General features: G+C 32.5%; 13 protein-coding genes and 4 long non-coding RNA genes across 20 annotated transcripts; 9 read left to right on the top strand and 8 right to left on the bottom strand.

The window, feature by feature from the left end:
* Positions 1 to 4,278: 4,278 nt before the first annotated feature.
* LOC122591435 (secreted RxLR effector protein 161-like) lies at positions 4,279 to 5,037 on the bottom strand. Its single transcript, XM_043763706.1, has 2 exons — positions 4,587 to 5,037; positions 4,279 to 4,415 (listed from the first exon to the last, which is right to left on the bottom strand). Exons 1-2 carry the CDS (start codon positions 5,035 to 5,037, stop codon positions 4,279 to 4,281), a joined length of 588 nt encoding a protein of 195 aa, XP_043619641.1.
* A 14,378-nt stretch (positions 5,038 to 19,415) lies between these two features.
* Positions 19,416 to 20,109, top strand: LOC122586830. Of its 2 annotated transcripts, none has more exons than XR_006322088.1 (2): positions 19,416 to 19,704; positions 19,877 to 20,109. It is a non-coding gene; the product is annotated as an uncharacterized LOC122586830 (long non-coding RNA). The 2 variants fall into 2 exon arrangements; XR_006322090.1 differs by having other exon boundaries at positions 19,865 to 20,109.
* A 12,398-nt stretch (positions 20,110 to 32,507) lies between these two features.
* Positions 32,508 to 32,987, top strand: LOC122591414 (putative F-box protein At1g47790). The gene has a single exon (XM_043763688.1). The coding sequence runs from the start codon at positions 32,508 to 32,510 to the stop codon at positions 32,985 to 32,987; it is 480 nt and encodes a 159-aa protein (XP_043619623.1).
* Positions 32,988 to 38,230: 5,243 nt separating this feature from the next.
* On the top strand, positions 38,231 to 39,388 carry LOC122591405 (F-box/kelch-repeat protein At3g23880-like). Its single transcript, XM_043763680.1, has one exon. The coding sequence runs from the start codon at positions 38,231 to 38,233 to the stop codon at positions 39,386 to 39,388; it is 1,158 nt and encodes a 385-aa protein (XP_043619615.1).
* A 9,192-nt stretch (positions 39,389 to 48,580) lies between these two features.
* LOC122591399 (F-box/kelch-repeat protein At3g06240-like) lies at positions 48,581 to 49,717 on the top strand. The gene has a single exon (XM_043763673.1). The coding sequence runs from the start codon at positions 48,581 to 48,583 to the stop codon at positions 49,715 to 49,717; it is 1,137 nt and encodes a 378-aa protein (XP_043619608.1).
* An 11,878-nt stretch (positions 49,718 to 61,595) lies between these two features.
* LOC122601215 (protein JASON-like) lies at positions 61,596 to 65,065 on the top strand. Its single transcript, XM_043773980.1, has 7 exons — positions 61,596 to 61,802; positions 61,881 to 61,935; positions 62,618 to 62,703; positions 63,180 to 63,418; positions 63,637 to 64,402; positions 64,483 to 64,565; positions 64,809 to 65,065. Exons 1-7 carry the CDS (start codon positions 61,659 to 61,661, stop codon positions 64,843 to 64,845), a joined length of 1,410 nt encoding a protein of 469 aa, XP_043629915.1. The 5' UTR covers positions 61,596 to 61,658; the 3' UTR covers positions 64,846 to 65,065.
* LOC122601227 lies at positions 63,060 to 63,753 on the bottom strand. The gene is made up of 2 exons (XR_006324119.1): positions 63,673 to 63,753; positions 63,060 to 63,315 (listed from the first exon to the last, which is right to left on the bottom strand). It is a non-coding gene; the product is annotated as an uncharacterized LOC122601227 (long non-coding RNA).
* Positions 65,066 to 69,701: 4,636 nt separating the features above from the next.
* LOC122601211 (cytochrome P450 86B1-like) lies at positions 69,702 to 71,904 on the top strand. The gene is made up of 2 exons (XM_043773976.1): positions 69,702 to 70,919; positions 71,500 to 71,904. The coding sequence occupies exons 1-2, from the start codon at positions 69,711 to 69,713 to the stop codon at positions 71,902 to 71,904; spliced, it is 1,614 nt and encodes a 537-aa protein (XP_043629911.1). The 5' UTR covers positions 69,702 to 69,710.
* A 78-nt stretch (positions 71,905 to 71,982) lies between these two features.
* LOC122601218 (uncharacterized protein YpgQ) lies at positions 71,983 to 74,358 on the bottom strand. Its single transcript, XM_043773985.1, has 6 exons — positions 73,999 to 74,358; positions 73,854 to 73,903; positions 73,185 to 73,282; positions 72,874 to 72,972; positions 72,539 to 72,711; positions 71,983 to 72,195 (listed from the first exon to the last, which is right to left on the bottom strand). Exons 1-6 carry the CDS (start codon positions 74,248 to 74,250, stop codon positions 72,109 to 72,111), a joined length of 759 nt encoding a protein of 252 aa, XP_043629920.1. The 5' UTR covers positions 74,251 to 74,358; the 3' UTR covers positions 71,983 to 72,108.
* Positions 74,359 to 75,901: 1,543 nt separating this feature from the next.
* On the bottom strand, positions 75,902 to 83,952 carry LOC122604351 (serine carboxypeptidase-like 34). Its single transcript, XM_043777244.1, has 9 exons — positions 83,628 to 83,952; positions 78,047 to 78,154; positions 77,756 to 77,851; positions 77,568 to 77,660; positions 77,381 to 77,469; positions 76,997 to 77,287; positions 76,716 to 76,852; positions 76,414 to 76,612; positions 75,902 to 76,158 (listed from the first exon to the last, which is right to left on the bottom strand). Exons 1-9 carry the CDS (start codon positions 83,902 to 83,904, stop codon positions 76,009 to 76,011), a joined length of 1,440 nt encoding a protein of 479 aa, XP_043633179.1. The 5' UTR covers positions 83,905 to 83,952; the 3' UTR covers positions 75,902 to 76,008.
* Positions 83,953 to 92,113: 8,161 nt separating this feature from the next.
* On the bottom strand, positions 92,114 to 96,016 carry LOC122591390 (nucleolin 2-like). The gene is made up of 16 exons (XM_043763665.1): positions 95,912 to 96,016; positions 95,681 to 95,821; positions 95,469 to 95,564; positions 95,234 to 95,362; positions 95,082 to 95,123; positions 94,676 to 94,762; positions 94,454 to 94,576; positions 94,126 to 94,230; positions 93,828 to 93,872; positions 93,635 to 93,720; positions 93,447 to 93,561; positions 93,171 to 93,262; positions 92,835 to 92,919; positions 92,652 to 92,743; positions 92,236 to 92,540; positions 92,114 to 92,142 (listed from the first exon to the last, which is right to left on the bottom strand). The coding sequence occupies exons 1-16, from the start codon at positions 96,014 to 96,016 to the stop codon at positions 92,114 to 92,116; spliced, it is 1,677 nt and encodes a 558-aa protein (XP_043619600.1).
* A 183-nt stretch (positions 96,017 to 96,199) lies between these two features.
* On the bottom strand, positions 96,200 to 96,658 carry LOC122586063. The gene is made up of 3 exons (XR_006321861.1): positions 96,585 to 96,658; positions 96,403 to 96,498; positions 96,200 to 96,237 (listed from the first exon to the last, which is right to left on the bottom strand). It is a non-coding gene; the product is annotated as an uncharacterized LOC122586063 (long non-coding RNA).
* LOC122586064 lies at positions 96,657 to 97,402 on the bottom strand. The gene is made up of 3 exons (XR_006321862.1): positions 97,321 to 97,402; positions 97,099 to 97,153; positions 96,657 to 96,730 (listed from the first exon to the last, which is right to left on the bottom strand). It is a non-coding gene; the product is annotated as an uncharacterized LOC122586064 (long non-coding RNA).
* Positions 97,403 to 102,462: 5,060 nt separating this feature from the next.
* LOC122603344 (protein FAR-RED ELONGATED HYPOCOTYL 3-like) lies at positions 102,463 to 108,705 on the top strand. 3 transcript variants are annotated; one of them, XM_043776038.1, is made up of 8 exons: positions 102,463 to 102,613; positions 104,619 to 106,782; positions 106,871 to 106,927; positions 107,283 to 107,351; positions 107,440 to 107,508; positions 107,625 to 107,693; positions 107,776 to 107,823; positions 108,287 to 108,705. In XM_043776038.1, the coding sequence occupies exons 2-8, from the start codon at positions 104,662 to 104,664 to the stop codon at positions 108,341 to 108,343; spliced, it is 2,490 nt and encodes an 829-aa protein (XP_043631973.1). In that variant the 5' UTR covers positions 102,463 to 102,613; positions 104,619 to 104,661; the 3' UTR covers positions 108,344 to 108,705. The 3 variants fall into 3 exon arrangements, with proteins under 3 accessions (XP_043631973.1, XP_043631957.1, XP_043631965.1); XM_043776022.1 differs by having other exon boundaries at positions 107,761 to 107,823; XM_043776030.1 differs by lacking the exon at positions 102,463 to 102,613 and having other exon boundaries at positions 104,439 to 106,782; positions 107,761 to 107,823.
* Positions 108,706 to 109,622: 917 nt separating this feature from the next.
* On the bottom strand, positions 109,623 to 114,038 carry LOC122607935 (protein PAT1 homolog 2-like). The gene is made up of 5 exons (XM_043781016.1): positions 113,638 to 114,038; positions 113,246 to 113,391; positions 112,434 to 112,490; positions 112,194 to 112,269; positions 109,623 to 112,106 (listed from the first exon to the last, which is right to left on the bottom strand). Exons 1-5 carry the CDS (start codon positions 113,660 to 113,662, stop codon positions 110,122 to 110,124), a joined length of 2,289 nt encoding a protein of 762 aa, XP_043636951.1. The 5' UTR covers positions 113,663 to 114,038; the 3' UTR covers positions 109,623 to 110,121.
* Positions 114,039 to 122,793: 8,755 nt separating this feature from the next.
* Positions 122,794 to 126,143, top strand: LOC122608669. The gene is made up of 3 exons (XM_043781764.1): positions 122,794 to 123,170; positions 124,279 to 124,409; positions 125,003 to 126,143. Exons 1-3 carry the CDS (start codon positions 123,027 to 123,029, stop codon positions 125,814 to 125,816), a joined length of 1,089 nt encoding a protein of 362 aa, XP_043637699.1. The 5' UTR covers positions 122,794 to 123,026; the 3' UTR covers positions 125,817 to 126,143.
* Positions 126,144 to 128,183: 2,040 nt separating this feature from the next.
* On the top strand, positions 128,184 to 130,940 carry LOC122579785 (ATP-dependent Clp protease proteolytic subunit 2, mitochondrial-like). Its single transcript, XM_043752024.1, has 2 exons — positions 128,184 to 128,593; positions 130,203 to 130,940. The coding sequence occupies exons 1-2, from the start codon at positions 128,272 to 128,274 to the stop codon at positions 130,619 to 130,621; spliced, it is 741 nt and encodes a 246-aa protein (XP_043607959.1). The 5' UTR covers positions 128,184 to 128,271; the 3' UTR covers positions 130,622 to 130,940.
* Positions 130,941 to 141,294: the final 10,354 nt, after the last annotated feature.

Below are 141,294 nucleotides of genomic sequence, written 5' to 3'. Positions count from 1 at the left end.
CCATCATTTTCATGCATTAAAAGTCCAAAAAACTAACATAGTGTATAACTAATTATCATTATTTAAGTGTTTAACAACACATTGATCCGTCAAAATCCAAAAAATCACGTTTTTTGTTGGATGCATAATTTTGATGAATATGCATCCAAGATGGATGTACAAAACAAAAAACATAATTTTTTCGATTTTGACGGATCAATGTGTTGTTAAACACTTAAATAATGATAATTAATTATAAACTATGTTAGTTTTATGAACTTTTAATGCATCAAAATGTAGTTTTTAAGTGTTCTCACCTATTCTTATTTTAATACTGTTATTATTTGATTGTCTCTGAGTAATATATATGTATTTGTATGCATGAGATTTCTGTTTTTGGATAACTCCAAAAAGAATATTCAATTATTCGTAAGAGAAACTAACAAACAAAAGTTTATTTCATTATTTTTTTTATGTGTTGTTGGTATAATAACATTTTTTTATTTAATTTAATAATCTTTATTCCCCTATAAAACAAAAGACCTATTTTTATTTTTAGAAAATTATGTCTTTGAATTACTGAAATTGTCCTTGACATGTTATGCTTTAAATGAATTAATTTACAACTCAACTCTTATCTTCTAAAATATTTTCACTATCACCTTTACATCAACCTACAGTCCTACACCAATTGACACCGCCACCACTATCAATAATACCATAACCGACACCGCTAGACAATCGTCCCCGCCGACACCGCCGTATTGCGTGGGTAACATGCTCGTGATAGATTGATAAAAGAAAAAACGTATATCTTTTTTCACTTTTAAATTATTCATGTTATGCAATTTCATTTTCTTTCCTTTTTTGGGTTTTAAATTTCGAATGTAACTTAACCATTGATAATCATATCTTGTATTGCTACTCAAGATTAGTCAATAACTTGACTAATGACTACCTCCGAAAGTTATACAAATTTAATTTTTATTTTTGACCAGCGAGTTGATAGTTAGCATTCGAGACGCCACAGTGACATCACAATATCCCATTGAGCAGTATGCGGTGCTCGAACCACACATGTATGGGATAAACCCAGGATGTAGGAAGTGTGATCATTTCTACATTTATTTATTTTTTTCGTGTTTACACAAAAATCACATAACATAGTTTACAATTTTGAGGCACAGCGTTACCTTTGCAATTTTCAAATTTGCATGATATAACTCGTGATTTTTGCGATAGTAAAGAAGTTTTGGTTAAATACGTTTAATTCTAGATTTTTCATTATATTTGGGTTAAAACTTTTATAAGTTAAAACCAATGCATTTATTTTCTTTAAGTTTTTCTTTAAAACAATAATAAACGAATTATATTAGGAAAGCATGTAAGTGTATATATAAGGTTTTGTTAAACGCAACTCTTATGGTTGTAACTAAGATGCATAGTTGTACACTAATCATAAAATACATAGAGTAAATTTTTGATAAGCAAAAGTACAATTTTTTACTAAGAGTAGCTTTTTACATTTTCATATTAAAAAAGAAGATTTAGAAGAGGTTGGATGTTATTATGCATAATTACCATCCATCCGAAAGAACCAATATAAGATTGTGAATATCCTTATTTTGATAGTTGGATAGATTAAAAATTGGAGATGATTTCTAACTTATTAGCTAAAAAATCTTGTATAAATAAAATGGTGATATTTCAAAAAATTAAGAGATAAGATTATAAAGGAAAATTAATAAAATTTAAAAATCATATTTATAAAATTTAGAAAAGTTTTAAGTTAATGTTTTGAAGAATTTAATCATTTTCTATGAAGAATATACTAATCATATATGATGACGTGAGATTGAAAATTAATAAATGATTATTTGGAAGCTAAGTAGGGGCAAACTTATTTTAATATTCAACTTAGGCTGACGTCGTGGTTGCCCACTTACATATACGGAGTAAATCATAACTCATTATTGAATTGGGGAAAAATTCTTTGTAAATAAATATTTAGTCGAATGGTATTTTAACGATTTTATTTGATTTATTAGTAAATGGTTTAATAACGTTTTCACTACTTTACTCAGTTCACTAATGGTAAAGTATCAAAAGCTTTTGTGACAAAAAGCTACTCCGTATCTACAAACCTGTTACTCACAATACAAAAAGTCATCAAAAACCTATGTATTCTTGCAATAATAACAAAAAAGGTAATGTATTTGCCTATTTAGTTGTCTAATTGAGTTTTGATTTATACACAATGCATTTTAAAACAGTAATTGACATGTTCCGTCTTTCTCTATTGTGTGTGATCACAAAATAATTAAATAATATGTAAATTTTATACTTTAATTACCTTTTTTATGCGGTTTAGTCGTATAAAATGTTTTCAAACTTTCATTTCAAAAATGCAAAAGGTTTTTAATATTAAAAAAAATTAAATTAAAGTTCAAAAAACGTGCTCAACATTATAATATGTTATTTTTATTTTCATAAAAGGGAAATCGGTGTTTTCATCTTTTTGAATTTTTTTTTAAAAATAATGTAATTTGATCATATTTTATTTTTTAATGTTTTTTTATAGACATTTTTGAGAAAAGTGAAGTGTTATTCCAAATTATACGCGCTCTATACTTTTAGCGGGAGAAGAGTGGTAACGAGTTGGCTGGCTGGTTGGTTCAATCCGTTGGGGAACACCGCCGCCATCCCAACGGGTTGCCAAAGGGCTGAGGTTGGATTGGCTTTAAACCAGATACGGGTTGAGGGGGGAAGGAGCCAGAGCATGTGGGGCGAGAGTGGGTCCTCTTGAAAAAGAATTTTGTTTTTTTTTTTTGTTTTGAAAGGGTTGAAAAATGATAAATGTCATGAAAAATAGTTGGGAGCATTGAAAAGAAAAAATGAGTTGGAGATATGTGATTGGTAGGATTTAGAAGGGTTGGAAATTGGGCTTCATGACTCCATTCCCCTTTAGTTCGGTAAAATGTAATAATTCGAGGTACTTATTTTTTCATTCTAATTTTATTTATTATTGTAGAGTGTTTCATGTAACTCTATGTAGCACCGAAACTGATACGGTAAAAGGGTACGAGAACGATACGGGAACGGAAAACGGAAAAGCTAAAAAATTTAAGATATGGTAATAATAGATAAAAAAAATAAATAAAATATTTTGATTTTATATAGAGAGACTTGAGACTTGAGAGATTATGTATAAATATATATATAATTTTATAATATATGCTTGATGGTGACCGGTGATCACAAATTAAATTTTACTAATCAATTTTTGAATAGAAAACGCATGATGGTGATCTCAATTGTATAATGCAGTTGGTTTGTATTTGAGGGTATGCATAGTTGCAAGATGGCAGTTGTTTTTGAAATTAGAAAAAGTTCATTGAAATCCTAATAATAATTAGGTATGATATTGAAGCTTCACAGAAACGTTTCGGTATATGTGAAAACTTTAAGGAAACGTTTCGTACACGTTTCGTACGAGTTTCTATTCCTACGGAGTTTCGGAAATAGGTACGCCTACCTATTTGAAATTTCGGAAATAGGTACATCTACCTATTTGGAGTTTCAGTGCATCATATGACTGTGAGTATTAGTTGCTCGTCTTCATATGTTTTTTCATGATAGACTAATTGTTTGACATGACCATCAAAAAGCCAAAATTGATGATTTAATCACCATTCTCAACCAGTTAGGTCCACCATCTGAATTTCTTTGTGGGTGATCAGCCAACTACATAAATTCACATAAATCAACAAGTCTAAATATATGGTATGCAACAATTTCTTTTAATTGTATATTATGCGAATGCGAGTCAGCAGTTTACTACGTATAATGACAAGTTTGTTTATTGGTTGTGATTTTGAGCCTTGGGACACCACATTGTCGCCACAAAATAACCCCACAGACCCACTTATAATATTTTAAATGAATATTCATTAATTTATTAATTCATAGATAGTCGATAGATAGATAAATGTCTATATGTCACATTTGTCTTTCGTTGAATATAATTAATTTAGACGATAGCTTGAGTCTTTATTGAGTTTATTAAATCAACTTATATAACGTTTAAAGTTTAATTTTATAGATTTGATATTGAATATCTCCTTTTTATTAATCTAAATAATTCAGTGTTCTCAAAAGAAAACCATCAATCCAACTTATATACAACAAGAGTCTTAAACATAGTAAAGATATAATCTAACCAATATTATAAATAAGGAGATAAACCAGGAGCTAAATAAAGGAAAGAATATGGCCAAATTTTAAAACCAATACTCCCCCTCAAGCCAGAGTGTGTAAATCAAGAGCACCCAGCTTGTCAAGTAGGAATCGAAGCTGAGCTGCACCAAGACCCTTCGTGAGAAGATCAGCAAGTTGTAGTTTGCTATCGATAGCCAATGGACAAATTTCCTTGGACTCTACACGTTCACGAAAAAAATAACAATCCATTTCAACATGTTTTGTACGTCCATGAAAAACCGGATTATTAGCAATATGTCGAGCTGCTTGGTTGTCACAAAAGAGAGGGGTAGGACCGACTTGAACTATCCCTAACTCGGTGAGAAGCCATCATAACCAAATAACCTCACTAACAATTAAAGCCATAGCTCGATATTCGGCGTCAGCAGAAGAACACGATACAACAGACTGCTTTTTAGTTTTCCATGAAATAGGAGCACCACCAAGAAGGATAAGATAACCTGTCCGAGATCGTCTAGTAAGGGGACAACCAAGCCAATCCGAATCGGCATATGCAACCAAGTCAGTACTTTCTTCCTTTGTTAGAAGAATTCCCTGACCCGGAGTTGCTTTATAACAAAGAACTCGTATAGCAGCATCCATATGACTTTGACGAGGATCTGAAACAAACTGACTCAAGATATTGACAGCGTATGCTATATCGGGTCGAGTAGCCTGAAGATAAAGAAGTCGTCCAACAAGACGACGATAGGAACCGGCATCCACTTTGCTACCCTCTTTATCCAAATCAAGTTTAAGATTTTGATCGATTGGAAATGAACTTGGACGACATCCCTCCATGCCACTATCTTCCAGAATGTCAAGAGTATACTTACGTTGACTGAGGACAAGACCACTCGAGATCCTAGCAACCTCTATTCCCAAAAAATATTTGAGTTGGCCAAGATCTTTGATGCTAAATTGTTTATGCAAAAACTATTTGATCTCTTGTATCCTTTGGAGATTATTTCCAACAATGATCACGTCGTCTACATAAATGAGAATAGATATGAAGATCTCATTAACCTTATAAAAAAAAGAGAATGATTTGCCTTGGATGAAGTAAAACCGAAATCAAGAAGAGCATTTGTGAACTTTTGATACCAATTTCGAGAAGCTTGTTTAAGACCATAAAGGGATTTTCGTAAACGACATACACATCCTTCCTTTTCTAATGAAAAACCTTGTGGCAACTTCATATATACTTCTTCTTCAAGATCACCATGAAGGAACGCATTGTTAACGTCGAGTTGATGAATAAACCAATTCCTTTTAGTAGCAACTGCTAGCAATGTACGGTTACTAGCTTTGCTACCGGGGCAAAGGTGTCATGAAAATCTTCCCCTTCGACTTGGGTAAAACCTTTAGCAACAAGTCTCGCTTTATATCTTTCGATATCACCATTGGGTTTGTACTTTATCTTATAAACCCATTTGGAATCAATAGCTTTCTTTCCTTCTGGCAAAAACTCAATGGTCCATGTGTTGTTTTGTTCAAGAGCTTGAATTTCCTTCATAGCCTCAATCCATCTTGGGTCCTGCATGGCTTGTTTAAAACTCTTCGGCTCATCAGTGGTGGTGATAGCCGCTAAAAACCGTTTATGATCATCAGAAAATTTATCATAAGAAACATAATGAGAAGAGGGATGTAACGTCGAGTCATCTTGAGTTGGTGTGGTATGTGCGTGGTCAACCGAAGGAGGAAGATCAACGACAAAATCACTCAAATATTTTGGCGAGGTGCGAACACGTTTTGGTCGATCCTCACAAGAATCAACATGAGTAGTATCTTCATTTATTAACTCTGAGCGTTCCTGATTATTTTCGAAATCATTTGGACCAAAATCAGGTCCACTACTTCTTTCTTCACTTGTCATAGTTGCAGGCTCATTACTTGGACTTGTAAGATCATGGGCCTCTAAATAAGTAAAGGCATCTTGATCACTTTCAACTTGTGATTGAGCAGGAAAAGTAAAAGCTTTTTCATGAAACTTTACGTCCCTTGACACCACTATTTTTTTGCTCTCTATATCAAATATTTTATAACCCTTAATTCCTTGAGGGTATCCAAGAAATATTCCAGGTCTCCCCTCACTTCGAACTTGTCACCTTTCGTCTCAACACTCCAAAAATAAACAAGACAACCAAAAACTCTCATATGATTATAGTTGGGTATTTTACTGTATAAAATCTCATATGGGGTTTTATTGCCTAAGGTTTTTGAAGGTAACCGGTTAATGATATATGCAGCAGTCAAAACACATTCTCCCCAAAATTTCTTAGGCAAATTTGCCTCAAAACGTAAGGCGCGGGCAGTTTCAAGCAAGTGCCTATGTTTGCGCTCAACAACCCCATTTTGTTGAGGAGTGTAAGAACAAGTGGTTTCCAATAAAATGCCTTGCTTAGCATAAAAATTGACCATAATATTGGATGTGAACTCACCGCCATTATCACATCTTATTCTTTTGACATTTTTTGCAAATTGAGTTTCAATCATTTTACAAAAATTCATCAAACAAGTGCTAGCATCATTCTTGTATTTAATGAGGAAAACCCATACATTTCTACTAAATCATCCACAATAGTCAAAAAGTATTTCGCACCCAAAAAAGAGGGGATGCGATACTTGCCCCAAATATCGCAATGCAATAACTCAAAACATTCTTTAGTCTTTATTTCACTTAAAGGAAAAGGAGACCTAGTATGTTTAGCTTTTGAGCAAGAATCACAAACATTATTCCTAAGATTAAAAGAAACACCTTTCAAAAAATCAACCTTAGCAAGTTTTTCTTGAGAAGTTTGACCTAATCTCTTGTGCCATCTTTCAACATTAACTGTCATTGCTTGCCTTTTTTCTCCAAACATCTTCATTCGGTATAGACCATGCTCGCACTTACCCGCACCAATCAAGTTCCTCGAATGGAGATCCTGCATGACAAAGAAATCCGGAAAAAAAATTACGGCACACTGAAGGTCTTTAGTCAAGCGACTAACAGATAACAAATTACAAGTGAATTCAGGAACATGTAAAATTCCCTCAATCTCGGTACCACCCGGTGAAGTATAATCGTCTTTTCCTTCAACCGGGGCGGTACTTCCATTAGGAATAGTCACAGGTAATTCATGAGAATCCTTTCTTTTGTTAAATAAAATGTCATTTAAGTATGTTATATGGTCGATGGCACCTGAGTCTACAAGCCATTCACCTTTATCATTGAATCTACCTGCCATGTTAACCAAACGCTTGCTTCCTTCATCATCTATATGAGATCGATCTTCAAAGTGCTTTAAGAACATATCATATTGCTCCTTAGTCAGCCCAAATATTGGACTGCAACTCCCTTCAACATGCGACGCTTTCGGTTTTATCTTATTTCCCTTCTGTTTGCCTGGCCACCAATCAGGATAGCCAATTTTCTTGAAACATCATTCTCTAACATGTCCATCCTTGTCACAAATCGTGCAATGCGGTGTTTCTTCTTCCTCACGTTTCATAGGTTTCGAATAAGGCTTCACCTTCTGTTGTGATAATGACGGAGTGTCATATCTTTTAGGAACGAAGGCCTTAAAGGCAGTGGTTTCTAGATTCGGTTTCTTGTCCTCAGTTATAAGTTTTTGTCGTTCATCCTCCGCCACAAGATGATAAGCTGTTGCGAGGCTTGGAGTGGGTGTGGTGGCTAGGATTTGTGTTTTGATAACTCCAAACTCGCTATCAAGCCCCATGAGAAATTCATACAGCCGCTCTTTCTGTTGATGTGCGACCAGTTTCTTTCCTATGTCACAAGTGCACCCGTTGCAAGTGCATTGTGGGAGAGGGAGAACCGATTGGATCTCATCCCACAAGGAGCGAAGCTTTGTAAAATATGCAAATATTGTGGCTCCATCCTGATGCATAGTAGCGATCTTATTTTTCAATTCGTATGCTCGTGGTGCGCTTTCCGTTCCAAATCTTTCACTGAGATCTTTCCACATCTCTGCAGCAGTGTTTGCGTATTTAACGCTGGTTCTTATTTCTTTCTCCATAGCGGTAGTGAGCCAGCCCTTTATCATAGCATCAACTCTCATCCATGCCATGTAATCTTTGGATGACTTTTCCGGTTTCTTTATTGATCCGTCAACGAATCTAATCGTGTTCTTTGCAAACAAGAAATTTTCCATCTCTTTCACCCAATATGTATAATTTTTATCCGACAAAGCATCATTAACCTGCATTTGTTTAGGAAAATCAGAAGGATGAAGATAATATGGTGAATTGTAGTCGATGACATTGCCGCTGCTCGTTTCAGCATCATCGCGTTTGTCACCAGCCATGTTTTGATCGGAACAGTAAGATTACCGCTCTGATACCATTATAGATTTGATATTGAATATCTCCTTTTTATTAATCTGAATAATTCAGTGTTCACAAAAGAAAACCATCTACCCAACTTATATACAAGAAGAGTCCTAAACATAGTAAAGATATAATCTAACCAATATTATAAATAAGGAGATAAACCAAGAGCTAAATAAAGGAAAGAATATGGCCAAATTTTAAAACCAATATAATTGTCTATAACTAGATTTTAGACCATGTCAAATACACAGATTTTATGACATTAGCAATATAAGAATTAATATATGAAAGAAAAATACTTATACGTTAACATGTAAATATATATACTTAAAAAATAATTGAAATATTAAAATCCTAATCTTAATAGTAATCTTAAAAAATGTAAATTGATTATTTTTAAGTGTAAGTTGGTAATAGAAAAACCAAAAAAAGTGTAAATTAATTATTTTAAAATTGGGTTAAAGTGTAAATTGTTAATCAAAAGATGTAAATTAATAATTTAATTTGGGTTAAAGTATAAATTGATGATAGAAAATCAAAAAATGTAAATTAATTATTTTAAATTGTGGTTAAAGTATAACTAGATCTATACCCGGTCGTTGACCGGGTTAAAAACAATAAGTATCTTTATTCCTTTATAAAATAAACTACCTTCTTATCTTTTCAACTTCCTATCTATAGAAAAACCCAAAATACCTTTTAACACATTCTTGATCCACACACTACATCTACAAAAAAAAAAAAAAATCCTTAAAATATACTCGTATTATAACCTTATCTATCCAAGCCACCTCACTCATATATTGTTAGTCCCTTATAATAATCAACCCCATAGTTTGAATAATCACATATTTGGTATGAATGTTCTTGATGTGTATGTGATGTTGTTATGTGAATTGATAATGATGGGCGAAATTTGTTTGACACAATAGATATGACTTTATAAACTAAATCAACAAATCTTTACAATGATTTTTTGGCTATTTATAAACCATTATTGACACTTTGAACCATTGTATTGGTTCAATACAACTATTACTTTATGAATCATTGTGACAGTTTTATAATGATGTAAATTATATGTGTAATAAGCATCACAAACACAAATCATATATCCACACATGTTTCAGTTTCAAAAGTGAACCACCTTTTCTTGGTTGGTCTTGCAAATTTCTAGCCAAAGTTAGTTTAGCGGGTTCTCTAATGTTATTTTAAGGTATATAAAAAGATTCAAGTTTAAAAAATAATTTTTTTTAATTGATATAATAAGTGTTGTACCTAACTCTTATTATCAATCCAAAATTTATATTTATGTATATTAGAGGTAGATTTGATTTCATTGAAGATATTTTAAAAAACACAAGACCGAATGAAAATAGATGTATTTAATTTTTTTAACAGGGAGTTAGTAATTAGTATTTACTAGTTAACATTCGAAACACCACAGTGACATCCAATTGGACCGTATGCGGTGCCTGAACTACACATGTTTGGGATGAAACCAAGACTCTTAAAAACCCCCCTAATAATCTACTCCTACAAATGTAGGAAGTGAGATTCGAACTCTAGTAGATTTCACCAAGGTCAAAAACCTTACCAATAGGCCACCTACCCATTAGCTAGATGTATGTATTTAGTATATACGCTTTTGAGCAATCACGATGACTAAAAAAGTGTATTGAATAACATAGTTATTATTTATTAAATAATTGAATTTGAGTATTAATTAGTATCATTTATATGAAATTGAATAACATGGTTTTAATTAGTATTATGAAATTATGAATATATATAGTAGGTATTTTACCCGCTCGATGTGCGGATTGTTAAAATTATTGTTAAAAAGGTTGAAAAACAAAAGCTAAGATAGATATGGTATTCTTTTTTTTTATGACACATTGGACAAATCCTATGTGGCAATTTTTTAGCATAGATTTGAATTTGAAGAATGCTTTATAAGACTCGGTTAACTACTGTTTTAATATATATATATATATATATTAAAACATTGAATTTACCCACGCGATGCGTGAGTTGTTTTAAATTTTTGTTTAAGATAAAGTTGATGATACATGTAAATATATATGTTAAAAATTATGAAAAAATATTTTACTTACAAATGCTTAACATATAGTTGAAAGATATAAAAGTTATATACAAAATAACTATTCTCATCATCTATCATGCAAAAGAGTTCATTTCATAATGCATGAAGAACCTATTGAATATGTTTAAAACTTGGAGATAGATGAAACTAACTAATACATCGTGCAAGATTTGTTAAACAAATTAATGATAAGAGCAAAGTTGTTATAATAGTATGATGTTTATATAGGTTGATTTTTTTATGCAAATTTGTTTTTTTATATTAGCAAAAGAAAAATGTAATAGAAAATATCTTCATTAAAATAAAAAATTGCATTATACAACTTTGGGGTTTAAATGAGCCATAACTCTTTTAGCTAGATATTGGCAAACTATATCTTTTTAAAAATCCTTACTATTATCAAAAGTTTTTTTTTTAAAAAAAAGAAAACGTACGTAACATGTAGTAATTATATATGTTATAGTTATTATATAATATCTTTTTATATATGGATGTGATTTGTTTTTTTTTTTTTTAGTTTTTGTTTAATACTTAATTTATTTTGATATTAATAAATAAGATAAATATTGTCTAAAAAATTTTGGAGATGTCACGTAAGATAAATCCTAGGTGGCAATATTTGAAGCTAGTTTTAGGTTGGAAGAAGACTTTAGAAAGCTAGGATTCCTACTGTTTTAATAATTATATATATATATATATGAACTAATATATGAAATTGAGTTAATGTTGTAACCAACTGGTATAAATAAGTATCAATTTTATTTTCTCAAATGGTTTCATATTGACAGGAAAACGTTCAAATTTAAATATTCGTATGAAAGTATATTTACATACATTGGATCAATAAAAGTAAACCGTCGTAATAAAATTCTATTTTACTTAACAATTTATTAAAATGGTTATGTCTTTCACATGATATTGTATACAACAATCAGAAAAATAATACGGTTAAGCCTTCTTTAACTTTAAATCTTGGCTCTACCCCTGTGTACTTTTGTTCTTTTAGTCAACTCACATCGTATTTATTTTTTATTGCATATATATACTATATTATAAAGCAAATGACCCTTGTCTAAATTTTAAATTTCAACATTTACTTTTCTTAAAATGTTCATCCTATCTATTCTATATTTATCTAAAATAATTATAATACCATTTATCTCTCCTCAAATCTCAACCACTTATTTTTTTCTTTCTTCTTTATAAATCATTTTATTCCTTTAATTCATTCAAAATCTTTTATCTCAAAAATCGTATATCGATAAATTATAAAAATTATATGGGTGTTCTTAAAATTTCATGTTCTTTCATTAGAGAGGTCATTCAATATACTTTCGACCAATTTTTAAATCCGATGGCGGAGCCCGTCAGGTAGATCACCCCATCGCTGCTACCGCCATTACATCACCACCCCGCCATCACCTCAATCACCGCCGCAAAGTACCTTTCTCTCGTTTAGATATATGTAGTACACCTGGTTTCTCTATTTTTTTCCCCAATTAAGTGTTTTGTTTTAGGACTTTAACAAGTGTAAACTGCTTTGTCGTATGCGCATATGAGTTATAGAGAAGTGGGTCGTGGGTTTCTGTGTTAAATCTTGGGCTTGATGGTTCCTCTACAGAAAATAAAAGAAATCTGAGCTGGTGGGCTTCGGCTGGAATGAGTTATGGCCACATAGAATGATAATATACTTTCACAATTATGTTTGGTGAATTCAATAACTTGCAACAAAACAAACATTAGAATTACAACCTAAACCTTCACTTCCCTTCTCGATGTTTTCATTCAAGCCAAATGCATCTTTATCTTTCTTGTCATTTTTGGTGTGGTCGATTTCTTCAGAGTCCTATAAAAAACATTAATAACAACATATATTTATTATTATATATACAATAAAATTGTGAGTAGAAATATGAAAGTAAAAACACAATACATCTTTCATCTTGTCTTGTTGGTTGAAAAATATGGTGTATTAAAATAAATATTCATTAATTCGGTAATTATTTTTAATTTTTAATTATGTTTTTATTTTTACAAAGCCTAATAAGAATTGAGTTAGTATTAGTAATTAGTAAGTATTGGGATTAGAATGTATAGCTGTGTACAACGGTTTGAGAATTAGATTTTTGAAAAGTTGTTTGAGAATTAATAATCATATAATGAAATATCCTTGCCATGTATATTCAAACGCGTTTGACTTTTAAAGAGCTTAATTCCATATCTTTCAATTTTCATAGTGTTCTTTCATTGTTTTATTATTAGAAGGTAAGTTTTCATGTTTGTAAGTGGTTTGTTTTAAATTTGTATTTCAATGGCTAGGATTTATTTTCTTTTTAATTTTCAATGGACAAGATTAAAATCTAAGATTAAGATAAGTAAGATAAGATACAATTTAAAGTCAAGTATGTCTTCGGTGGCGTTTGTTTAGGACTTAATATACTCAGTCATGACTTAATCAAAGATACTTGATCCATTAAGTCATCAAACATGTTTGTCTTTTAACTTAATAAAAAAAAATGTATTGACTTAATCCATACAGACGTCATTTATCAATTCAATCACTTATCAATTCAGTCACTTAATGGTCTAAAAAACAACCCCTTAGACATAATAACAAAAATAACTTTCTATCAAATAACAACTTCTTTACATATACACATTGGACATCCTAGCCCATACCAACCTACGCAATCTTATCTTACATAGATATAGATTATGATTCAATAATAATCTCTAAATATATATATATATAAAAAATCTTAATTCATAATTGTAGAAGTATGAACTCTTAGATGAAGTTTAACTAGAACCATTAGATCAAATGATGATGTCATATAGTTTATTTAACTTTTTTAGATTTAATTATATTTTAATAAATTTAAATTACTATTATTTCCTTATTAAGTTTGTAGACAATAATAATTAATGTTATTAATGATATAACTTTGGAAACTAATACTTTCATATTTTACATCAATTTTTTATTTTTAAAATAAATTTTTAAATTTGTTACAATAAAACTTTCTTTTTAATGTAATATTTTTTTATTAAATTATATTTTTGTATAAGATTTTTATCATATATTGAATAAAATTTAGTTACAAGGATTTTTATACTAAATCAATGTTTTAAAAACCGGACCGGATGTCAAATCGGCCTTCGTAATAAAGAATTAAAAAACAATGATGAAGTCTATAATAAGCTATCACAATAATATATATCATAAAAACAATTGTATAAAAATTGCAATGATATTATGCATAATTTTAACTTAGATAAACACAACATGCGATATATAGATTGGTAATTAATTTGCTTAGTAATTTTAGTGTATAACTTAATTATTCGAGCAAAAAGTTAAAGTACAAGTATAATGACAATGCAAATATATCCGAATGAATGAAAGACATTCAAAGAAACAAAAATCTTACTTAACGAGATCTTTAATTGATGATGTATCCATTTTTCAACTGTGTAGTCATTATTGACCGGAGTTTAAATGATCACTAATGTAACTTCATGTTTTTTAGTAATTTAATTTTTACCTGGTTAAATATTTGTCAACTTATAATATTTTTAAAATTTAATATGTCATTATCTATACATGTTTTCCGGTATTACGCCAGTAATAATAATAATAATAATAATAATAATAATAATAATAATAATAATAATAATAATAATAATAATAATAATAATAATAATAATAATTGTATAGCTTTTCTTTAAATCCAGCCCATCAAAATGTGTATTTTTTTCATTTAGTTTCACAGCATGACTTTGATAGATTGATGTGATCATTCTTCTATTACTGAATCTATGAATAAGAAATATAGATTGTTGGTAAATGCAAGAATTTGAGGTAAACAAAGACTGACTTGATATTTGAAGATAACTTTACATTTAGCCATTAGGGAGTAGGGAAGCGAAAACAAAATTCGACTATTGGGCCAGATGATGGATTAGTCTAGCGTCAGTTTGGTCCAGCATTATGAACCCATATATCAGCCTTTGGGCTATACTTTTGTTGCCAACATGGCCTTCCTTTTTCCTCTTTTCTATTAAAACTCTCTTATTAATTAGCGAATATATATGATTGCATAAAAGTCTAAGAGGTGTTTGGTTCATGGAATTTTAAGGAATTGATTGGAATTGAAAAGTTGAATTCCTTCATAAGCTTGTTTGGTTGGAAAAACAATGGAATTGGAATTGAAAATTTTCATTCAAGTTCCTTGAAATAAAGAGTCTGTGTTGTATTGCAAGTTTAAATAATCCATAAGTTTGGTTTTATCTAGTAATATATTGACCAAGTAAAATAAATTACGGAGTTAGATAAATGTGATAGTAAGAAAATAAAATAGGATGTTATGAATAATAAAATAACAGGTATATTATATATGAAAAGAAAGCTACGAAGTTTTATGATGTATATTTGAGATGTTTAATTTTAAAATTGAAATTTATGTAACAACCAAAAAATAAATTTTCAACCATTTATTATGTTTGATCTCAACCATTCAATTAAAATCTATTTTCTTTCTCCTATGAATAATAAAAAAAATAGGTATAATACAGATGAAAAGTAGAAAGTGAAAGAAATGAGAAGGTGATGCTGAGGTGATATCAAAAAGTGTAGGTGAAAGAGTAAACGGCTACGAATAGTCTTAGAAAGTGGACATGTACTCTTGCTGTGTGTCAGTGTGTGAGATGCTTAGCAGACAACTACATATATAATCTCATTCTGTTAATTAGTTTCTTGAAACGAATCAACGGCAGTTGTGTTAATTTTCAAGTCCAGTTGGTCGTTTGTTTTCACAGTATTATAATTAGCCAGGTTCATACTCATGCATGTTTTGAAGATCCTATATGTATATTGATTAATCCTTCCTAGCTAGCCAAAACGCACAAAAGGCCGGGGTTGTTAGATTAGATACTACTACTAATTAATACATGTTATTATTTTGGATTGGCCTGCACGTGCACAAATAAGTAGCTGAGGCAAATTAAGTCATTTTAGACTAATTGTGCTTTGCTCTTTATGAAAAACGAGTCATATACCTTTAAGAGTTTAAGGAGAAGGGTATTTTAGGTTGCCTATCAGAACAGAGAAAGTAGCCTTTTAAGCTATTATCTACATCTTTAGCACTAAGGAAATTAAGTATATGTGAAATTGTATGAGAAAATAGTCTATTAAACAAGCATCTACCTATACAACATGTCAAGTTTTCTCAGTTAAATAAGCATTTCCTTTTGACTATGCTCGTCAAATTTTTTGCATTTATCAATGGACTTTGAAGACATACCACAAAAAAAAAGGAGATAAATTTATGTCCTCTTACTTTAAGAAATTGTTTTTCAACCACTTTTTTCTCCATATACCTTTGTGACCGCCGACCTATGCTAGATAATGCATAACCATTTTAGTAGTATCAGTCTTACTCGCACCACTTTTACCACCGATTAAGATTGATTTGCTTTCACCTTCATTAACCATTTCCCTTGTTTATCAGGTAATATGATCTTTTAAGTTATCTATAAAATATAAGAGAATGAATTATTATCTAAAAGCAAGTTCTGCAAATATATGAGGACTTAGAGCCCCATGATATCACTTTCTGCAATATATACGGAAGCCAATCAATCTACTCATATTTACGTTAAAGTTATTCGATGATAATAAACATACATTTCCTTATTATTTTTTGAACAATAAATATATTCATGTTACATGGTTAATGCAAACATTATACCTTCACTACAAATCATATTACATTTGTTCATACTTTTAGGTGAGTGTGAACAAATTAAAAATTTTGTCACTCTTTTTAGTGTGTAGAAATATATTGAATTAAAAGTGTGTGTAAATTTCTCCACACTTTTAGTGTGTATAGTGTGAACTTTTATTTATGGGGAAAGGTTAGGTAAAACATGCAGTATCTATCTTAGGTAAAGCAGAGGGATTATGTAAATTTCAGGGGGAAGTTATGTAAAATTCAAGGGGGGCTATGTATGTTTTTTAAAATCATAGGTTTAATTTGTATTTTTTTTTAAAGTGGCAGTACCTAAGCTTAGGTAAAGTCTACAGTACGGATCATTTTCCCTTTATTTATACACACTTTTAGTGTGGAGAAATTTCCATATGCTTTTAATTCAATAAATTTCTACACACTAAAAAGCGTGACAAAATTTTTAGTGTGAACAAATGCAATATTGTTTGTAGTGTTTTTTTTGCTTCCGATGAACACCTATATGCTACCTTGAAAAAATAAACATCCCCACTTAATATTCGAGCTTTCGAAGTTATCATATCCCCACTTACCAGTTTTTTCCATGTTTTTTTTTTGTTATTTGCAGGGCACTACCATACATGGCTCGGTCAGTGGTGAATGAGAGGAAAATTTTATGCGTATTTTGACTGATGGAGTGGCTATTTAGCTAGCAAATTTTCAAGTTAATTTCGATATCTATTTAATATATTTGAATTCTTATTTTTTAGCTTTGATTAATATCTTTTGAGACTACCCGTCCATTGGACGAATCAGAACACTAGTATAACTATATAAGTCGATCATCATATATATAATATAGTCACGCAGTACCAGCTGATCGAATGAGTAGTTCCGATTAATTAAGCACCAATTAAGGATTCGAAGACTATGGGGAAAAGAGAGTTCAGAGAAGAATTGTTCTTGCTCTTAAATTCTAAACTTAAGTCTAGCTATCAAGGACGTCTTCTAGTACATATAGTGGCTGTTAGAGGTATTTAATTAAGGAAGACAGAGCGTAATTTGGGGAGGATACATAATCTCTTAATAAACTAGCACGTTACCCGCATAATGCGGCGGTAGTCATGGTGGCGACGATGTGGTGGTAGATGCGACTATTTGTGGTAGATGAGACGTCAATTGATGTAGATAATTAATGGGGATATTTTAAAAAATAAAGGATTGATAGTAACTTAATCATTAATGTTAAGGGGTAGTGTAAGTAAAAATATTTTAGTGTTAAGTAAAAATATTACATATTTTAAGGGTGGTAGATGAAAATATTACATGGAAGGGCATTTTAGACATTTCCCCCCATGTAACTTTTAACATGGAGGTATTTTGTTTAATAAGTAGTATAGATAAGTGAATGAGTTGGGAAACCAAATCTTTTTTGATTTTTTAAAGGTGTGAATCATTTGCTCGTAACATTATTATTAGAATTATTTATTATTATTATTATTATTATTATTATTATTAAAACAAAAATAAAACAATGAAAAAAACATATAAACAATAAATATAGTAATTACGTTACGTCCCCTACAAGCAATAGTGCAATACGGACGACTATCATCATTATTATATATTTTATAAAATACATATAGACGGGCAGTAGATCGAATTAATTAAGCACCAATATATCTTAATCTTTTCTTTTATTATACTAAATCATAGTTGATCTAATAACCTATCGACCAATCACAGCTTTCGATTTCTTAATGTTGACTTTTTTCTTAAATTTAACTTTAATTTACACTTTTTTGTTTTCCATCACAAATTTACACTTTTTACCCAATAATTTTAATATAATAAATAAATGATAATAGATTATATATATCCGATAAAATAATAGCTAATATTTATCTAATAAAATAATAGCTAATATATATCCAATAATATGTTCAATTATATATATAAAATTAATTATGTAAAATTAAATTAAATTTATTGTAAATATATTAAGATTTTAGTAGTAATTGTACAATTTTAATTTTAATTTTAATTTTAATCTTAATCTTAATATATACTATAAGACAGTTGAACTAATGACTTATTAAACAATCAAATCGCTCAATTGTATCAAATCAACTCTCCCTTATGTCATCATTTAGATTAACTATAAATTAGAAATCCTAATAATCATTATCCAAAAGTATTATATTGGTATTTATATTAATTTGTAGAAAAAGTCTTATTAATTTACACTTTTTTTGTTTTCCATCAATAATTTACACTTTTTAACCATAAATATTTAAATTAAATTTATTTTTAGCCATCAATTTGAGAAGTTTTTCTTAAATTTTTTAAAAACGTTACAAAAAGTATTTTTATTTAATTTTTTAAAGTTACAATTGCCACTCAAATCAAAAGTCATAATTGTTATCAAACAATATGAAAACAATCATAATTGTTATCTAATTATCATTGGACAGTGGTTGAAAATAAACATATTCATGTTATGGGACGTAGCATGATCAAACACGTATACTTGAATGTCAAATACGGGATCACAAGTATGTTTATATTTTAATTAATAATAATCTTTCATAATAATATCACATTATGAGTACAATTGGTTTCAAAAAATTATATAATAGAGAAATTATTGTAGCATGTGCCTTGTAGAATGACTATTACAAACATCTCATCAATGTGTATCATCTAATAACACTACAAGAAAATCTCATATTATCAACGGATTTTCGACAACAAAAAATTCCGTCCCAAATTCACGACGAATTCCCAACGGATTTCAGACAAATTGCGAATTATATTCTTCCGAAAAATATTACGACGGATTAGCAACGGATTACCGACAAAAAAGAATCCGTTAAAAAATGAAAAGAAGCTCAATAGGATTGCCAAATCACTAGATCCAACGTTCTATATCACATGTCAATTTTCATGCTTTATATTTTCACAACCACATACTTTACCTTTATTGATGTATCCTTTATTTGACAGAGTATTATTTCTTTCTCTCTCATTTTATGTTTCTCTTCACTTTCACCATTCCAAACCATCTCCTTTCGTCTTTCAAGTTCGAAGCCAACAAAATGCACCCAAATAGTACACTATATGAAACCAATGTTAAAACACTACCATTCACCACTGACGGATCTAAGGGATTAATGTTCTTTATAATTTTCTTTTGTTAGATCCAAAGCTTATTTATTTATTTTACCAGATCCATGGTAAACTCTGGTACACTATGAATACGAAAGCTAATCACCATTGAAGGATCTTCATTATTACAAGGTAAAAGTATTACCTTACCCACTTTGTTTCTTTCTTTCTTTAGATGTATAACAATTATGTATATACTTTACTTACTATATATATATATATATATATTTGAATATCTTGTCTTGATTTGGGTTTATGATTATGTCCTTGCATATTCCTTTATATATTTTAGATCTTGAATTAGTAGGTGGATGGAAAAATCGAGAAATGTTGCAGTTATATCCAAGTATGAATGAAGACTTGCAGTTTATATCTATAAGTGTAAATGAAAGTTGAGATTAGATAATATTTGGATTATATTTTTATTTAAAAGAAACTTCATAGATTGTATCATATTGTTTATGACGATAGCATGACTAATAATTAATTTGTATTATTGGAGGATTAATACATTTGAATGTATATTTTTTTAGTGTATATTTTTATTTTGGCAAATAAGTATTTCTTTTTTCAAATTTTCCTCAAAGTTTTAGGGACGGATTAGGGACAACATATTCCGTCGGAAAATTGCTGGCAAAAGTTGTTCTGTTGTAAATTGGTTGCTAATAAGTTGTCTGCAATCCGTCGTAAATTATATCTTCCGTTGAAAATTCCGTCGCTAAATTTACCCAGATCCTTATAAAATTTGTCCCAAATCCGTTGCTAAAATAGGTCCGTCGCTAAATTGTCCGTCCCAAATCCGTCTTAAAATATCCGATGTAAATCCGTCCTAAAATTTATGTCCGTCCCAAAAGTCGTTGATAAATTTTATCAAGGGTGTTTTTAGGGTCCGACCATATCGGTTGAAAATCCGTTGAAAAACCTGATTAGAGACGGATTTGGGACGGATTTAGCTGTTGGTAATTTCAAATTTTCTTGTAGTGTAATGACTGTGACGAACATATGGTTATTGTACTACAACTTGCAAAGTATATCACTTAGAACCGTATATCTTCCAAATTATAAGTTTTTGAATTAAATGTATGAAGATCTAATATTGATAATATCGTAAACCCCGTGTCCAGTGTCGGACATGGGTCTAAAATCTAGTATATACTATAAGACAGTTGAACTAACGACTTATTAACCAATCAAATCGCTTAATTTCGTCAAATTGACTCTCGCTTATGTCATCATGTAGATTAGCTATAAATTAAAAACTCTGATAATCATTATCCAATAATATTATTATAGGGTAAATTACAAAAATCATACCCGAGGTTTGTTCAAAACTACACTGGTTATACCTACAATTTTAAAATTACGCGAGCCATACCCATCATTGTCAAAAACATACATTGACCATACCTATTAGTGACGACCGTCAATTTGGCCGTTAATTCAAGTCACGTGTTGTGCATGTGAGGTATCAAAACCATAATTTTGTGTATACATCAGGTATCATTTGTGTAATTCACCCTAATAAAAATTATTAAGATATTTATATTTATATTTCATTTATTAAAGTGGGTAGATATTCTATATTAAAATTCACACACACACACATACACACATATATATATTTTTAAAAAAAACCTATTTCAAAATAAAAATTAAAAAAAATTATAATAGAATGTCATCATATGATACAAGTTTAGGCTTAGAAATTCTAAGATTAGACTAACGATTAACCCTGGAACTTTAAACACAAAATACCACAAATTGCTAATTTTAAGATATATTCTAAAATCGTAACGAGTATTCGATATTGCTTTACCCTCTAATCTGAGGGGGATGTCAACAAACCATACGAAAAAATTATATTGCTTTTTAAAATTATATTTTTTAAATAGGTTTTTATTAAAAAGAACAAATTATAAATTAATAATAATAATAATAATATAATAATAATAATATATAAAAGTGAAAATTTTAGTGGTTTTGATGGTTCCCATCCTTGTTATATTTACTATACACATATAACAAAATAATAACGACATTAATAATAATTAATGTATTTTTGTATCAACTATTTTTCTCGATATACTTTTCATTATAAAAATTATTGTTTCATAATAAATGTTATATCTACCCAACTTAGTAAATGAAGTATAAATAATACTCTAAAATTCTTAATAATTATTTTTATGGTAAATTACAAGGATAATACCTGAAGTATCCACGAAATTACAGTTTTGATACCTCGCATGCATGACACGTGACTTGACTTAACGGTTAAATAGACGACCGTCAGCGATAGGTATGGTTAGCGTAAGTTTTTGACAACAGTGGGTATGACTCGCGTAATTTTTAAATTGTAGGTATGACCAGTGTAGTTTTGAACAAACCTCAAGTATGATTTTTGTAATTTACCCATTATTATATTAGTATGTATATTAATTTGTAAAAAAAAACTCATTAATTTACACTTTTTTTGTTTTCCATCAATAATCTACACTTTTTTAGCTCTCAATACTTAATTTATATTTATTTATAGCATCAACTTGAAGAGATTTTTTAAAAACGTTACAAAAATATATATTTAATTTTTTAAAGTTTCAATTGTCACTCAAATCAAGAATCATAATTGTTATCAAAGAGTATGAAAATAATCATAATTGTTATCTAATTATCATATGACATGTGATTGAAAATAAACCTATTCGTGTTATAACTCCGCATCATGATCAAATACATATATTTGAATGTCAAGTACAGGATCACAAATATGTTTATATTTTAATTCCTAATTATCTTTAATAATAATATCAAATTATGAGTACAACTGGTTTCAAAAATTCTATAATAGAAAATTTATTGTAGCATGTGCCTTGTGAAATGACTACGACAAACAATTCCATCAATATGTCTCACCTAATAATGACAGTGACGAACATGTGATTATTGTACTACAACTTGCAAAGTATAACACTTAGAAGTGTATACGTTCAAAATTATAAGCTTTTATGAATTAAATGTATGAACATCTAATATTGATAATATCGTAAACCCCGTGTCCAGTGTTGGACACGGGTTTAAAATTTGTTCGAAGACTATGGAGAAACTAACCGAAGACTTTTTAAGCAGCATATTCAGCCTATGGAGAAACTTTGGAGAAACTATCAGAAGACTAATTAAATACCTAACAGTTAAGGATTCGAAGAAGACCATGGAGAAACTATCCGAAGATGTTTTAATTAAAAAATTCAACCGATTACCCGCGAAAGAGGTGGCTCAGATGAGGTTTGTTTGTAAACTCTGGGACACTTTCTTAACGGAATCCCATTTCATCAAATCCCGTCTCAACCATAATAATGAAATTGTAATGGCCTTCAACTATGAACTTCCTGATTCAGAAAATGCTTTACCATGCACAGTGTATGACCTCTCGTAATCTCCCATTATCCAACTCAATGATCATGTTAAGTTAGCGCTTAATTTCCCACAATCCGCATTGAATGAGTATGGCGCCCATGTTATAGGTTGCGTTAATGGCTTGATATGTTTTTCTATTGGGTATGATGATCGTAAAAATAAAGGAATATACATATGGAACCCTATGTATATTCAAGTCCAGTGTGTGAGATGCTTAGCAGACAACTATATATACAATCTCATTCTGTTAGTTTCTTGAAACGAATTAATGGCTGTGTTAATTTTCAATTCCAGTTGGTCGTTTGTTTTCACGGTATTATAATTAGCCAGATTCATACTCATGCATGTTTTGAAGATCCTATATATATATATATATATATATTGATTAATCCTTCCTAGCTAGCCAAAACGTACAAAAGGCCGGGGTTGTTAGATACTAGTACTAATTAATACATGCTAGATTTTTGGATTGGCCTGCAGGTGCACAAGTAAGTCCTTTTATACAATTGTACTTTAGTCTTTATGAAAAATGAGTCATATACCCGCACAATACGACAACGATGGTGGTAGTGGCACGGGGTGGTGGTGGTGCCGCCGGTGGTGACGGCCTGACGGGTGGTGGGGGCGGCAATAGTGGTGAATGTAAAAGTAAATGATGTTAGAAGAGGTAGTGTGGTTATTTTAATGATTGAGGGGTTTATGTTGTAAATTATTTCATTAAGGGTATACTATATATTGTATATTATTTCGTTAAAGGTATTATAGGTATATCAGGTGGTGATGTTTAATTTAATAAATAAAGAGAGGTATTTTAAGTAGTTCAATTCCTTAATTGGGATTTTATAAAATGAGTTGCTCTTTTATAAGGTACTTATAGAAGATTATAGATATAGAAGATTATAGATTTGTTCAGGCCAAATATGTATCAGACTATAGTTGAATGATATCCTTGGTCAATATATATGGACCGATGGAAGTCTGGAACTAGCCGGTTGCATATTTTCAAGTGGTGGGTTTGGGTCAAAAAGGTAGTCGACACCCATTATCATATCTTTGGTCAATTTATATATAAGTGGTTAATTTGCAGTTTGATCAATTTAACTTAACAAACTTAAAAATCCGTTTGATCGAAGATGAATTTAAAAAACATAGTTCTAAATACTTTCACCCTTTAAAAATATCAAAAGAGGAGGCCTCTATAGAGTTACACAAAATATCACTTAACTTCTGATGTGCTAAAGCTCTTATATACCCTCAAAACGTAGTGGCAAAAAAGTGATCAAAAAGTCAAAGAGAAAATTTCTCGGATTGTCCCTGTGGTTTACCCTAAACATCACGTTTCGTCCTTTAGTTTTCAAAATGACACTGGTAATCCTTTATAGGTGGATAAGGTTCTGATTTAGTCCTTTAGTTTAACGTCCGTTTACTAGCCTCCGTTTTCCCCCTCACGTGCATCTTACGTGAGGGTATTTTTTCATATTCGATTTAGTGGTTTAAAAAAGTTCAAATGTTGATGGTTTTTTATTAATTTTTGTTTGTTTATAATGCAACACCTTATGAGGGTTTGTTCTCCTTCGAGATTCACCATGGAGGGTATTTTACTCCGAAGCCTGGTATGACATATGACGGGGGTAAAATTAGCCATGCGCATTGCATCAATATTGATCTCTTCTCTGTGCATGAAATGGATTCTATAATGCAGGATCTAGGATATACTGGAAAGCAGGTGATGTTGTATTCCTTTTTAAAACCTGGGTTTGATATAGATAATGGTCTTGTTCCCTTATCAAGTGACCAAGATGTGCATAAGTTGTCTACATATATCACCAATAATAGGCTAATATCTGTTTATATTGAACATGGGAAGTCAAACTTAGGTGGTTATTATTCTCCTATGAAACTATCTATTGAACTGATTGATGATGATGATGAGGTTTCACCAAGTAAACCTAATAAGTCTAAACCAAGTAAGAAAACTGAAGGTAAATCTGTTTTTAGAAAAATGTTGCTAGATTGGGATGTAGAATCTGATTTGACTCAAAGTAGTCAAAAGAATACAGTCAATGACAATGTTGAACCACTAAACACACAAACTAGTACAAAAAATGTAGTAAATGACAATGTGGAGGGTTTGAATGACAATGTGGAGGGTGGGAACACTGTGAATGACAATGTGTGTAACACCCCGACTAGGCGGAAAACTCGGGATGTAAGATAAAGCACACGCGCACATGGATGTTACATAGGAAAAGTTAAATGAGTGCATAGATTAAACATAAATAGTCGCTTACATAGTTCAAATCACAAATCATAGTTCCCAAACATAAATGTCAAACATAAGTTCTACATCATCCAAACAAATAGTAAGATAAGTTCCCACGCAGGGGAAACAGTTAGGCATATTGCCATCTATCACATAAGAATGCAAGCAAAACTCCAAATCCTAAGCCTGAAGTCTGCTACGAGTCCCATGCTACCAATCCTAGCCACGATTTGCTTGATTACCTGAAAGGAATACTTAAAAGAGTCAACACAAAGGTTGGTGAGTTCGTAGGTTTGAGAACATATATGTTTGCTTGAAATCTCGTTTGAATCATAATAGTTTCCTTAAATAATCTCTTGATACATTCCTCGTTTGAGTAAATAGTTTTATGCCGTTAAATGAGAATACACGAATAGTTGGTATGAAGTGGCATGACATGTTCATGTTACATAAGTATGAGTAGAGTATAATCGTGCACTTACAGTCGACCTGGCTAGTATGTATATCGTGCACTTACGGTCATCGTCATGACCTGGTTAGTATATCAATCGTGCACTTACAGTCATCACCATGACATGGCTAGTATGTATCGTTATCATAAAGTAGTCAAATAGCCATCGAATAACCAAAGAAAGAAGTTACGGCATATATGAAAAACACGTTTGTATTCCTTTCACCCCAAAGCATAAGTAAAAAGGGGTTACGAAGACTCACTGTGATCTGCTACAAGCGTAGTTCTACAAGCACAGAGTATGAGCACAGATATAGTAAGGTATATCTATTCGAATCCAAGTATGTCTTGATGTCAACCTAATCACAAACCATTGAGCATAGATGGATACATGTATTAGTTCTTGTGATTATTTATTCACTGAGTGTCCTTGATGCACTGATGATTTGGTCCCTTAAAGATTCTTGAACATTTTGACTCAAAAGTGTTTTACATAAACTAGACTCGAAAATGAGCGTCTTTGAACTCGCATATAAGTTTGTTTGTGCCTTTAGTAATGAATCTTAACTTTTAGAATTTCAATTTGATTAGTTGTAAGACTCGTATTTTGATGGTCAAGATGGAATATGTCTTAATTATACCTTAATTAGGGTTTCCTTGTACATGAAAGACTTGGAATATGACTAAGTATAGAATCTGATTATAACTGAACGAAGATAAAGTTCTTAAGGTATAACTGAACGAAGATAAAGTTCTTAAGGTATAACTGAACGAAGATAAAGTTCTTAAGGTATAACTGAACGAAGATAAAGTTCTTAAGGTATTACTGAACGAAGATAAAGTTCTTAAGGTATAACTGAACGAAGATAAAGTTCTTAAGGTATAACTGAACGAAGATAAAGTTCTTAAGGTATAACTGAACGAAGATAAAGTTCTTAAGGTATAACTGAACGAAGATAAAGTTTGTTTTGAAGCTTAACTTCGTTTTTGAAGACCTAAATTCGTTTTTGGAGGTCTAAATTCGTTTTTGAAGGTCTAAGTTCGTTTTAGGGGTTCTTCGAACGAATTTGGGACTGACTTAGCGAAAAGGGGGTTTTGAAGATTAAAACATGTTTACGACCCAAATTTGATCACGAAAAGGTTACTAAACACTTTTAGGCACAAACCCATTACTTTTAACATGATTTTTTCATAAAAAATGGACCAAATCATCAAGAACATAAACTTGAAAAAAAACATACTTTTATTTTGATAAAAATCTCAAAAGTTGTTGTTGTTACCTGAAAATTGATGCTAGAAATATGTTTTGATTATCACAAGGAAGCTAAAAGTATGAGAAATTTTGGTTTAACAACCCAAAATCATAAGATGGATGTTGTGTGTGAAAATGGTGGTTGTGAGTGTGTGTTTTAGAGAGAGTGAGGAAGATGGAGAAGATGAAAGAAAGAAAATGGTGGTTGCAAGTATTTATAGTCTTCCCATATTAACTAAACCTTGGGACCTTTTGTGAAACATTTCCGGACTAGAACTTCTTAAATACGGTCGTTTACGACTCGGAATTCGATATTTTATCGTATTAACTCTTAAGCTCGTCTTATAATTTTACAATTTAGGATTGAATTGCCCTTCATGTGAATACATATTTGAAACTAGAACATATCATGAATTTATTTAAATTATTTCTAAAGCGATTGTTACAATGTGGAAGGTGGGAACACTGTGAATGACAATGGAGAAAAATAGTTAAGAATGATAAAATTAGAATCAGGGTGGTATGTGAAGGGAAACTTCCAGTGTTTAACCCAACTGGAGAAAATGAAGCCTAAATTGTAACAGACAAAGGAGCTAGGCCAGTTCAATGTGGCCCAAAAGAAGTTGCTAGTGGGCCTAGTCAGTCCACTAGGTCAAATAAAACAGTAAAGGCAAAAGAAGTTGTCAATACAAGTGGGGAGTCTAATTTAAAGGAGATAGGTGGAGATTCTAAAATAAATAAGGGTGGTAGGGGACATAAAACAAATCCAGATGCATTTAAATGTCAATGGACTTTACATGTGTCAAAGATTAAGGGTGTAGAAACATGGATGGTGAAGACATGCAAAGATGAACATAAATGTCTTCAATCCAGATCCATTAAACAATGCACATACAAGTTTTTGGGGAAAAGTATTCTTCAACAGATAGAAGGTAACCCTAATTTATTGTTTTCTGTTTATTGTTTGCTGTTTATTGTTTATTTGTTTATTATTTTATTACTAAAGTGTATTATAACAATCAGTATGTTGTTTGAACTAGGTAATCCTGAGATACCTGCAAAAGCTTTACAAGGTGAGCTGCAAAGAAAGCTTCAAGTAGGATTATCTCAATAGAAAGCACAAAGGGCCAAGAAAAGTGCAAAAATGGAACTCAGAGGGGACTACACAAAGCAATACAACATGTTGAGGGATTATATCCAAGAATTGTAGACCTCAAATCCTGGTAATACAGTAAAACTTGAAGTAGAAACACCCCAAGATGAGGATCAGCCAACCAGAGTGTTCAAAAGGATTTATGTGTGCTTGGGACCACTAAAGAGGGGATTCAAAACTGCTGGTAGAGAGTTGATAGGACTGGATGGTGCATTCATGTCTGGTCCTTTCCCAGGACATATTCTAACTGCTGTGAGCCTAGACTCAAATAATGGAATCTATCCAATTGCATATGCAGTTGTAGAAGCAAAAACTCTAAATTCTTGGACATGGTTCCTAGACTGTTTAGGCGGTGATCTGGACCTAGAAGTGAGATCTAATTACACTTTCATCAGTGACAGACAAAAGGTAAAATCATAATTGCTTTGATAAAAAATGTATTATACAATGTATTCATGATATTAACTTTGTTTACATTTATACAGGGACTCATTCCTGCAATATCAAAGATGTTTCCTTGTGCTGAACATAGGTACTGTCTAAGACATATTCATGAGAATATGAAACTTCAATGGAGGGGTGCAGCTTTCAAGAACCATTTATGGAAGTGTGCCACAACAACAACTGTCCAAGAGTTTACAAGTGCAATGGTTGAATTCAAAAGGTTTAGTGAAGCTGCTCATGCTTGGTTAGCAAAAGTCCCACCTCAGCATTGGGCAAGATCTCATTTTTCAGGTATTCTTTTTTTTTTCTTGGAACAGATTATATTCACATTAGAACTTAAATTTTTCAGCATTGGAACAGATTATATATTGGTACTTAAATTTAACAAGGAGGGCAAAATTTGATGTGTTACTTAACAATATGTGTGAGGTCTTCAATAGTAAGATAGTGGATGCTAGAGACAAGCCTATAATTCATTGTTTAGAATTCATAAGGGAGTATTTGATGATTAGGATAGTCAATGTGGGGAAGGTTCAAGCAAATTGTGAAGGAGTGTTAACACCAACTGCAACTAGGCTGTTAGAGTTGACAAAAACAGATGCACATTCATATTCTGCTATTTTTAATGGACTGGATATGTATCAAATCAATGGACCTTGGGGAGATCAATGTGTGGTAGATATAAGTAAAATGACTTGTTCTTGTAGAGGGTGGGAGATAACTGGAATTCCATGTAAGCATGCAATTCGTGCTAATTAGGATATGGGAAAAAAAATAGCATGCAAGTTGGTGATGTTGAGACTTGGGTTGATCCCATTTACAGGCTAGACACATGGAAGTTGATGTATCAGTTTAAGATTACCCCCACTAATGGTGCTAACTTGTGGACTAAGTCTAGGATACCTACCACTATCATCCCACCCAAGTATCACAAACCTGTGGGGAGGCCTAGAAAGAAGAGAAGGAAGACTGCAGAGGAGATACAAATGGTTTCAAATGGTGAGTTGGCAAGGAATTTTGGTTCTGTGTATTGCAAAAATTGTGGCAAAGCAGGACACAACAAGAGGTCATGTAAGGTTGGTTCAAGCCAACCAACTCAAACAAGTCAAACTGCTGCAAGTGAAAGTGCAAGTCAACAAGGTCCAAATGCAAGTCACCAAGTTCCTACTGCAAGTCAAGCAACTAGTAGTGCCAGTCAACAAGCTTCAAGACAAACTGCAAGTCAAGCTCCAAATGCCAGTCAAACTGCTCCAGCTTCAAGACAAACTGCTCAAACCAAAAAAGCTCCAAGGCCCAGTCAAAAAGCTCCAAAGTCGAGAAAGAATGCTCCAATGGCCAGTCAAACAGGACCAACTTCAAGTCAGAATCTTCCCAGGCCTAATTCTCCATCTTACAGAATTGGTGGTGTTGTTAAAAGTCCAGGTGGTTCGAAGTGGATTAGGTTCAAGCCAACCTAAGTTGATTGTGTTGTGGTGGAATGTGTAATAGACAAGTCTTTTGGTTGATTATCATCTACTTATGTAATGCCACTTATTTATGTTTTTATGTTTTATGCCACTGAACCTTATGTGTAATGGTATCTATGTATTTGACTTTGGTATGTTTTGGTATCTATAATTTTCCCAAAGTATTGTGTTATGCATGTTTTATAGCACTACATTATTATTGATACTTGCATTCCAACAAACATAAGTACTAACAAACACAAAACACAAGTAGGCTGCCATTCCAAAGTTAGATAAATATACAAACACAAAATACACTTATTTTGGTTACAAACTTAACAGAAAAGTTAAAAAATTACAAACACAATCCAACTAAAAACAAATAGTTTCTTCCATTTTTTCACCTCTTTTTCTTTCCTTTTTAATTGTGCTTCCACCTCATTCTTTGACCTCAACAAACCTGGTATAATCATCATGGCTCGTTGACACATTTCAGGATCTACCCATCCAATGAATTTACATTTGGAACCCTAAACCACATACAAACAACGAATTAGGTTAAATATTTCAAACCTATTTGAAACTTGTAACAAAACAAACCTGGTTGGGACATGAGTAAAAACGTCTTCCTGGGTTCATGTCCGTCCATGAAGTTCGTATTATTGCTTGCTTCCCACACTAGCAGTACACCATTTTTTGATACCCAGAAAGAGAAATGAGATAAATAGAGAGATAGAAGAGAGAATTATTTTTGTTGGGTTAAATGAAAAAGGGAAAGAAAAAGAGGAAAAGTATATATAAAGGGAGGAAAGAGAATACTGTGGTGGCTGCACGGACGAAATTACCCTCACATGGGATGCACGTGAGGGAGAAAACGGAGGCTAGTAAACGGACGTTAAACTAAAGGACTGAATCAGAACCTTATCCACCTATAAAGGATTACCAATGTCATGTTGAAAACTAAAGGACGAAACATGATGTTTAGGGTAAACCACAGGGACGATCCGAGAAATTTTCTCAAAAGTCAAATGAAATGCTTATTTAACTGAGAAACCTTTGAAAGACATACCACAACAAAAGGATCTAAATTTATGTCCTCTTACTTCAAGAACTTGTTTTTCAACCGTTCATTCTTCCATGCCTTTGTGACCGCCGACATATGCAAGATAGTGCATAAGCAATATTTTAGTAGTATCAGTCTTACTCACACCGCTGATTAAGATTGAGTTGTTTTTGACTTTTTTCCTTGATTAACCATTTCCCTTGTTCAGCAAGTAATATGATTTTTTAAGTTATCTATAAAATATAAGAAAATGGAATATTACCTAAAAGCAAGTTCTGCAGTAGCAAATATACGAGGACTTTAGAGCCCCAAAATATTAATTTCTTATTTTGAGGTTCCTCTTTCAATAATAACTTCAATTTAGACTCACTAACATCAACATAACTAACTATTGCGGTCACAAGTATTCCTTGACTTGGTTAACTAATCATTCAAAAAGATTCGTGTTGGTCCGTTCAATCACGAGGTGGATGTATCTTTTTCGTAATCAAACAAATTCTAATAATACATTTACATATTTAATGGTTTCATTTTCAATAATATCATATTTTATTAGTTATAAAAGCCTCAAATCTTTAAACCAAAGTGTCACTCCTCAATTTAAAGATACGAAAAATGATAAGTTTTATATCTAGTAAACAGATGGTGATTTATTGTGAATCAGTGAGTGACACAGGTTTTTTTAGATATGGGCCATAAGGGGTGTTTAATAGATGATAATCTAAGATGAAATTACGTAGTTGTCTCCCATTTTTGCCCCCTCATGTTCGTCAGTCGTCTTCAATTCCTCTCCAATCAAAAGTCAAGGTACGTACACCCGACACGAAATGAAATGTAAGATACGGACTGTTGGGCTTTTGGTTCGTTGGCTAATTTGGGGAGGACAAATCTCTTAATAAATACGAGTACGTGAATGAGGGAACCAAATCTTCTAATCAATACATTATTATCATTATGATTATTATAACAAAAATAAAACAATGAAAAACGCATTTTAATTAAACAATATATACTCTATATAGAGATACAAGTTTTGTGTTTTCTAGGATGGTCCTGTCTTATTTAATACGAGTAATTTAAGCTATTTATTTTTTTAAGGGCACAAATATATAAGATCACTGACGTTGCTTTTTTAATATATCCAACTTTAATTACAGAATAAATCGAACTTAAAATACAAAGTTACAAAAGTAAAGTACGTAGATATATACGAATAGATATTTGATACGATCGAGTATATATTTGGCAACTAATTATTTGTTATTGTTATTTTTGTTTATAATAGTATAATATTTGACCTTCTTTATGGACGTCCCCTGTGGCCCTACCTACACGCAAACATTATTATTGAAGATATATAAGTCAATCATCATATATAATTTTGTCAGGCAGCACGTATTAGATCGAACGAGTACCGATTAATTAAGCACCAGTTATCGATTGGAAGACGATGGAGAAACTATCGGAAGACGTTTTAAACAACATATTCATCCGATTACCCGCGAAACAGCTTGTTCAGATGAGACGTGTTTGTAAACCCTGGAACGCTTTCTTATCGGAATCCTATTTCATCAAATCCCATCTCAATCATTCCATCCGCAACAAACATAATAATGAAATTGTCCTGGTCTTGAACCCTACATTATCTCGTTACCGGCGCCTTATCCCTGGTTCAGAACATGCTTTAACCTGCACAGCGTATGACCTCTCCCAATCTCCCATAATCGAACTCAATGATTTTGTTAAGTTACCCCGTAATTTCCCACAACCTGAGTATGGCAGCGGCCATGGTATAGGTTCCGTTAATGGCTTGATATGTTTTCATATTGGACATAGTGATCGTTATGTTCAAGGAATATACATATGGAACCCTTCTTTATCCGTTGTAACTTACGCCCCTCAGGGCCGTAACTTACGCCCCCTCCCTTGAGTCACTTTTCAGATTTTCGTTTGTTTTGCGCATCAATTTTCAAACGTCAGTTATTAGTCCCAACTATTACTAGATGGGTGCTGAAGACACCTCTATGTCGATGGTGAGTGAACTTTGCAACACGATCAATTAATCTGGATGTGACCAGTTTAGATTGATCGTGTATCAGGTTAACTGGAATTAAGTATTGAGGTGACAGAATATTAATACATGCAATAATATAAATGACGAGTATATAAACTGGTGAGACAATATGTAATTTTCAAGTGTATTTTATTTATTACTTGTTTAAATAAAATACAAGGTTGTTGCGGAACCAAGATAATACAAGAATGTATATATCCTAACAACCCATGAATTACAATTGATCTAAACTTGGAAATTCTCCTAAACAATCGAAACACTTAGAGTTTTGAAATGTTCCTTTTTGCGATTGAGAGAATATTGCACAAGTTCACCAATATTGCAGAATATATGTATTTGCAAAGTTGTTGAAAAAAAACTTGTGCAAGGACCTCTATTTATAGTCGAAGATTGAGCATGGGGATCTCAACTTCAACGTACAAATATGGTTGACAGCACACAAAAGTATTGTTAAAATAATCCTTTGTGTGTGTTAAATAAAGTAAGACAAAAGGTTACTTTATTCAACCACTCTACATCTTTGTATCTTTATCCAAAGACAATATCATTGTCCGGTTAAAAGGATGTAGAGTAAAAAGGTCCTCCTCGTAATCAGTGTAAAGCTTTGTAAGAGCATTTACACTGGAGGATTCTCCAGTTGATTGATCTGGTAGATTGTCAACTGGGCTTCGCTGCCATTGCCAATCTCTATCTTCCATTTGTTGTCTTTGACTTCAACTGGAAGGTCTTCAGATTCTAGTCTTCTGATCTCAACTGGAGGAAGTCATCAGTTGCTAAACCTGTACAATGCAACTGGACTTCTAATATTTCGGACAATTCCTCATGCTCTCCAGATGTCACTGGAGAGCTCCAGTTTAGCTTAAACTGGACCTAACATCAATAACTTTTGAACCGTAACTCCGTTTTAGACGAATGACCTATCGTTGGAATCGTGAGAGAGTCTACTTTCTCATAGTATAACTCTTGTAGCTTGAATCCTCCACTGTTTCCAGAAATGTCGTGTAAAGTGTCCTTGTTTATATTCGGTTGAATCAATAAGACACTTTAGGATTGTAATGTAACCGAGTTGAGTCCCAATTGTCCTCTAAGGTTAATTTACTCGTCTAGAACCTGGATAGGGTTTGACACGTGATTTGTAATGTATATGTTAATATGTGGTGAACGCTAAGCGATTGTTGGACGTTTACAACTCGACTATAACTTGTACTTAGCTTGCATATCCAATCAAAGTGTACGTGCTTGTTTGTTTGTTGCTTAATCGATTGATTGATTGTTCAGTTGACACATTGACTTGTTGCTCGTTTAATTACGCTTTCGCTTATGAATACACGTTGTGATTTGGTTAGTTGTGCATACATATAAGACGATCTTACTTTCAATGAGTTGGAGATGTGGTGGGAAGGTTGCGGGTGACCCTATATATAAGCATCAAAGGTTTCTTGAAAGTAAAATCGTATGAAGTGTATGTGCATTGTGTTGTTGGATGATGGAAAACGTTTTGATATGGAACGGGACATAGGACATTGCATGATAATATTTCCCCCTATAACGTATTATAGATTTGTGATAACGCTTAAGTCCATCTTGATGGCATAACGATAAGCCCACGATTTGTGGTATAACGTTGTTGATAACGATATTGTTTAACGTGTATATTGTATATGAATGTTTAGTTGAAACGTAACGTGATATGACGCATTTGAAATATATGTAAGTCGTAACGTGATATGGCGCATTATTCATTATATAAGTCGCAACGTTATGGGTATATTTATACTCACGTTATGGATTGTCGAATCCACGTTATGGGTATCTTTATATCCACGTTATGGATTGTTGAATCCACGTTATGGGTATCTTTATATCCACGTTATGGATTGTTGAATCCACGTTATGGGTATCTTTATATCCACGTTATAGATTGTTGAATCCACATTATGGATATCTCTATATCCACTTTATGGGTATTTTTATATCCACGTTATGAGTATCTTTATATCCACGTTATGGGTTGTTGAGCCCACGTTATTGAACGTTGCTAATCATTATATGAATCGTTGTTGTTAAACATTGATTGTATTGATATTGTGCTAACGTGAAACCTTTTAGGGTTTCCTTGGAACATGATTAGGTATTCTAATCCTCGTATATCGTTAACAGTTGTTATCCCGAGACACTTATTTCCTTTTACTTGTCCCTACGAACTCACCAACTTTATGTTGATCCGTTTTAGTACACTTTTCAGGTGACAGCTTAGCTCCAGGACGTATTAGATGATTGTTTGCTTGTTTATGCTAGAATTGGACTTGGACTCCTTGGATCCGTGATTACATGATCCTTTACATGCATTTAGATTTACTCTACATAATTTCCATGTCGTGTTGTGCTTTTCTAAGTGATACCCCATGATTCCGCCTTGTTAGGGTGTTACACAGGTTTAAAGAACCAATAAGCCCATTCAAACAAATGACGACCACACATGGCCCAGTATGGGCCCTATGAGTTAACAAACGAGTGTAAAGGCCCAATAAGCTCACATCATATATCAAACAGGTTTAAAGAACCGACAAGCCCATTTAAACGAATGACGAACACATATGCATGGCCCAATATGGGCCCATGTGAGATAACAAATGAGTGTAAAGGCCCAATAAGCTCACATCATATATCAAACAGGTTTAAAGAACCGATAAGCCCATTCAAACGAATTACGACCACACATGGCTGAACAATTTTACAATGATATGGATGAATTTACGGCTTGTGAGATAAAACATTTTGAATGATATGGATGGATTTTTTGAAATCAAGAAATTAAAAGACAATTTGTGTACAGAGTTTGACATGAAAGAATTGGGAAATCTGAAATATTTCCTTGGAATTGAAGTGTTAAGATCACAACAAGGGATATTCATTTGTCAAAAGAAGTATATACTAGATTTCTTAGCAGAGACAGGGATGATTGACTGTAAGCCAGCAGACACACCTATGATTATCAATCAGAAGTTGTTCATAAAGTTAGATGGCAAACTTGCTGATAAAGATAGGTACCAACGGATGGTAGGAAAACTAATCTATCTGGCACATACTCGTCCTGATATAGCTTATGCAGTTGGAGTAGTAAGTCAGTTCATGCACCAACCTCAAGAAGAACACATGAATGCAGTTCTGAGAATTATCAGATACCTCAAAGGAACTTCTGGTCATGGAGTATTGTTTAAAGCCAATGGTCATCTTAATATTCAAATATATACAGATGCTGATTGGGCTGGAGATAAAGGAAACAGACGGTCAACTTCAGGGTATTTCTCTCTAGTGGGAGGTAATCTTGTCACATGGAAAAGCAAGAAGCAAAGAGTTGTTTTTCTATCAAGTGCAGAAGCTGAATTTCGAGGTATAGCAAAAGGTTTAGCAGAAGCTTTATGGCTGAAAAGACTGGTGTCTGAATTAGGATTTGCTCCGAAAGAAAGTATTCAGATTATGAGTGACAATGAAGCAGCAATTCAAATCTCAGAAAATCCTGTGCAACATGACAGGACTAAGCATGTGGAGGTTCATCGACATTTCATCAAAGAAAAACTTGAAGATGGAATCATTAAGTTACCATTTGTCAGATCTGAAGATCAACTTGCAGATATTTTGACTAAAGCAGTCGGGACAATTATATTTAATAAGTGTTTGAACAAGTTGAATTTTGGTGATCCCACTATTCAACTTGAGAGGGAGTGTTAAAATTGAAGATTCAGGATCAGAACAAATTCATCATTTCCCGAAATAAAAGATTTTCATCGTAGGCAACAAGCTAGCAATCAAGCAATCAATTACGTCGATTTTGTTTTCTTTTTTAGTTCATAAATTTCTTGTATAAATTGAGGCAAAACTAAATGTAATTCATATCAATTAATAACAGGAACAAATTCCCTTTTACAATTATTGTCATTATTAATATTATTATTTAATTTATAATTATCTATTATCTATAATCTAAACTGATGACGGATTGATTAATCAGAATTAGATATATTTATAATATTTATTTATATTTATATTTTAGTTAAACCTTCTGTATAGTTACGTCCCCTACAAGCAAACGACATATATATATATACTAGGATTTTTTTATCCGCACGATGTGCGGCTGCTTTAAAAAGGTGCTCAATAAAGTGATATTTGAGTTAAACTTGCTTAAAAAAACATTTAATGAAACGCTTAATATGTGAACAAATGAGTGAATGGAATGGATCAATAATGATCGTAAAAAATAACATATGGACGAACAATCTATTTAGTTTCACTTAATTAAATTAGCAATAACGTATTCATTATCCAATCATTAAACTAATTGTTATATACACTTGTTTTGAACTAACTCTTCGTCCACCATCATAATATTTTTCTCATCATCACAATGAAAAATTGTATTGTTAAAAAACAAAAGAAAAAAGAGATTATATTAACCATTATCATAAAATTCAAAAAAAGATAAAAGAATAAAACCAAAAATTGTACATAATTTTCATAGTGATATGAACGAAAAAATTAACATAACTCTTTCAGAAAGTTATGATATTATACAAAGCTCTTAACTCATATAAGATGAATATAATTTAGTGGTGATAAAAAAGCTTATAAACTTTAAATATTGCCACTAATGATTAATGCGATGAGAGTTCTAACTAACCAACGGCCTGAACAAACTTTCATATAATCACCATAAAAAAACGAAAGGAATCTCATATAAATGTTGAATAAAAAAGATAATGAAATATCATTAGGTATAGACGTGATTTTTTAAACTAAAGAGAAGATATCATTTTATCTACTGAGAAGATCTTAGAATCTTACAATAAATATATATATATATTTATTTTAACATATATATGTTCATTTGTTTTTTAAATATATAGTTTATTTAAATAAAAATATGGAGTTGACACATAGGATAAAATCTTATGTGGTAATTTTTTAAATTAGTTTTAGATTGGTTAACTATTGTTTTATAAGAGTTATAAATAGATATATATAAAAGGACAAAGTATATATATAAAGTCGATCATCTCAGTATCTATTAAGCACCAAACAATATATTGAAGAAGACTATGGAGAAACTAACCGAAGACGTTTTAAGCAACATATTCATCCGATTACCCGCGAAGCAGCTTGTTCAGATGAGGTGTGTTTGTAAACCCTGGAGCGCTTTCTTATCGGAATCCTATTTCATCAAATCCCATCTCAATCATTCAAACAAAGATAATGAAATTGTCCTGCTCTTTGACGTTGCATTTGATTACGGTATTCTTTCATACCAAGCTTTTCCATGCGCAGCACATGACCTCTCCAAATCTCCTGTTATCCAACTCAATGATCATGTTAAGTTACCGTTTAATTTCCCACAATCCGCATTGAATAAGTACGGCGGCCATGTTATAGGTTCCGTTAATGGCTTAATATGTTTTTATATTGGGCGTTATTATGATGTTAAAGGAATATACATATGGAACCCTTCTTTATCCGTTATAATGTGCTTGACCGATGTACATACTGGGGGTTATAGAGAATTAGGTTTTGGGTTCGGGTTTGATCCCAAGACGGATGATTACAAAGTGGTTAAGCTTCCAGACGATAATCATGAATCTGGCCGCTGGAGGGAACCAGTTGAGGTGTACAGTATGAAAAAAGGCTCTTGGGAATTCATTGTTGATAAGTTTCCCAAAGGTGTTCACAGATATCCCAAAGATGTAAGTAAATGCTACATCGATAATCATGATGGCCATATTCATTGGCTGTGTTACTACTTTAATAACAAGGTTGTCAGAATCATCAAAACAATAGTAGCATATAATTTGGGCGGAGAGTCCTTCCGTCACATATCTCTTCCAGATTCCATAGCCTACAACGATCAATATCGTTGGCACAACGTATTGAGCATGTTGGGCGGAAAGCTCTGTGTGGTGTCATGTGCTAGAGGTGATGATGGTAAGTTTGAAGTGTGGGTAATGAACGAGTACGGCGTGGCTGATTCTTGGGTGAAAAGCCACGTGTTGTCAAAATTGAATTTGGAAGCAGGTACATGTAGAAGACCATTTGGATTCACACTAAATAATAAGTTTCTCTTTTACGATCGTTCTAGGGGTTTATTGGGCTGGTATGATCAAGACATAGACAAGGTTACACACTTTCGGAGTGATACTGCTGACCCAACACGAGTTGTTCAGTATGTCGACTCTCTTGTTTGGTATGCAGCACCTACCACTTAAGTCTGGAAATACCTGATCGATGGATCTCTTCTTGATTAGAAGAATCTTCAGAAATTAAGAAGCATTAGTACGTAATTAGTAAGTGGGACGGAAACAAAGGCCGCCGGGCTACTATTCTACTAACAAGAAGCTTGAATCATATCAGCTACTCGCTGTTATTCTTCATATCCTTTTGTTGCAGAGCTACCATAATTTACATTATAATTATTAAAATGTCTTTATTAGTTGATATATTAATTTTCTCTAGTCAAATCAATTATAAATGGAACAAGATCGATCTAGCAGGTACATACTCTTGCTTTGTGATACATACTTATTAACAGACAACTAAATACTATCATTCTGTTTCTTGAAACGAATGGTTATGTTTTCGAGTCCAATTGGTTGCATATGTATATGCATGGTCTTTTGGTTTCACAATATTAGCTTAATTCATAGTGTTGTCTGTTTGAAATGTTATATATTAATCCTTCCTAGCTAGCCAAATTAACGGACCGGGCTGTTGATACTAATTAATACAAGCTAGTACGTTTTTTTGGATTGGCCTGCAGGTGCACAAGTGCGTAGTTGAGGTAAGTTAAGTTGTTTTTGACTATTGTACTTTAGTAAATTATTGATCAGGTCAATATATCAAAGTATAATTGAATGGCATCCTGGGTCAATATGGACTGGTGTAAGGCTTCTTCTTAAGGTTTAATTAGTTTGTTTCATATTAGATGATGGGTTTGGGCCAAACGGGCCACATACACCCTTCATAATATATTTGGTCAGTTTATAAAGTGGTTAATTTGCATTTTGATCAATTTTATCTGCTTTGGCCACACTCACAACAGGACCGTACGGTGTCTTCATGATCAGTGTTTTTGGCATATATATAGTGTCTGATAGATGTTAACAAACCCTTAGCACACAAGATATGTACTTATTGTATATGTTCTGTTTTTCTCTTTTGTTCCTCATCACATAATATACATGAATGCCACATAAATATCACATATGTATAACATATCTCATGTTATATAGTAATATGATCCTCTAATTTATCTGTAAAATATGAGTATATGAGAATGGAATAATTACCTTTAGGCATGGCAAAATGGGCGGGGCGGGCGGGTTTGGGTAACGGGTCAAAATGGGTGCGGGTCCAAACGGGTATTTTCAGGAATGCGGGTCAAACGAGTGCGGGTCCAAACGGGTTGGGTGCGGGTCGAGTGTGGGTCAACCTCTTTTTTAATAATTTACCCACCAAAAACTTATGATGTTGACTAAAAATGTTGGTCATTTTTCTGTGTTTCCAGCAAAGTTGGTCATAGACTCAAGGTTTTTTGACATGCTACTAACTCTCTTAATGTTGCCCATTCTGCTTATGTCAATAAACTATAGAAGTTGAAAACACAATTTTTCTTTAAAAAAATGGCAGCAATTTATATATTTATATAATAAACTATAATAAGAAATTGCAAAATAAAATATCAAATATCAATTTATAAGTAAACCAAACTGAAATTTAGTTTCCTAAAAGTGAAATCAAACACATAGAATTATAGAAATCATATAGTGTAAGTAGATAGATGACTAAATTAATAATAATAATAATAATAATAACATCCGTGATATTTGACTATTTGACCTTTGTGTAGAAATGGGTTAGAAATGGGGGTTATAAGGAGGGGGTATTGTAGGTGTGTCTAGAATAGAGAAAAACTAGAATGGTGTTAGAAGTAAGTTCGAAGTAGGGAGTTATAAGAAGGGGCCTTAATGATCGAATAATCACAGTGATATCCAAGCGTTGAAGCGAGAAGTATATAAACTTTGATCTACGTTCCCTCGTTACATTTGGAGATACACTATGGAAAAAAAAATTCTTTTGGAAAGACTCGAATCTAGCTAACACCTTTCCCACATTGCAAGATATGGGTGGTCCATCTCCTTTTAAGGGATCTGGGTTGTTAATTTTTATTTACCCGGAAATTAAACAATATTTAATTACTAGTATATTGTCTAGCCCGTATTTAAACAACAAAAAAAATGGGTTGTTGACTTTCTCTCCATAGAAACTTCATTAACTGGGTTCTTGACTTTTCATACTACGCCTGAACAAAATAAAAATAAAACGAAATCAAAATAGCCTTAATTGTTTTCTTGTTCCATAGTATATAAAACAAAATAAAAATAAAACGAAGAATCTTTTCTTTTTTAATTTATTATACATAACAGAGAAGGAAAAAAAAAGTCCCACCAAGTTGAATGTTTTCTCTCCTTAGTTTAAATCCCACCATAGCAATTCCTACAAGAAGGCAGCCAAAATCCAAAAAGATCGAGTTTAATACCCAAGGTATGTATTGTCTTTCATAATTTTGGTTTCTAAAGTATGACCCGCAACTGTTCGACGTAATGTCCCAATTAGCTCTCAACTTTTTTTTTTTCCTTGAAATAAGATAACTATATCATTTGGTTTCTAAATTGATGTACTTTAAGTTAAGCTACCATGTTTTGAGTAAATATATATAGTCGTCAGTCATGATATGATGGAAAGCAGCATGGTTTGGATTAGTTGTAAACACCATGCTCCCCATCTCGTCGTTTTCGATCCTTATCCCATGCAAAGGTTGGAGAGTCTTTCTACAATTTAGGTAGAAAATAGAAGCAGCCTTTCTACTTAGGTAGAGCTAAGGTCTGTCTACATCTTAACCTCCCTATGCACCGTCGAAGTTTTGAGGCTCAAAACCCGCAGAATGCGACACTGAGCCGTTTCTAGTCATGTATGATGGAATAGGCTGCATTCTTGCAAGCTACCTAGGTCGTTGTGAAGACGGTCGGAATCCCCTGCAGAGCTAATTTAGTAGAATAAATTCTTAGTGAAGGTGGGATTTGAGCCAAATGCTACGTGAGCTTCATTTACCTCTCCTGCAATGGGGATGACATCGGCAGGTTCGGGTTGTTAGAATTTGAACCTTTTCGAAATAACGAGTCAAGCAATTGTCATGTTATCAAAATTGAAAATTTATGGTGTTTCCTTTAATAGGTAGGAAGATTAATTAATTAATTGGCTTTAAATTTGGAATTTTATTACATAGATTTTTAATAAAGATAGAAACTGAATATAATTGTAATCTTTTAAAATATAAGCAAATCGTATAGCCATTATAGTTAAAGATAGATCAAGTTAAAATCTCATGTACCTCAAACTTATAAATTACTAAGTTTTATAAGTAAACTAGTATTAATACCCATGGATTGATATAACATGCATTATATATTTTTCAAATGTTTTTTTAGTTTACTCTCATTTAAGTTGAAAGAAATTAGCAAAGCAAATTAAAATGAAAGAACAGATTTATTTAATGTTAATTGAAAGGACATAAAATATGTCTAAAAAAATATAAATTGGAGTAATTATATAAATATGCATATCATATACTATTGATATATATTTAAATAAATTATTAAAGAATTTTAGACATTGTGAAACTCCTTTTAAATCTGCATTATATCATAATTAAGTTAGGAAACACTTTAATAATTATCTATTATAAAGTCTAATACGTAAGAATATGATTTCCATATATAAATTTGCAAATTTATTTATTTAAGTAAAATATGACATTAAAGCTTGTGACACGTGTCGTGTTAAGAGATATGTAATCCTGTTTTAGTTTATTTGTATTGGTATACATATATAAATTTGATTTGATTTGATTTGACCGTGTGATTGTGAGATGAATATCATTACGATTTAGTACAGTACTATAACTATTTTATATTTTTAATATATATTATATTAAACTTGAAAGTAATTTTTAAAACATTTAATATTTTCATAAGCCTTAAAAGCTTCGATGTATGGATTGTATGTTTGAGTATACTAGCACGGTACTGAGTGGTGTGGTGGTGGTTGTGGCGGCAATGGTGTGGTGGTGGTCCGGTGGAGGCGACTGTTGGTGGTGGAAGCGGCGTCGAGTGGTGTAAATAACTGATGTAAAGGTAATTGATGTAAAAAGTTAATGAAGATATTTTGGATAAATGATTCATATTGTAATTTAATCATAAATGGTATTTTAGATAATTCCTTCATAAATTTTAAAGAGGGAGTTATAGAAGAATTATGATTAAGTGTAACACCCCACCTAGGCGGAATAATGGGATATCACAAGAAAAGCACAACACGACATGGAAATTAAGTAGAGACGAATCTAGATGCATTAAAAGGATTGAGAATCCATACAATTTAATCAATTACAAATCTGAGACCATGCAAAAATGCATAAGGAGCACGACCATCAAACGTTTACAAAAGAGAGTACAAAAGATGGCATATGGTCCTAAGCATAACCCATAAGCGGGAACAATGAATCACGGATCCACAGTAAAGTCCAAGTCCACTCCTAGCATGCAAACAATCAATCATCATCCTATACGTCTTCCATTAACCTGTTCACCTGAAAAGTGTACTAAAACGTGTCAACATAAAGTTGGTGACTTTGTAGGTTTGAGTAATAAGAGTAAGTGTCGGGATAACAACCGTTAGCGATACACGAGGATTAGAATACCTAATCACGTTCACACCAATCAACACAATCAATGGTTACGTATAACGATAGTTATAATGGCACGACTTACATGATGAACAATGCGCGATATCACGTTACGACTTACATATATTTCAAATGCGTCATATCACGTTACAACTTATATATATTTCAAATGCATCATATCACGTTACGACTTACATATATTTCAAATGCATCATTTCACGTTACGACTTATATATATTTCAAATGCGTCATATCACGTTAGCAAGCAAAATAATCAAGCATTCAATATCTAGTTTCATACATAACGAGCATATCCACTGATAACCGTTAAATAACGAGTACACTTTTCACCCCCAAATAATACAAGCATAAGGGCTACGAAACTCACCTTGAGCGGCTACAACAAGTTAAAGTCAAACTATAAACGTCCAACAATCGCTTCATGTGCGTCACCTATCAAATACACATTTTACAATCACAAATCAAACACTAATCGTAGCTTTAGAAGAGTAACTCAGCCTTAGAGGACAATTGGGCCTTGACTCGGTTACGCCACAACCCTAAAGTGTCTTATTGGTTCAACCGAATATGAACAAGGACACTTTATCACATCATTTTTGGAAATGGAAGTGGATTCAAGCTATAAGGATTATACCATGATAAAGTATACTCTCTCACGATTCCAACAATAGGTCACACGCCTAAAACGGATTTACGGTTCAAAAGTTATAAGCGTTTGAGGTTGGCAAAAGATTTTGTTCGGGCAGCAAGTCTTCACTGCGCCGCAGTGAGGACCAAACAGTCCCACTGCGCCGTAGTGAGACCCAAAACACCAAAAATGAGTTTATGACATTTTGAAGATAAAAATTAATTTATATATAGTTGTGATGCTTTGATACGGTACTCAAATAATACGACGATGGTGATGGTGGCAACGAATGGTAGTAGTGGTGACGAATGATGGTGGTGGTGGCGACATCAAGTAGTGTAGCTAATTAATGTAGAAGGTCAGTGGATATATTTTAAAAGTAAAGAGACTGGTGGCGTAATTTAATCATCAAATTTATATAGGTAAATTTCCTTATCCTAAAAAATGTAACTTTTTTAGAAGGGGTGATATATTTCTTTTTAGAACGAATAAGTAGTTAATAGTTTATTTAGATTTTGAGATAGCCGTTGTTGGATTTGATCAAATTCAAAAAGTCCATAACAACTAACAAAGTGATTTATGACATTTTGATGATGAAAAGTTTTAAACTATTCAATTATTTATATAGTTTAAGACAACAGTGATGGTGACGACGACTGGTGGTGATGACATCAACCGATAATAGTGGTGGCGAATGATGGTGGTGCAGCAAAATCAAGTGAGATAGATGACATCAACTGGTAATAGTGGTGGCAAATGATGGTGGTGCAATGGCATCAAGTTAGTGGATATATTTTAAAATTGAAGAGACCGGTGGTATACTTTAGTCATTAAATTTATATAGGTAAATTTCTTTATCCTGGAAAATGTCGTTTTTCTAAAGGGGTTGATATATATATATATATATATATATATATATATATATATATCTACGTTAATTTTAGGTTAAAAATAAAAATAATATTAAGAATTTAGAAGGAAAGCATATACGTTAGTATCCTATTCATGTTTTACAAAATTAATTAAATAAACAAAATAAGATATTACTATTGTATCACTAAAATATTATAATTGGGAGGGAGATTCATTCACTCTTTTTGTACGTAAGAATAGAGAAACCATTGTTTAAACTATAATTTTAAATTTTACCACTGGACGGTAATATTATACAAGTAATGATTAAATGAAGATATCATAATTAGTAGATAATATATGTTATTTTTAATACTTATAGACCATTAAACACTATAATGTAATAAATTTATTAGAAAATATCATAGAAACATGATTACTAAATATTTTCGAATTTTATATTACACATATAGCTACTTAAAAGAATTTGTTTTAACAATAAAATGCTACATAGTACTTGCAAAAGAAAATGAATGTCACATAAGTTATATATAATAAAATGATAAATAATTTGGCTTTACCCCAATCTAACAAATATTTTCTAAGGATTATGCTTAAAAGATTGAAAACTAAAAATGTCATGTATGATGTATTGAGATGAGTATACCATAAAATAACATTTAATTTAAATTTAAATAAGAGTTATTTAACTAACAATGGACAAATAAGCAAAAATCCTACTTGTAATTCAATTTAGAAATATGCTATTCAAACTTTAAAGTAGAGAAACTAATAATAATAACTATTTTTAATGTATATTTACGAAGAAAAAAAAACTAATTCTTTTCAACATATTATTATCATTACCATGTATTATTTTTTTTCGATCTATTATTATCATTTGTATTTTATTTTATTACATTTTATCTTTATAAATATATTGTTCAAACGGTAAAGTTTTTCCAACATAATAATTAATAAAATACTTCTTTTGATATAAATTCAAATAAACTATATACCGCAATTTATACTAAAATAATATAAAAAAAAGTACTAAAAAATCATAAAATTTTGAATAGTTAATAAGAGAGGGTTTGAATAAAATAATTCATATATTTCATAGATATGAAAGGCTTAAAATCGACTCAACTCAAACTTAGGTAAAAGATGTCATTATCTATATATAAGAGAGTTTTAAATTATACTCGTACAATGGAGAAACAATGACCATTAGATGAGTTTCTATTTTTAAAGCACGGTAAATGCGCAATGCAGCGGTGATGATTGTGACGGCGGTCTGGTGGTGTCAGCGATGGGTGGTGATGTCGCAACTATTGGTGATGGTGGCGGTGTCGAGTGGTGTAGGTTGATGTAAATGTAGTTGATGTAAATGTAATTGATCTAAATGTGTATGAAAATATTCTAGAAGATAAGAGATTAATGGTGTAAATTAACTTTATAATTGTTCAAACACAATATCAATCATTATACTTTTTAGTGTAGACAAATTATAAATCAAAACTTAAAAGAAAAAATAATAATAACTATTTTTTAATGTATATTCATGCACTAATTCATATTAATCTATAATAATCATTATCCTGCATTATTTTATTTAAATCTATTATTATCATTTGTATTTTATTTTATCTTTTATATATTTATTGTTTAAATGGTAAAGTTTTTCAATATTGTAACTAATATACAACTGTATATAAATTCACATAATTTATGTGTTGCAATTTATTAAAAAATAATATAAAAAGACTAATTATACCAAAAAAAAAGTTGAAAGAAACAAACAAACCATGACTTAATAAGAAATCAAAAGGAATAAACGATTATGGCTAGGAATAACAATGAAAGTTGTTTTGAGATAAGAAAATATAATCTATTAAAAATAAAGAATCAAAAAAACTGTAGATTAAGCTCATAAAAATACTTTAAAACTTAAAATTGAATTTTTTTTTTTTTTTTTATTAAATCACAATAAACTTTTCACACACAGATTTCGAATGATAGGTAAAAAGAGGGTTTGGATAAAATAGTTCATACAATCCATAATATAAAGAGCTTAAAATCGACTTAACTCAAACTTAAGTGCAAGATGACATCATTTATATATAAGAGAGTATTAAATTATTAATTAGAAAAACAATGATTATTAGATGAATTTCAAATTTCAGTTACAATGTTTAGATCAAAATGATGAATGTTTAGATCAAAATGATGATTCATATTGACTTTAAAATTGATCAAACACAACATTAGTTTTTCTACTTTGTACTTTAAACAAAATATAACTTTGCATATCTACATTTATTAATGTATGATAATTAAAATAAATATATATATATATATGTAGAAAAGGTTTCAAAAGAGTAAAATTTATCTATAAAATTAATTTATAAATTTTGACTTTATGTTATACATATATCAACTGAAGCTATAATATATGTATCTATAACAAATAAGTTAAGGCTAAGTTAAGTTTAAGTAAGTTAATTTCAAATTTCACCAAATCAAATATCTCTAATATTTTTGTATACATGTTAAAATATATACCATGAAATTATAAATGTTGACTTTATAACCTTTAAATTTGATTACATGAAACCAATATTTTTTATCTATATTAAATAGAAGAATAAATAATATGTTAAAAATATATATTTATATGATTTTTCTTATTTAACGTCAAATAGCTCATCTTATGTAAAAAATCAAATATTTATTAAATTTTTTATTTATATCAAATAATATGTTGTCATGAAATAATAACATGTTATAAATCTACCCGCGTATCACACGGGTCAATAATCTATTGGCCTATATATGTGACTTTTTGACGCTCCTAATTCCATATATATAATTAAACCTTCCCTATAGTTACGTCCCCTGCAAGCAAACAACATATAAATATAAGGACGAAGTAAAAATAGTTATTATTACGAAATAGGATATATACAAATAGATATTTTTGTTACAAAAGTAAAGTACGTAGATATATACGAATAGATATTTGATACGATCGGGTATATATTTGGCAACTAATTATTTGTTATATATTGTTATTTTTGTTTATAATAGTCAGGCAGCACGTATTAGATCGAACAAGTACCGATTAATTAAGCACCAGTTAACGATTGGAAGACGATGGAGAAACTATCGGAAGACGTTTTAAACAACATATTCATCCGATTACCCGCGAAACAGCTTGTTCAGATGAGACGTGTTTGTAAACCCTGGAACGCTTTCTTATCGGAATCCTATTTCATCAAATCCCATCTCAATCATTCCATCCGCAACAAACATAATAATGAAATTGTCCTGGCCTTCAACGCTGCAATTCGATACAGAAAACATGCTTTACCATGCACAGTGTATGACCTCTCCCAATCTCCCGATATCAAACTCAATGATCTTGTTAAGTTACCCCATAATTTCCCACAATCCGCATTGCATGAGTACGGCGGCCATGTTATAGGTTCCGTTAATGGCTTAATATGTTTTTATATTGGGCGTTATTATGATGTTAAAGGAATATACATATGGAACCCTTCTTTGTCAGCTGTAAAGCTTCTTCCTCCAATTTCAGAGCCCTTAATTCAATATGATTATAAGAATAATGGTCTACGTTCTAGATATATATTCTCTTTTGGGTTCGGGTTTGATCCCATGACAGATGATTACAAAGTTCTTAAGATTACACATGATCGTGATAAATCAGTCTGGTTGCAAGTTGAGGTCTACAGTATAAAAAAAGACTCTTGGGAATTCATTATTGTTGATGATAGCTTTCCCGAAGATGTTGTCGGTATATTTGTAGATGATCATGATGGCCATCTTTATGCTTTGAGTTACTTTAAAAAGAATCACATCCAAAAAATAGTAGTATTTGATTTGGGTGTGGAGTCCTTCCGTCAGATGTCTCTTCCAGATTCCGTCGTAGCCAACTGCAACATATTGGGCATGTTGGACGGAAAGCTTTGTTTGGTGTCATATACTCAACATGATGGTAAGTTAGAAGTGTGGGTGATCATGAACGAGTACGGTGTGGCTCGTGACTCTTGGGTCAAAAGCCACGTGCTGTCAAACTCTATATCGAAAGCATGTGGAGACATAATTCCATTTGGATTCACATCAAATAATAAGTTTTTTTTTTACGCATATTCTAGGGGTTTATTAGGCGTGTATGATCAAGAGACATACAAGGTTACATACTTTGGGAGTTTTACATCTGGCTTAGATGAAGTTGTTCAGTATGTCGACTCTCTTGTTTGGTACTCGTAACTAGATTTTAGACCCGTGTCTAACACTGGACGGTATTATAAATATTAGATCTTCGTACATTTAAGTAATAAAAGTTTATAATTTTGAAGATATACGGTTCTAAGTGATATACTTTGCAAGTTGTACTACAATAATCATAGGTTCGTTACTGTCATTATTAACTGAGACATTCTGATGGAATTGTTTGCCGTAATCATTCCACAAGGCACATCTATAATAATTTCTTTATAATAGAATTTTTTGAAAACAGTTGTACTCATAATGTTGATATTATTATAAAATATAATTAAGAATTAAAATATAAACATGCTTGTGATCTTGTAATTGACATTCAAGTATATGTAACTTCAAACATTAATACGCAAAAATAATATATAAAAAAAGAGAAAATAATGTACCTTTTTTATTGAGAGATAAAATTAATAATGAATGAAGTTTATATTGATTTGGATTTAGTATTCAAGTAACCTCTCTTGTAAATCATGTTTTCTTTTATGATCATCTCATGTTTTGTGATTCTTGTTGTGTTTAGGATAAAGATATTGTATATCGTCATCTGTTATTATGTTTGGGATATGTATCTACACTTCAAATTGTGTTTATATTAAATATTAAACTAAATATTAATATTTATAATTTATAAAAATCTAATCTAATATTTGTTAATAAGTCATTAGGTTTTGAAATAATTTTTTATAGACATATTTCATATGTTGAAATTTTTTTAATTAAATAAATGATTGTAAATTTTAAAAGAATTTCTCAAGTTATGGCTAAAAATAAATATAAATTAAGTATTAATGGTTAAAAGGTGTAAATTATTGATGAAAAAATAAAAAGTATAAATTATTGAGACTTTTTAAATATAAATATCAATATAATAATATTAGGTTCATGCTTGTTTTGATCAATTTAATATGTTTTGGCGACACTGCCGACACACATACAAAAGGATCTTCCGCTTTAGACTAAGAGGAGTTGAAGGTTAAAGGAATACCCCTCTTCTACTCCTTGCATGACACGTGTCTACTACCAATCATAAGGGGCATTCCCCTCATTCCTTTGGGGTGGAGTAATGACCCTTTAGACATTCATTTTATTTATTTTTTTTATAAATAATTGTTATATGTACTTTTTATATTATATATATTATTTATATATAGAATAAAGGTTAAACATTGTAAATAAAAGTTCGAATAATTAAAACGTCTTACTAAAAAATCAGAATAAAAATACAATAAAAATTTAAACTAAAAGTACTTAATAAAAACATACTAAAACTACTGAAATCCATATTCGGCGCGAATTCTAGCTTTTTCCTCTTCCAAAGCAGCTCGGTCAGTCAGTTCGAGATGAGACAAGTCCCTAGCCAAAAATTCATATCTTTGTTTCGGATTTTTTTGGACTTGAGTCGAAGCTTTTGAAGTTCGATCTCTTGGCGTTGCTTGCCCTGTTCTTGCAAATTCCGCATCTCCACCGCTATGTTATACGCCTCCTCATCCACCGCCGCCGTCTTCCCCTTCCGTGAACCCACCGCACGTTGTAACACCCTGCTTATAAAAAATGTGGATTTCAAAAAATTTTCCAAAATAAAACATAACTCCGTTAAGTAAAGTGCGGAAGCGTCGTTCAAAAATCCCATTTGATCCATAATGGAATCAATAAAAACATAATAAATGTCTTAAAAGGTGTTACCAACAATATCATCACAACAGCCCAAATGAAATCCACAATCAACGTAAAAGACAACCGACATAAAAATGGCCAAACGGCTAAATAATAAGTCTGCTTAAATAAATGCAACTATGGGTAACTAAAGCCACAATCCTCAAGCTCCATAAGTAGCTACCCATCTCACCATCTACCGATCAGCTTCAAGTCCTAACCTGAGGGCACAACATCTTTCCACAAAACACAAGTGTCAGCTTAAAAGCCGAGTAAGATAACAGGTTAGTACAAAACAAGGATTTCCAATTAAAACATTTTTATAAAGAAATATATCTCACACATATGTATAGGCACAATCACCCAATTCCACGTTAACAACATCATAAGGATATTTAATCCTATAAAGTGCCTAGCAATCCTTATTAATCCACGTTACAACACAATTTCCACGTTCCACGTTATTCACATATAGTTATGCCATTATAGTCAACAATAAAATATTTGTGTGTAGGCGGTCATAAGACCTTGAGGAACCTCACACCCAACATGATGGGTAACCTTTCGGGGTCCATCGACGTCGTTATGGATAGGCATAACCAAATCCATGAGCAAACCGTTTCCGCATGTATAGTGGTCAATCACTCCACCCGGTCTACTCTTTCCACGATGATTGAGTCACACGGGAAGCATGTACATTGCCCCCAAGTGATCCACGCACACAAGAGTCCATTGGACTAATGTGGGTTAAGCTTAACACTTTTCCACGTTGTGCTCGAGACTTAAACACTATCAATTCCACGTTAAATCACACGTAAATTCCTCGTTACATTATTAGGGCCCCTAACGTGCTTCGTGACATGGCAACTTAAATAAGTCTAGTGTACTATGTGTACAAGTCCAACAATAACCACACGTCACATTCACCATCACACATCATTATCCATATAGCATACATAATTAATAAATTCCCAAATAACCGCCTAAGAAAATCCCATACCACACATATGCATGAAATAACTACAATAATTAAAAGGGGTTATATTAAAACTACGTTTTGTTGTGTCCCCCAGCGTGACAAAAGTAAGTTATCTTACCTTTAGGAGATACACAAACCACAAATAAGAATAGTTTACCAAGCTTGTTATGTATTCCTGATGACCTATAAACAACAACTATTAGCAACTAAGCAAAACATAAACACTATTCTTGTATCAAAAGGATAAGCACTACTCACTAAAATTTACCCAAAGTTAACCAATAGACTACTATGACAAATTCAATATTACATATTTGCATTTGGTGAATTTAAGTTTGCTGCTAAAATCCAAAACAAGGCTATAACACTTTTTTTTTTCATTATATGTGCACGTCATCTCCCAAGGTGCAACACTAGACTTATTGGTATTTCTATTCATTTATTTTCTTCACAACCCATAAGCAAAATAAAGACTTTCACCCCCTTTTTGTTTAAAAGAACTTTCTGCCACAATTATTAAAGAAAATCATAACAAAAATGGATGTACATAAATAACAATTTACCCTACCCTTTTATTATTTTAGGCTACTACATAATAAAGGATACATTTTGATTATGATAATGATCAAAGCAAAAAGTATTTTTTATACTTGTCAGATATAATAACTTAGAAAAAGACCAAACATATATACTACAATAGTATTACTACTAGTCTGTTACTACTCCACATATTTATTTTATCGATTATGAATCAAAAATGACAAATCCAATCCATGATTCTCTTTCCCCCCTGATCTGCGGTTGCACTACACCAACCAACAAAAAAATTGAATACATTGGTCATTATGATTTTTTTCCTTATGTTGATGGCTAAAAAGAAACAATAGAGATTAAACAATACCTTCTTTTTCCTTTGATCTTATCTCGGCTACAATAAGAAAAGAGAACACACACTATTTTTTTTGTTTAAAACTTGCGGCGGCTAGATACAAAACCGAACAGAAGGTGTTTTGTGATTTCTTCTTCTATTTTTATCTATACTCACGGCACATATAATATACCTAGATATATATATGTATTTTAGCTAAAGATTTATTATAAAACAATTAGCATTTACTGAATAAATATGTTTAGAGTTAAAATTAAAATATGATTAGTTTACTCTTGTCATTAGCTACGACTAATAAGAGTCTTTAGACACCAACACTTCAACTACATTTTATCTTCGCTTAATACCTACCGGGAATACACACAACATAACAAGCCATAACGATAAACGTTTATCAACACTTTAATCACACTAAAGGGGAACACCAACACCCGTATTTATCCACAGATATATATGACACCACTTTACGATAGGTCAACATTGACTAACAATCAAATTTAACAGAACTAGAATAAACGAGTTCGGGATGTTACACACGTCCGGCTTTTTTAGCCGTATCTCTCCCAACCGGACTGCTCAACCTAGACAATTGAGGCTCCGGTTCCTCCTCATCAGTATCATTAAGGTCGAATGCAACCCTCGCAGATGACCCCACACTTTGTTGACCCGAACTTTCCGATGTTGTCTTAGATCTTTTTGAACTCGGCTCACCCTAACTATTCATTGCCTCCCAAGTCTCAATAACCTCCCACTTCGAACTTCTCCTCAAACACTGTCATTCTTTTAAAAAACTAAAATTCGGGTATTGACCATTATACTCGCTAACAGCATTACTAATCAAATCCTCTTGGCTTGTACCATTTTGATAACCCGAACCACTAAGCCGAGTTATAATACCATTGAACTTGGTGACGCTAAGCCGAATTTTCCGTCACTTCCCCTGTAACGATTCAATGCCTCGATACGTCGATCTATTCATGGTTTTATGATATCCTTCTTGTACCTTCAACCAAAAAGTCCGAGCCTTTTGATAATTTTCTACAAAACACAAATATATATATATACACACGGTTTAAAAAAACAAATATATATGGTATTTATATATATATATATATATATATTAGTAAAAGTAATGATGTTATATCGCATTTGGGGTCCTCGGATACATCAACCCAAGCTCGACATAACGCCAAACTTTCCGCTTCCGACTAATTGACTTGGGAGGAGTTTTTCTTCGGCTCCTCGGTTTGTTCTATTCGAAAACAAAGAAGCCAAAACTATATAGTATTGCAGCCGCAAAACAATTGTTATTGTTAATATAATAATTAACATTTAATAATAATAGTTTGTGTGTGGGATCATTGATCGACGGAAATCAAATATTTTTGTTTCCCAATTGTGTTCGAGTCAATTGAGTAGGTCGTTGGTGTCTATACTCTATATACGCTCATTCGATTTTATTTCTTTGCTTACTCTTTGTAAGGTTATGTGCATTTACTTATATTTTGAGGATTTGTGATATATTTTTTTTTTGGCTAACATCATTCATGCGCTTGCATGTGTGTTTTTAAGATATATATCGATCTACTTATGCATTGAAAATTAATTTGAAAACTGCCGTAGATTTCATGAAAACGAGTAAGCCATATTAATGAAGTTTTTGGACGGCAAATTTTGATGAGAAAAGAAAAGGGACAGAACACGCCCATATTTGATTATTATTATTTTTTTGTTTAGACTTGTTTCCTGACCATTATAATTACTTGTGTTTGAAATTAGGCATTAATTCCAAGTGCATTGATCATAGATATATAATAAGTTTTATATATAGTTGGTTTAAGATAATTTGAGGTTTTTGAGTCAGTTCTTACGAAAAGTTAACAGTGGCCCAGATATATAACAATATATTTAAAGTACTCCATAGATTGATAGTTGATATGTTGATGAGTTTGATAGCTATGGAATGATTTTGTTTATATTGTCTCGCATAATTTGATTTCCAAACAATCTAAATTGGTATGAACAGTATATTTTGGAGGTGAGCAGGTAACTTTCATTCGTATAATTAATTGATATTTTAAAGAAAGCAAAGTATGTGAATGATGTTGGGGAAATTCGTGAATAACGAACAGATAACCGGATACAATCAAACTCTGAAAGGCGTGTAATCACTTTCAGATTGAATCAATTTGGCGGTTCACCCAAACTATTCAATCGGATACAATTCAGAGAATTAAGAACGTTCTGTGTGTTTGTTATTTGAGAGAAAAGAACCAGAAAGAAGGAAGAAAAAGAATGATCAGAAATCTTGTTACGGGTTGTATAAATCCACCAGAAGGCAGTTATTTGCAAGGTTTCGAAATTGCCATTTTTAGTCCCTCAAGTTCCGAAAATTTAATTTTCGGAGGGATTTTTACTATAGCAATTTAATGGAAATAAAAAAATTTCCGACCCCAGCCAGGGGCTCTGCCCCTTGGACCCCGCTCCCAGGGGCGCTGCCCCCGGACCCCCGTACCTTAGGGGCTTCGCCCCTAAGGTCATAATAAATTCAAATAGGCTTGCACTTCGCACTACCAATCCTATATGATGTATTATTATGACAATACTGATCAAACAAGTTAACTCAATTACACTAAAATATCCACAAATGAAGGCTTACTATTTATCTCAAATGGAAGAGAACCAATTGTAATGAATGTTAATATTGGGGATGATTTAATATATATATTCTAAGAAAAATAATCTAAACTTAAAGCCTCCGTGTATTTCTAATTGCTTTCTCTGTATAAGAATTAATATTAATAATTTTCATATGTAGCACTTCTATGGTATTTTATGTCGAAATAATGTTTGCATATTGTATAAAGTATGGCTTTGATAAAAATCATACCATAGGTGGAGAGAATAATCATGACATAAAAACTAAGTAAAGTTCGGATAGTTATTTTAATAGTGACCAAGAAAATAACGAGCTTTACATGAGAATATACGAAACCCGTCAAATTCATGAGATCAATAAGATGCATTATATGGATTTATTTACGATAACATATGGAACATTCTCTCCAAGAGATAATCTGTCGTATGATCAAGCATAAAACAGGTCCAACTTAAATTGTGTACTTACATGGCTATTGGTGAATCTATAATTAGTTATATTAAGTTGTTATAAATCTCTAGAGGAGCTAATTTGTCACGATAAACAAAAGGTGTTAGAAATACTATTTTGGCATTATGGTCAATGTAGAATCGGATATATATGGACTTGATTATTTGATTAGTGACATAGTTAAGGTGATAAGACAAAATATTGCTAGTCATGAGAAGACCGATGAGTAGTGAAAATGTTCAAAAGATAAATGTGTCATTAAAAGAGATTACATTATGGTTATGAAAATCACATTTGTTTAAATGTTGGATCATTGACAAAAGAAAGATATATGTGAAGGTTGCTAAATATATGTTAGATGTATGAAATAAAAGAAACATATATCTTAATTGATTTAGAATGTTTGACTTTTGCATATATGTTTAAGTTACGTGGTAATATATGCTTATACGACACATTTTGAATGATTAATGACATATATGTGCTTAGCAAATTTTGTTATTTTACCGTTATAAAATATTTTTCTTGTTTGATATAGCTAGAGGCTAATATCAATATTATATTGCATTGTGTGAGAGCTCAAAAGAGTTTAATCAATTTGAAGGAGAATTAACGTTTCACAATATCAATGTACTATATACTCCAATATGATTTAAAATGTCAAGTGCAATTGAAGTACATGTGGTCATAAACTAGAGGTTTATGAGTCAAGATTATATGATTGATTGGCATGACTGAATGGATTATCCCGGGTCAATGATTGATGCGAAATATATAGAAGAGTCAAGAGATTTTTCTAAATTGAGATCATTTGCTCTATGCCAAGAACAATAAGGATTGATTCCTTTTAATTTGTTGGAACATATGCAAAGGAGACGTAAGTATATAATACATCGTCTAAAAGATCATTTAGTGTTTTAAATCGATGCATCGTCTAAATGGGTCATTAAAGTCGCAACATGAAGTTTGCGTGATTGATTGCTCATCTTATAAGATTGGGAGCATGTTCCATATTTGGCTATTATTAGCAATAAAGATTATCTTTACAAAGATTATTTGAGAGCAAATGAATTACTATACATTGGGGCCATGTTATTATTTAACATGCAATAATTTGAATTCGCATCATGCCAAGAATGTATTGCGTTTCCTCCCCCATTGAGATTGGTTTATGGCCAGAAACCACATATGTCTCATAAGAGTTTATAATGTGCAATATATGAATAAGTTGTTCCACCACAATGCACAAGAATGGGACTTCAAAGAATGTTGGAAATAATGTTAGGAAAATAGACGTGCCTTGGAAGTGTATAGGCTTATGCTTTGATTCAGTTTGAAACTGTCTGATTAATTAGACATTAGTATGGTTGTTTTGGGTATGAGTTGGAACATGAAAGAGGTGTACGTATTCAATAAAGCCATCATTGGAATATTTATTTATGGCTTAAGTTTTTCATTGACATGATTTAGTTTTCCCAACATTAGGAGGGACGTTCCCAACATTAGGGAAAGATGGAAAGCAGCTGAAATTAGTAAAAATGAATTATCTGAAATCCTCACACCATGATTATAAACTCAAAATTTGTGGGATAATTTGTTCATATCATTTAGTAATTGCCAGCATGTTAACTGAAAGAGATAGTGATTAAATCACAAATATCAGCTGCTAATGCTCCGATTGGTAATGAGTCATGCACATTTGAAAGTGGTAGAAAAGTCGATTCCAAAATAAAAGGAGCATAAAATTTAGATGGTTAAAGTCGAGGTACAAAGACCCCAAAAGAAATTGATGATGAGAAACTAGACGTCGAGGTTTTTGAGAAATCCCGGGTACCTGGAAATAATGAGATCTCAATGAGTTATGTCTAGAGAATTGTGGAATCGAAAATTAAATAAAAGTGACGTCGAGAATGATTGTATATGATATAACGCTAAGTATTATGAATAATGGTGAGGATCTTGAAAGCATGCATGCACGTAAGTGATATGATATGGATGATTGACCAATGATGAAAAGACATTAGTATTTTGGACATGAAGCCCAAGCACTTGAAGTGCATAAATTATATGATGTAAATCGGTCTATGTTCAAATATTGAATTGAAGTATGGCATATAGATTGTTGAACAGAACTTATATTGATTATGGGCAAGAAATGTCATATGGTGGAAGCAATGATTGATCTGCTGAAAGTCTGGCAAAATAGGATATTTGATTTGCGTCTAAATAATACAAACAGAGCTCATTTGGTATTAATATTTCATGAGAGATATAAAATGCATGAAACAGATTTTGTGATTTGAAAAGCTTAAAAACCTATGTGAAATTAGAATGTGATATAATCGCCTTAGTGTGTATTTATTAAAATGTGTCATAGAATTACTATGTTTGCTCATGAAACTCTATAAAGAAATTTGGATTTAAATATGATATGAGTTTTAATGGAACTCCGAGAGAGTGTCCAATACAAATTGAATTATTAGAAAATGAATGTGAGACAAAGACTGTCTTGATTTGCGAATTGATTATGTTGAGGATATATCATTGAGCATCATAATAGCTAAAATAGGAAGCTATACTTTTTGTGGACAAGTGACGCTCATGGTTTTGAGGTCACATGATGTTGAAAGAACCCCCTCGAATTTCAAAGACGATGGTCACAATGTTGGTTCAAAAGTGTCGCTAAAGCATTGATAGTTATCGATTGCTCATTATGCATCATTTATATTGAAGTTTTTTTTTATACAGCTTGGCTTATGAAGTACAAGTATGTACTTAAATGAAATGTCTGATGCATGTTGAAATCCTGAATTGGATATGTGAGTCGTATGTGGAGAAATCAACATATAGCAAGTTGGTTCATGAGAAAACTAAATTGATATATCGAGACACTTATTACGATAATCCGAGAATTTGGTATGTGATATTGATTTGTGCCAACCAATGAGTTTAAGTGATGTGATCATGAGGGGGAGAAGATACGCATTGCACTCTTTTTCCCTTAGCCATGGTTTTGTCCCGAGGGTTCTCCTGGTAAGGTTTTTAACGAGGCAATATTTCCGGGCGTATTAAATGAGTTATGTATTATTTTTCCTTCATTAGGTTTTTTGTCCTATTGGATTTTATCTAATAAAGTTTTAACGAGGCATAATTTTTTTAAAGGACATCCAAAAGGGAATGTCATACATGCTTGTGGATCTTGCAGTATTTCTTCAAAAAACAATGCTCCAACAATAAAGGTGATGCAGCTTGTATTATTCAACTTAAAGAATGATATATCAAATAAGGATTGAGATATGCAGATTTGTTTATTGAGGTATTTCAAGCCTTATTATTCAAGAAGTTAGTTCAAGATATTGGATTGCATCAACTTAAAGATCTAAAGTGGTATCGTCATCGGGGGGAGACACAATACGCGTTGCACTCTGACTATGGTTTTATCCCACCGGGTTTTCCTAGCAAGGTTTTTAATGAGACAACAACTCTAAGCATATCGTATAACAAACATCCAAGGGGGAGTGTTGTAACTAATTAGTTATATATTATGGATGTTTTATAAAGAGATTTGGTTTCTTTAATCTCTATTTTCTTGGAGCCTACTCTAGCTAAGTTGTATATATATCTCTCCCTATTGTTAATAAAAGATTAATCCATTCACTTCCTATTCTCTTACTTTACAATAAGTAACTTATTTTGGCAAGAAAAATGAACTTAAATTAGTGCAAACTAATATTCAATTTTGGGAAGTGGGTAGCCAGATCGGCGGGTTAAAAAAATGCAAGTGTAGTAGGCGGATTGGCACTTAATAAATTTAGTTATAACTTAATCGAAAGTACTTAATTCATTAAGTCATTAAAAATGTTTGTTTTTAACTTAATAAACAAAAAACAACTGTATTGGCTTAATCCATACAAAGATTATTTATCCATTCAATCACTTTATAAATTCAGTCACTTAATGGTTAAAAAAACAAACATGCTTTTAGATGCGTTAGTCAACGGGGTAAACTTGACATTTTAGTAGATAATAATTAATTGAATCTTAGATTAAGGCGTTTAGTTTTTTATTTTTTAATAACAAATTTATATCGCTGAAAGACCGCTGAAGTATCATCGTGCCACTAGGGTACCACACGATCATATCCTCACTAAGCAATAATGTTAATATACCAATTCAGGAGGAAACTCAATTTATGTGAGAAAACCCCTATGTGGGTCTCGAACCCATGACTTTATGATCGCTAGGCTTTATCCCACCATCAAAATGTCACTAGAATATAAGCCATGGACAAGATGTTTAGTTATTTCTTTTTTATGTAATGTGGTACATTCACAATTCAACTTACAATTTTTAATTACTCTTGAAAATCCCATGAAAACCATAACATGAAGTAATAAATGATATATTCACCGTGTGTCTAAGGAACATATATTATGTATGCGATACAAGACAGATAAATAGACATATGCATACATTAATAATTGTAATTGAAACTCACTACAAAAAACTAATTAAATAAAGTTATACAATCTAGTATGATGAAGATTAACATTGTGTCGTTGTGTTTTTTGATGATATAACAAAATCCAATTGATTCAAAATTAGGTATTTAAAAAGATTCAATGTCTTTCATTTTCATCCCATCATTTTCCTTTTTCTCATTTAAAATTTACTCAAGAATGTAGCGGAAGCACTTAAGCTAAAATTTTGATATAAGCTATTGGGCATAGGAGGCCATTGCCCCCACCAGTTAGTATATACATCCGTACACCCTCTTAATTAAGAAGTTCAAAATCCCGTGTTGCAAGAACACCATTATCGTTTTGAGTGTTTTCTTCTGTAGAGACAATACCACAAAGACAACAACTTTACTTCTCTAACCATATGCATTAGAAGAATCATATCATATGCAATAATATTTAATAATAGCAGATTAGCAGACAATAAATAATATCATCGAAATGCTAAGAGCACTCTGGGCCCAAATCTTGAGCTGTGGTCAAGGCGTCAGGCCCACCTAAACCATAAACGAGCCCATTTCTACGTCTTCCACTCTACCGTTTTACTCCCCAGTTCCCAACTCCTAACCAAGAATACTAACATCAATTAAGTCGTAAACGAAAACAATCAAATAATCAAGGGACTAAACTTAAAAATATCAATAAAATAAATCAATTCCCTCTTAATTGTCCATTTCCCCCCAATTTAAATCCCCAAAAATCATTTCAAAATTACACACACACACAATCACCGTTACAAAAAGAACTTAGGGTTTGTTTATCACATCAAATTCCTCTCAATGTTATCTTCATTTTTTTCTCGTGAATTTGTACGATTTTTCCGCAGGACCATGAGCTGTTTCTCCTGCTGTTTTCGAGTGAAAGACGATCGCAAACGCGCTCAAATCAATCGCGTACGGAAACCGATCACCTCAATTCATAAGGTCAGCGTTTTGAAGTTTAGGTTATAGATATAGTTTCTGTATGTATTTTGTTATTCAGTTTATGTTTTCGGTTTTCAGGAACCTGTTGATCCTCTCGCTAAGAATTGCTTGTGGTCCGTACTTGTTTCGGAAGGTAATTTAATCACTTGTAACCTTTTTTTATTTTATTTTAATTTTTTTTAGGATATTTTTGGTGTGTATTGAATGATATTTTGCTGGATTTGTATTTAGAAAATGATTATATGTTTTTCATATATATTTTTCGTGTTATTATTATTATTTTTTTGACGGAGATTTGATCAAATCGTTATTTAAATTTAGTATGATTTGTGAGTTAATTGACTAGTTGTGTATAGATAGAGAAATATTCGGCATCACTTTGAAAAATATTTATGTTTTTAGTTTGTGATTCTAGGTTTTTAAATTGATTGTTGTTTGGGAAGTATTATAGAATCGGAAATGTGTTGAGTTTGTGAAATAATGTGTGTTCCGTTCGTAAATTTGTGTAGATAAAATGTGCACGTGTTGATCTTCTTTAAGCTTTTTAACGAAAATACGATTTTGTGTATCTATGTTTTTGACTTATTTGTTGCTCAAGAAATTATACACATATTCGGATATGAGTTGTGGTTCACTGTAAGAAACATGTATTTGGATATGAGTTGTGGTTGTAAGAAACGTCTATTTTGGTCATTGACTTGTTTGTTGCTTAAGAAATAATACACAGATTCTGATATGAGTTGTGGTTGTAAGAAACGTGTCTTCTGTGTTGATAGTGTGTGTCTGTGTGTTTATGTGTCTGATATGTTGTGCAGATGAAAGTAGTGACCTGGCAGGACGTGAGGATGGGAGATGTGGTGTTACAGGATCTCCTCTCGTGGATGATGAGCTCAGGGCTGAGGTAAATATTTCTGTATTAATGTAATGTAGTATTATGCTAAGATGTGAGATATTAGAAGGGCATTACGAATGTAGCTGCGATAGTAGATTAGTAGCTCTGTTTGTCATTTTTTATTGTAGTATTGAATTATTGATGTTATGGAAGGGATATTGATCTTACTTGTCGGCTTGTCGCTATCAAAAGTCGATCACTCACTTTTGAGTTTTGATCTAAGTCTTGAAATGCACAACTATATGTCATTCACACTTGATGTTAACATTCAAGTGTGAAGAACAGTACTAGAGCAAAGCAGAAGATCTATCTTTGAAATGTGACAGAAAATATCTATAGAGGCTAATTAAAATATCAAACTCAACTTTTAATAGTAAACACAATCCATGTATTTGATGCAAGTAGCCTAAACCTGAGTTGCTCATGTGTTTTAACGTGTCATGCTCTTTTACAATATGGACCTCACAACAACAAAAACCGTACAGGCGAAGTTTCTTAAAGCATGTGGTACTATACCTCAGACTCCAACTGAAATCCGGAACGCAGAGATGTCAAAAGATTCACAACCTCTAAATGAAGTTCCTGAATCAACATTTCATTCATTGCTTCCACACACTGCTACTGAAGAGATATCAGAGAAGCAAGCTGATCAGTTGCAGTCTCCCATCAGAACTTTTTGGAAATGGGAGAATGGATCAGATTCTCCATCACATACATCAAGCAGGTAATTTATATTTAAAAAATGCACAACAGTTAGTGTATTATAAGATTTTTTTTTTCTCATTAAGCAATTGTTAACAGTAGCTCAAACTTTGTCGTATATATCTCACTTTTACTTGGTCTAAAAAAAGTCATATGATACTTTGCAGTTTTACTTTGCCGCTGAGAAGTATGCTAGCACCGACTAAAATGTTGTTTATTTTGTGTACTTGTGTTTTGTAGCTCTAAGACTGAGAAAGATATAAATAGCTTCTTTACCAGCTCTTCTGAAGGCAATGGGGTTGGACATGCTGCAAAAGATACCCAATTACTGAACTTGTCAGACTCAAACACACCGATTGTTCAAAGCAAGCAGTGCAAAAATAGATCTGTTCACTTCGAAAGCCAGAGTGATAAATGTTCATTTACGTCAAGAAGCTCTTCTCCTAAAACTAGTAACAAACCCTTGAAGCCATCTGAATCACCGTATAATCACAGCCTTTTAAAGCCTTCGCCTTACCCAACCCCTCTGAAATTAACCGATGATATGCAAACACCTGGCACTGTTTTCCCTTCATCTGTAAATAGAAAGGAAAATGGAAAGAATCAAAAGATCAGAGTTCAGTATGTGTACTCGGGGATAAGTGAAGAGAAGTCTCCTCTTTTTGAGGAACCAATTAAAGAAGAGTTTAGCACTGAAGAATATCTCGATCAGCCTGAAAATGAAACCCCTCAATCACAAGTAAAATTGCAAGAAAGTCCAACTGAAAATGAGTCAAATGTGTGTCCTACTTTGTCATCATGGCTGCCTCATAAGTCAAACGATGAAAACTGCATTGACCAATCATTGGTTCCGATTTCCCAGGGCCTCCCTGACTTTGGTCAAACTCCTGGGGACAGGCCGATACTGGGAATAGTTACTGCTAACTGGAATGCTGAAGAAACTTCTGTTACACCCAAATGGTGGAATGGTAATGGTATCCCTAACACAACTAATAAATACAAAGAGGTAAATTTTGTTTGTTCTGTCAACTATTCTTTACTGTTTTGGACAATGTAACGATTGGTGGCTAAAATCTGTCGCTGTAGGATCAGAAGGTTAGTTGGCATGAGACCCCATTTGAGCAACGACTAGTAAAGGCATTATCGGAGGAAAAGTTCGTCACCAAGAGGTAAGTCATGTTTTCTGCTGCCTCATTTTACTTTTTTGTTGATACTTCTTTTGCTTTGATAGAACAACAAACAATTGTACATTCGTGCGAAATTCTAATTCTTAGATTGAATTATATTTGATGTGTGTGTGTGTATTAAGGTTGACCTCTTATTGTTCTATTTATGGCTAGCACACAATCCTAGTTATCAACACTACTAGTAGATCCCTTATTGTTTTATTGGTTGATGTTCTTGGTTGGCAGGAAGCAACCTGAAGAGACGACAATTATTGAATATTGATACGAGAAAGAGGAACATTTTATGCTGGATTTGAGACCCAACCTTAGTGGTGGTAATAGAACTCAGTTTCCTGCCCTCCTACTTCTATTATTTAAAAAAAAGTATTAAAATGCTGGAAAACTTAAGGAAGCTTGAACACCATGATGCATAAATGTTTACACAAATCACGTACTTTCAAATGGTGAATAACCATTTTTTACTCATAATCTTCTTGTGATTACATGTAACTGATCTTAGGTGTATCCTGTTGGTCTTTGTCAATGCCTGTTCACAAGGTTTTGCATAGGGTTGGAACCTTACTGATGAACCCAATGGTGTTTGTCAGTGCTCTGTGATTGGAATGTTCACAGGGTTGTGCATCGGGTTGGAACCTCACCAAACCCAATGGAATTCGAAATATTAAATTTAATGGTACTCAAAACCGAACCTATATAACCCAGTTCAACACTGGACAAGTGTCTTGGACCATGAAAAAAAGAATACTTGTTATATTCTTTTATCGGAACCAAATTGAGCATTGTTTTCTATAAAGATAAATATATTTTTTATAAAACTAATGTTTACTAAATGAAGTTCAGCAATACATTGAATACAATGGGAAAGAACGCTTGTTGGTTATGTCACGAGGCATCATTTTGTACCCGGGCCGGGTGAATCTTTCAACTGGTTTTCAAGCTCTTTTTCCGGTCAATGTTTAGCAAAAAAAAAAGAAAAAAAAAAAGAGGGTTTGTTTTGCTTATGTTTTGAAAAAGTAATTCTATAAAATAAGTCCAAAAATTAGGAATTTTTTGTTTATTTGGAATATGCCATTTTATTATTCAAAACTCACATGGTTAAGGGTCCCATCGTCACTAACCTGACAAAAATAACAGAAAATTATCTTTGTACAAACTCCGTCCGTCTTGTACAGTAGCCAATGCCCACAAAACCATTTTCCTTTTATTTTGTTTGTTTGCTTTTATACATTTACACTTTTTCTTTACCATTCAAAGTATATTATATTTTAGTTTACTTATATATAAGTTAAAACTTGCAAGTTAGAATATTTTGAAACTTACAAGTTACTGGCTGATAAAAACTAAACATAGGAAACAACAATTCTCATCTCACTATCGACAAGTACCAAGTTATTAACTCCTTAAATAAAAAAAATTACAGTTTTACTCAGTTAATTTTACCACCATATTTTTGGAGCATCAGCCTTGCAATATTGTTCTTATTTTAATTATAAAGAAAGTTTAATTTTTTCCTAGATTTTCTTCAATTCATATCCAACCCCGGTGTGTCTAAGACTTGAACGATAATAAATGAAAGATGATGCAAATGAAAATGACCTGCATGGCGAATTGTAGTTGGTTGAAATGGTTCAAGTGATATGGACAGATATATTATAACATTGTAATGTAATTCACACCTCTCATTTTAGCATTTACTTTTTGCTTGTATGGTAATCGGTAAGCATCATTAAGTGGTCTAGGGATAACAATAAGCGTCGAGTTGGAATCCTATCCTAAAAAAAACTATCCCCAAACCAAACCGCAACATTTGAGTCATAAACTATCCCCAAATAGTTTAGACATAAAAAACCTTTTCCGTTTACTTTTTGGTTGTATGGTCGTACTTACCCAAACACTTAAAACATCACCAGTAGGGGTGAGCAAAAACCGAACTGAAAATCGAAAAAATCATGAAAACCGAAAAAACCAAAAACCATTGGTTTTGGTTTTCTAAAAACCAAAAGTTGTGGTTCGGTTTTGGTTTCTAATAATAAACTGAACCATAAAAACCGAACCGAACCAAATATATATATATTTTTTTTTACTTTATTTTATATATATATATCATTTTATTATTAATTTTTGATAAATATGTTATTATATTTGCATTTTTAGGTGTATATAATAATATTATTTATATGTTTTAAGCAAAAATACACAACAAAATTAATTTGTTTTAATAATTGAATAATTAAATAACGCGTAAAAGATATAAATAGTTATATATACAATTTGTTTGAAATTTGTACAACTTACTTTCATGGATTTGTTGTCAGTGTTGTAGTGTTCTTGTTTTGAAAACTTGTTGAAATTAATTAAGGTGTAATTATAGGGTATAAACTTATAAACTTTTGAAGCTCAATTTGACCTAAACCACAAGTGGTTAAAAACCGACTAAAACCGAACCGAAATAGACCAAAACCAAAACCGGAAAAACCGAAACCCACTGGTTTTATTTCAAAAACCGAATTATAACGGTTCGGTTTCGGTTTTAGTCAAAAACCGAACCGTACTCACCCCTAATCACCACAACTATTCTAACAGTTTGCCCCCTCTTCTTATGCATTGTGTGGGTTCATAGCCCACACTAGACAACTTCCCTTGCTTCGTTGTAGGGTTTCGTGCTAAATATTCTAGTAATAACATAAGGTTTAATATACATATCGATTAGTTTAGTTTAGTGTAGAAATCAACTTCCCTTTTCTTTCCAACATATTATTCCCATTTGCACAAATTTACTTCAAAAACCGTACAAAGCGTTTGCCTAATACAAAACTAAACTTGTGATGGTGTTGATTAATATCGTTTGATATTGTTTTAATTGTATTAAGATGCTTTTAACATGCATCTGTTAAGCTCATCTCAAGATGTGACAAATAACCACTAATTAATTAAGGTGACCCAACATATTTCAGCTTAATTTAATCTTATTTATTGATACATATCAATGCACTAATGCAGTATGTTCCTGCGCATCGAGTAGTATAACAAATCAACTTTGCCCACTAATTACCATTTATACAACTTAATAATTATAAGTAACTACATTTGCCTATATATTTTGAATCATGTTCCCTGCTTTTCTTTGCTTTCTCTATTTAATCTAGAATCTTGCAATAGTTTACAAAAGCTTTCTTGGAGCTACGAAAATTTTACATGCAACTTCTCTTTAAAACTTTTTGGAAGGTTTCCGAATCTAATATTTTTCATGTATCTAATAGGATTAATTACATCGTCACATTTAGTAAATAAGGTTTAGACCAAGAGATAAAACCTCACCTCGTGGTCTTTTAGACCCGACTGGCCCTTCCATAAGGACCGGCTTCTAAATCTAGGCAATGAATTGTCTTTAGACACTACCTTTGTATTCAGCGAATTCAAACCCATGACATATTTCTTTAAAAAGTCTTCTAAAGTGAGAACACAAATTTGTAGTAGCAAAATGAGATTAATTAGTAGGCTGCCAACATCATATTGTATAGGTAGCTTTTTACATAATCTCTAACATAATCCGACACTTTTTAACATTCTTAAGAAAAGGTCCCTTTTTTAATCAATCACTATTAATTTATAAGAATGAGGCTTTCCAAAAGTTACAATTACTCAACACGCATCCACACAAAAAAGGAGAAAGAAAAAGCGTGAGTATATAAAGTTAAAGGATATACGTTATTGTACAAGTTACTTTTCTTCTAGATCACATTGTTTCAATTACCTGTAAACTTGTAATTTTTTCTTAATGAATAGCCTTTTAAAGACATCAACAAACAAATAAATCAAGCTAAACAACTTAAATACTCTTTTCTTCTAAAATTAAATGTTCATAACAAACTAATACACGTTCTTAAAATATCTAATATTTATAGGTCAGATAACAGCGCCTCACTTTTTTGTTTTTATTTTTTAAACAAAATTCTGAAGATCTATCTTGTTAAAAAAATTACTAAAAGATAAAATAAATAGACAGATGTATATATTTTTTAAATGGATGTTTCATATTTATATTAAAAAATAAATAAACATTTTTTTAACAGCGAGTTAGTAGTTAGTAATTAGCGGTTAGCATTCGAAACATCACAGTGACATCCAATTGGGCAGTATGCGGTGCACAAACTACGCAAACCTGGGATGAAACCCAGGACTCTCGAAACCCCCCATAATAATTCACTTCTACAAATGTAGAAAGTGAGATTCGAACCCTGATGATTTTCCCTAAGGTCAAATACCTTAGCAATGGAAAAAAATAAATAAACATTTACTTTGGACAAATGCAATATATCATATGGTTTGTTGGGTTGTTAAAAAAAATGGAAGGGATTCCTTCAAGTTCTTAACATGACTAATGTTAGGGAGTTATCAATTCTTGGATTAAATATAGGGTCAAGAGCAAATATCATCTTTGAGTTTTTACTTTTGGATTTAATCCAAGGGTTGATATGTTTATAACTTTCCTCAAGTTAAAAATAATATATCATATGGGTCAAACACCTGACCCTGGTGAAATGATTACATTGGTGCTTTTCATTTTTGTTAAAGTTTAATAATGTAATGAATTTCATTTACTACAATATATTTCATTCAGCTAATCCAACCCATTCATTTTACCATTTTTAACAAATTATCTGAAAGATATAAACTAAATCTGGATAATACATGGACCATCTAGAAAAAACTATATATAATTACAAAAAATATATTTTTAACATGACTTGGAACCATAAAACGTTCCTAAACAATGTATATAGATAGTGGTAGTTCACCTTTGTTAAGACTTGGGGTACTTAGGTTAACCTCCATACCAACTATTCCCAAGAAAAGAAATACAACACCTAAAAGGGCAACCCAAATTCTTGATTACCCTAATTCACCTAAATTATTAGTAAAAAACAAACATCCCACTTGTACTCATACTAATAACATCTTTCATTTCTGCTCACCAAATCCAATTCTCATGCACCACAAGCAACACTTTTTTCACTCCAACCCTCATATAACACATGACTTGCCTTCCCTTAACATATCTTCAACATGAATCATCACCCTACACTCTCTGCCCTCAACACCACCACCACCACCACCACCACCACCATGTTGACCACTTCTTCTCTTTCAATTTCTCCGGTCACTAGCCGGATAATCTTGGCAAATGTTCAAGTCTTGGAGCTTTTTGTTGCTCTTTTGGTTTTTGTTGTCATACATTCTCTAAGACAAAGGAAACGGAAAGGGCTACCCGTGTGGCCTTTGGTAGGGATGTTGCCATCTTTAGTGCTTGGTCTTCGGGTTGATATGTATGAATGGATTTCTCAAATCCTTTGTAAACAAAACGGAACCTTTGTGTTTATGGGCCCGTGGTTTACAAATCTTAACTGTATAGTGACTTCTGACCCTCGTAACCTGGAGCATCTTCTTAAAACACGATTTCAAGCGTATCCGAAAGGCCCGTATTTTAGACATGCCCTTCGGGATCTTCTTGGGAATGGAATCTTTAATGCAGACGACGATATTTGGCAGAAACAAAGGAAGACCGCAAGCATTGAATTTCATTCGTCTAAATTTAGAAATATGACTACTGAGTCGTTATTGGAGCTCGTTCATAAAAGATTGTTGCCTGTTTTGGAGGAGTCTGTAAAACAATCTAGTGAGATTGATCTACAAGACATCCTTTTAAGATTAACGTTTGATAATGTTTGCATGATAGCTTTCGGGGTTGACCCAGGTTGTTTAAGTCCTGGGCTACCTGAAATACCATTTGCTCAAGCCTTTGAAGCAGCTACTGAAGCAACTATCCTACGTTTTGTTACTCCTACTCTAGTTTGGAAGATCATGAGGCATCTTAACCTCGGGTCAGAAAAAAGACTGAAGGATTCCATAATAGGAGTAGATAATTTTGCAGATGAAGTGATTCGAACCAGGAAGAAAGAACTCCTTTTGCATGCTGATGACAAGAAACAACGGTCTGATTTGTTAACAATCTTTATGGGGCATAAAGATGAACAGGGGGAACCTTTTTCAGATAAGTTTTTACGCGATATTTGTGTAAACTTCATACTTGCTGGAAGGGACACTTCTTCAGTGGCGTTGAGCTGGTTTTTCTGGCTTCTTGATCGGAATCCAACTGTGGAGGAAAAGATTTTGGTTGAGATAAGTCGCATTGTGAACGCAAGGAAAGATGAGAGTGAGAATGAAAGTGGGGATCTGATATTTAGACCAGAGGAGGTGAAGAAGATGGATTATCTACATGCTGCTTTGTCCGAGTCCTTGAGGTTATACCCTTCAGTACCAGTGGATCATAAGGAGGTAACACTTGTGACTCTTTATCTATTAATTCAATTACATGATTGATTTCTTAAGCTTTATGAGAACCGGGCCTCAATGATCAACTACTTGGTCAATCTCTTGTTAGTCAAGGTTGCACGATGGGTGGGTCAGGTGGGCTGGGTAAACAGTCGAAACAGTTCCATGTTGAAACGGGTCGGAATGGGCCTGTTCAGTTGCACCGATCCACACACTTTGTAGCCTATTTTTGAAATCTTATCTATTAATGACCAATGTGTTCAATATGAATACAAAAGGTATACTATCACATTATTATCCAAATCATCAAGTTAAATATATTAGAAGGTTGCGTGTGTTATATATCATATATATTTAGAAGGTTGTGTGTGTTAAATATAGATTCAGCCAATTTCAACCTATTTACCCCATTTAACCCTATCCCCTTTCGGCTAAATCTATTAATTTGACCTGTTAGAAGGAAAATACAACCCAATTTGATCCAGTCATAACTCAATTGGCTAAAAGTCAAAACTGCTACCTTGGGATATATTAAAACCATAAGCTCATTAAATTGTTTCCCCTTCAAATATACAATATACAGGTTGTTGAAGATGATGTATTTCCAGATGGAACGGTCTTGAAAAAAGGGACAAAAGTTGTTTACGCCATCTATGCAATGGGAAGAATGGAAGCAATATGGGGAAAGGACTGCAGAGAATTCAGGCCAGAGAGATGGCTAAGGGACGGTCGATTCATGAGTGAATCAGCCTACAAATTTACCGCCTTTAATGGTGGCCCGAGGTTGTGCTTGGGGAAAGACTTTGCCTACTACCAGATGAAATTTGCTGCTGCCTCCATCTTATACCGGTATAAAGTGGTGGTGAAAGAAAATCATCCGGTAGCTCCAAAGCTTGCACTCACTATGTACATGAAGCATGGGCTAAAAGTGAAGCTTTGCAAGCGTAATAAGTCTGAACTCCAGATGTATCACAACATGAAATATTGAGCTACTAGTGATGTGTGATGTTTATGTGTTCTATATTACTTATTCTTTTCCTAAGATTTTTTGTTTTGGATCATTATATATTTATAAGTCGATATTGTATTGCACAGAATGCAGAAAGATGATAAGTAGACAGGGGAAGAAGAAAAAAATGGAAATGCATTTTATTGTAACTTACATATAAAATAAAAGATTTGTTGCTGATACTCATGCTTTCCCTTCCCATTCTTCATAGAATTCTTTTAGAAACTCCTCCATAAACTTGTGCCTTTTTTCAGCTCTTCTTTTCCCAGCCTGAGAGTCAACAAATATTTCCGATCTTTAGAAAAATTAATTTATTGGAAAAAAAAAAAGGAGTCTATCTTGAGTTTTGATTGTTCAATAATCAATGATCATCTTCAAATTTGATATGCTCCTAAACTAAAAACTTATATATGACCAATTTTGACAACAAATGTAATACCATATGTGAATGTGAATTTTCAAATCAGGCAATAACTCCCTTTTAGACAGATGTGTGATTGAAAGAGATGCACAAAACGATGACAGATTTATGAAAAGGTCGATTATAGTATCTAGAGCTGCCAATTTTGTTCTAGACTTTGATGCATTTATAGAAGCGAGAATATAAATTTACCTCTGTTTTCATTAAATCCTTAAGCTTAAAGAGCTTCTCGTGAAAATGATTCACAGTTGTTTGTTCATCTTTATTCATGTATTGGGTCTTCGACAAGTCCACTCGGGGCTGAATACTAGGATCATGAAGCACTCTGTTTCTACTTCCACCAAAGGTAAAACAACGAGCAATTCCTGCAACCATGATGTGTTATGGTTAAATATTTTAGCATGCCCACATGTAAGCAGCCTCAAAATGCTTATATAACTATCATATGACATTGTGTTAGCAGAATTATAACACTAAAAGAGAACAACTGATTAGTTCCGAGACCTAAAGAGTAGATGAGGATATACCAATAGCACCAATTGCATCAAGGCGGTCAGCATCTTGCACAATACCAAACTCCGGTATATGAGAACCATTGGCGAGTCCACTTACTTCCTCTTTGAAACCTTTACAATACATATATGATTGAAGTACTAGATAAAAATTCAAATGAAGTTGACAGTAATACACAGATTTAACACATCAATTTTTTTAAAGTTAAATCAATATACTCGGTGAATATGAAGATATGAACTTTGACCCCATCAAATGATTCCTTGTGTGTGTGCGTATGAATACAAACTATTAACTAAAATGGAGCTTAGTAAAATGAGCTTACCCATTCCCTTTATAATAGCTAAAATTTTGCTGCTTGTATCCATATCCATACCCTCTTTTTCGAGAAAATCCTCTACAATTTTCTCCTCAGATGGATCCCTGCATCACAAATAAAAGGATATCGGCATAAATTATTTGCAACCGAAAGGAAGTGAAGGTAATGAAAACATGAAGTACTAATTAATCAAATTGTCATAGAAATAAAGGGGCTTCGTATCTCAGAACGTAAACACCCTAACACGATTTGTCATAGTGTGTATGAAACTTAAATCATGTGCATTGTATGTAATGAACTTTCAAATCCCGGTTATTGTATGTATCTAGGTATATATGGCAACCATATAAGCTGGTCCACGGTGTCAGTTTGCAAGTTATTGATTAGTAAGGTACATACTACATACAATAACCGGATTTAAAAATTCATTACTTAAAATGCACAAGATTGAAGTTTGGTACACACTATGACAGTTCGTGTAAAATTGTTTGCATTTTGAGGTATTAAACCCTATAAAAAAATTACATCCCAATTAACCTCCCCCGTTGAAGACGGTATTGGGACCAAAAAACCCGTGGGAGACAGGCATTGGAAGTTACTTCACTTTACTTCTTTAGTTAGTGTAAAAGCAGACCTGATATTAAATAATGTGAATCAAATAGAGAAACTACGTACCTCAAGTATTTGTAGTCTCCTATATCGTGTAGGAGTGCAGCTAGCTCAACCTGCAGCAACAGTTGTTATAATATTTTGTATTTTTGTATCTGTATGTATGAAATGTATTAAAAAAAAAAAAAAAAAAAAAAAAAAAAAAACATACGATTTGTAGTGAAATTGGTGAGTTGGAAGGAGGATGGGATTGTTGTTGTTGTTCAAGAGCAAGGGAGAGGGCGAGATCGCGAACACGGAAAGCGTGAGCAGCATCGTGGGATGCATCGTTTCCTTTCATCTTCACTTCCACTAGTTGTTCTGCTTTTCTTACTATTTCGCTTTTCTCCCTCATTTTTCCCCTTCTTTCCTTTCCTTTCCTTTCTTTCTGCTTCACTGTGTGTGTGTATGTGTGTTTGACCATCTTAAGCAGCGCAGACTTGACTTTATTTTGTTTTTTTTAAGAATTGTGGTCCATAATTATTTGATCTTATCTTTTTTTTGATATTTTGCTTTTTTTTTTTCAATTAACTTAATGCTCCTAATGTAAATAAAAGATTACGCATTAAATAGTCGTATATTTATCATAAAATTTAAAAGATGGTTTAATAGGAAAGATATAAATTTTCAAAATGAATGTTAAATACAATCCTTGAAACATTTAGCATTTTTATAAAGAAAAATCCAAAGATCTTCTATTCATTCCACTGCATGTGTTCGTGCAAAATGTACAAGAAATAGATGTATTTCAGGTTATATATCAAAGACAAGAACTTAAACATTTAAGGGTGACAGTGGTCATTCATTCATTCAGTCCATTCGTACGAAGTTTGGTAATTTTCCCAACATAGCTCAATTTCAACAAAAATTGATGTTTATAAATAACTTCAGTCTGTAGCATTTTATAAATTTGACTAACTTAACCTTTGGAACAGGAGATAAAACAAAATTCAATGGAAATTAGACTTGAAAAGGTTTTAAATAACTCTACTTAAAAGTTGATTTTTGTTAAACACAAATATCACCCAATTCAAGCCAAATAAATTCCTAACAAATTTATCAATTACAACTTAAATAACATCTTAAAAACTAAACTGATTCAAACAATCAAAACGCTATCATTTGTATATCAAGACTCAATTAACACTTAATTTTTATCAAACTTCTTTATCATCAACAAAAGTAGCCAAATTCCTACACATGCATCTATACAAATGTATGGACTATCTTTGAAAATATGCATACTTATATATCATTATTAACAACACTTGAATTATTTTCATCATGCTAACTACAATTCTCGACAAGCAAGGATTGGATCAAACTATTAACAGTTTTGACTCTGGAAATAGAAATTAAAGGTTAAGTCGTTACTTCACATAAAACTGAAGGTTCTTTTCAACCTTTGGTTGAACCTAAAAGTAGCTTCCCCATAAACTGTAATAGACGGTATTGGAACTGATGATCCGCATAAAAACGGTGTGGGTGTTACTTACTACCCTAAATAATATAATCTTCAAATCCTAATAAATAAACTAACACCAATAAATGATAAATCAAAATAAAGAATCAAACCTTCAAAATCGATGCTAAAACTTCATCCACTCATAGGAAAAAAAAAAACCTCCAACCCAAGACTTAGACAATTTCAAAATCCCCTGCTTTCTTCTTAAAGAATCATAACCATGAATTCCTTTAAATCTTGAAGAATAAGCTAAAAGATGAAGAATTATTGTTATAATATAGTTATGGTTGGATTTTTTATTAGAATGAAAATACATTTCCTTGATGAGATTGTTATTATTGGTTACCTCTATTCTTTTTCTCTATTGGTAGTCACCAACCCACACACATGCACTATACACGCCCTAAAACAAAAGGTAGAGAAGTGTTCTAGATATCTAGATTTTTCCAAATGTGACCTAATTTAATTAGATTTTTCAATGTACCCTAGTTTAGACTTTTAGTAACGATTGAAAGATCAGTCACCATATTAGTTTTCAATTAACAGAACAAAGAAACTACTCATGAACAGGGAAAAATATTCATGATGGTAAAACTATAGACAAAAGAGATGATGATAACCTACAACCAAATTTGTAGGCTTTATACACTAAAAATGGATATAGTGTATCAATCAATGATAAAAATCAAAAATCTAAAGTAGCTAATCCTAGAAAATCTAAAAAGGTACAGTTGGCAACGTTTTATTGGATAGAAAGTGCTTAATGATTTGAAGGGCTTCCTTGGGTTTGAATGTAGGTACTTGATGTCCAGCTCCTCTAATTGTCACAAACATCAATCCATCATATTGAATTGTCCATCCACCAACCTATATATCCATCATTACATTCCAAAGTGTTATTATCTAACATTCATTTCCATTCTTTGTATTTCTAAAGAGGTGCCAAAGACACTGGCTAGCGTATATGTTAGCCAGCCAGTGTGAGACAGATCGAGTGATCTCAGTTAAAGATGTGATTGTACGTGTTAAACAAGGAAAAATAACAAAAATGATAGAATTTCCATTATTTTTCTCTTTTTTGTAATGAAAAAACATATTTTGTTCCAAATATTTTTAAATTACCTGACTTTTGCTGTACCACGGAGTCCATTCTTGGACTGTTTTCAAACCAAGTTTTTGCAATGACATTCTTGTAGAGGTCACAGGAATCCTTCCATCAGTATCTCCGCTGAACACCCATACACGAAGACCACCCGCAACAAGTTTTTTGATTACCGGGAGTATAGAATCTGGAGAGTCTTGCCAATATCCTATAGCATCGCTGTTTTATATATATATATATAGCCCGTAATAAGTACAAATATAAAACAAGTGGTTTGATTGATCAGGGAAAGGGTCAAAGGGATAGTTAGTATGAAACTTACCTACAATGTCTCCATGGATAGGAAATTTTCGTGGTATTAGCATGAAGCGCTCGTTGGACCTTCGGATTATTCATATATGACTCTGTATATTGTGGTTGACACGGGTCGTACCCAGTTGGTTTTTTATGCCATTCTTTCTGTCATCAATTTAAACTTTGTATTTCAATCTCTTTTTAGAGGTAAAGATGAGCTAATAGAATGATCAAACCACGAGTGAAGCCAACAACAAGGGACATTTACAGTAGTAAAAACGTTTCGTGATTAATTAGTACTATACTTACGTGCATTGAGAAAATTTGAGGAGAAATGTTGCCAAGCATATGTGCACGTTGAGTTGAATTCGCCTTAGCCTCAACACACGATGGCGTATACAAACTATACATGTCAATAATTTTGTAAACTTCAAAGTATGCACCCATTGCTGTATCACAAGCTGGAGTTGGTTTGGATTGGCTAAAGTTGCAGTTTTTCTTAACATCATTATACACACGATCTGATATCACTGCGTGATCCCAAGCGTAATCAATCATTCCTGTTTGATCCATTTCATCATCCACCAATGCGTTTCCTATCTGCATTTATTTTTGTGTTTCATAAATGCTTATTTTGTGACAAAATATATTACAAAAGTCATAAATTCAAGGAGTGATGGATCGAATACTAACGATAAATCCCTTGAAGTTTATGCGATCCTGCTTTGGAAGGCACTTGTTTTTATCGAATATAACCTCTGATAGTTGCGGAACATAGTGCCCTGATGAAAATGAAAACACATACATTGACTCTTAGTTTTGCCTTTTTTTGGTTTAATAAAACAAAAATATCAAGCATTTGAATGTGTATATTAACTACCTGCATAACTTTCACCCGAAATGTAGAATTCATGGGACTTGTACTGCGGAAATCTTTTAAACCAGTTGAGCAGAAACGTGTACGAATCTTGGGCTATATCATTGATTTATTATGAATTGTTATCGAATGAAATGACTAATTATATATGTATAGATATGTATAAATAAATGTGTATATGTATAATGTACCTGTTAGAGTGTCACCAAGATCCTTCAAATCAGTACTCGTGTTGGAGTATGAAAAACCAACACCAACCGGGGACTCGAGAAATAACAAGTTGGCAGCTATATATATACATGATACATAAACATATTAGCTAGTAACAAACATTTGTAAATATTATCATTCACATTACAAGTTAATTGAGTGATTAACTTATGTAATCACACCAATAAATACTAGTAGTTCTTTCATCCATAACATTTTTATGTATTTTGCTTCTCCAATGAAATAAAACAATTTATATATATTTTTTTTACCTTTGTTCCAAGCTTTATTGTTAAAACGGAGCTCCGTCTTGCCCTTGACAGCTACAAAAGGTCCTAACTCCTCTAAATTTCCATATCCAATAGAGGAACATCCAGGACCTGATTCATTTTTATAAATAACAAAAGAGCCTCAATCAAAGCAAATATATGTATAATGTATCATTTAAGTTATTAACACAGAGGAGTCATGGCGAAAAGGTCAACGGTCAGACCACTTATGTTTGAGTCAAAGTCAACTTATCTAATTTCAACAGAAAAACCACGATCTGTTTATAAATTTCAAATCAAACTTTATCATTCTACCAATCATATCTTTGATAAACATATCACAAGTGTAACTTTAATAACTAACTATAGGAGTATATAATCTATAAATTATAATTATGGTATCTTTATCAAGATACCTTGTTCTAAAAAAACTTTTAATATTAGAAAATTGTCATGCATAGTCAAATTACAGTCTTAACGTGGTATTAGATATGTGCTTTTAGAAAGAAATAAATATAGCATTAATGCATCTTATCAAATGATAATCCCGCACTATATTTTCATGGAAACTGTTAAACAAATCCCTTAAGGTTTTACTTAAGGTGCATAAAAAAATTATACATTTTCATATTAAAACTCTAGCCCTAAATTTTATGGTAAGTGTACAACTAGTTAATGCAGCTTAACGAAAGTCCTTAAAGACTTCATTTAGCAAAACCCTATTTTTATTATCATGCATAAGTTTACGTTTATACATACAAATATATGTATTAATATCGATCTACTGGGTCACTGACAAAAATCATATTTGACAAATTTTACTTGATCATTAGAATCAAAGAACTTTTATTCTGAACATTATTTATCACATGAGAGAATATAGACGAAGTGGCAACATTATCTACTTATCCATGAGTTTGTTTTACGAGTAACTTTTTAAGAGGATGAGGCCTTCTGGGCTGTCGTCATATATTGCGTGGGCCTAAAAGCTGACAACCTTTTTATATTGGGTCAAAAGGCCCTTCCATATAAAAGTCCAAAATGACATCTAGTTTGAAAGAATAATTTAAAAAGGGACAACGACTGAACGACGTCGTATCGAACTATCAATTCCTCACCAATGACACGTGTGATCGTTCTCACATTATTGAATGACAACTTCACACACTGTTTCAAAACCATTTCGAACGCGTTGATTAACGACTTAAACTGATAACGGATCGATTGTTAAATATGACTAGGTATAATATTTTAGTTCAACCAGCTAAAGATTGACCGACAAATTTTCTTTTGCTGGTAAGAAGCCGGTTTTCTATCTAGACATAATTTTGAGTTTATAGCAACTTAATTAAGATTAAGATTTTTTAAACTTTTTTAACCCATGATTTAAAGAAAAGCATAATAACATAAATAATTGAAAATGATAATTAAAAAGTTTATATTCTAAAATTTTTCTCGTGTTTAAAAAGTTTATCTTGTAACACTTTCTCGAGTTTACAAGGGAAATATAAATTAAAATTTTTTAGATTTTATTTTTTAAAACAACAAGTTAGTAAATAATTAACATTCAAGGTCCACAATGACATCCAAGTAAAAATAAGAGCGTAATTACCCGCGCGTTAAGGTGGTGAGATGGTTGGGTAATAAGTCATAAAGTGTGATAACTCATAGAGTGTGATAGCCAACTGTCATAACCGTACGGGTTCCTCCTTCGGATTTAAAAATTCGTCGAAAATATATCGAATGACATCTCTAATGAAAGAGCATGAAATTTTAAGAACACCCATATAATTTTTATAATTTATCGATGTACGATTTTTGAAATAAAAGATTTTGAATGAATTGGACGAACGAATAATTTATAGAGGAGAGAAAAAAAATGATTGTTAAGGAGACAGAAAAGGTATTATAGTTATTTTAAGTAAATATAAAATTGATTGCGGAGCATTTTGAGAAAGTAAATGTTAAAACTTAAAATTTAGACAGACGTTTTTTGCTTTATAATATAGTATAGATATCTTTAAGGTTACTTAACAGTTAATAGATAATACACATACATATGATGTGGCTATGTATACGAATTCTAATGAAAAGAAAAAAAAATACGTCCACAAAGTTAAAAATATGATACTCCTCAAAGTCATGGGAAACATGGGCAAAATTAAGCTACTAGAGAGTGATCTAAGTAATAAAATATTGTTAATTGAAGACTTAATATTAGTCCCTTTGAAAGTAAAATTCTTCCAACCCACATTTAAATGAAACTATTAAAGTCATTGAATGGAGAATAAAGCAAAGTGGTCACAATAAGAGATAAAAGGGGGACCAAATGCTTTCATTCACTTGTGGCATTGAAGATTACTCTCAATGGTGTAAATTTTCTATCACAAGATAATATTCTTCTTCCCCATTTAAAACATCTCTAAAATCCATTCACAAATTTAAGAAACTAAGTTTCTATAAAAAATATAAAACATACAATGTTATGTCTGTTTTATAGTTGCGAGCTTCTAAACCTAGGCGGGTGGGTACTATTGATGTTAAATTTTGGCAAGACATAGGTTAAGTTTATATTGGCCACCAATGACAATCTAAGAATAAAACGACCTCTTAGAAACTATGACGGGAAAGAAAAAAAGTTTGAGAGGGTTTAACTACCAAATTCGTACTCCTCAAGTAGGCGGGCTATGTCTGTTAAAGTTTACAAACCTTTTGATTTGAAATCCAATTAATTAGTATAGTCCAGGGTCTGAAAATCTTCATAACTTCAACATAGGTTAAAGGTATGAACTTTTATGCAAAAGCATGGCACGTTTGGCGCTTTAACAATAGTACATATAGATGTTGTAACACATATAAGCTATATTTCTTTGGATACCAAAAAGTATCAAAGGGAAACAAGATGGTAGTTAACAATCAACTATTCATTGATAGATTTGGATAAATGTCTATTCATTTCCACTTACTTCAAGGATGAATGGTGTGATCACTAACACAAAACAAACTTGTATTTTGATTTACATGTATTATTCATATTGTAACCAGTAGCGGAATCAGCAGGGGCTAGTCGGTAAATAGAATCACAAATAAAAGCAAAAAAATTGACATGTTCGTGAAAATTGACTTCTGCACTAGTTTTAGTTTGTTCAAATTGAGGACCATATCTTCCACTAGCATCTTCCCATGTTATAACTCCTAAAGTTATTGAGTGAACATGTTCTCTAACATATATTGAGTCTATATACATTTTTTGTTTCATTAATATGTAAATATAATTGTTTAGTGTAATAGTTACAAGATATAATTATTTAGTGATGATTTATAAATATAGTTTTTTTTTTATCAATTGATAGTATTTTATAATGATTGAAAATGTTCTATTATCGTATCCAATTGTATTGTAATGTAATTATTATTGTATATCTATCTCGCATACTATATATATTATATATATATATATAACATACGAAGTTAATTATAGACAAGAAAAATGGAGTTTGTCCTGTTGGTTATATCCAAAATGTGTTTTTTTAACGTGAGAACTTAATCATTCAAGTAAAACCTGGAATTTGTTGGATCCATATATCGTTTTCGGGAACATAAATTTTATAATTGGTGTGTCTAACACTCAACCAATGTCAAAGTTCAAAATAACATTACAACAATATTTATGAGATTGAAACTTATCGTCTTCAACTATACTTCTATATCATAATCACAATTCTATACTCTCATATTAAAAAGTTATAAACTAAAATAATAGAAAATACTCATATTACGCGTACTTATTTATTTACACAATATATCTTTTATTTTTAAAATATCTGCATTACTCCCTTTATTTTCATTATTTTTGCATTAACTATATACACTACATACTTGTTGTCAGTGTCACCATCATCGCCACCAGTCACCTCTGCCATCACCACTGTATTGCATTGGTACCCCTCTAATCTAAGATAATAGACTTTCATCTTTTGATATTTCATATTTTCTTTTATCAATAAAAAATATTAAAACTTCAAAATAAAAATTTCTTAAATATTTTTACCCATGGTTTCCATTGAATTTTTGATACGTCACTTTAATAGTGATTTTATATCTTAAGTACGTGGATTACATATAGTCAATATTCATATCAAAAATATTTGATTTTAAAATGATTTTCTGACAACCGGTGAGTATCATGGAATGCCGTTATATTTTGGTAACATTTAAGAAAATAACTACTTACCAAATTATTAGAAAATCTTTTCAATGACAGTTATCTAGTCGTGTTGTAGCATCAGCTAAAAAAAAAGAGGCGGTTCATCAAGTACCAAAAACTTTAGAGAAACCATGCTTAAATGTTAAAATTGTTATAAAAGGTATTTTTGAAATTTTAAAAAATTAGTTCCAATTTACATATTGGGGAAAAACACCATATTAGTATCTAAAAATTGTCAATGATAAGGTTTTCGATTTTAGGAAATTCACCATGGTTTGAGTCTCACTTCCTACATTTATGGAGGTGGATTTTTCAAGAGTCTTATATTTCGTCGTAAGTATACATATAATTTAAATGTAGAAACTAGATTAGTTTGTTGTTGAAAAGAATAGTATCTAAACATTTAATAGAGTTTTTCATGATATTATTTGCTCAAATTAATGTAATACATAGTTTGTAAGGTAAAATCTACAACTTTTAATTGCTAGATTATATTATTATAAAAATATTGGTTTAAATTTCTTTCTAAACACTCACTGATATAATTTCGAATTAATAATATATGATTGATGAATTTTTATTTTTTATCTATTTATTTATTTATTTATTTATTATTATTTTTTTTTGGCTATTTGCAAGGTTTGAGAGTATATAAAAGTTTTAGTTTTAAACTGTTTCGGGTTTTTTTTTTTTTTATGTATATTCTTCCAAAATCCTATCATCATATATATGGTTAGGATTCGTATCGGGATCAACAATAACAAGGTGCAAGAATAAAACAAAAAAGGTATTTATAATTCGACAAATTGCTCGCTAGATGCAACTATTAGTCATACTCGCATAATAAATACGAGTTCCACCTGCTTCTAGTCTAATTTTACAGATTCCAAATTTCCAATATATTTATGACTACAAAAGTAGAAAAAAACTTAAATACATTACTCCGTATAATCTAAGATTTTCTAAAAAAATAATGTAGCATTGATTACACATTAACATATACCCGAGGACACATGTTAAACAAACTAAATAAACAAATACCCAACAAATCCATAATATTCTACAATTACTTTTATATATGATGCCTTCTTTTACAAAGCTATCCAAGTTTTTAAGAAAAAACCAAGAAATTTTTAGATATTTTTATTTTAAAATGAACAGCAACAAATGCATGTCCACACACATTTAAAGCTATATCATGTACACTAAAATCAACAATCTTTTGATTGGTAAGTCATGTCTATCAAAACGAAAATTGTGGTATAGAATGATACAACTAGCACGTTTTAGTCTGGTCAATTATCAACTTATGATTCATACAATAAGTATTTTTACTAATTAAACACAATGTGAGAGAAAAAAAATAATAAATGTTACCTCCGTTTAGCCATAGAAGTAAAGGCTTTTTTTGTGGGCAATCCATTGCTTCAAAAAACCAATAAAACAGTGCTCTGCCATGGCTTTCATTGACTGTAATATACCCAGCATACTGCTTAAAGGTAACCGGGGGTTGGCCCGGGAGACGGGTCACTCGGTCCGCATTTTGTTCTAGCAATGCTTGACCGGTTGGAGGGAGTTGGCCAGAAACAACAACTACACTCCACCTTAAAATGACTATGAAGAGAAAACTACATGTCCATGATGAGGGGTTCATTTTGTGTGTATGTATGAGTGTGTGAGTGTGTTATGATATGATTGAAGCAAAGATAAATATTATGATATATATACACACAAGTTGTTATTGACTCCATAAATATAGGTAGCAAGTTTCGTTTTCATGGGCATCAACGTTGAAAATATCTACTGTATTATAGTCGTGACCCTACTCTACAACTTGTATTTTTATTTGTTTACTTTTCTTTTTTTTAACGATAGAGGGGATAAATATTTAACACATCCGACTTTAGTACGCATCTGCAGGATTCGAACCTAACAATGCCTTAAAAGGGCTTTTTAACCATGTGTATATAAATACAGCGTTGCTAAGGATCATCACCATATTAAATGTGACGGAATTGGAATCCTTGACAACCCGTTGGAAAAAATCACAAAAGAAAAACTTCTATCACTCCATGTAAAAATTATACAAATTATCTTAATCTTATTTTAAATTAGACGATGTCTTTAAGTATTTCGGGACTTCGGAAAAAAAAAAAAATCCACTAATCCACTTAAAAGTCCACTCCAAATAAAATTCCTTAAGATTAAGGTATTTATCTCATTGACATTTATTTATTTATTCAATTCAACTTTTCCTTTTATGTAACAGTCATTAATTTAACTCTACTAGCTAATCACCCTACATATTATACGGGCAGGTGTTAAGATTACAATTTATTTAAAAGTCATAATCTATAATATAATTAAAAGAGGGGTTGGAGTACACTTGACACCCCTAATCTCCTTCTTTGAACCTAATCCTCTCTCCTTATTAATTCTCTATTTTTTAAATATTTAATTTAATTTAATAAATGGCAAACCTTATTAATAATTAAAAACTTTTTTTTATCCTTAAAAGTCTCCCAAAAATTATTATTTATATATACAACCTAGAAAAAACTCACATATTCTCAACAAAAAAAACTACGGCCAAAAAATTGTTGATGAATTGGTATGTTTTTTTCAAATTATATACTTTGGTACAAATTTTTTATTTAACTAAATTTGAAAAAAAAAATGTAAACTGAAATCAATATTTATATGGAGTTATTTTTCATATGTTTCTTCTTTAGCTTTCGTATTGATTAAGTTGTGATATTGGTCATATTGATGGTTGCTCGAATCATACTAGTTTTGTTTAATATATTTTGAGATTACCCGTCCGTTAAACGGGATTACATTAACTATGTTAAAAATTTAATAATAATTCAAATCTCATATCTCTGACTTCAAAATAATACTATAATAACAAATTTTAGTCTACATTCTTGTTTTCCTATTTCAACAACCCTTTTGATAATACTTATATTTTACTTTAGTTATCATGACATCGGAGAAAATATATATATTAATTAGTTAATTTGAAGAAGATACTATGAAAAAATTAATTAACTATTTATACAGGTTTTGATTTTAGTTTCTTTTTTTTTTTCAAAAAGATTAAGTAAAATAGAAACCTTACATGATTATCTTGTAAATCATTTTAGAATCATAATATCTTAAAATAAGTTTCCTTTTTTTATTGTGCCCACTTTTAATTATTTTTTTGATGATGTCATAAAATTATTAAGATAATATATTAACATGTTATAAAAGTCTTTTTTAAAATAGAATGACATTATCACAATTTTTTTTTTATTAATATAAGAGATATCGCCGAATTCAAGTCATTTTATGCAAATATGTCACTATAAAGTGACACTTTAATGAGATTGTGAAGATATAACAAACATATTTAAAGTGTATTAAAACTAAAAAAGGTGAAGTAATATCTTAGAGCTGACGTGCAATCTTTTTAAAATTTTGTGAAAATGAATATGTCAATAATCGTTGGTTATATAGATAGTTTTTGTACATCGTGTATATTAATTATTTATTTATAAAAATGATTTATAAAAATGAGGTTTTGTTAATGGGAGGTGTAAACGAGTTGTATTTTTAAAGATAAATTTTTAATATGAAAATATAAATTTTTTATGAACATTAACAACAATTTTTAATGTTGCAGTTTATTTTTTTAATAAAAATAACAGTAGCAACTGAAAAGAAAAAATAAAAAGTTTCAATGGATTGATCCGATTTTAACTCGGACTGTTTTGACTTCCAAAATAGCTCATTTGTGACATAAATATATCTTACCTCGTGTAGTCAAATGGCAAGCTTTTACCACTTCTTAAGGGTTTTACTTTTAGTGTATATCATTCAATATTTTGTTCAAGTGGTGGGACAGTAGGGGTATAAACGAGACAATACAGTTCGCGAGCTACCCGAATTTGACTCGCAAAATATTCAAAATCGACTCGGTTTTAGGCTAGTCGAGCTCGAGCTCGAGCTACTCGAGTAGACTTTCGAATCGAACTCGAGTCTCAGTCTCAATATAACCTACTCGAAAAGCTCGCGAGCTTAATCGAGTCTGTACTTATTTACAATCTTACCCTTGAATATTATATATTTTTACATAATTTATATTCTACCGAGCCAAGCTTAATCGAGTCGAGCTTATAAGAGTAAATTGATTTAATATTTTTTTCAATTCTTAATCGAGTCGAGCTCGAACGTGTCGATTCGTAAAGCGAGCTCGAGCTTGAAAATAAAGGTTCGGTCGAGCTCGAGTCGAGTTTCGAGCTTCGAGTTTTACAATTGAGTCGAGCTCGAGCTTGTTACTGTGTCGGCTCGATTACACCCCTAGGTGGGAGGGCATGCCTCTGTTCAAAATATAAATAATCAATACTAATTTGATGTATTATTTAGTGTATTAATTAGATTGAAACTTTACTGTTCAAAGGATAAATAATTAATACTTTTATATCTTACCAGAACTCGTAATAATACATAAATGATTATTGATTAAATGGTACATATTGTGACATTGTGTGTAATTGAAACTTGAAATACTCTTCATTCCGTGAGTGAAGGTGAAGATTTCGCTCTTAGACTTTCTAAACTTTGTGACTATCAAAATAAAATCTCATAAAATTTAGAGCTAGAGTCAAAATAATATAACAATACTTTGATATTTTTTTCTTTTTTTTTTTTTGCTTTAGGCTCATGCTATATCTGTAATTGACTCATAAACTATAAGTTGTTAGACACCATGTCTTGACTTATTAGGTGCTTAGTGCTTTATATATTAAACACCATGTCTTTAATTTTTCTGTTTATCGTACGTGAGTGCACCATAGACTATAGATAATAGATAAATGAATATATAAACAACGAAGTATTCAGTCAAATTATACGAAAAGTAAGTATTTGGTAGTCACTAAGATTTAAATTTGAGTTTTTTTTGTAATTAAGTTCATGTAAATAAGCTTTGTTTAACTACTAAGAGTTTTAGTAGATTATGATTTCTAATAAGCCAATGTGGTTTCGGATACTTTTTTTTCTTTTATATTTTTTATTAATTATTTTATATGTATTTATGTTCATAAATAAACGTACTACAAACTCTGGCAATTTTAACAAGAATCTTTTATTATACTAAAACACAGTTGCTCTAATAACTTATCGACCAATCATAGCTCTCGATTTTTTAATGTTGACTTTTGTTTTCAATTTTGACTTTAATTTACACCTTTTTGTTTTCCATCACAAATTTACACTTTTTACCCAATAATTTCGATATAATAAATAAATAATAATATCTAATATATATCCGATAGAATAATAGCTAATATTTATCCAATAAAATTATAACTAATATATATCCAATAATATGTTCTATCATATATATATATATATATATCAAAAAATATATATATATAATAAATTAAATTTAATGTAAATATATCAAGATCTTAATAGTAATTGATTAATGGTAATATTTTAATATTAATAGAGATAGTTGAACTTATGACTTATTAACCAACTATATCGCTCAGTTTCATCAAATTGACTCTCGATGATGTCACCATTTAGTTTTTTACATAATTTTATTTAATTAACAAAAAACAAATAACTAAAATAATTATTTTACAATGTTATTAAAATTGGTTTCTATCTACAAAGTCCAGCTTTCACACAAGAATAATTGTACATTGCAGTATCTCGAGTTAAGTCGGGAAGGGGCTTTAAGGTGTTAATATGTGACAAAGATGAGAAGAGAAAAGACATTACAATAAATTTCGACTATAAAAAAGTCTTTCAACTGCCGAATGAGGGTATATGCTTCCAATATTATTTTTTTTACATTAGTTTTCTTTCTATTAGCTTAGCATTCTTGACATTTGAATTAAACACATAATATCTACATATATCTTCAACTTTGAACTTATAAGTTTTTATGAATTACATATATTAATATCTATTTTTAATAATGTCGTAAGTCTTGTGTCCAGTGTTGAACACGGGTCTAAAATATAATATAATAAGAGAACAAAATTTTTGTCCAACTAAAATTAATTAAGGGTGAAAATTCCTTCAAGTTCCTTAACTAGTTAAATTAAAAAATCTTAATTTTTGAATTGAAATTAAAAGATAAGATTTAAAGATTAACTTTCAATTTATTCTTTTAATTTTGATCCAAAAATCGAGATCGATATAAGAGCTGTAGTCAATTGTATTGCACTTAAAGGTTTGACCATTTATTTCACCTCTTCGCTGTAATCCAATTTGTTGACACTCCACAAAGGCGCAAACAATATTTTTGTCTTCAAACAAAAGCAATGATTGATAAAAATGAATGCATATAGGAATGAGTTATTACTTTTATCTTGGAAAATGGTAAATCTTTCTAATTAAATAGCCTAATAATATACTAATTTTTTTTTCTAATATTGTTCCTGATTTTTCCACATGTCATAATCACATAATTAAGAAGATTATTAGACTATTTAATTAGAATGATTAATCATGTCATCTTGTTATTATTATACGTTTAAAATTGAAACCTTATTAAACTATCAAAGAAACACATGCATAATCAGGATTGGAACCAAAATAATGTTGCATTATTAGGCATCAATGGCTGTTTTGTATTTTCTAAATTATGCAATACATCACGTAAGAAGTTTCTAATTACAGCAACCACCTATTTAATCTTTGACAGGTTGTTCACAAGAGATATCAATAAGATTTTTATAACCATTATTGCAAAATGGATCAAAATTTTAATGTATATATTTATACAAAATTAGTATCTGGTATTAATTTATGAATAGAGTAACATGAATGGGTCCTCTAACCAACTAACTCTCCCATTAAAATGTCGGTAACAATTATATAGTGAGACAATTAAAATCACATAATTTTGTTTCTTAGTTGAAATAATCACATTAGTATATAAGAAACAAACAAAGGCAACACACACAGAATCACACAAGTGTTCACAATGTGGTATATGTCATGTCCAGTGTCGGTTTAAGGTTTTTGGTGGCCTTAAACGAAATCAAATTTGGGGCCTTACTTCATTAGCATACTAATTAAAATAAAATATAAAAAACGCAAAAAGAAACCCAATAAGATTGTTAATACAATACAAATTATATAATGATACATAATTCAAATTTCAAACACCAAGCCTATTACAAAAATTAGGCCTTAGATTTTTGAAGGCCTAAAACGATTGCTTAGCCTCCACTAATTGTTGAGCCGGATGTGGTCATGTTTAAGAAAAAACGTTGGCACCAACAGGTTAGATTGAATCATGTTGAAAAACTTTCATCCTTACATTTGAGTATCACAACATTAGAAACAAATTTGGTGAGCTTGAAGGCTTCGGTTATAGTCTCCCATCCAGAGGAGTTTTTAAAAAAAACTTTTTATAAAGTTTTTTATTGTTTTATCAAGTTTTTAGACAAGCTTTTTACCGTTAATGAAAATCTTTTCCAGAATATGTAGAATAATTTTAAATCATTTACACTCTTTTTGTTCTTTGTCTCATAATTAAAAATTACAATATTTATAAAAAAAAAAAAAAAAAATAGGTTTAAGCAATAACTTGATGAAATTTCTGTTGATAAAAGCTTTTTAACCAATTCCTTTTTGGTCCTTGTAGTACATAGGATTTTCGGAGTTAGCTATGGGTCAAATCTTTGTCGGGTTTCCCTACTTTCAAGCTTTTCTCACTTTTGGTCCAATTCCTTTTTGGTCCTTGTAGTATATAGGATTTTCGGATTTAGTCCATGGGTTAAATCTTTGTCTTTGGTCCCTACTTTCAAGCTTCACACTTTTGGTCCTTTTCGTTCATTTCCCGTTCCATATATGTTATCCTTTTACTCATTATCCATAACTAAACTATCTTAAAGTATTCAGCTAATTGAAAAAAGAAAAGGTGTCTAATATTTGTTTTTTTTATAAAATCTATCAAATTACTCTAGATATTATAACAATTTTAATTCAATAATATTATCTTCACGTCTCAACTCTTGTAGAAGTATTCATTTGTAGGGTTATTAGAAAGGTTTGGTAATTTGGTTGTGTCATTATGGTTACTAGGAAAAGATAATACATTAGTTTTTGGACAAAAATAATGCAAATCCTACACCAAAATTGCATCAAGGACACTCTAAACATCATTTATCATAAAATTATTTCAGAGTGGCTGATGATACAAAATATCCCGCCAAGTCCAGATTTTCCTTTCCAATGGAATCGCAGAACAAACGGGGGACGGAAGCAATTTTCTGGCCATGAGCCAAGAGGTTTTCATGGTATGATATCTTTTTGAATGATATAGTTATTTCGTTAAGACTCTTAACACTCAACATAATTTTTGGGTCAAGGATCCAAAGCCTTAACAGCATGAAATATGTTTTCAGATCAAAAATAATTCTTTTGCAAAGATACTCGCTCAAAGCCAAAAGAGCTGGTAAAGACACCAGTCACTTATAACACAACGGAGCAAATGTTTTAGGGACTGCCATCAGGAGACCAATAATCCAACCAAACAAAGTTACAGCAAGAAACCTAAGTATATAATGGGACTCCCACCATAAAGCATCGTTTAAGAAAGCACCACTTCCATTTACCAACACGGGCAAAGTTTTCCCCTTAAAAAATGGAATGCTCTATGATATTGCAATAAAGATTGTAATGAGATCACATCATAAACAGGGGCTATAAAAATATAACAGACCCTGCGTGATGTTATATATTGTTAAAGCTCTTAACACTGAAGATACTTTTCGGGTCAAGGATCCAGCAGAATGAAGAGTGCAGTTGCTTATAGTATTTGAATTATTCTGCAGATTTGAAAAAACCCTCCTACATGATGCTCGTTTAAGTCACAAGAGCCACATATGTTTATTATGGTAAACCCACCAGTCACTTATAACACAATGTTAATATGCTACTAAGGCATATAGGCGACGGGGCAATTCTTTTAGGGACAGCCAGTAGGAGACCAATAACCCAACCAAAATAAAATTACCACAAGAAACCTTGCAGACTATAAATATGGAATGGGACACCCACCATAAAGCATCTTTTCATCAAGGAAGCACCACTTCCATTTTACCAAAACAGGCTTTGCCTTTAAACTTCCAATTCATTTCCGGACTTATTGGAAGTGATGGTATGTTGCAATTCTATCCATACCATTTTATTGCAATCATTTATATAATCGCACAGAAAAGCCACAGCTGAGATTCAAGCCCACCAATAATGAGTAAGATCATAAGACCTTTACAAATGAAAGGGACTAAAACATTTTAGCAGGATCGCAATACTGATTTTGCAAAGACTGGAATGACCCATATTAAAATCTTGGTTTTAACAACTTTGCTTTATAACATGCAAACAAAATCAACAAGAAAATCTAATAGCAACTAAAAGCAAAGCCAAATTTGACCTTAAAAAATCACCCATATATTTCCGGTGTATTTTTAACCCATACTCATCTAACATGCCAACCACCAGATACCAAAACCAACAAATTTGAAACTCAAATCCAGACTGCATGTTGAATAATATGGGATATTGCACGACATCATTTAAAACAAAAACCAATCCTTTAAAAAGGTCACTAATGATAAGACATTGTTTCCAAACTACTACGTGATTGGACAAAAACAGTAGAGACATTGTCCACAACCAAAACAAGAGAAGGGACAAAAAAACAAAGACGGAAGATGCAACACTTACTTGACTTCTGAACGCTTCAAATCCATAACCAAAAGTATTAAACATGTAACTTCAAGACTTCACATCACACATGTATGCACATGAATGATGGCAACCATCAATATTAAGTGAAATTCTATCTTTTAATCATCACCAAAAACAGTCTTCTTACCTGCAAACATAGTGAAAGATTGATCAAATTATATGCATAAATTTAAAAAGTATCATACCAAAAAAGCAAACGAAGCACAAAATAAATGCATACCTGTGGCAACTGATGCCATGCTTGGTTTGCTAGGTCCTCGACGGCTACCATCTCCACTACCCGGACCTCTGCCAGTACGATTTCCCGGACGTCTGCTACTCGGACCTCTGCCAGAATGACTACCTGGACCTCTGCCTTGTGGACCACCCCGACCTCTGCCACGATTATCTACATCTTTGTTGACATTAACCCCATCTTTTGGCCTAGCCTCCTCCACAGTTAGTGTGCATCCTCCCAAGTCAGACCGATGAAGTTCCAGTGCTTTTTTGAATCCATTAATATCTGCAAAATCAATATAAGCGTACCTGCAAATATATTTATTACAAAACATATTAGTGCGAAGGGCTCACAGAGTGCCATTCAAATGCCCATTTTTAACATATGAAAAAAAGGAAAAATAAAAAAATAGCACAAACCCTCTAGGAACCCCAGACTCGTAATCTTTTGGTATAGACATTCGTGTTATGTCTCCACAGTCGCCAAAATGCTGTCCAAGATTAGCCTTGATCTGCAACAGAAATCAATTCAGCACACTAAGACTTGAATTTGAAGATTATTGGGAGGTTATCCTTTCAAAAAATTTAGATAACTGAACTTACATTATCAAGACTGTCACTGGCATCAAACCCACGCACATATACAGTCCCCTGAACCTGTTGTCCTTTTCGGAAAGGCTTTTCGTTGCTACGATCATAAAGAAATAAGATCACAATCACAAGTTGAGTATCTTACGACACTAGAGGACTATTGTCCCATATAATTGTTTGATGTTTAATACTTATATAAGATTAGTGTGCCCGGCTCCAGTACTACAACATATATTATAAATATTTCATGATACTTCGTATCAGTTAGTTTATACATAACCTTGGGCGAGCCATTCATAGGTAAAAACAGAAAGAAATCACCACCTCCATATGAAACTATATTCGTACCTCCGACTACCAGGAGTGAAAGCACCCCTTTCCTTTGCTAAATCAAGCCTTACTGGACGACCTTCTAGCATCTGATTGTTTAATTTGAGAGCCTAGAAAAGATAAAATATGGTTGTCACTAATGACATGCTGTGGTAATGTGACATGAGAAAAGAGTAAAACAGGCAACTAAAGAATGATAGAACCAACTGTCGTTCAACATTATCACAGTATATGGAAATATTGTTAGCTAAGATATGCATAGCTAGAGAAGAGGGGCTTCAGCACAGAACATACCTTCTGAGCTGCTTCTGCAGTGGCAAACTCAACATGTCCATACCCAGCAAACTGGTCATCTCTAATGGCAAAGCGGACTTCAACTATTTTACCCGCATTTTTGAAAAAAGTCATCCTGTGGCATCATGTACTAGTCAGGAATCAGGAATGATATATATGTAAATGCAATTGCAAAAGCGAGGACATACACATTTTCTTCCTCAATTGAGTAGCTTAGATTTCCCATAAACAAGGTCTTGGATCCTGTGGCTTGAGGGGTAACTGGGGCTTGAGGCTGCAGTTTTCATGTATGTATTAATGCATTTAAAACTTCATCTAATAACAAAATGATACAATATATATATATACACACACACACATATATGAATGTATAACACATACCGTTTTCGGTGTTGATGGAGCATCAACCATTTCCACATCAGTGCCCTACACAAGTTTATACTTTTATAAATCCCTTTACTGCAGAACTATGCTAAACTAGTGATAAGTGAGTCAATTCTTTTAATTTGTGCATATGTATATACATAGACGTTCAAGCAATATGATCATTGATATAAGTTATTTCATGATTTATACATTTAATATGTAGAATACAACCCAAAACCTGAGTTTTTTCCTTTTCGTGCAACTTGTGTTGTAACAACAAACAATGATAAAAAAAACTTTAAACAATTCTTACACTTCTATTTGGGGTTTTGGATGGAAGTTTTTCTTCCTCAGAACTATCATCTTCTTCAGACTCCTCATCAGAACTGCTGCTAGTTTTTTTTGTATCTTGTTTAGTCTGCCATATTAGTCACATAGTTAAACAGATGACAACTAAAGCCAATCCTTGGTGCAAACCATTTAAATTCGACCCATGTGCTTATATCAATTTGGACTATGTCTTGCCTTTAGTGGGCCAAACAGTAAGATAAAATAATAATAAAAAAGCTGCTAAGGCGAAAACAGGTTGAGTAGTGATTAAGCCCACTCAGCCTGCTACCTCTAAGTACACCATCACCTACCTTTTGCACAGGCTGCGGCTTAGATGGCTCTTCATCAGAACTCTCGTCTGAAGTGTCCTCAGACTCGCTGCTCTCCTCTTTGGAGACATTTATGCTGGATTTTACATCTTCTGTAATTGATGGCTGTATAATAAACATATTAGATGCATGATAACCGAAACAGACATGGCATCATCACAGGTTGAAGAAAATCAGTGGCAAGAATCTTAACAAAACAATAACCTTAATCTTTTTCTTCTGAGGCTCTTCATCATCCGATGAACTATCTGATGAACTTCCTTCTGAGCTTTCCTCTTTAGCATCAGCTTTCTACTCGAAAATAAAAAGACAAGAACCAATGGTGTTACAAACCGTTGCAGTGGAAATTTCGATCCACTTACCCAATCATATTTGGATCAAACGAGTCAAAAGTGACCCAAAGGGTACTTTAGTGCAAATTACCTCCTAAATTACTTCATTTCATGTAACACTGAATTAGATTAAACTCACAAGTCTTTTCGTCAACACGATCATACCAATAATTACCGTTTTTTACCCATTACACAACCCACCCAAGTTGTCATGTCTACTATGCATACAAAATAGCTAATGTGTTTCTATCTGGCTGGAGATGACAGCGGGAACACACCTTCTTGGTTACAGCAGGTTGCTTAGAGGGTGCCATTTCAGCCTGAAAATTTCAACCATAATCATTGAATCACCAGAAATATACATCTCTGCTGAACCCTGTAATTCAATATTAAAGTTTTACAATTTAGAAAAAGGAAAAATCTGTAATACCTCTTCATCAGAATCATTATCATCCGAACTATCTTCCTCTGAATCATCACTTGTCTCCTCCTTGACAGCATTAGAGTTGGTTTTAACAGTGGTTCCCAATTTTGGTTGAGCTGTCACCTTGACGTTCTTCTGCATATGAATTTAGTTTAACTCAATGGGAACTTTGTTTAAGCTTCTAAGATGAAAAATGACACAGCATTGCAACAAGTGAAAACAAATATACATGGACAGGTACCTCTTCTTCATAACTCTCACTTTCATCTTTCTTCACAGAGTCGATTTTAGCAGCCCCGGATGGTGACTTGTTTGGTTGCCTGGTAACCTTGGCATCCTTTTTTTACATAAAATTTATTTTAACTCAACTTATTCATAATGTTGGAGACCGAAATTGATGATCTAAAAAACACAACAAAGAGAACTACAGCTTGTATATATGGAGCTTAATACCTCTTCATCCGAGTCACTTTCCTCTGATCCACTCGATTCAGAACTCTCACTTTTTTCTTTCTTTGCAAAAACCGAAGCAGACCCATTTTTACTGGTACCAGATACAGACTTATTTGAATGGGTTACCACAGTATCATCATCCTGAACATATGCAATTACTCGTTAGATAATATGATACCACTATGATTAGCCACTAATTGCTGATTGTGAGTTTCAAAGAATACGACTTACTTCATCAGATGAGTCAGAAGAGTCACTGCTACTTGACTCCTTAGCAGGTTTCTTTACAACATTGGTAACTTTGTTGGCCGCAACCACAACCTTTTCGATCATCATTATAGCGTTTCAATAAATGGTATATATAGGTTGTACACCAAATCAAATATTCACCAAAAGAGAGATATTGTATAATAAAAAGGCAAGAACTCAAGTTTACAAAATTATACCTTCTGTTCCTCCTCGGACTCCGAAGAACTGCTTTCATCTGATGAACTGCTTTCTACTTTCTTTTTATTCTCATTTAGAGTCTTATTGTCACCCTTCTTTTTCTCAACAGTCTGGCCAACATATTCATTCGTTCATTTAGTCATATTGTAAACGCAGTATAACTTGAGTTGTGAATGTATAAGTGATCTTTACTATATGCAGTTCCAACTTTAACCCAAAATATATACTACTAGATTATGAGATAAAAGTAAAATTTCGTTATTAAAAAATCAAACCTTCTTCTGTACTTCCTCCTCAGACTCTGATGAGCTACTTTCTTCTTTCTTAGATGTCTTCTTTCGCTTTTTAGTTTCAACCTTCTTTGTAACAACCTGTACCCCATTGATTAATTATTAAGCTTCTTCTGCGGTTCGTTTTATGCAAAGAGAAAAAATTAAAAAATCTTAAGATGGGACACCTTCTTTTGTTCCTCCTCAGATTCGGAAGAACTGCTAATTACTTCTTTCTTAGTTTCCTTCTTCTTAATCTTCTCTGCAACCTTCTTTTCCTCCATCTTCGGCTTCTTTACTTTCTTCTCAATCATCTCCTCTGCATCCCTCTTGCCTATACATACGAAATTAAAAATATATCGATTAAAACACATACAACATAAGGAGGCAGTACGGTAATATTGATTGATACCGATCATAGGACCATCTATACTACTCGTATTACGATAGGTACTCGTATTAGTTAATCAAAAGTAGCAATTAGGTGATTAGCACCCTATATATGGATCACTACTGAATCAGAACCCATAATTAAGTTTCATTTAATTAACTTGTATGATAACTCTAATGATCGATATAATTATACTAATACTAATTTATAATAATGTGAATAATGAGTTTAACCAGAGTATATAACACTGGCATAATATATATATAATCCATGTATATATATTCAAGAAACAACAAATTAAAGAGATTTACCGTTTTTCATGGTTTTAACTTTTCGGTCTTCAACAACCGCGACAGCTGAATCAGCCTATAAATTAAAAACCAAATATATATATATATATTAACTTCTTAATTATGATCACAGATATATACATGCATGCAGAGATATATATGTACAACAACGAACAGAACAAAACAATATATATATAATATATAATAATATAAAAAGTAGATATATGATGAAAAGTTATGTACTTTTGAGGTGGACTTGTCGGCTGTGGTTTTACCCATTCGAAATCGAACGAAAGGGTTTTGATGATTCAAAAATCGAATTTAGGGTTTTAGCGTGGTTTGCGTACGTCGGGTGAGTAAGGTTTAGTAATTCTTTTAGGGCGCGTTTGGTTCACATAATGTTTTTGGATGGAATGGAATCTATTGAAGAAATTGGAATCTGATGGAATGGAATTTGATAGAATGTTTTTCATTTTTTGAAGATTTAAGGGAGAGACGGAATGATATTCCTTCCCCCATCCCCATGGAATGGAGATTCCATCAAATGAGGTAATGTTGACATTCCAATAGAATGATATTTCTTCATCATTGAGCAACCAAACGCACTAAGAAATGGAATTTAATTCCAATTCCATCAAATTCCATCAAAATATACGAACCAAACGTGACCTTAGAGATCGATCGAATACGTATGTATATATAGATTTTGGTTTTACTGTAACTTTTTATTTTATGGGACCTAATTTTATGTTACAGGGCCGTGTAGGGTTTCCAAAAACTATAAGTCCATCTTGAGAGGCCCATTACTCTAATACAATTGTTTACACAATAATTTTTAGAGTGAATTTCCTACATTAATCACATCAATAACAAATACATTAACTCAAACTAGCACGTTACTTGCGTAATACAACGATAGTCGCGACGGCGACAATGTGGTGATTTTTGAGACTGTTGGTGGTAAATGACGCTTTGAGTGGTGTAGAAAATTGATGTAAAGAGTTAATAAAGATATTTTAAAAGATAAATTATTTATGGTTTAATTTAAGCATTAATACTATGGGAGTAGTGTAGCTAAAAATATTTTAAAGAGTGCTAAATGAAAATATTACATATTTTTCGACTTTTTGAAAAATAAAGTATTATTTTCTTTATAGATAATATAGATTAAAAATACCAAATATATACTCATTATAAATAAATGTAAAACTATTAAATATACTAATTTTCAATGTAATTCATTGATGAGCATTCATTTTGTGATAATTTCCCCCATCATAAGGTCACATTTTAATGTCTAAATGAATTAATATTTCAGAACTATTGGTACTTAATGGATTCGATATAAATGTAGGTTCACGGAAGATGTGATTGAGATGAATGGCATCAATCAACTCAACATGAAGACACAATGAGGCAATTCGGGAGCGAAACAAATCGAGAATGCATAGGAGCTGTCAGCGCCGCTGGCCCATCACCTGAAGGCCTCAGCGCCGTTGGAGCCCATCTCCAACGCCGCTGGGCAACCCAGACCCAGTTACGACTTTCAGCCAATATATACTACAAGAAACCTTCAAAAACAAAAGAGAGAGCAGATTCAGCAGCCAAGTCGACACATGCAAACCCTATGTCGAATTTTGCAGATTCCAAGGAGGCCAGTTTTTACTTTGTAGTTGGTAAACAATGTCTTTCATCTTTTTAGACTTTGTTATTCCTTTAATAATGTGGGGCTAATAGGCTTAATACTTGTTTGGATCGATGTGATCATGTAAACGTTTTTTATCTTATTTTATTTGTTCGATCTGTTGGATTGTGTTTACTGTTTATCTTAGATCCATGGTTAATAAGTTCTTCATATTATTATAGGTTCTATATCTGCATGTATTGATTTAACTCTGATGATCAGTCTATAATCATACACTAGTATTAATACATAAAGATGGAAAACACTAATCGGTTTATAATTAGATGTAAAAGGTAATTCAGTTCTAACAGACGGATCCATAACCATCATAATTAAAATAAGTTGAACATGATGCTTAACAATGTCAGACGCGATTGAGTGACATGGGAACATGCATTGTGATCATCGAAGGGAATTATTATTTGGTCATGGCTTAAGAGTCGGGTATACTAAAAGATGGACTAGTAACACAAACTTGGGTTATTAATGCTTATTTAATGAATCTAACGAGAATTTGTTTAAAGATTAGTGTGAGTCTAAGGACAACACTAGTTACTTAGGCAAAGTGAATCTAACAAGAATATGAGTCGTGGTTAAGTTTTCCAACAGACTAGCAAGTAGGTAGAATGGTAATCTGGTCGTACCATGAGATCAGAGATGCCAAACAAATATTTTAATTTAATTACTGATGTTTGATTTTCAATTCATTTTCTAGATTTAACCGAAGCTTATTGCTAGACTAAGCGGTTACGACTTCTATTTTACTTTTATTTTCGGTAGTTTTGATAGGAAATCGTGACAACCCCCAACCGCTAGAATTACACATATTATTAGTGTTGAGTCAAACTGATATAAAGATTCGAAGATGACAACCACATTCAAACTACTTGAATCATTGGTTTCTAGGTTGGATACTTGGATCAGCTTGGACGTGTTCCAAGCTGAGTCAGCCCAAACACCTTCAAATAAAAGAACATAATAAAGAAGATGGTTCTTTTTCATGATGCAAATGATTAAGAAGTACAACACTTGGTCTAAAATCAAAGATAGAAGACTGAGGATAGAAGACCAAGCTCATAGGTGGAAATCAGCTTGGTTCTTGAAGATAGCTTGAAAGAACTTGGAAGATCAAGATATAACAAGTGTTTTGATGCTTCAACAACAACTTTGGATAACTACTACTGACAATAAAGGAATCAAACAAGTACGAGGTACATTCATGTGAATTGTCTTTGGTTGTTTCAAATTCTATGAGGTGTTCACTGTTTCATTGGGTGCGTGGAAGTGTCTAGGAGACAAGAATTACAGTGTCACTATCAAGCGGGATCATTTGTGTAGAACCATTAGATCAAGAACACGTAGAAGCAAATGGACAACATCCAAGGCTTGGCTTATGCCTATATAAACCTCCCTTGGTGCATCATAAAAAGTGTGCTTTCCATTCATCTAACTCTTACAACGATTAGAGCTAATCAGCTTGGATTCGTGTTGTGTTCTTATAATCAGCTTAGGCTAAGTAGAGTTAAATAAACTGAGTTGTAACTTGTTTCAAGTAGTTAGATTCCATAGGCGTTTCCATTCCACAACTACTTGTAATTCTTTTATAACTTAATAAAAGAATAAGTTGAAAATTATGACTTGTGTTAGATTTCACTTTTTCTTAAATGTTTTATGTTTATTGTTCACCCCTTTACAACTCCACCGATATTCCCTTTGGGGCCTATCAATTAGACTAGGTAGTGCAAACGTCTATGCGAACGATCATGTACTTACCATAACACTATCTACTTTCGATCGGGTTCACTGCTCGTTAGTGTGTTTTGTTTAGTATCTACTTGTACAACATTTTATAACTTTAAAACTGTAATATTTTTTATAATTAAAAATCATTTTGTTTTTCAACTAAAAAGATAAAACACATCATTCATACGTATTTATTTTAAATGTATAAATATAAAAATTGTTCATTTTAAACAATAAAATATCAAATATGTCCAAAATAATCATATGTCACCACAAATCTGTCACTACTATAGCTACAACTATCGTTGTTGTCACTGATAACACCTACACTGTCAGTGATAAGGTGGAATGAAACCCCATTTTTCAAAATTTTGCAACCATTTTGGTTGCTCACAATACGTGTGAGATTTATTTTATTTGAAAGTCATATTTTGTAAGAAGTTGAAATGTGTATATCTTTATTAAAATTTTTCGTTTAATATATAGAATAAAAAAAAGTAATGGAGAGAACCCTAAATACCCGTTGACTCGCCCCCTTTTAATATAAAATAATCAATTGAATTAATCTATCAATAAATAAAAATGTTAACTTTGCCCGTATGGACTTAAATTTTTATTATATATATATGGATATTAACGACATCTTAGCAAGCCCCATAATAAATATTTCATTCTTTTAAGTTTCATTTTGACTCATACCCAAAATCGCTAGTCATTATAATCTAGGCTGTCTCCTACTCCAATGTTACATATGTCATTAAGCGTTTTTTAATATATGAAAAAAATAAATCATTTTGGATATTTTAATAACTTAATAAACCTAAAAACATATTCTTTAACTATACACAAATTATTATATAGACAAGCAAAAATGAGCATATTTAAATGTTATGAACAAATAATGACAATAAATATGCTAAAAAAAATCCCATTAAAGATGACCTTATAGCAAAATAAACTCCTAAGTTTTATTTATTTCTAACGGTCAACTAAGATAATGTTAGGTTCGTACATGCGCCCCAATAGTCGAAGGTACGCACAACCTCTCAACTATTCCGAACTCATGGAATTAAACCCCTAACTCCACATTCTGAGAAAAACCTACTAACTTGTTCACCAGTAAACATGACAACGAATTAATGATAGACCTTCATTGGAAAAATCAATGTCTACCAAGTCTTGAACACAAAACTTCCTAATCTACCACTGAGTAAAAGCTCAAGGACCACAGTTTTGTTTGACACAATTTTTTCAAGATCTTTTCAGAATCTTAAGTTTTTTGTCTTAAACTAAAAGCTCATATGATATTAAAGGTTTTGTTTGGATGCAACTAACTTTAATTTTTATTTGAGTGAAAAAACTCCAAAATAAAACGCTACTTGAAATAGCGTTTTAGAAGCTTTTAATTTGAATTAAGTTTTTAATTTTTAAGCAAATATGTTTTAAAGTTGCAAGCAGCAAGGTTGGATCAAATGGTTAACATCCTTGCCTCTGGAGACATAGGTCATGGGTTATATCCTCATCGCTTCCTTTTCAATCTTTATATAGATACTGGAAGCAGCCTCTCTACACCGTCGTGGTAGGGTAAAGTTGTCTACATCTTAACCTCCTTCATACACCGTCGAGGTTTTGGGATCCAAACCCGTGAAAGACGGCACTGGGCATTACTTACTTTATGTTTTAACACTTATAACTACCACACTAAACACTAATAAATAAAATTTCTAGCTAATATTTTTGTCAAAAAATATAACTTACAGCTCAATAAAAAACTACAACTCGAACTCTCGAAGTTACAAGAAACAACCACAGAATTATTTGCCAAACATACCTCATATCCTAAATTCCTAATGTCATTTTCAATGGTATGAGCAACAGAGCCCACGGGTTCGCTCCATAGTCAACGGTCCACGCTTACGGCAACATTGTCATAACGCAGGTGCATCACGCGCCACAAAACCAAATCTGTAAATCCATCAAGCGAGTGAACCCCAAATACAAACCCTAAATTCAATTTTAATAATTAAGTACGTTGGTTCATCCACTCGCTCAACACCCTCGCGTGGATTTCCCAGATCTATCTATCTATCTTAACAACAAAATTTCCAGGTATTCCTTTTCACATACTATATACACACACATATATATATATACTGATATATATATATACTGATATATATATATATACAGACATACACCCCTCTTTTCTTTTTCCATCTTTCATTTCAAACTGTTTTCAACACACAAAACCCATGAAGTATATAGTTTCATCTTTTCATTTCTGCTTTCAAATTTGTTAAAGTTTTGAACTTTATTCTTGGTTTATTAATATTGAGCTGAAATGGGTTCATTTTGTTTGGTTTTTTCAACATGGGGTTAGTCAAGATTCATGGGTTGTTTTCATTTTGACAGATTTTGATATGCACTTATGTTTTTAGGAGGTGTTTGGGATTGCGTTTTCAAAACGGCGTTTTGAAGAAGCATGTCTGCCAAACACACTTTTTTTAGTAGAATTGTGTTTCCTTTTAAGAAAAATGAGGATAATCACTTGTCTGCCAAACACTGTTGGTAATAAAGATTGTTAATTTACTCGAAGGGAGTTGATTTAGATTGTAAGGATATATGTACCTTTGAAGGGCCTGCATTTTCAGAAGCGGACCACTTTAGAACTTTTATGTGAATTAGAATCTAAAGCAGTAAAGCTATATGATTATTATTTGAATATCCAAGGAAATCGTGTAACAACATATAAAGTTTAGTAGTTACTTTTGTTTAAGACATGACAGTCACTAGGTGTGAATGTGCCGATGAACTTCATAGGTTTCTTTTTGTATATGTCTTCATTGATTTTTCATGTTAGTATATGTATGCAACATACCAACAATGATCACCCGTGTTAACCCTACATCTATTTTAGGCTTGACTATCTGCAAAGCATCATCTGTTTTTAGCTCTAGAACGATAGGGCCCTTAATTCTGAATTCCATTTTTGTCTTTGAATATTCATTGATTTCAATGATTCTTCGTATTGCCATATTGGATGCATTTATAGTACTTTTACTTGCCAGGAAAAGAATTTCCAGGATTTAAGTACACCTATAAAGTATGGCCTTCTGTTTGAAGGTTATCTTATGACTATGATGTTACTAAAATCCATGCAAGATCAATGGTTGCACTTGGACTGCTTTTAAACTTAAGTTTTTCACTTTTCAAATGAAAAGACGGGGATATAGTGTTCATGTTGCCTATTGAATGTGTGTTCTATGATTCTATCTTTTTCTTTTCTTTTTTTTTTGTTGCAAGAGGGATATAATCTGCTAAGGTAATCTTGTCTACCCTGGCAGTAGTCATTCCGGTTTTCTATGATTTCTGTTGGGCTTAGCTTCAATGTTGTTATGCCTTATGATTCTGTGTTCCTTATTTGACATCATCAATTAAAAGAATGTAGATTTGCACATATTGCCCGGCAGTTAAAAGGTCACATTTTTCACCATGATCTGTGTTGAAATGAGGTTTTCATACTTGTATGGAACTTAGTTTAAGCCGATAGCCAGAGTAACAAATGCTACAAATCTTAACTTTTCTATTAATTTGGTTCCTTGCTTGAAATTACAAGTAGAAAGATGGCCAGCTTGGGTAATGGGCCAAACTAGCAAGTTTTAGTGCAAGCCAAAGCATGCCGGCTCCATCCACATGTCATTTTTACTTCATTTTTTGAGTTCTAGAATAGTTAATGTGTTATATATGATCACAAAAAGTAAGGTCTTTAAATACAATCTATGATTTCTGGGTAAAGTGATCTGGGAAGTTTTGTGTCTGAATATACTTTAGATGGCTGTCAATGTATTTGAACCTTTTCTTCTCTAGTTAAAGCTTTTAAGTTGACCCAATAGGCATAAAAATAAACATGACCAAATTGAGCTCTTGTAGGCCAAGGGGTCACAATTTTCACATCTGCTTGGGATGAGCAAGAACATCTGACATTAATAATCCAAAATTTTGATAATCAACATCGATCTATTAGGCTGAAAGCTTAGCTATGTGGAGCTACTCAACATTTAGATAGAAATTTTCAATTACTTTTCTTCGTTAATTTCTTCATCGTCTCTTCTAGGTAGCAACCGGAAGGATTAAGTGAAAAACCTTAAATTCGTGCCATGGATATTAATCTTAGGCTCCCTTCAGGAGAACATGAGAAGGAAGAAAGAGAAGAGTCGAGAGAGATAACCATTATGATGGACGACGAGCATAAAGTGCACAGTGAAAATGCTTTAGGCCAAAATATGGCTGTAAATACTCAGTCCGTTGATATAGTAGACTTTAAGGATGACATAAATCTCGAACCTATATCGGGTATGGAATTTGAATCACATGGGGAAGCATATTCCTATTATCAAGAGTATGCAAGATCTAAGGGTTTCAGTACAGCAATACAAAACAGCCGTCGTTCAAAAACATCACGGGAATTCATCGATGCAAAATTTGCTTGTTCCCGATATGGAACGAAAAGGGAACACGATAAATCATTCAACAGACCCCGTGGTCGACAAGTAACCAATCAGGATCCTGAAAATGCATCAGGCAGAAGGTCATGCTCCAAAACCGACTGCAAAGCAAGTATGCATGTGAAAAGACGACCTGATGGAAAATGGATTATCCATAGATATGAAAAAGATCATAATCATGAACTTTTACCTGCCCAAGCTGTCAGTGAACAGACAAGAAAAATGTATGCTGCAATGGCACGCCAATTTGCAGAGTATAAAAACGTGGTTGGTTTGAAAAATGATTCTAATAATTTATTCGATAAATCCCGTAATGCGGCTCTAGAAGCAGGAGAGTCGAACATTTTGTGCAAATTTTTCTTGCAGATGCAGAGTTTGAATTCAAATTTCTTTTATGCAGTAGATGTAGGTGAAGATCAACGGTTGAAAAATATGTTGTGGGTTGATGCAAAATCCAGGCATGATTATGTCAACTTTTGCGATGCTGTCTCATTCGATACATCATATGTTAAAAACAAATATCGAATGCCACTTGGTCTTTTCATCGGGGTGAATCAGCATTATCAGTTCATACTCCTTGGATGCGCGCTTCTGGGTGATGAAACTACGAACACTTATTCGTGGATTATGCAGACATGGCTGACTGCAATGGGTGGACGGGTGCCAAAAGTTGTAATAACTGATAAAGACCCGTGTATAGAGTCTTCTGTTTTACAGGTGTTCCCGTCTTCAAAGCACTGTTTTTGTTTATGGAATATAATTGGCAAGATTTCTGAAGTTCTTAAGCATGACAATTTTATGGCCAAGTTTGAAAAGTGCATTTATAGGTCATGGACTGATGAGCAGTTTGATAAAAGATGGTTCAAAATGGTGGACCGGCTCGGGCTCAAAGATTCAGATTGGGTGCATTCATTATACGAAACCCGGAAACAATGGGTCCCAATTTACATGCAGGATGTTTTTTTAGCGGGAATGTCAGCACTTCAACGATCTGAGAGTGTGAACTGTTTCTTTGACAAATATGTACATAGAAAAACAACTGTACACGAGTTTATTAGACAATATGAAGTTATTATTCAAGATCGGTATGAAGAGGAAGCAAAGGGGGATTCTGATACATGGTATAAAGCACCAACATTGAAGTCACCATCACCTTTTGAAAAACATGTGTCGGTTATATATACACATGCGGTATTCAAGAAATTTCAAGTTGAAGTTTTGGGTGCGGTTGCTTGTAGGCCTATAGCGGAGGCAACAGAAGATATGATCGTACCTTATAGGGTTTCAGATCATGAAAAAAATTTGGATTTCAGTGTTTATTATAACCAGTCAACATCCGAAGTATCATGTAGTTGTCGTTTGTTTGAGTTCAAGGGTTTTCTTTGTAGACATGCATTGATTGTTCTCCAAATGTGTGGGCTTTCTACCATCCCGTCACAGTATATCTTAAAAAGGTGGACAAAAGATGTGAAAAATCAAGTGTTAATATCAGAAGGATCTGAGGTCTTGCCATTTAGGGTTCAGAGATATAATGATTTATGTCAAAAAGCCATTAAATTGGGTGAAGAGGGATCGCTATCTCAAGATAGTTATAATTTGGCAATTCGTGCACTTGAAGAGGCTTATGCAAATTGTGTGTGCTTGAATAACTCCAATAAGAACCTTACTGAAGCGGGAAACTCAACTGCCCCAGGTGTTTTAAGAATTGAAGAAGATAATCAAAATAGAAATATGCGTTCAAATAAAAAAAAGAATCCTATGAAGAAAAGGAAGGTTATAAAAATTATCTATCATATTTATCATTTTATTATATGTTTAAGCCCCTGACAGTATTATTTATGATTTTTTTTTCTTGTTGTAGGCAAGCTCAGAACAGGATGTTATGACTGTTGGAACCCAAGACAGCTTGCAGCAGCTGGTTTACCTTCTATCCACATTCTACATTCTTTTCATATTGCATATATTGTATTAGTTATTGCAAGTTGTCACATTGAGTTCAGCTTCTATCTACTTTGCATGGTTACGTTGAGTTTAATGGAAGAGAATTATGCATATTATAACAATGAAAATTTTGAACAAGATTTGAAAATGAGACAGCCAAATCAGTCATATACGAAAGTAATAGGATTATATTTATATAGTATTTTAATATCTTAATTATTGTATGCATGTTCTGTTATAATAATTAATAATGTTGAAGCATCTTTATACAACTCATTTTCACCTGAGCATAGTTTGGTTGAATTTATTTTCCTTTCATGTGACTTTTACAGGACAAGTTGAACTCACGGTCAGTGGCTCTAGATGGTTATTTTGGAGCACAACAAAGTATGCAAGGAATGGTAAGGACTCATCTGTAATCAGTACATATTCATGCAATCTCATAATAGCAAAGTGTTTATAATTAAATATTTGTGTGATTTTATTCAGGTTCAGCTTAACTTGATGGCACCTGCAAGAGATAACTATTATGGGAATCAACAAGCTATTCAGGGGCTGGTACATTGTTTTATATTATGATTATGAAATGAAGCATGATTTAAATTTTAAATTTCTATTTACAGTATTTTGTTACATATATCTCTGATACGGAAGTTTTCTTTCCCTTTCTATAGGGACAGTTGAATTCAATAGCACCAAATCATGAGGGCTACTATGGTGCTCAGCCGACCCTTCATAGCCTGGTATGTTAATCATGATTTTGATTTATTTGTGATGGATGTTAAATCTTGTGATATAAGAGCAGCTCAGCATTCTTGTATGCAGGGACAAATGGACTTCTTTCGGTCACCAGGGTTCACATATGGCATTCGGGTTAGTATCTCGCTGCCTTGTTATTGCATTAGTTTAGAGGTAATAATGGGTGGATTAGGGTTGGGAAACAGGTTGAAATGGTTGTCAAAACAGGTAATGTTTATGTATGCCGGATTGAGTTGACCCAAACATCTGCTGTCCAAATTTCTATATATAAGTCAAGTATTGTCTCAAACCGGATTCCATAAATTACAGTATTCAATGATCATTTGATTATCTGAATAAATAATGGTTTTGATGGTTTTATCCTTTAAAAATGCATGTTGGATGCCCTTATATCTGTTTGTTCCATTTTACCCGCTTTTTAATTCTTGTTTCACCCATTTGACCTGCTACTAAACATACTCTTGAATTGCCCAGTTTATAAGAGAATAGGTCGAAATTGCCACATCTACACCTTAATTGCTCAGTTGCATTATGAAATACACAAAATATATAACATTTCACTCTTTTTCATTGGTAGGAGGAACCCGGTGTGCGAACCACCCAATTGCATGATGATGGGTCTAGACATACATGAGTTTGTTTATTTGCCAACCAATAAAGTTTCTCATCTACCATGGAATCAGATTGAAAGGAGTACACTGGACTTGATGGGAATTTACAATTTTACCTAGTGGACCGAAACAATCACCACTACAAGGTAAAGAGGATGGTTTGAGCATCGTCATCTTATGTGTTAAGGAGACCAGATTGGAGAGTGTTATATCCGAAGCTTTGTTGTATCGTATTAAATAGTGTTTTCCACAGCAAGGTTGTGCTAATACGAGTTTTACATGAAATGAGTATGTTAGTATCGGCATATGTAAACATTTAGCCTTTGTAAAAAGGTGTTGTATTACAATTATTATGATTCAAGTTAGATATGTATGTTTCTTTAAACTTGTTTCTTTCAACATTGATGGTTAAATTGCAAGTCCAGTGTTACATCTAGAGCATGTAGATGTATAATCTGAGGTAAATTTATGTGGCATCTTTCAATATTGGTTCATTGGTTAACATACGCAAGCCATTTGGATTTTCTTATATGTAACGAGTTAAATAGGTAGCAAGTGTAACTTTGTAGATGTTAAATTGTTGGGTTAATTGTCTAAAAATTCTATTTATTTTGTTCCTTTTAAACCATTGAAATTTTTTATTTCTTTCAAGGTCATTAAAACTATAACATTTGTCCTTTTAAGTCACTTCGTTGAATGACATCATTTTGCTAACAAAATGGATGGCCTAAAGTTTTAATAGGGACACACTTTAAAATTTTAATAACCGAAAAGAGTATTTGAAAAGTACAATGCCTTATAATAAGGGGACAATTGATAAGGTATGATTGACTTGTAAGAGAAAAAAAAAAGTTCAATGATTTGAAAAAGATAAATAAAAAGTAGATAGGATTTCTAAGCAATTATGAGATGTCTATGAAGCAGTATTTGGTTAATGTGTGCATGTAATTTTATCACTCGTCACATGATTTTTCCCACAAGCAGTTTAAATTTTATCCTTTTTGAAAGTAAACTGATGATATGAAACAAATATTCTGTTGTATATGCTTCATTACATATGTGCTTGGGCACTTTCAACTTCCACCATCATCCACCCTATGCATTATTTTTTTCCATTCTTGTGCATTAATCATTAATATTCTGCTACTTTTGATGTACAAGAGCCGAGTCCACTTCTAGTTGAGTTTGCAATGAAACCAACCAAATATCTAATATAATACTACTTTATTTATTCCATTCAATGATTCTACACAAGTATTTCCTCTGAAGATTGGCTACTATATACATTCACACCTCAAACTATGTTCTGGATTCAAACATTTATTTATTGAAGTAAACTATCTATTGTTGTCATGAAAATTAATAAAGTTTCACATGACTTTAGTGTATGCTACTCGTATGATATAACATACCCCACTCTTACCACCAATAAGAAAAAACAGTAAACGCAGATAATACAAACTTTCAGAACCTGTACATGCAAGTTTCTTCAAGATAACAGATATATAAAAGATTATTTGAAGCAACCGCACCTTAAACCCCCACCCAGCAAACACCATCTATCCAACCCCGACCTACTGGGGGTGGCACACGCATGCTCACACACGGTATTTATAATCTAAAGCATATAAACCATCATCCATGACAAACTTCACCCACCATAGGCCCATAAAATCACCTCTAACTGGCAGATAAGTATGTATTAGCAACTCCCCTAATTTCTGAAGGTACAGCAGACCTTTGTGAGCCAATCAACAATTGGCATAGCCATTAACCACCATTAGATAATACCCATCTCAATTTACCCTCTTACAGATTCAGGAGCAGCCTGGCCACTGCCTCTATGACCGCTGAATTCACCAACATGTATTGACCTGTGAGAAAAGTCGACCAACATCTTCCTCTGATTATCATTTGTATGAGGCAGACTAGCACGAAGAAGCTCCACCGGCATTTCTCTACTAATGGTCTTTGCAGCTTCAGATAATACAATCTCCGTGCTTGGTGAAACCTGCGCATACATAGCTTGCACCAAACTATCATACTTACTCAAACAATACTTTGTCAAAAGCCCGAAAAATGCATCAAATGAAGCCTGCCAGAGTGTTGGATTTTGCAAACCCGAGTTAGCACCGCTTAAGAGCTGAGTAGCTCTTTCTAGAACTGACTTAAGAATAATGGAAGCACCATCGCCGGCTGGACTACCAAGCGGGCGTAGGGGCGGTTGTTCTGGAGAACAAACTACAGCAGCAAGACAAGCACTAAGAGAATTAAGATCCATTGCACTGATACATGTTTTCACTATCTTTGCTAGTGATGTAACCGTCTCAGATGCTTCATGTTCAGAAGGAAGACCACCAAATAAAAACCGTAAGTGACGAAAAATGGTCATGCATACGATTCGTGCAAGTTCACTACTTGGTGAGAGAAGTTGAAGATATCTGGACATCAACTTTCGACCCTTGGGGAGAGATACAACCCGTAAGAACACAATATCGTCTTTAGGTGCCAACCCGCTAGAACTTACCCCTAGTGGGTCCACAAGCTGAAGTGCCGCCGCTAGGCCTTCTAGAAGAATTTGGCGCCTTTGCCTCGCCTGAGAACCCCCATCTTGAGGCTGAGTTGATTGCAGAAGACGATCAATGTCATCTACATCAAGAAGTACACATAGGCCGTCTTCAATCATGATTCTGGCAGCAAGCATCGGTTCTTGTTCCAGTGGTTTCTCGGATCTTTTTTCAGAACCGCCATCACCCGAACCAGATGGTGGGTCAACGTCAAGAAGCGGTTGAGGCCTACGAATGAGAGAAAATGAAATCCTTCCATGAGAATCGACATTGATATGAGGTTGGGAATCTGAACTATTACGGGATCGGTTTGAAGAATCCCTGAGGTGAGCTGGGCTGAAACGGTGTTTGGATGAACTCTTGGCAAGACGAGCTTGGTGATAATAATCGTTTATATAAGGATCATTGCTATGTGTTGCAGCATGCTGCATATTAAGAATACCCTCAATCTCTTCCGCTGACATGTACTTGGATCTGAATTGTACCCGACATTTGTCAGTCTTCTGATTGCTACTATCCGAGCCCTGACGGGATATACGTGCACTGTGTTTACCCTTTTGTTTCGGTCTCTGATCTCTTGTATCAGCTAACCCATATTTATTTAAATGTAATGCATGTGAAGGAAGTGAATCATATAGGTAAGGCTGGAGTGCAAACGGGCTCAACGAATGCTGACGTAGAGAATGTGGTGACATTAGATGCGGTGATAAGAACCCATTTTGAAGCAACTTTTGTTGATAACTGTTTGTTAATAGTCCAGCATGATCCACATGTAAGGTGTGGTTAGCCCATTGGTTTTGGGCCTGAGCATACTGGTTTTGGCTTAATCCTGGATGAAGCAGTTGACTTCGGTTCCCACCATAGCGAGAGACATTGGGAACAGAACCTAAAGGTGAGAGATTTGGTTCGGAAAACGGCATCTGAGGACTACCCAAGCCAGATGAACGGCTTAGATGTGAATGTTGGCGAGGCGACGGAAGGTTATTATGGCCACCAGGAGAAAAAGAAGGTAATGACGAGCTCGGTACCAGTAAAGGTTCGGAGAAGAATTGGTGTTTCTCATGAGGGTATGATGATGCACGGTACAACGGTTTAGGATCTGGGAGATGAGACTGTGAAGACCATCTCCTGCTTCCCTGGCTGCTTTCAGTGTCAGAAATATGTTGATCTAACCACTCAGGTAAATCTCTATCTTGTACCCAATCAGATGCAGATGAACCTGCAAGAAATTAATTATTAAGCTATTAAATATGCGAACCTAGAATATAACATGCAAGTAAAACACTACATTGAGATGTGTACTCACTTTCCCTCGAAATAGATCCTGACCCTCGATCACCAATAACACCAGGATGTCTAGGTCCGCTAACTGATCTGTTTATCTGCAACAGGAGGCATTTTTATAACACACAATCGGTGAAACACACACACACAGAGTGGAGAGTCTTGAAACGGACTTGTGTTTCTTAATAAAAGAAGTCAAAATCTTGATAAAGACTTTGACAGCCACCCAGACTGTAAAAAATATTTTGTGATAGAAGCTGACCTTTGAAAATATTGTTGTCAGATCATCTAATTCCAATAGGGATCCCATACCAGGTTCCTGTTGAGATAAGAAAATAATAAAATTCAGATACATAATATCCCTTATGACTGCCAATTCAGAATCTGCATTAACAAAGCCAGATACAACTACTGGACAAAGTGTAGTCAACTAGTCATACAATTATACAAATTGCAAAGTTACCACATAAAGCAGCAATGGACCGTGTCTTCTTCGAATCTCAATGTGTAATCACAAGCATTTATATATAAACATCAAAAAGATAGAAACATATCGCAAATTATAAGATGCACATTGTGTACACTAACAAACCAGCAACTACTTATATCTTACCATATAATAATTTCATTTGTTATTGGCCTGCACGTAGAAGAATCTAGTTTCACATATACGTTATCACTTATCAGACCAAGTTAAATAAATAAAACAAACCAACTGTTAACTGAAAAGTATTGCTCTTCTTCCAAAAATGAATATCTCTTCGTTATTTTTTGGTTTCCACATACGCATAAAACATATCTATAACTTACTGTTTAATATATAAGCAATTAGTATTCAAACATTCAAGTATTCAAACGAATCCGAATCAATCACAAGCATAGTAACAAAAGACGTTCAGTCCAACATCGAGCTACATCCGACCTATACTTTTCATTCACTCAAGCAGGCCTAATTTCATACCTCATTATTCAATTCAACTCATATAGCATCTATAAACTACAAATAGCTACATATATCCACGAAAACCGAATTACTACATATAACAACGAACAAAACGCTTTTTACGGTTTTACCTCTTCTCGGTCAAACAAATGGTACTCATCATCAGCCATTCCAGTCAAAGTAGTATCATCATTTTCCTCTAAACAACCAAAATCAGCTTTTTCCATACTTTTTTGCCCAAAAAAAGCATATTGTGAAGCGTCAAACACTTTATCATCTGCAGACACACACACAAAAAAAAAAAAAAAAAATCAAAAACATATCAATAATAAAAATCCAATTCTCCAAAAACAACATATGCATGTATACATATATAATAATAATAATAATAATAATAATAAAACAAACCCTAAATAACAACGGAATAAATATATACATATATACATATAGATAGATATAGATAAAAACAAGAGTAAATTGAGATTGAAAAAAGAAACCCTAAAAAAAGATTGAATTTTGTTACCAGGGAAAGAACCAGATCTCTCCATGAATGGAATGGGAAAGAATTGGAATTAGGGTTTGGAGAGGGAAATTAGGGTTTTTGAGAAATGAGGGAAATTTGATAAGGAATCGGAATCAGGGAGGTAAATTGAGGTGTAAACATGAAGAAGCGTGAAGCATAAGCAGCCGGGGGGGATTGAATAGAAGAAAGAATAGTGGTGTTGGTGGTTGTAAGTTGTATAATGTAATGTAATGAAGAAGGTGTGTGTTTGTGTTTATTTGTTTAATTAATTTTGGTGGTGTTAATTGAAGTGGTGGAATCAAGGTCGGAACGCAATCATTTTGTGTTTGTACCCTAAAAAGATATTGTAAAGATTAGGGATTAGGAAAAAAAATAATCCCGTCGTATCTCGAACACCTACCGGTTGCGTCTCTATTCTATATTTGAAAATGGCTATTGAAATCTCGATCAACATTCATTTTTGGTGTTTTCGGGATTAAGATTCTTGTAGTTTGTGGAATTTTTCTTTGATACATCGAGATCTATATGTTTTGGTGATTTTCAGGACCAATACTGGATGATATTATCTTATGCTCATCGTCAAATGAAGACAGGTGAGAGTTTTATTTCATCTTTAGGTCTAAGGTTTAGTCATGTTTTGAGATTAGTCTGAAAATAGTTAAAAGATAAAAAAAGGTTTCACTAGACGATTATATGTGAGTCAAAATTGTCTCATTATCTGTAAGCAGAGACGGTATCAGAAAAAATTTTCAGAGGGGGCAAAATTAAAAAATCCGTGAAATATAAATATAAAAGGGGTCAAAATGTTAAAAACCTATAAGAAATTTTTTAAAATCGATAAAAAATTTGAAAATACATGACAAAATCTAAATTTTGAGGGGGGCAATTGCCCCCTTTGCCCCCCATGTGGTACCGCCCATGTCTGTAAGTCATCCGAATAAAAAGGAACTTGTCTCAAGACAATGATGAAAGTATACATATTGGAAAACTTTTTATTTACTCATATCAAATACGAGAATGGTACCCGCGCGTTGCGGCGGTAATGGAGGTGGCGACGGTGGTGGCGGCGACGGGTGGTGGTGGCGGAGGAGATTGGTGGTGGTGGCGCCGATGAGTAGTGATTTTTAATCTATCATGTATGGTACATCATGCAATAGAATATGTAGATTGTTGAAACTGAAAATCAATATTGAAATTTTAATTTTAATGTTGAAAATAAAAATAAAATTGTTTTATAATATGGTATAGATAATGATAGAAAGCATAAATTACAAGTGTAGAAACAAAATGATGTGATCATGAATGGGTTTGGTTCGTTTTTTTTTAAATGTCATATAATATTCCATTCGGGAAACATAATAATATATAGATGTTACAGGTAATAAGAAAGTAATAAAATATCGAAAATTTAAGAAGGAAATACTTTTGGAATTTCATGCTTTTGGTCTTGTTTTAATTGAGAAAATGATATGTATGAGTTGGCGTTATAGTTACCCGATCAAAGGGCTATCACGAAAGATAGTAAGGTACCATTTTGCGCACAAAAATTGATATCCTTAGAGATATTAACATTCTTGCAATGTTGTCAACAAACTCATCAATATATAAACACAAACATAAACAAAAACATTCATTATTTAAACCTCATACTTTACTAAAGAACACTCTTATAACAAAACAACATGATCGCTTAATTATCCTACTCGCAAGTTTATTTCATAAGAAAAGAGGATTTGAATTCATGCACATAGGGATGTGTGTGAGATTGGTATCGTTCTGTACCGATCTAGAAAATCGCCAAAACATGGTACTGGTTATGGTCTCATTGAAATTTGATACCATTTTCCAATTACATATCTGTGTAGATTGTTCTCAAATCACGTGAATCAGTAATATGGTACCACTTTCTGGTATCATAATAGATTTGATATTACTTTTCGGTACTAGACTTAAAATGATACCAAGATGAGACATGAACTTGGGAAATTATGTTCATCATTAGTGACAACTGACAACCAACTTTTTATATAATATATTGAAAATCAAATCTTCGTATAGTTCTTAATCTTGGTAAGAATATCTACATAAATTTCAACAGGGCACATTATATTTCTTTTTCCACCTAAGTGAAACCCCAAGTTGGTTTAGTTGTAATGAATACCTAAGTGTCCAACATTATTATTATTATTATTATTATTATTATTATTATTATTATTATTATTATTATTATTATTATTATTATTATTATTTTTTGAAAGAAATGCATGTTAACCTATCTTCATATTTAAAAGAGAAAATAACCTTAATACCCATTTTTAAGAAAAAAATATATCCATTTACCCAAAAAAAATTTGAAATTTTACAAAATACTCACAAAAATCGCAATAATTTTGGAAATTCGCAATGAGATTGTTAAAATCGCATAAAAATGATGAAAATCTCATAAAGAACATTGAAAATCGCATAAAGAAGATTAAAAATCGCATAAAGATTTTCATAATCTCATAAAGAACTTGATAATCGCATAAAGAACTTACAATCACATAAAGAACTTCAGATTTTACAAAATCTTTAAGAGATTTATAAAATCTTTATGCGGTTATGTTAAATCTTTATGCGATCTTGTTAAATCTTTATGCGATTTTGTTAAATCTTTACGCGATTTTGAGAATCTCATTACGATTTTGTATAATCTCGTTGCGATTTTGGAAATCTTATTGCGATTTTATAAATCTCATTGCGATTTTTAAAATTTATTGCGATTTTGTTGGGTATTTTGTGAAATTCCGAAAAATCTTAGGTAAAATCTTCTTTTCACCATTTCCTTATGACTTTTTCAGCAACATATCATGTTAGTCCCAAAACATTTAATTGTATTGCCTATAAGTATACAGCATGTAATCTTTTTTAAACAACTTCCAAGATCTATGTAAATTTCAATAGATAAATTATTTTTATTCAGGTATAAAAAGATACATTTCAGAGGAAAATGTCATATACCCATATTTTCTTAAAGGTTATCGTAAAAATTCTCTTAAAAGCACAATTTAATGACATGTTAATATTATTTTTACCCCAATTTTAATCCTTAGAGTAATTCACATGTTATCATATTGTGATTAGAAAGAATTATAAACCATTATTTTAGTATGATTTATCATTTTTCTCATGGATAATACTCTTAAATATAAAAACATGATAGGATTAAACTTATATGTGCAACACTGTTTTTTTGTTTGAACAATCATGAATTCACAAAATATTAAATATAACTAATAATTTTTGATAAATATAGACAACCTTATCTTTATCAAGGTAGAGAATCTTCTTTAATATTCATCTAAATGATGTAAAAAAGACCTTCGATCTTTTCCTATATAAGTTTAAAACATTTTCTATTAGCTGGTAACGTCATGTTTCATGCGACAGCTGTGTGGTGGTGACGGCGATTAGTGTTGGTGGTGGCGTTGAATAGTGTATGTAAAATACAACAACAAGAAGACTCAATCCTTGCATGCGATGGATGAAGAAAGTAAGATATAGAAAGTCTTGCTTTTACTAGGAGATAAAGAAATTACTTCCATAAGGGCTTTCGATCATTGTATGTAAAGTAATTGGGAAAAGTGAAGGTGGGGTTGTCACACATCTAAGTTGGGTGAAAAACTCTAACATATTAATATTTTAATATTAATGAATAAATGATGGGTTTCCTGATTTTTATGGAATAAAAAATCAAATGATTTGTATGGTAGTATGAAATAAAAAATCAAGATGTAAGAGGTTTTTCATTCAAGTTAGGTGTGAGACAACCTCACATTCACTTCCCCCAAAGTAATTGATGTAAGAAGGGTAATATATTATTCTAAAAGATGGTAGATATCTGGTAAGAGAGTCTATCCTTTCAAAATTAAAATTAACATTAAAAGGGAAACTCTAGAAATGATTTGTTAGTAACTATCGAGAAAGAAAAAACCCATCATTAACTACTAACTTTAGAAAAGTCGTGTTCACTAAAATAATAAAAGGAGAGTGAAAAGAATTACTATATTTTTGCTTTGATGAATTCTTAAGGGAATATATTTGATGATTGCATGTTCTACTAATTCTACAAGTCTGTTTCTAGTTATCCTAAAAATGAGAACTTAGAAAGGAGTAAATTGTAAGACTTTCTAACAAAAGTAAGCCTACAATTATTAAACTTGTTAGCTTTATTCCTCAGTCTTTACAACTCGATTAACAAGAAAAAAAAAATACTGAAAAGTTCAATCTCGTTCCCTTTATTCCCTAGTACATACTACATATATACTAACATGCAACGAAATTTATCATTTCATTTCCATCCTTTGCACTTAACCTTTTGTCACTTACTCCCTTTTATTTATTTCAAATCTTGCGGATATGATATAGCTTCGAAAGACACTTATATAAATGTTAACACTTGAAAGGGTGTTTCACGTCAGACTTTGACGTGACCACCTGGCACATTCATCGTGAATAAGCAAGGTGAAAGGCTTCAATTCGTGGTGGTTAACTTTTGTGTGTGTGAATTTTTATGTAAATCTTTTGATTTTTAATGGATATAATTGGGTTTTAAATTTAGGGTATTAGTGTGAATGGTTTGAGGTAAAATGTTCAATGTGAAATTAGCTCATATGAAAACTTTAAAACGGAGTTCGATTGAATTGGGGATGACATGATAACAAACACCCACTTAATAATCACATAGCCTAGTTCATATGGAAGATACTTGGATAACAAAAAATGTTAATATAACTGAATGAAAAGTATATTATAGACAAATCTTCTCTAAATATGTAAGTATCAATCTCAAATACATAATTAGAATATTTTTCAAACACAAAAAACAAATGGCATCCATGAAGAAAGACTTTTTATAGTTTCTATCATTTTCACTAGCATGTTAGGTACACTATAATTAAGTCATGTACCTAGAGGCCAAATATGTAACTTTGGAAATATGATATGTATAAACACATGGTAGGTTTCTTCCACATCAATAATTAATGACAAATTTATAGTTTCATTTTGGTGTAAATTGTTATGCAGAATCTCAATTATTCTTCTTCCAATCATCATTGTTTTTATGTAAAAAAAAATAAAAGAGAACAACATGGGCTCACATGTGAATTGTTTGGGCTTTAAAGTAGTTTACATTCTCAGAGCAAAAACGAACATCATTTTTACCCAAAAACAAGTTTTAAAATACAATAAACGTTTACTAAAAGTTACCCTTTTTGTGATCGGTCTTTTCTTTGTACATTTTGTTTCCTAAATCGTGTAATTTTTCCCATTCCATCCCATACCAATATTTCTTTTCCATTTCAATGTGTTTTGACTGATCCGTCTTTTGTATGTACATATTTTTCCTAAACCGACTAGTTTTGCCCATTCCATCTTATACCAACTGTTGTATTTTAGCTTCAATATAATGTGCTTTCAATCGAGTGATAACACTCGCAATGTCTTCTGTACGGTGGTCATCAATTTTCCAACAAAACTACGTATCGATGTATCGACAACCATACATTGTTGTCGCACGTCTATGGTCAACATCGAGGGGGTTCAAATCATCTTAATAATTCTTGACATCCATCACTTACCGATCGGACATATACACATCCAACCATCACACTCTCCTGTTACAAACCCAACTCTATACCATTTCTTGCACCTCTCTCCTTTTATAATTCGAGTTTCGACATCCTTTTGTGCCAGTATCACTTATCAAAGCCAGGCTTACATTTTTTTAACCTTAATTTCATGAGTTTAACCACTTTTTCAACCAAATGGGTGTATTTCAATTAAAATGTTGTATAGTCTTAATTGCATGAAATGAACTTGTCGTTATATGTATGCAGGAAGCAAAAATACTTAGATACACTTTGGATTATTGTCGTCATATTGTGGTCAACCGTATACCACAAACTATGCAAGGCCCGACTTTAATATAAGCCACTCAACTTTATTAATGTGGAAACAATGGTTGGGGGCCTGAGTTAACAGCTGGGCGGTGGAAATTAAAAAACGATGGTATATATGGGCATATGGCCATTTGGAAGGAAATTTTTCGCTTTTAAAACAACATTTTATTCTACTTTTATTTATAAATAAAAGACATGTCTTTTTATATACCTAACTTTAATTTTAAAAAAAAACATTATATGTATAATCTATAAGAAAAGAAATATTAGGCTTACAAATAATTTACTAACAAAAGTTTATAAAAACATCTTCAATTCCACCGATCAAATTAATCGAGTCTCCATCTATCTTCTTTCTCTATATTTGTTAATTAATTGGTCTACATTGTTAAATCATGTGTTTGTAAACTTTTATAAATCTATCATTTCTCTTATAGAAACTCGTTTATAAAACAAACACATATAAAGATCACTTGTATCAAGTGATTCAAGTCACAATTTAATGATTTACGTATAAAATAGTACTGTAGTATATTAGTTATCGAACTGCGAGTCTTAAACATAATTCTTTAAGATGCGTTTATAATTTGAATATAAAAAAGAGAGATATTTAGAAACTTTATTTTTAATATAAATATAAATACATTTTTTGAATATCTGAATATCGGAAAATTTGAGAAATCAATATTGAAAACCCAAAATGTGATATATAAGCAGTGACGAATCTAGAAAATCATTTAAAATTATGCAATATTCATTTTAATACGAGTATACGGTATGCACTCTTTACACTATATTTTTACAAAACCGAAAAATTATCAAGAAAGAAGGTATGCACCTCATTTACATGTAAATCCTCCCCTGTATGTAAGGTACATATATTGAAGGCAAAAGTACTTTTTCCGTCCTTGTGGTTTTTCGAATAAGCACTTTTCATACTCGCCATTAATTTTTTGCTAAAATCATCCATGTGGTTTGCATTTCGTCCCTACCGTTATAACTTTGTCGTTAACCCCCTCACATGCAAGTCACGTGAGGGGCATTTTCATCTTTTTACAGAGTTAAGTGCAAAAATCGTCCCCGTGATTTGTCATTTTTGCATTTTTCATCCTCGCCGTTAGCAAATCTATTAGAAGTTTTCAAGAAAAACAAAACAAAAAAAAATTACCGGTAACAATTTAATCCAAACAAAACAAAAACCTAGATACCTACATTTGAGGATCTGGTCAATCACTTTCAAATGTAAGCATGTACATATAATGTTTTATATACCGGTAGTATTACCCGTAATATCGGTATCGAAGGGTGTTCCGGTACAACTATTTCTGATATTTTTGATATTTTTCGGTATTACAGTTCTGGTATTCTCATTTTTTATTTGAATTTTTTAAAAAATTACTCGTATTTTTATAATATTTAATGTTTTTTTTTTTGTAGTTTGTGAACTTTTTTATATTTTGTTATAAAGTACGTATTTGTTATTATTTTTTAGTAAATTCTAATTATATTTTGACTGTATTCGTTAAATTGTAATAAGTTTTATAATATTTTTTTTAAAACATAAAATAAATTAAATTAGCTGTCCCGACCGGCATTAAATTAGATCCTCATATGTATATAGGTTTTTGATTTGAGTTTGTTTTGGTTTCGATTAAATATTTGTTTGAAGATTTTTTAAATACAAGGATGAAAAATGCAAAAACGACAAACTATAAAGACGAATTTTGTACTTAACCATAGGGACAAACCATGAAGATGGGTGAAAAGATATAAATGCACCTCACGTGCAAGGCACATGAAAGGGGTTAACAGATCCAATGACGAAATGCAAACCACATGAATGATTTTAGCCAAAAGTTAACGGTTAATATAAAAAATGGTTATTCGAAAAACTACCGGAACGAAAAAAATACTTTGGCCTATATTCAAATTTCCAAATATCTGACTTTTGCCGGGTTGGTTTTCAAATGTTCGGATACGGATATATTTTACTACCACTAGTGAGTAGTGACAACTATTCAACTAAAAGAAGTCGACGAGGATGTACGCGTATATTATGACAAATGAAAGAAAGGCAAGTGACAGAGGACATGATGAGGGCCACCGACATAGAGAAGACAATCAAAGAAAATATGGTGAACTCCCATATAATAATGCATTTGGTTTGACAATAAATAAAAGGCAATAAATGAAACCTTCGCAATATAAAAATCATACATTAAAAAACAACTTCTTTAACCAAATATGTAAGTCAAACATAAGCCACTTCAAAGTTCAAACTTCACCTCAACTTTAATCTGATAATAATAACTCTAAAATATTTAAATAGTAACAACTAACCAAAACGTTTTCACCATTCATATTATGTTTACAATATTTAAACCTTCAAAAGATTGACAAATAAGTAGTTAGTAGTTAAAATATCCAAATTCTGTGGTAGACATAATTCTTGTATGATCTACTTGTTTTTTTTTGGAAATAATGATTAAAGAATTAATTTTATTTGTTCTATTTATCAAAACTAACGAGTCTTTAAAATCATATGTACATGACTTGATTTGATAATTTGTGTTTTCTTCCAAATCTTTTTCTCTAATTAACACAATGAAAATTTGAATATGAGACATCTTATGAATATACTAAATCGTCTGGAGATTAAAATATCCTAGTAAAATTTCCACAAAACAGTCATAATGAGTTTCTTCTCAATTTTATAATACTAGTCTATAGACTTATTTGATCAAACATCCAATATAGCAATTAGGAAAAGAGAATGGTTTGATTTTTACTAAACAAAGACCTGGAACAAATTTGGATAGAAATCACGTTAGCCAAAAGAGGTTAAAAAAAGTTATTTACTTACTACTTTACCTAGACATCTAAATGATTAAAAGACAAAAGAAGAATTTTCTGACCATAAAGTAAATATAAATATAAATAATACGAGTACATACTTTTATCCAAAAAGAAAGAAGAAATAAATACAAATTCACCAAACATCAAAAACTAAACAATCTAAAACATTCAACGTGCCTTAAATTAAGGCTATCAAATTCATTCACCATATTATCATCTCTCTTTCTTTCCCTCATTCCAAAATTCCATCACTTTTTCACACACACGCTTCCATTTTATACATATACATACAACCTATACATATACATATTTTTTATATCTATATATCTGTATCTATCTATATCTATCTATCTATCTGTCGATATCAATAAAATTAAACAAATTTTCACCAGATCTGATATATGTAATAAACGATTAATCCATTCAGTTTTTGTTAATTATCAAAATAAGATTGATTAATTATTTATTTATTTCCGCAATGTGCGGGAATTTGTTACGTTAGGATTCAATTGATTATAAAATCGAAATTGATGATGATAACGAAACGGCGGAGATAATTGTCGTTTAGATCGGAGGAGAATATTATTAGTGATGATGGAATCATCACCGCCACAATCGAAATTGTTGTTTTCATCCGGCGATGGCGGTGGTTGTTTGGCCGGCGGTGGATATATTGAACATACTGTAACTAAATTTGATACTCTTGCTGGTGTTGCTATTAAATATGGTGTTGAGGTATTATATTATAATTTATATTTATATGTGTATCTATATATATTTAATTGTATATGAGAAAATGGAAATTGATTATTTTATTTGTTTTGTTAAATGAGTTACCTTTTTATTACTAATATATTTTATTATTGTTTTTTAGCTAAAAAAAGAGAAAATTTTTGGCTGTATGTAACATACTTTATCTAATTTTTGGTTTATTTGTTATGATGTTTAATATGTTATTTATGGAAAAATCTGGTATATATTATATGTTTCATTTTTTTGAGAACAAATGTGCAGGAAGAAAACGTAATGTAGGTGTAGGCAATAGAACAAATGTAAGTAATTTTATGTTATTTTTGAATGAAGTTGATTTGTTTTGGAGTTTTGATGCGAAAGTTTGTGTTTTTATAATTTAGAAGGGATGTGAAGAGATTTTTTGAATAGTTATATGGTTGTTAGATTTGGATTAATGGAATGACTTCTTATTTGATTGTATAAGGAATGTGATTTGTCGAGATTTGGCATATAGTCATATAGACGTTTCTTTGGATAAGGCGAAACTGTAAGGTTGGCTGGTTTTGTTGGGATGGATAATTAAGAAGGGTTTAAGATATTTTTGACGGTTATTAGATTGATTGAATTTGGATTGCCGAAATGCATTGAGATTTAGCATTGGGACAAGGTGAAATAAGGTTAGCTTTGTTGGAATGATGATTCGCCTACATTGTTGGTTAATGCTTATTATAAAAGTATGGTTATTAGTATACTTGGGATCAAGAATAATGGATTGCTATGATTTGGTGACGTCAAAGAGCGTACTTCTATATCTGGGTGATACCATCAGGATGTTGAATGAAATAGAATGACTTAGGGAGCGATATAATCTGGCTGTTCTGACATGTGAAAAGGCCAAAGGTGCCGTTTTAAGTAAATTATGACGCACATAGCGTTAATTTATAGTGCCATAAATTGTGACACCTTTTAACCGGCTATTTGTTGTATTTTTTTTCTCCTTGTGATGCATTGGATGTTATTATTATTTTTTTCGTTTTTAGATGAGCATTGTTGTATTAAATGAGATTATGCTGGTTACTCTTTCTGTATCTGACGTTGCGTTGTATATCAGGTGGCTGACATAAAAAAAATGAATGGTCTGACAACTGATCTACAAATGTTTTCCCGCAAGACGCTTCACATACCTCTACCAGGAAGGCATCCACCTTCTCCCATCATGTCAAATGGACACCATACTCAAGGGTAATATATCTCTTGCTATCTGCTTCTTTGTTTAGTCATGGAATTTCTCAGCCTGGTGTGTTTTTAATCATGTTTGAATCTGGTGGAATTGTGTATAGTTAACGCATCTTTATAAATGATAGCATTTTTAAATATAGGAGACAGGAAGTGCCGTTCTTTTTGTTGTTACACTATTAGGTACACCGTGTCACTGTTTAATCTCAACAGATATATCTTGAAAGGATACTGTAATGAAAGAAGTACTTGTAATCATTCTGTGAGTGGCAAACCATATCGAGTGATAAGGTTCACTTCATCAAATATAACCTTTTGTAAATGTAAACATAGTCACATACTACTGTGAACATACATGATCGATAAATAAGGCTTTTACATTTAGCTAGTTAATAGCAGGATTGTGTGGTTGAAGTGACAGGGCACATACCTCGTAGTATTGTATGAGTTTCATCTTGGTCATTTTAGTCAGTCCATGCTTAAGTGTAGATTGTATTAACATAGGTGATGCCATTTTCTAGGTATGAGGAAAGAAGTAAAGAACACCAAATTTCTTGGGTTAGTATCAACCAATTGACTTTTTATTGATTTTCTTGCAGGTCAAACAAATCAGAGATGACACCACCATCCCACCGTAGACATTCAGATTTATTTGACTCAATCAGATCCTTGAAGTTATCATCTTCTTCCCCTCGAACTGTTTCACCATCCATGAATGCTTTACGAGACTATTATGGTCTTAAACCAACAAATTTAAATGGTATTGATGAAAGATTAGAAAAAACAGATGGCTATCAAAATAGAGGTACTTTCAGTGTAGAACAGGGTTCCAAGCCACCCCAAAGTTCCCACCCACCAATGGGTCTTCACAGAAAATGCAAAAGCCTAGCTCATGGGATGTCAGAAAAAGGTGCCATGGATGCTGATGTGGCAGTTCCAAATGGAAATACACACGATTATGGTTCATGGTATGACAAGTTAATGAGAAGGCGTAGATCAGAAGTGGACCTCCAAAATCACACCCCAGAAATGATGCTTAAACCTGACACGACCAACACCACCGGTGCATTTTCAGCAGCAGCCGGTAAAGGCCTAGCCTTGAGGCCAAAGGCTGCCAGCCGAACCAATAGTGATGCCGACGGTCTGCCAACCATGCCACCTTTGAAGTTGGGGGATTCAGTGGTTGCTGACACTTCTAATGGAGTTAAAAAGTCTTCAAGCTCACCAAGCTTTCAGGACTCGTACAATAACAATAATGGTAATAACTGTACATCTACATCAATCTGGCCAACTTCTATGTTAAATTTGACTGCCGATCTTCAAGCGTTGTCTACGGCTGCCATCACAAGACCAATCTTTGATGGGTTGCCAAAACCAATGAGTGGCCGGAAGAACAAGGCTGCAATTGATTAGTAAATTATCTTCTGTTTGTTTCGATATATGGTTCTTGGAGGAATTGAATCCGCTGAACAGGGGAAATAGAAAGAAATGGTGATAAAGGAAAATAGAAATAAAGCAAGCAATCCATTGATGAAATCATATAAAATTTTTGGGGTTAAAAGTATACATTTAGATAGAAAGTTGTATATTAGATGTTTAGGCTTGTGTATTGAGGAAATGCAGGGAGAAGGTTGAATGATGTTTATATTTATTTTTTATAAAATTATTTTGAAACCACAATGTTGAACGTAATATTCTTTATTGAACATATATTAAAGGTTCATATATTCAAATTGCAAACTATGTAGTACCGCTGCTTTTTTTTTTTCTTTGTGGTTATGGTTTCGGGGTGTAAGCTTCCCATTTACCAGATGCTACAATGTCCCTGATGTGGTTATTACTTTTTACCGCAACTGGTTTGTGCTTTTTTTTTTAATTAGTAAAATATTATTAGTCTAGTCACATTGATGGAAAGTGGGTGCAATATAGTAGTTTTCGACGGTTTTTCTATTTGAATAGATCAAGTTATGGGTTTTGATCATTTAAAAACTAAAATTTTCGTGAAAACCAGAAAACTGACTAAAACACACCGTGATCTTATTTAACACAACGTGTTTTTAATATGTTTTTCAAAAACACATTATGTTAAGTTTATATCACAGTGTGTTTGAACAATTTCTGATTTACAGTGCTATCAAAAACACATTTTGATTTAAAACCTAACACAACGTATTTTAGATTACACAATAAAAACACATTGTTTTCTATAAAAACACATTGGGTTAAACTCAGATCACAGTGTGTTTTGGCAGTTTTCTAGTTTTCACAAAAAATTTAGTTTTCAAATGAACATTTCACTTGGCGTAAACGTTTAAAAGATACAAATTAAGCTAAAAATTATCAAGACTTAAGGAAAAACTTGAAGAATAGACGGTGGGTATCATTAGAGACAGATTAAAAAGATTAAAGTTCAAAGAGAATAAAACTTACACTGAATTAAAGATGAGATGAAACCTTTTTATGATGACTACTAGAAAGGATGATCTGCAAAATAAATTTATGCTTGAAGAAAAATGAATGATATATATAGATAAGTTTTGTTATTTTGTTTTTGGAAAGCTTAAATCTGGGTAAGATTGATATTGTGAATTTCTGTGGTAAATAATAAATTCTAAAGGTGCCGTCTTTTTTATTTTTTTTAAATAATAGATAAATAAAAAAAATAAAATAAAAATCATCAATCTTACATTTTTAAAACTTTTTACTATGTGTCTTAAATTATGAATTAACCTTTTTAACTTTATCATTTAATATTTAATATTGTTTAAAAATCATAGCAATAATAATTAACACATTTTTATATACCTACGTGTTTTAAAAAATTTAGAAAAAAACCGAAACCTGTGACCCGACTCGGAACCGGCCAGGACCGACCCGTCCAAAGGGCTAACGGGCCGGGTCACGGGTCAAGCTTTTGTTGCATTGGGTCGGGCCGGGTCAAGCCAAAAACCGAAAAAAGTGAAGGAAACCCGTAACCTGCCAGAACCCGACCCGAACCATCACAAGCCGGGTCACGATTCTGATTTTCATGTACTTGCGGGTCACGGGCCAGGCCGGGTTTTCACGTGTCGGGCCGGGTCGGACCATTTACACATCCCTAGTTGATTACCATCACTTTTTGACGCATTCATTAAATGAACTTTGGGTACGTTCTTTTTTTCTAATCATTGAGTTCTGAATGTAGCAAGTGACTGAATATATAAATAATATCTGTATGTATTAAATTAAATAGGGCTAAGTGAGTAACTACCAGTTATTTTTGTTTGTGTACATTACAATCTAATTTTTAGATAAACTAGCTACTCAATCTAGATTAACTAATAGACATTTTGAAAATAAACTGAATTATACCCGGACAATTTTAAAATATGTTGTCATATTAAAATGTATAATAACAACGTTAAATAAGTTGAAAAGTTATGATATAATATTATGTAAAAAATAAAACTAAACAGAAACAAAAGTTTTGTAGTTGTAAACACAATTCGATTGGAAAAAAAAGGGTTTTTGAAAAAAGCACCATAGATATTTTGAATATAAATAAAAATTATAATGATGTCATAATTAATTAAAAGAATATATGGTAAGTGGTAACAGTGTAACACTACATAAAACAATTTTATAAAAATATTATTTCATCATAATTTTCTTTAATAATATAATAGATAGATTATATATCTAGTTAAAAATTAATATTTGATTTTAAATTATTTGGGATGCTAAAATCTTTATCTTATACATATAAATAAAAAGAAATCATTTGTTAAAAGTACTGTATCTCCCAACCCCTCTTTCTGATTTCAAGCCCTAGAAACAAACATCCTTTCAATTCCAATCCATCAATCAATCAACAAAAAAATCAATCAAAATGCAGAATCAAATTACTCGAAATTTATCAACTTTCTTTAAACACGCAACAAGAAAACCACTACTAGTTAACAACAACAACAACTACCGCCATCGATCATACAGTAGTTTAATCCCGATGGTCATTGAGCACTCTGCGCGTGGTGAACGCGCCTACGACATATTTTCACGTCTGCTGAAAGAAAGGATTGTCGTAATTAACGGTCCCATTTCCGATGATACGTCTCACGTTGTTGTCGCTCAGCTTTTGTTTCTTGAATCCGAGAATCCTTCTAAACCTATTAATATGTATCTTAATTCCCCTGGTGGTGCTGTCACTGCAGGTTTTTCTTCTTTTTTTTTTTCTTTTTAATTTTATATTCATTATTTATTATTATCATTCTTATTTGCTAATACTATATGTTAGTATTATGGGTTAAATAAAGTAATTAGATTTTAATGTGCCAATTTTTAGTTATTTGATATTGTATCGCCTCGTATTATTATTGTTTTTGTTGACTATATAACGTGAAATGTAATTGGGAATGAGGTCGGTTTACAAGTTAAAAGAAGTCGGCCGGATATGTCAGAAAAGAAAAAGTTTAGATTTTGATACATAATTTAGCAAAATGTGACTAGTTGGATATATTTTGAATAACTTAGCCTGTTATTTAACAAAGCAAATTAGCTCAATCGACTGAATGCCCTTTCCGTCTTTGATGCTATAGATTTAGTAGACTCTGAGTGTCTTTTTCATCTCGCGCTCGAGTGTTAAAATACTTTTTGTTGGATCGGATGTCCTATCATTTTATCAAGTTTGAATCTGTTTGTCTTTGAGATGCCTATAGCCCTAAGACGAATTTGATGCATGGTTGTCTATGCTAGCTGAATTTGATGATAGTGTTGTTCCAAAATGCTTCCTTTTTATGTACGGGGTAATTGAATGTGTGCTTACAGTAAATATTCTCTTGATTTCTAGCATTTCTAGTGTTAACATGCAATACTTGTATTGTTTATGAAGGTGTTTTCAACGACTCCCTACATTCTAAAATGGGCATGGTTTTATATTTTATTTGAAGGTTCAGAAGTTTTGTTGTTTGTTAATGTTCCTTTCGTCCCAAAATAAATCAACGTGCTACTTTTTTGCCATATCACACAAGCCAAAAAGCATGTTAAGGTTTCTAAGAAGCTTTACATTGCTTTTGATTTTATAGTGAAGTTCACGTCATATGATCAGTTCACTAAAACTATGAACAATATTACTAAGAGTCTAATATATTTATCTGCTATTATGCTAACAATTTTTTTTAAGCAATGTCAACCTTTTACTTGCTTAACTCCATGGATTGATAACATGTATATAGGTTTTTGTATTCGGTTGGCACTGATTTGTATGTTGTTAAATGGAAGGTCTAATCATTTTATAATGCTTACACTTTAAAAGATCATTCATATTAAAGCAGACGTAGTCTAGTTTAGTGTTATACTTTTTCTTTTGGAAAAGTTAACACACTCTGACTAAACTTATATATCCTGAAAATTTGTGTTTGACAAGAAATTTTCAATTTTGCAATGTGTTTGTCTATCAAACATTCAATTATTATTAAAAGGTTAGGGAGTTGATGTCAAACATAAAAACTCGTGTGCACAAGAGTATTTAGACAAGTATTTCTTTTGTTTTATTTGGTAGGAATTCAAGTAGATTTAGGGTTTTAGTATCATGTTTTATTACATTTAAGTATTATATACAGATAATCATTAAGTCTCCTGTATTAATCATCTTATCATCATATTTTACTTCTATTAGAGTTAAGTTTCTAGAATAATGAGTATGTTTTTGCATTAGAATTAGATTTAGCATTATAACTATGCTGATTTTTCGTGCGTATATTGATCTATATGTAATATGAGGATACAAATATAGGATAAATTTCGCTTCTCATTTTTCTGCAGGTCTTGCTATATATGATACAATGCAATATATTCGTTCTCCAATCAATACCATATGTTTAGGTCAGGCTGCATCAATGGCTTCTCTGCTCTTGGCTGCTGGTGCAAAGGGTGAAAGGCGTTCTCTTCCCAATGCCACCATCATGATCCATCAACCTTCAGGTGGATATAGCGGGCAGGCGAAAGATATGACTATCCACACCAAGGAGATAATGCGAATTTGGGATTCATTGAATGCATTGTATTCAAAACATACTGGACAGCCTGTTGCTGTAGTTCAGAAGAATATGGATCGAGACTACTTTATGACCCCACATGAGGCGAAAGAGTTTGGTCTGATTGATGAAGTCATAGATGAAAGACCTGTAGAACTGGTGACGGACGCTGTTGGGAGTGAAGGGAAAGGAAAAGGTTCCGAGTAAAATGTTAGTGAATGCAGTGTAGAAAGCAGATTTTGGGGCCGTTTCTCTCTGTAACTGTAACAGGCAGACTCATTGAAGAATTCAGCTATTCTCAAAAAGCTTATCTTCAAGTCTTGCCTGTTTTCCTCCTTTTTAATATCCTTACATTGGTTGATGTTTGACAATGTTCCCTTACATCTCTTTGGATGGGCTCATAAAAGAATTCCTTTTCTGGTATCTTCTAGAGGTTCACATGACTATAATTGTGAACAAAAACATTGAGTTTAATATTTTTGTAGTAATTTATACCTTTAAATTTACATTGATACTTTAATTTCTATTGTAGTAATACTATTATTGCAATCATATAAAATGTATAATAAGTATTCAAAAGAACATTGTAACAAGTCACAAAGAGTTTTTGTGTCAACCATTTCGGTAGCCAATTGGCCAATGTTGAAACTTTTGGTCAAACCAGTTATCTAAACGTTGGAAGAAATAAGTACACTACGCAAAATTCGGGGCTTCAACACCTTTCACTTTAATTGTGTTATGTGAGGGAAAGGAAAAGATTGGATAAGGAAAGAAAAGAAAAAAAATTATATATCAAAAAGGCATTCTCGGTTTACATGAAAAACTAAAGAAAAGAAAAAAAACACAAAATTAATAGTGTTCTTGAGATAGAAAGAAAAGAAAAAAAAGGGAAAAAAGTTATAATTTTACAATTATGTCCTTTTTTCTATAAAGTTGTTATTAATTAATAGGGGTAAATTGGTAATTATACACATAACTTAAAAGTTTTCCATCTAAATCCTCCCAAAAATGGGAGGAAAGTTTTTACTTCAAAAACATCCATGTTTTCTTTTCTTCCCCTTTCCTTTCTTTTTTAAAAAAAACTCAAGAATGCAAAATAGAGAAGTTTTCCAATCCTTTCTTTTCCAATCCTTTAAAAAAACTCGAGAATGCACTAGTGTTTCGATAGTGAATCTTGTTTTCAATACAGGATGCAGAAAAAATTATCCATTTTGCAAAATCTGATGACCCGTTGCTTGCAAGACTTCTTGTATGAATCTGTTCAGATTTATAGTAAAAATCTGCAGCAAAGTACAATCATCTAGTAGTTACTTATTCCTTTATATATATATATATATATATATATAGGGGTGGGTTAGATTAGGGACTCTTTATTTTAAGGACTGTTAGGGACTCGATCTAGACCGTCCATTTTCATCTCCGGTGACATCTCCGGCGACATTTCCGGCGAGACTTACACATGTGTAAGTACAACTTACCCATGTGTAAGTTGAATAAAAATTATGATTCGGAGCGGGTTTCACCCTTAAGGATATTCATAAACCAAAGCTGGTGGGGCTGATAGGTCATTGAGGGTGATAGGTCATAGTGTGATAGGTCATAGAGGGTGATTGGTCATAGGCACCGGTGATGGGTGATCTACCTAAAAAATATTGTACTTAAAACATGTGTAAGTTACTTACACATGTGTAAGTCTCGCCGGAGATGGTCGCCGTTACCGGAGGATCATGGTGGTAGTCAGAGATGATGGTGATGGTGGCCGGAGAAGGAGGTAGAAGGAGTCCCTAACAGTCCCTAAAATAAGGAGTCCCTAATTTAACTTTTCCATACATATATATATATATATATGTATGTATTGTCATCTAATTACAACACTTGATGTTTGAACATGATGTTGTTCGTGAAAATTCTGAGGTTATTACCAAAACTCACTAAAAAGGTAACAAAATTATGATAAATTTACTAAATGTTCACTTTGAAAGTTAATTTGATGTTGGCACTTTCTTGCCGTACGTTTGCTACTCTTCCCTACTCGTCAGGTAGCCACATCCAGCGGACACAACTGACAGGTATATCATCTTAGCATTTTCTCGACAGACAGGTATAAACACTTTATCCTTGTACGGCTTTTACATATTCTTGGCCGGAGGTCCTTATGGAAGCAGTCTCTCTACCTCTGGGTAGAGGTAAGACTGTCTATAGCTCACCTCCCCCATACCCCGCTCCGGGATTGGGTACAGTTGTTGTTGTACCTCAACTCAAAATTAACCAGCTCTTATCTGCTTGCAGTTCCAATAGACAAACGAATGTGCACATCTTCATACTTGACAAAGTTTCCGATAAATGGAAGACTTGAAAGGCTGAACAGTTGAATTCCTTAGATCACCCCCCTTTACCATTATTTTTGTATAGTGAAAACTAGACCAGAATTTAGAGAGTTCAATCTCCACTAACAACCATCAATATCCAAACAACCGGCACACCACTTAATTTATTTAGGGCCCAGAGGGACAATAGAAACATCAAGCATGCAAGTAGAGAACCTTTGTCTTTTTACATTAAGGCTAAAACAGACAATCGTTTCTGCAACCTGCCCATCAAATGTATCATCTTTGTCATAGTTGTTCACATGCTTAGCTAGCTTGGCATTATATTCTAGTACATTATCATCAAACCAATCAAGAAAAACCGTTGGTATAATGGTCTTTGACTTTTACCTTCTCTACTTTGCGCTGTTGGCTGATGAGACATTTTACATTGAAGGATGCAATACAGCTTAGTCAAGCGAGCTCGAGATTGTGGTTGAATATAGTTCAATTCATAAATTTAGATGGAGATGAAATCCTGGCAGAACGGTAACCTTTTTACCATTTCCAGTCTCAGTTCATGTCAAACAGCTGACAAGAGACTGAAGGCCTGTAAATTGTATGTAAGCCTAGTACAACCGTTTAAGGGTATTAAATTAAAAAGCTGAAGGAATAAACCATAAATTAGTAGGCCGGTCTAGTATCAACTGGACCTGACAGCCTAAACAGTCAACAACAAACGGATATTGAAGGTGGTAAAATGGGTGGGTCAAGCGGGTTGGGAAACAGGTCAAAAAGGGTAATTCGGGCAAGGATGGGTTAACCTGAAACTTTTTTTTTTTTCCACAATCGTCTTTTGCCAAAATTTGTTTAGAAATTATATTATTTCATTAATAATCTAAATCTTTGAACAAGATGATTTAGCAGGTTTTTAAGCATTAAAAGTACACTTTTAAGGCCATTTTGATCGGTTTGACATGTTAATTTGAAGCTAATTAAGTATAGTTTCTGTGAACCAAGATTTTCAAAATTTAGGTTGGCAAAGAAAATAGAAAATCCAGTAGCGAACCAAGACTTTCAAAATTTAGGTTGGCAAAGAAAATAGAAAATCCAGTAGCGAACGCCAAAACTGAACACTTGAAGCATGTGAATAAATAATCTAGAGCATGTACAGAAAACTAGGTTATACCGACCTATAGTTCTCATGTTCGAATCTTCATTCCACCAACTTTGAGATATAGGTGATCGTTGTCGTTGGACCGATCAAAAATAGAAACTAATTACCACTAAATAGCAAGGGTAAGTCGAGTATCGTTTTCACAGGGAATCATGGGAAAGTGTCAAAGAATTTACAAAGTTAATTGAACTAGACATAAACTTAAAACTGATTGTTTGATTGATTAAATTAAAACTACAATTGATGATTGAATTAACAACTTAAACAATAATAATAAACATGATCATTCTTATGCTTCAAATTATGTTTTCAAAAGTATAACCTAACTTATGTTCATTGGAAATCACATAGATATGATCCGTTATAAGCTTGGATTGAATGAATGCTAAGAACTAATTAATTAGGTTGTGATGATTCACGATAACCAAAACCGGGGAATTGACACAACTAAATTATCTATTCATTAACAAGATTACAAGTCATAAGAGATTGTTTCAATAATCCATTGATAAGCCTCAAATTGTACATATTTCCCTACACCGAATTGGACGTTTTGTACTAGTTTTAAAGCCGTTTATACTTGTTTTGTGGTGCGTTATGGTATTTGCTAGTGGTTTCAGGCCTACAACAGGTATATTGCTCCCAAATGGTAGAAAATAGCTTAGAAGTAGTCCATATGCACTAACGGAAGAAGAACGGAGATGGAAATCAGAAAAAACTTGGAAAACTGATGAGACTCGCGGCGCGAACAGGTTCTCGCGGCGCGACCCTGTTGTTTTTGACCTTGGCGGCGCGACTGGCGAGACTCGCGACGCGCAAAAATCCCCTGATCAAATGTGTCTCGAAATTGCTACTTCTCGCGGCGCGAGTGTGTGGCTCGCGGCGCGACCAGCAGGGGGTCTGACAGATTTTCTCTCTCTTGAAGTATAAATACCTTCCACTACTCAACCCAAACCCTAATCTTGGACACTTTAGCCTCCACACTCAACTCATAACTGCTTTCAAAGGGTTTTCATCATTCCAACAACATTTTTGAAGACTTGAAGATTGATTTTAGCTCTAGTTACTTGTCGAAGCTCGATTGTAACCTTGATTTGAATCTTTTCTTCATAATTAGTACATTATGTTTTCCTTTCTATTTAAATCTTTAGCATTTAACATTATGAGTAGCTAAATCCTTATACATCTATGAAGATGAAGTGAAACAATTAGTTATGGTTGCATAGTATTTTGAATTCAAGTTGGTTTTACTTAACATTTTGTCAAGATCTTAATGAAGTGATTTCTTCTACTTAAATTTATGTTCTTGGTGATATTTGTGTTCTTCAATAGTGGTACTAGTTGAATGCAAGTATTATTTTAGTTGTTTGTCCATGAACAACTTTTGCTAGGTCATTGTATGATAGTAAAGAATATAAGTTTAATAGAAATTACTTTGTTAAGTGAATTTAACGGTTGGTGGTACCACGTTTCTTTCACAGAGATTAAATTGTTATTTAGATAATCAAACGAACTAGTTAGTTCAAGGAATTGTAATAGGGTTGGTGGTACCACTTGTTGCAAGAAATTGGGTTGATTAGGTGATTGAGTAAATTTTACAAACGTTGTGCACCGTCTGTGCTTTTGACTTGTCACGATTATTGTCACCAACATTATTGAATTTTGAGCTTAAACCATATGCAACCTAAACTTCTTGCGTAGCGGAATCGACATAGATGGCTTTTCAATTATTTGTTACAACTCAAACTATTTTCGCATACTCTCGATTGACACCGGTTGAGTATTTAATTTCTTTCACTTGTTGATTATTTAGCTTTCTGAAACGCAAAGTGACAACTCGGTCACAAACCAAACTTTCTCTTGATTTACATTTTTACAACCTTAAGTACAACATTCAGTCCTTGTGTTCGAACCTGGTCTTACCAATTAACTATATTACATACGAACGGGTACACTGACCGTAAGTGTGTGGTAGTCGGTAAGCGGTAGATCTTGTTATAAATTATTAAACTCGATTTCACACATCATCCATGATTAACAATAATTTGAAATCAAAAGATAGATGAAATTCATTCAAAGTTATAAACAAGTAATCATTCATTCAAATCCAAACAACATTAGATGCAAAACACAATTAAGAATTAAACATCTAATCCAACTTGAACATAAGAAAAGTTGAATACAATTGTCTTACATAATTGTTCACATGAGAATGATCAATAGAAAATTAGTCTAAAATCTTCATCATTGATATCATCATTGATTCTTCAATTAGGGCTTGAATCTCCATGGAATTATGAATTGATAGTGATATTGGGGTGTTGAGAGGATTAGAAAACTACCCAGGTATGTGAAAATATGAATTGGTAACTTCCCGGTTCGTGCCTCATAATAATATAAACTGAAAAAATAATTAAATCCCTAATTTTTGGATTTTCTTCGGCTATGGCCGTCCCACACTGTCACTTCGGGCGTCCTGCACTGTGCCTCAGAAATGGCAATTTTCCAGATTTGCTTCTTGACTTGATTGTCAACTTTTCTTGACTTGTTTATGATCCAATTAACTTCAAATTGCACTCTTTTTCGTCTCGAAAAAAGGCATTCATCATGTGACAAGTTAACTTACAATCCTATAACACTTCCTATCACCAAAGAAACACCATATAGGAATTATATCAATCATACATACTTGTAAAACTCAACCCTCAAGCAATCTTCAAAATACACTTGGGCGAAACTAAGCAATGCAAACCAAATCACATAACACAACCAACTTATGAGACTTACAATTATCAATAGATTTACGACTAGCAAATAGAAATATATAAATATGCAATTAAACCTAATAAACCTCAAGTTTGCCACAATACATGCATCACACTTTCACAATGTGCACTCCCCTCGGTTCATATTTTGAGTAAATTAGCAAAAGATGTGCTAATATGTATATATGAAGCTCTCAACCCATTATTGCACACTAAAAGTCATAGGCTAGTACACCAATCGAACCAAGACCTCATAACTCAAACTATCACTTCGGTATTCATACAATATTTTGATGGAATTAATGGAATGAAATACGGTAATGATTCTCATTTGGGCAATTTACTAGAATGATTTCGGGAACATTTAAATTTGGTTCTTTAGATCAACTTACATGGATAATTGAATTGAATTTCACTTATGACCATATACTTTGACTTTTTTAACAGGATATTGCAATTTTGACTTTAACTTTGTTCTTTCTTTCGATTCATCATCATAAACAACACAACTTTGAACAATTAACGGATTTCATGATGAAGTGAGGTGAAATATGGAGTGAATTGTATGATTGTTTTGTGATTTTAAGCACATAATCCATACTAGAGGTCTCGACACGGTAAATGCACTAGTTCTAACCTAATGTACAATAATGAGTTCACACAATATAGTAATCACGAGAAATAATGCTACGCTAACAATCAGAATCAATCGTTGATGAGGCGTTTTTCTCTCATGAAATTGAAGAATATAACAGATATGTAAGTGTGATACATGCATTATGACTCATAATTGGCATATTACCATCAAGTGTACATTTCTATGTTTTTACTTGCTAGCAACTCTATCAAGACGCTCATAAGTCAGCCATATCATGCAATCTAATCTACACTACCTAGCCCCACTTACATGTACTCATCCAATCACAAAAAAATATCATTTTACAAACATGTATAGCCAATATAATTAAAACATTTTGTCTTTTTGGTTCATTCCATATTACAAGAAAATAAATTAACATCTAAACTAACTACATAAAATGAAACTAACAAGAAATTAAAATCTACCTATGAATTGAAAATACAAAAACATAAAAACAAACATCTAGAAGCACATAGTCACACAAGAAACATACCGGTCACTGTCGTGGCTGAGGTGGTCCAAAGATGGACTCCATCGGACCGGTATAAAGTGTCTGGGTCTCATAAGGATCATGGGCAGCAGTAGAAGAAGAAGCTGCATAAGATGATGCTGGGGGATCACTCGGACCAGTCTCCATCCGACCCACACAAGACTGTAGTGGGAACCACTCAGAATCGTGGATCTGCGGATAATGAGGATGCTTCTCCTCATCATAAGGTCCTATGGTCCGGAAGTCATAAACTGGAGGAGTCTCAATAAAAGGAAGTCCTTCAGTGTGATCCTCAAAATGACGAACGACTTTAGTATATTGGAATCTCCTCCTGATTTCCAACTCATGGGCATATTCCATCGCCCGCTCATAATTTCTCTGTTCCTGTTGTCTAACTCTTGCTTCTTCAGCCTGTTGAGCAGTCAAATCCCACATATGTTTCTCATAATATGTCCATCGATGATAGTCACTAGGCCGCTCAACCCCAACACTCGGCCTACTTCTTCCTATTCCAGCATCTAACAAACCACCACCTATCCTTGGTGGTTCTTCTTCCTCATTTACCTCATTAACACCAATAGGATCTCCTTGCTCATTACCACCCAAAGGCTCCAACTGAGCCATAACCTCGTCCAAAGTGAACCCTTCCTTAGGAGCTATCAATCGACCCTTCAACTTCAAATCATTCAGAATCCTACATTGGGGTCTATCATCCATTGTCTACTCAGTTCCCTGCAACAGTTTCTTCATGGTGACAACAATCTAACCAACCTTAACTATGGGTGAATCAATTATAGAAGCTTTATGAATCAAGATGAGGCAAGAAATAAGCCTCGGATAAGGAATGATCAATTTTCCTTTCTTGTTGCGGGTTTCCCAAATGTTTGTCATGACGATATGTCTAAGTGACAAAGCCAACTTTCCAGTTACCAAGGCATACAAAACTACCACTTCTTGATGTCTCATTGAAGCCTTATCACTACTTCTAGGACAAACATTCCAACTAAGGACATTCATAATCAATCGGGGAAATGGTTTTAATCTAGCACGACTTAACTTAAGATTTAAATACAAAGCATCTACCGGATAGGTAAACAATTTGGCTATCATTCCTACCAAATTCATCTCTGGATCTACCCCATTCAACATATCATCAGACAAATAATCAAATGGCTTTTTTGACTTAGTACCTATGTCGAACTTGGCCATTCTATCCAAGGTAACAAAAGACATTGTCACCTTTTTACCATCTATCGTGCCAACTAGTTTAGTGGACTCTGGAGGATTATTACCAACCCGGCTTTCCAAAGTGCTCAACCATTCAATAATACCCTCTAAGTTTACTTGAGGATCATCATCTTTATTCTACAATTAGGCATTTTTCCAACCCATATCTTCAAAAGCTTCAATAAACCCAAAACCCCTGAAATCTTGCCAAACAACTCTCCTTTCACCCAACAATTGTCTTTTCGTGTTTTCTGTCGTACCCATTTTATCTCTAAACAATTCAGACTGCCATTTACGAGATAAAGAGGATAAGGGCTTACCATATGGCCATTCGGGTTTTTTTTCTTGTTCAATCTCCATTGCTTCTTCTTGAGATGCTTTTTCATCTTCATCATCATCATCATCTCTAATGACTTGTCTCCTCTTCCTCTTGGGTTGACTTGAAGAAGTTTCCTTTGACTTGGCCAAGCTTTTCATCAATTGTCCTATTTTTTTCTTCATCCTGTCAACACAAAATAAAACGAAGAAACGAGGCTGAAATTGAAAAAATAAAGATAAGGGTTTTGTAGCCCTCGAAAAATTATGCACTTTAGCCTCAAGAATTATTAGATTTGGTTAAGAATCGAAGGATATATGGTGATTTGAAGTGTTAGGGTGTATGGAAAATTAATTGTGGAAGAAAGAAAATAGAGAAGAGGTCGACTGAGAGAGAGTGATTGGATCGGTTTGTGTATGTGGCTATAATTAAGGATTTTCAATTTTTTAAAAAATTAAAACAAATAAATAAAAATTCATTTGACCCGGTTCACCGTGCTAGACGACCCAATTCAACCGTGTCACACTCCTGTTCAGTTAGCCCAGCGTCCAACACTACCCATGCCACCGTCCCAGACAATGGCTTACATTTTGATGTTTGGCCGTCTGTATCACCGTAACACAGAAAAACGAGCCGTGTGCCTACTGTGCAGATTTTTGAGAGGATTCAGGGAACCGTCCCACACGCCGCCTAACCGTCCCGGACGCCATGCCCTTTTTGGCTCACCGTGCAGCACGCTGACCTCCACCGTCCAAGACGGTGGCTTGGAAAACACCTTTTAGCGTTTGAGTGGCCATAAAACAGAAGAAAGGGCCGTGTGGTTGTCGTGCTGCGTTTTGGAGCAATCTAAAGGGCCGTCTGGAACGGTGACCTAGCCGTGCACACGCCCAACTTTGATTTTTTTTTAACTATAGCCACAGTTCAAGTTCATATTTAAACTTTAAAAACAACTGCATAATAAAACAATTAACAATGTTTAAACACATTGAACTTGATTTAAAAACAATTGCAATTATATAAAAAATGAACTGCCTTCCCCAACTTAGAGGTACATTGTCCCCAATGTACACCCAAAACTAGAAATGAGTTAACGGCTCAACTAATTGCAAAAACGCTCACTTTTGCACCCAAACCATCCTTCCCCAACTTAATTCTCAAGCATAGGTGCCTAGAATGATCTAACTTGTGTAACTATGCAACAAAATACTAAAAAAACTAAATAAAAATGCACGAAAGCAAAAACATACCAAAAATGAAGCCAGAAAACAAACAAACGACGGGATGCCTCCCATTTAGCGCTAAGTTTATTGTCCTCAACCTGACATTACCTCAATTGATTCATGCAACCTCATACGATGGTGGACTTGAGATGAAGTTCACCATTTCTTTTGTAGCTCCATTAATGGCGGTTGCAACCAAATATGGCTTCAAACGGTGCCCGTTGACCAATTGCTTTACCCCATTTGCTTTTGAGCTTTCCCGGAAAGAATTTGAGCCTTGAATTGTAGAGCCACATCTTTTGGCCAACTTCAAACACCTTCTTCTTCAACTTGGCATCATGAACCGCTTTCATCTTGTCCTTGTAGGTGGATGCACATTCATATGCCTCATTTCTCAACTCTTCCAATTCGCACAATTGCAACTTCCTTTCCTTACCTACATTCTGAAAGTCCATGTTAACGGACTTAACGGCCCACAATGCTCTATGTGCAAGCTCAATTGGAAGATGACAACCTTTTCCATAAACCAACCGGTAAGGAGTAGTGCCAATAGGTGTTTTGAAAGCAGTAAGATAAGCCCATAAAACATCATTCAATTTGGTTGACCAATGTTTTCTATCGGGTCTTACCGTCTTTTGCAAAATCTCTTTAATTTGCCTATTGGATACTTCAACTTGCCCACTTGTTTGTGGGTGATATGGGGTAGCAATTCGGTGGTTTATTTCATACCGTTTGAGAA

Source organism: Erigeron canadensis, chromosome 1 (genome assembly GCF_010389155.1).
Source record: "Erigeron canadensis isolate Cc75 chromosome 1, C_canadensis_v1, whole genome shotgun sequence".
NCBI lineage: Eukaryota > Viridiplantae > Streptophyta > Magnoliopsida > Asterales > Asteraceae > Erigeron > Erigeron canadensis.
Note: the sequence above shows the minus strand (reverse complement) of the source record. Positions and strands in the feature narration are given on the sequence as shown.

Bases quoted from the DNA above. Each gene is read 5' to 3' on its own strand.
- LOC122604351 (XM_043777244.1), bottom strand. From the start codon at position 83,904: ATGAACCCCTCATCATGGACATGTAGTTTTCTCTTCATAGTCATTTTA. The intron at 77,852-78,046 runs GTAAAAAAAATA...GTATATATATAG, and splicing joins CAATAAAGCTTGGAACAAAG to CTGCCAACTTGTTATTTCTC. The intron at 76,853-76,996 runs GTAAGTATAGTA...AATTGATGACAG, and splicing joins CTCAAATTTTCTCAATGCAC to AAAGAATGGCATAAAAAACC.
- LOC122601215 (XM_043773980.1), top strand. From the start codon at position 61,659: ATGTTATCTTCATTTTTTTCTCGTGAATTTGTACGATTTTTCCGCAGG. The intron at 61,936-62,617 runs GTAATTTAATCA...TATGTTGTGCAG, and splicing joins GTCCGTACTTGTTTCGGAAG to ATGAAAGTAGTGACCTGGCA. The intron at 64,566-64,808 runs GTAAGTCATGTT...CTTGGTTGGCAG, and splicing joins GAAAAGTTCGTCACCAAGAG to GAAGCAACCTGAAGAGACGA.
- LOC122591435 (XM_043763706.1), bottom strand. From the start codon at position 5,037: ATGGAGGGATGTCGTCCAAGTTCATTTCCAATCGATCAAAATCTTAAA. The intron at 4,416-4,586 runs GTGAGGTTATTT...GTGAACGTGTAG, and splicing joins AGCTATGGCTTTAATTGTTA to AGTCCAAGGAAATTTGTCCA.
- LOC122607935 (XM_043781016.1), bottom strand. From the start codon at position 113,662: ATGGAGAGATCTGGTTCTTTCCCTG. The intron at 112,491-113,245 runs GTAAAACCGTAA...TTATCTCAACAG, and splicing joins ATTTGTTTGACCGAGAAGAG to GAACCTGGTATGGGATCCCT. The intron at 112,270-112,433 runs GTCAGCTTCTAT...CTCCTGTTGCAG, and splicing joins TGACAACAATATTTTCAAAG to ATAAACAGATCAGTTAGCGG.
- LOC122591399 (XM_043763673.1), top strand. From the start codon at position 48,581: ATGGAGAAACTATCGGAAGACGTTTTAAACAACATATTCATCCGATTA.
- LOC122601211 (XM_043773976.1), top strand. From the start codon at position 69,711: ATGTTGACCACTTCTTCTCTTTCAATTTCTCCGGTCACTAGCCGGATA. The intron at 70,920-71,499 runs GTAACACTTGTG...TACAATATACAG, and splicing joins TACCAGTGGATCATAAGGAG to GTTGTTGAAGATGATGTATT.
- LOC122608669 (XM_043781764.1), top strand. From the start codon at position 123,027: ATGATGGAATCATCACCGCCACAATCGAAATTGTTGTTTTCATCCGGC. The intron at 123,171-124,278 runs GTATTATATTAT...GTTGTATATCAG, and splicing joins CTATTAAATATGGTGTTGAG to GTGGCTGACATAAAAAAAAT. The intron at 124,410-125,002 runs GTAATATATCTC...ATTTTCTTGCAG, and splicing joins AATGGACACCATACTCAAGG to GTCAAACAAATCAGAGATGA.
- LOC122591414 (XM_043763688.1), top strand. From the start codon at position 32,508: ATGGAGAAACTATCGGAAGACGTTTTAAACAACATATTCATCCGATTA.
- LOC122591390 (XM_043763665.1), bottom strand. From the start codon at position 96,016: ATGATGATCGAAAAGGTTGTGGTTGCGGCCAACAAAGTTACCAATGTT. The intron at 94,577-94,675 runs GTTATTGTTTTG...TTTATTATACAG, and splicing joins CTCAGAAGAAAAAGATTAAG to CCATCAATTACAGAAGATGT. The intron at 93,562-93,634 runs GTATGTCCTCGC...ATGATGCCACAG, and splicing joins TCAATTGAGGAAGAAAATGT to GATGACTTTTTTCAAAAATG.
- LOC122591405 (XM_043763680.1), top strand. From the start codon at position 38,231: ATGGAGAAACTAACCGAAGACGTTTTAAGCAACATATTCATCCGATTA.
- LOC122603344 (XM_043776022.1), top strand. From the start codon at position 104,662: ATGGATATTAATCTTAGGCTCCCTTCAGGAGAACATGAGAAGGAAGAA. The intron at 106,783-106,870 runs GTTATAAAAATT...TTCTTGTTGTAG, and splicing joins ATCCTATGAAGAAAAGGAAG to GCAAGCTCAGAACAGGATGT. The intron at 107,694-107,760 runs GTATGTTAATCA...AGAGCAGCTCAG, and splicing joins AGCCGACCCTTCATAGCCTG to CATTCTTGTATGCAGGGACA.
- LOC122601218 (XM_043773985.1), bottom strand. From the start codon at position 74,250: ATGGTCAAACACACATACACACACACAGTGAAGCAGAAAGAAAGGAAA. The intron at 73,904-73,998 runs GTATGTTTTTTT...CTGTTGCTGCAG, and splicing joins CACCAATTTCACTACAAATC to GTTGAGCTAGCTGCACTCCT. The intron at 72,973-73,184 runs GTAAGCTCATTT...TGTATTGTAAAG, and splicing joins AGCTATTATAAAGGGAATGG to GTTTCAAAGAGGAAGTAAGT.
- LOC122579785 (XM_043752024.1), top strand. From the start codon at position 128,272: ATGCAGAATCAAATTACTCGAAATTTATCAACTTTCTTTAAACACGCA. The intron at 128,594-130,202 runs GTTTTTCTTCTT...ATTTTTCTGCAG, and splicing joins TGGTGGTGCTGTCACTGCAG to GTCTTGCTATATATGATACA.